Source organism: Dendrobates tinctorius, unplaced genomic scaffold (assembly GCF_039654945.1).
Source record: "Dendrobates tinctorius isolate UK_male_01 unplaced genomic scaffold, ASM3965494v1 ptg000008l, whole genome shotgun sequence".
Taxonomy (NCBI): Eukaryota; Metazoa; Chordata; class Amphibia; order Anura; family Dendrobatidae; genus Dendrobates; species Dendrobates tinctorius.
The window spans coordinates 19,178,563-19,322,741 of record NW_027361676.1 but is presented as its reverse complement, the minus strand read 5'-3'; the positions used below and the strand labels follow the sequence as shown (position 1 = coordinate 19,322,741).

At 43.5% G+C, this 144,179-nt stretch overlaps 1 protein-coding gene and 1 long non-coding RNA gene across 5 annotated transcripts; both read left to right on the top strand.

Annotated features, from left to right (window-relative positions):
• Positions 1 to 82,514: 82,514 nt before the first annotated feature.
• On the top strand, positions 82,515 to 142,854 carry LOC141089444 (uncharacterized). Of its 3 annotated transcripts, none has more exons than XR_012232292.1 (6): positions 82,515 to 82,592; positions 106,532 to 106,638; positions 125,184 to 125,243; positions 135,424 to 135,536; positions 141,484 to 141,636; positions 141,726 to 142,854. It is a non-coding gene; the product is annotated as an uncharacterized lncRNA (long non-coding RNA). The 3 variants fall into 3 exon arrangements; XR_012232290.1 differs by having other exon boundaries at positions 141,723 to 142,854; XR_012232293.1 differs by lacking the exon at positions 106,532 to 106,638 and having other exon boundaries at positions 141,723 to 142,854.
• On the top strand, positions 84,160 to 87,435 carry LOC141089435 (uncharacterized). 2 transcript variants are annotated; one of them, XR_012232287.1, is made up of 4 exons: positions 84,160 to 84,267; positions 84,792 to 84,933; positions 85,309 to 85,618; positions 86,444 to 87,435. XR_012232287.1 is itself a non-coding variant. In XM_073575841.1 (3 exons), the coding sequence occupies exon 3, from the start codon at positions 85,337 to 85,339 to the stop codon at positions 86,327 to 86,329; it is 993 nt and encodes a 330-aa protein (XP_073431942.1). In that variant the 5' UTR covers positions 84,160 to 84,267; positions 84,792 to 84,933; positions 85,309 to 85,336; the 3' UTR covers positions 86,330 to 86,482. The 2 variants fall into 2 exon arrangements, 1 of the variants encoding a protein (XP_073431942.1); XM_073575841.1 differs by having other exon boundaries at positions 85,309 to 86,482.
• Positions 142,855 to 144,179: the final 1,325 nt, after the last annotated feature.

The following is a 144,179-nucleotide window of genomic DNA, read 5'->3' as shown; positions in this document are numbered from 1 at the left end:
GGCCTGTCCTGCTGGCCTCTACCTTCAGATGATCAATGGCTACCATTTGTAATGGACTTCAACTTACAAGCGGATGCATTGGTGCTTTATGATCACCTTTCACAGTTGTGATAGTCACAGAAGTGTGACATTCCTACCACCATTTTTCAATGTCTCCTCTCATGCCAATCCAATAAAATCGCCTACGGCCTGTGGTTTCTGTCTTTTGCACTCCAAAATGACCACACACATCCTGATAGGCAGTAAGGACCATGTCTACATCTCTCCCTGTGATCACAATTTAATGGAGATGAGTAATGGTGATGTGATCCACGCTACTGCGATAAAGCTATCCTTTCTTCACAAAGAACCATTTTCGCTGTCTCCACAGACACAGTAATTGAGGGTCTGCATTGCCTCTGCAACATCTACCGGGAGGTTTTCCCGCGATGAGTAATTCCCAAATTTCTGCTAACACTCGACTTTCCATCTGTACATGTATCCATGTAGTTTCCAGTAGCAGAGAGTCTGGACTGGCTTACTGAGATTGAAATATATACGAAGATTTAAAAGTACCACAAAACTGTATACTGGTGTACGCTTCGAATACCTTTCCCTTTTTCTACTTTTTAAATTCTGGTGTAATACATACTGAGCCTGTGAGTGTCTGTGTCTGACTCCGGAAGTATAGATGGAAATTTACAATTACCCCTAGACTGGATACACCTGGTATGTGCTGATACAGTACCTTTGTTCAAAATTTTTTATTACGGTATCATCCATAGTGAGTGAGCGTGTGTGGTTTACGCCTTCTATATATACGGTGAATCGGAGATAACAATTTTTACCCTATACTCGATACAGCTTGTATCTTGTTATACAGTACCTTTGTTCGACATTTAGTATTACGATCAAATCCATACTGAGTAAGTGTCTGAGACTGACTACGGGACTATGTATATGGAAATTTCAATTGTACCCTATAATATATATACTTGCTATCTTGTTATCCAGTACCTTTTTTTACAACATTTTAAATTATGGTCAAACCCAGACTGAGTGAGCGTCTTAGGGTGACTCCAGAAATATATACCAAGATTTCAAATTTGGCCAACACTGTATACAGCTGTACACTTCTGATATAGTTACCTTTTTTGCTATTTAGATTCTGGTGTAATCCATAATGAGCCTGTGAACGTCTGTCTGTTACTCGGGAAATATATTTGGAGATTTAAGATTACTCCAACGCTGTATGCAGCTTTACGCTTGTGTTACATTACCCATTTACAGCTTTTCATATTCTTGTGTAATTCATACTGGGCCTGAGAGCATTTGTGTCTGCCTCCTGAAATATATACGGAGATTCAGAATGTTTACACTATACTATATATACCTTGTATCTGGTGATACTGGTGACATCTGCTGGTAGTGCCAAAAACACAATAACAGCTAAGGCAGGATGTGTTGAGCCTGCGTCATGGTGTAGCTCCAGAAGGCCTGTAAGGCTCCCTTTTCTGGGAGTAGGTAGACTGCTTTTAAAGCCGGAGCATCAGGAACTGTTCTTGGCTTACATTGCTGAAACAGCCTCCAGCTCTATCGCCTCCTTTTCTGAAGTTTCAAATGCATGCACTGAGTTGTCAGTGCAGGCTTATGGTCAGGAGCAACCCCTTTCCCTGAGTCCTTCACCCACACCAAAAGTCAAGGATGTGGCAGTACACACTTCAGATTACTCCATGGAGCTCTTTTCACATACCATGCCTGGGTTCATTAAAAATGGGGCCCATTATATACTGGAGCATTCCAAATGGGGGCCATCAGACACTGGAGCAGCATATACGGGGCCCATTATACACTGTAGCATTAGAAATGAAGCCCATTATATATGGAGCATTATTTGGGCCCATCATACACTGGAGCATCATCCATGAGGCCTATCATATACTGGAGCATTCTAAATGGGGCAGATCAGACACTGGATCAGCATATAAGGGGCACATTATACACTGCAGCATTAGAAATGGGGCCCATTTTATATGGAGCATTATTAGGGCCCATCATACACTGGAGCATCATCCATGAGGCCTGTCATATACTGGAGCATTCCAAATGGGGGACATCAGACACTGGAGAAGCATTTACGGGGCCCATCACATATTGGAGCATTCTAAATGGGGCAGATCAGACACTGGAGCAGCATCTATGGGGCATATTATATGCTGGAGCATTAGAAATGGGGGCCATTATATATGTATCATTATTAGGGCCCATAAGACACTGGAGCATCATCCATGAGACCCATCATATACTGGAGCATTCCAAATGAGGGACATCAGACACTGGAGCAGCATTTATGGGGCCCATTATACACTGGACCGTTAGAAATGGAGCCCATTATATATGGAGCATTATTTGGGCACATAAGACACTGTAGCATCATCCATGGGGGACATCATATACTGTAGCATTCTAAATGGGGCAGGTCAGACACTAGAGCAGCATCTATGGGGCACATTATACACTGGAGCATTAGAAATGGGGCCCATTATACATGGAGCATTAATAGGGCCCATAAGACACTGGAGCATAATCCATGAGGCCCATCATATACTGGAGCAATCTAAATGGGGGACATCAGACACTGGAGCATCATTTACGGGACCCTCAGTTAATACTGAATTTTTATGGAAAACAAATCCCACCATACTCAAAATCCCTTAATATAGGAAATCCTTGAAAGACTCCATACAAAATTACTTCAAAGAAAACTCCATTAATGACATAGATCCATTCACCCTATGGCAGGCTCACAAGGCGGTCATTAGAGGCTGCCTTATGCAACTCTCTTCCAGGCATAAAAAGGAGAATAGGGAAAAGATCACTAGTCTACAAGAAAGAATTAAGGCGAAAGAGGATCAATAGTCTAAACTAGGTACACCATCCCATGCCATTCACATGGAAATTCTGAAACTGAGACAAGAACTTAGTGCTCAGATTTTGAATGAGTACGACTCGGCTCTTAGAGCCTCCAAATTTGCCTCCTATTCATCCAAAAACCGTCCAACTAAATATATGATGAGCAAGCTAAAACAAGGATTCGTAAAAGAATCTCTCAAATTCCATCCTTATCGGGGACCACGAAAACACACCCATAGGACATTGTAAATGTATTTTCAGCCTATTTAAAAAAACTTTATAACTTAAGCCTTGATTCCCAAAACAGCATCCCAAGCCAGATATCTATTGATTCGTTCCTCTCGGGTCTGAATCTCCCACAATTCGATCACTTAGAACTAGAAGCTCTTAATCGCTCTATCAGTAAGGAAGAAATAACTAATACTATATGTCACCTCAAACAATTGAAGTCTCCATGCCCGGATGGCTTCATTAATGAATACTATCAAACGTTTTCAAATCTATTGACCCCACATTTACAGTCTCTTTTTGAACATGTCTCGACTAGTGGACTCTTTCCCAAAAACATGCTAGAAGCAACGGTAATAGTAATACCTAAAGGGAAAGGCGAACCCGATAAGGTAGAAAATTTTAGGCCTATTTCCTTGCTTAATAGCAATGTTAAGATTTACGCCAAAATATTGACGGATAGGCTCAAAACCATATTATCAAAATTAATCCAAGATGATCAAGTGGGATTTATATTAGGCAGACAAGCATCTGATAGTACTAGAAGAATAATTAACATTTTAAACATGATAAAATCCTCTAATATTCCCTCTTTGCTTCTATCCCTCGACGCTGAAAAAGCGTTCGATAGAGTAAACTGGTTATATCTTCAATGCACATTGTCTCGGTTTGGGTTTGATAATAAGTTTATATCCAATATTTTTTCATTATATAAAGAACCCACTGCTAGAGTATACCTGAACAACAATCTTTCCAAACCTTTTGCTATCACCAACGGCACCAGACAAGGATGTCCCTTATCCCCTTTACTTTTCGCAATTGCCATTGAGCCTCTCGCTGAAGCCATATGGACATCTACCTTAACATTGGGAATTCAAACTAAAGTCCTTTCCCATAAAATTAACCTTTTCGCCGATAATTTATTTCTATCAATCACAAATCCGGTAGCATCTGTGGAGGCCCTGAAAATAATACTAGAACAGTTTTCCAATGTTTCCTTTTTTAAAATTAATAACTCTAAATCTAAAATTCTGCCTTTTGGGTTAACACGTAAAAATATTGAGGACATTTTGGACCGAACAGAGTTTCAGTTAGAGAAAAAGAGCCTGACATATTTAGGCATCAATATCACACAGGATGTCCAAACTATAATGTCATCCAATATTGACATTCTTGCCAAAACTATTTCCAAGGACTTTGACCACTTCGGCCTTCTGGAACTCACATTGCTCGGAAGGGTACTGGTGGTTAAATCTTTCATCTTACCTAAGATTTTATATGTATTCTGAACACTCCCATTGAAGGTTCATCTGAAACTGGTAAATAATCTACAAAATCTAATAAATTCGTTTATTTGGCAAAATAAAAAAACACGGATAGCACGTAATGCGACTCTTATTAGGCATAGTAACCATTGGTTTAGGGAGGGGGAATGTCCTCCATGGTTAGACTTAGAATTGGCTCAGAACGACTATATACCCTTAAGGGATCTTTCACTCAAATTTATAATAGAATGTACATCAAGATCACACGGACATCCGATCTTTGATGCTATTTTCGATGCCTGGAGGAAATATGCTAAACTAAAAAAAATGACGATAAACTATCTATTTTAAAATCGCTTCCCATCAAATTTGTTGCGACTCTCTTTAAATCTTCATTATCAAAAGTATGGGATGACTCAAAAGTTACACGGGTTGGCGACTTGTGGGATGGAAATCAATTGCTCTCTTTCTCTCAGCTCAAGAACAAATTCCATCTTCCCTTTGCAGAGTTTATGCCGTACTTGATGTTAAAAGATAATATTCAGAAACTACTGCATAATAAAGTCTCCAATCTGAACATCATTCCTACACTAATGGGTAACCCCACTCTAAAAATGAAATGGTCTCTTAAAAATATTTACCTTCACTTTAATGGGGATACTGAGTTCTCAAAAAATGATTACATGACCAGGTGGGAGGCAGACCTCAATTCGTCTATACAGTTGGATCAATGGGCACATGCTATCAAACTATCCTACGGATCCACTGTGTCGATGAGCTTGCATGAGACCTATTTAAAAGGTTAAGCTTCGTTGGTATTACACGCCTACACATCTGGCGCACATTAGCACAGACATTTCGCCATTATGCTGGAGGGGATGCCTACAGCCTGGAAACCTGTATCATATATTCTGGTGTTGCCCAAAACTGCGAGGTCTATGGAAGCAAGTTCAAATTCACGTGGCCTCATTATCTCAGACCCCTATTGAGATTACCCCAAGAATGGTGCTTTTGTCCTTGGACTTAGAGAATGTCAGCCCATCTATTAAATTTGTGATTATACATATCCTCGTGATGGTTAAAAATTGCATTGCTACATGGTGGAAAAAACCTGATGTGCCTAAACTTGATGATATTATAGACCTCATGCGTACACATAGTTGGATGGAAGAGAAAATAGCTTTCCACTCGGGTACATTAAATAGATATTACTCGAAGTAGGAAGTATGGAATTCTAAATTTAGAATTGCCTTCCATTATACCTATAATCTAATAGGTTTATATTCTGAAATGTATAAGTATTTGTTACAGTATTTTCATGACAAAAGTTGGGAAAATAGAGCGGAGCTCTCTAAATTTTATTTCCCCCTTTTCCCTTCTGTATCCCCCTCTTACCCTTTAAAATTGAAATTTCAATAAAAATCATTTGAAAGAAAATAGATCAGTCATGTCACGTAAGCAGTGAAGTATTTGTCATTGTACTATACCTATATTTCTGTGCCGTATCGGAGCATCATGAGTTGTGGTATGTGTTAAAGGGCGCACTGACACTCTTTGGCCCAGGGCACACGAAAACCTGGAGCCAGCCCTACCCCCCACAACTTTAGCCAAATAACCCCCAGTTTTCAATGCGTAACTATTATTATGAAGTAAATTAAGGTTGACAAGCTTCAGTAATAGGAACTGATGTTTTTGGCATTGAAATAGGCACTGTAGGTGTGTTTACTGTCCTCCACTCCCTACTGACTTTGCTTCCCCATTGACTTGCATTGAGTTTCGTGTTTCAGTCGGCCTCCGACTTTTCCCTATAGTTGGCCGATTTCATTCGACCCGACTTTTGCGAAAGTTGGGTTTCATGAAACCCGACTCGACCCTAAAAAAGGCAACGTTGCTCATCTCTAGCACAAATTACAAAATTAGGGGTAGGTGGAAGGTCCTTAAAGATGATTTCAGGGAATTAGGCTGCAAGCTTAAAGCAAGGACCTCCAAGGTGGTAATTTCAGAAATACTTCTTGTACCACGTGCCACGCCAGAGAGGCAACCGGAGATTAGGGAGGTTAATAAGTGGCTCAGGAATTGATGTAGGAAGGAGAGGTTTGGGTTCCTGGAGAACTGGGTGGACTTCTCAGTTGGCTACAGGTTCTACGCTAGGGATGGGCTGCACCTCAATGGTGAGGGTGCAGCTGTGCTGGGGGAGAAAATGGCTAGAAGGTTGGAGTAGTGTTTAAACTAGGGGCTGGGGGGAGGGTATTCCTTTTATAGGAGGGGAAGACAGTGCAGAGAGAGACCTGGGCACAAATAATGAAGTTGGGGGTGAGGATGGCATGGGGGGTGGGGTTAGAGCAGTTAATAATTTAAGAAAGAACAGAGGTCAAGAGAGATACATAAAATTCATGTATACTAATGCCAGAAGCCTCACCAACAACATGGAGGAATTAGAATTAATTTTGTTGGAACATAATTATGACATGGTGGGGATATCTGAGACATGGCTGGATGAGAGCCATGACTGGGCAGTTAATTTACAGGGCTATAGTCTGTTCAGAAATGACCGTACAAATAAGCAAGGGGGAGGCGTGTGTTTATGTGTAAAATCATCCTTAAAACCCATGCTGCGTAATAATATATATGAATCTAATGAAAATGTAGAGTCCCTGTGGGTAGAGATAAGGGGAGGGGGGAAAAATAATAAATTTCTGATAGGGGTTTGTTATAAGTCTCCAAAAATAGTGGAAGCAACAGAGAATATCCTCATAAAGCAAATAGATGAAGCTGCGAATCAAGGAGAAGTCATTATTATGGGGGACTTCAACTACCCTGAAACACATTGGGGAACTGAAACCTGCAGTTCCAGCAAAGGTAATAGGTTTTTGACAACTATGAGAGACAATTACCTTTCACAACTGGTTCAGGTCCCAACAAGAGGGGGGGCACAGCTAGACCTAATATTAACCAACAGGCCAGACCACATATCAAATGTAAGGGTTGGGGGTCACTTGGGTAATAGTGATCACAAAATAATAAGTTTTCATGTATCCTTTAATAAGATGTGTAGTAGAGGGGTTACAAGGACACTAAACTTCAGGAAAGCAAATTTCCAACAGATGAGAGATGATCTTGGTGCAATTAACTGGGACGATATCCTGAGACATAAAAATACACAAAGAAAATGGGAGACGTTTATTAGCATCCTGAATAGGACCTGTGCACAATATATACCGTATGGGAATAAACATGCTAGAAATAGAAGGAATCCACTATGGTTAAATAGAGCTGCAAGGGGCGCAATAAGTGACAAAAATAAAGCATTTAGAGAATTAAAGCAAGTAGGTAGTGATGAGGCATTAAATAAATACAGAAAATTAAATAAATTCGGTAAAAAGCAAATCAAGGTGGCAAAGATTGAGACAGAGAGACTCATTGCCAGAGAAAGTAAAAATAATCCCAAAATATTCTTTAACTACATAAATAGTAAGAAACTAAAAAATGATTGATAGTGTTGGCCCCCTTAAAAATAGTCTGGGTGAAATGGTGGATGAGGATGAGGAAAAAGCCAATATGCTAAATGACTTTTTTTCAACAGTATTTACACAAGAAAATCCCATGACGGATAAGATGATCAGTGATAAAAATTCTCCATTAAATGTCACCTGCTTAACCCAGCAGGAAGTACGGCGGCGTCTAAAAATCACTAAAATTGACAAATCCCCGGGACTAGATGGGATACACCCCCAAGTACTGCAGGAATGTACAGTCGTAGACAGACCATTATTTTTAATCTTTAAAGATTCCATAATAACAGGGTCTGTACCACAAGACTGGCGTATGGCAAATGTGGTGCCAATATTCAAAAAGAGGACAAAAACTGAACTTGGAAATTATAGGCCAGTCAGTTTACCCTCAACTGTGGGTAAAATCTTAGAGGGTTTTCTAAGAGATACTATACTGAAGTATCTGAAGAAGAATAACCTCATGACCCAATATCAACATGGGTTTACAAGGGACCGTTCCTGTCAGACTAATCTGATAAGTTTTTATGAAGAGGTAAGTTCCACACTGGACTAAGGGAATGCAGTGGACGTGGTGTACATAGACTTTTCAAAAGCTTTTGATACGGTGCCACACAAAAGGTTGATACATAAAATGAGAACAATGGGGATAGGGGAAAATATCTGTAAGTGGGTTAAGAGCTGGCTCAGGGATAGGAAACAAAGGGTGGTTATTAATGGAGCACACTTGTACTGGGTCACGGTTAGCAGTGGGGTACCACAGGGGTCAGTATTGGGCCCGCTTCTTTTTAACATATTTATTAATGACCTTGTAGTGGGCATAGATAGTAGAATTTCAATATTTGCAGATGACACTAAACTCTGCAGGGTAATCAATACAGAGGAGGACAATTTTATATTACAGGAGGATTTCTGTAAACTAGAAGCTTGGGCTGATAAATGGCAAATGAGCTTTAATGGGGATAAATGTAAGGTCATGCACTTGGGTAGAACAAACAAGCTGTATAATTATGTGCTTAATTGTAAAACACTGGGTAAAACTGTCACTGAAAAAGACCTGGGTGTATGGGTGGACGACAAACTCACATTTAGTGGCCAGTGTCAGGCAGCTGGTGCAAAGGCAAATAAAATAATGGGATGCATTAAAAGAGGCATAGATGCTCATGAGGAGAACATAATTTTACCTCTATATAAGTCACTAGTGCGACCACACTTAGAATACTGTGTACAGTTCTGGTCTTCGGCGTATAAGAAAGACATAGCTGAACTGGAGCGGGTGCAGAGAAGAGCGACTAAGGTTATTAGGGAACTAGGGGGTCTGCAATACCAAGACAGGTTATTACACTTGGGGTTATTTAGTTTGGAAAATCAAAGGCTTAGGGGTGATCTTATTACAATGTATAAATATATGCTTGGACAGTACAAAGACCTTTCTAATGATCTTTTTACTCTTAGACCTGTGACGAGGTCAAGGGGGCATCCTCTACTTCTGGAGGAAAGAAGGTTTAAGCATACTCACAGATGCGGATTATTTACTGTAAGAGCAGTGAGACTTTGGAACTCTCTGCCATATGATGTTGTAATGAGTGATTCCCTACTAAAATGTAAGAAGGCACTAGATGCCTTTCTTGAAAAGTATAATATTACAGGGTATATACACTAGCTTCCTTAATATTGAGTTGATCCAGGGAACTAGTCTGATTGCCGTATGTGGAGTCGGGAAGGAATTTTTTTCCCCAATGCAAAGCTTACTGTTTGCCACATGGGTTTTTTTTGTGTTCCTCTGGATCAACATGTTAGGGCAAGTTAGGATAGGATATTGGTTGAACTAGATGGACTTAAAGTCTTCCTTTAACCTTAATAACTATGTTACTATGCTAGGTTGGTGAAGTTATACTGATTAAAATGATACATTGGTTGATGAAATCCATTCTGTGGTTCTTGTTTAACCCCTTCCCGACCTTTGCCGTACTAGTACTGCTCTGCTCTGTATGTGACAGCTGACACCCCACAGCAATGCCCATGATCAGTGCTAGCACCAATTGTTGGCATTTAACCCCTTTAATGCCGCTGTCAGTACTGACAGCAGCATAGAGAAAAATTGCGCAGGGAGGGGGCTCCTTGCGCTTTCCCACCAGAAACAATCGCGTTGTTTCAGTGGTCTCCATGGAGCCATCTTGCTCCAAGATGGCCTCGGGGTCCTTCCGAGTCCTTCAGTGAGGTGGCTTGTCAGTGCCTGCTCTGAGCAGGTGCCAGCAACCCTCCTTCACTGCCTGTCAGATTGCTGATCTGACACTGTGCTATGCATAGTGTCAGATCAAAGATCTGACATTTTTATAGTAATGTCCCATCCTAGGGCAATATAATAAAGTTAAAAAGAATTATAATATGTAAAAATATTTTTAAAAATCCCAAAATAATAATAAAAAAATGTAATAAATATTTTATCAATAAATACATTTATTTATGTAAATAAAAAAGCCCAATAAATTGCACATATTTGGTATCGCCGCGTCCGTAGTGACCTGACCTATAAAACTGTCCCACGAGTTAACCCCTTTAGTGAACACCATTAAAAAAACAAGGCAAAAAAACAATGCTTTATCATCATACCACCGAACAAAAAGTGGAATAACACACGATCAAAAAGACGGCTATAAATAAACGTGGTACCGCTGAAAACGTCATCTTGTCCCGCTAAAAACAAGCCACGATATAGCTCGATCAACGGAAAAATAAAAATGAAATAAATGAGGTATCGCTATCATCGTAAAGACCAGAAGAATAAAACTGCTTTATTAATTTTACCACACGTTAAACGGTATAAATGCCCCCCAAAGAAATTCATGAATTGCTGGTTTTTGTCCATTCTGCCTCACAAAAATCAGAATAAAGAGCAATCAAAAAATGTGATGTGCCCGAAACAATAAATAACAATAAAACAATAACAATGTAACAATAAAACATCAACTCATCCCACAAAAAACAAAACCTCACATGACTCTGTGGGCCAAAATATGGAAAAACTATAGCTCACAAAATGTGGTGATGCAAAACCATTTTTTGCAATAAAAAGCATCTTTTAGTGTGTGACAGCTGCCAAACATAAAACCCGCTGTAAATAGTAAATCAAAGTCCCCTTTATCACCCCCTTAGGGAAAAATTAAAAAAAAGTATTTATCTCCATTTTCCCTTTAGGGTTAGGGTTGGGGCTAAAGTTAGGGTTAGGGTTGTGGCTAAAGTTAGGGTTAAAGTTGGAGCTAAAGTTAGGATTAGGGTTAGGCTTGGGATTAGGTAATAGGAATGAAAAAATAACTTTTAACCATGCCAAAGGAGTAGATGGGAAAAGTCTTGAGTGAGGAAAAGAAAGGCTCAATTCTGGCTTTACTAGCGGAGGGATACAGTGAGCATCATGTTGCCTCCATCCTTAAAATTTCTAAGACGGTAGTCCATTACAAAAAGGTCAAGCCGCAGCCATTGGGGACAACAAAGTTCGAGACCGGCAGAGGGTGAAAATGACACTCCACTCACCGGGATGACAGTCATCTTATGCGAATGTCACTCAGCAACCGCAGGATGACATCAAGTGACCTATAAAAGGAATGGCAAATGGCAGCTGGGGTAAATCAAAGGCTTGGGGTGATCTTATTACAGTGTATTACTTGGACAGTACAAAGACCTTTCTAATGATCTTTTTACTCTTAGACCTGTGACGAGGTCAAGGGGGCATCCTCTACGTCTGGAGGAAAGAAGGTTTAAGCATACTCACAGACGCGGATTCTTTACTGTAAGAGCAGTGAGACTTTGGAACTCTCTGCCATATGATGATGTAATGAGTGATTCCCTACTAAAATTTAAGAAGGCACTGGATACCTTTCTTGAAAAGTATAATATTACAGGGTATATACACTAGTTTCCTTAATATTGAGTTGATCCAGGGAACTAGTCTGATTGCCGTATGTAGAGTCGGGAAGGAATTTTTTTCCCCAATGCGAAGCTTACTGTTTGCCACATGGGGTTTTTTTGCCTTCCTCTGGATCAACATGTTAGGGCAAGTTAGGATAGGATATTGGTTGAACTAGATGGACTTACCTGGGACAATGTAATAAAGTTAAAAAAAAAGTGTAAAAATAATTTTTTAAAAATCGCTAAATAAATTAGTTTAAAAAAAAAATATTCCCCAGTAAATTCATTTTTTGAAAATAAAAAAAACAACAATAAAAGTACACATATTTGGTATCGCCGCATCCGTAACGACCCACCCTATAAAACTGTCCCATTAGTTAACCCCTTTAGCGAACCCCTTAAAAAAGAAAAAGAAAAAACAAAGCAAAAAATAATGATTTATTATCATACCGCCGAACAAAAAGTGCAATAACGCGCGATCAAAAAGACGCATATAAATAGCCATGGTACCGCTGAAAACCTCAGCTTGTCCCGCAAAAAACGAGCTGCCAAATAGCGTCATCTGCAAATAAATAAAAAAGTTATAGCTCGCAGAATAAAGCGATGCAAAAATAATTATTTTTTATCTAAAATAGTTTTCATTGCATAAAACCGACAAAACATAAAAAACGACCTAAATGAGGTATCGCTGTAACCATACTGACCCGAAGAATAAAACCGCTTTATCAATTTTACTGCACGCGGAACGGTGTAAACGCACCCCCCAAAAGAAATTCATGGAACGCTGGTTTTTGTTCATTCTGCGTCCCAAAAATTGGAATAAAAAGCGATCAAAAAATGTCACGTGCCCGAAAATGGTACCAATAAAAATGTCAACTCATCGTGCAAAGAATAAGACCTCACATGACTCGGTGGGTCAAAATACGGAAAAATTATAGCTCTCAAAATATGGTGATGCAAAAACTATTTTTACAATAAAAAGCGTCTTTTAGCGTGTGACAGCTGCCAAACATAAAAACCGCCATAAATAGTAAATCAAAAACACCGTTATCACCCCCTTAGTTAGGGAAAAGTAATAAAACTAAAAGAAAATGTATTTATTTCCATTTTTCCATTAGGGTTAGGGCTAGGGCTAGGGTTAGGGCTAGGGCTAGGGTTAGGGCTAGGGTTAGGGCTTAGGTTAGGGTTATGGCTAGGGCTAGGATTAGGGCTAGGGTTAGGGCTGAGATTAGGGTTAGGGGTGTGTTGGGGTTAGGGTTTGAGTTAGAATTGGGGGTTTCCACTGTTTGGGCACATCAGGGGCTCTCCAAATGCAACATGGCATCTGATCTCAATTCCAGCCAATTCTGCATTGAAAAAGTCAAATGGTGCTCCTTCCATTCCAAGCTCTGCCATGCGCCCAAACAGTGTTTTATCCCCACATATAGGGTATCAGCATACTCAGGACAAATTGCAAAACAACTTTTGGGGTCCAATTTCTCCTGTTACCCTTAGGAAAATAAAAATATTGGGGGCAAAAAGATCATTTTTGTGGAAAAAGATGATTTTGTTATTTTCACGCCCAGGCGTTATAAACTTCTGTGAAGCACTGGGGGGTTCAAAGTGCTCACCACACATCTAGATAAGTTCCGTGGGGGGTCTAGTTTCCAAAATAGGATCACTTGTGGGGAGTTTCAATAGTTTAGGTACATCAGGAGCTCTCTAAACGCACATGACACCAGCAGACCATTCCATCAAAGTCTGCATTCCAAAATGTCACTACTTCCCTTCCGAGCCCCGACGTGTGCCCATACAGTAGTTTTCTTAGAATTGGGGGTTTCCACTGTTTGGGCACATCAGGGGCTCTCCAAATGCAACATGGCGTCTGATCTCAATTCCAGCCAATTCTGCATTGAAAAAGTCAAATGGTGCTCCTTCCCTTCCAAGCTCTGCCATGCGCCCAAACAGTGTTTTACCCCCACATATAGGGTATCAACATACTCAGGACAAATTGGACAACAACTTTTGAGGTCCAATTTCTCCTGTTACCCTTGGGAACATAAAGAAATTGGAGACTGATCATGTTTGTGGAAAAAATAAGATTTTTTTATTTTCATGCCCGGGCATTATAAACTTCTGTGAAGCCTTTGGGGGTTCAAAGTGCTCTCCACACATCTAGATAAGTTCCTTAGGGGGTCTAGTTTCCAAAATGGGGTAATTTGTGGGGGGTTTCCACTGTTTAGGTACATTAGGGGCTCTCCAAAGGCAACATGACAACTGCTGATCATTCCATCAAAGTCTGCATTCCAAAACATCACTACTTCCCTTCCGAGCCCCGACGTGTGCCCATACAGTAGTTTTCTCCCACATATGGGGTGTCAGCGTACTCAGGACAAATTGGACAACAACTTTTGGGGTCCAATTTTTCCTGATACCCTTGGGAAAATAAAAAAATGGGGACTAAAAGATCATGTTTGTTGAAAAAATACGATATTTTTATTTTCACGCCCGGTCGTTATAAACTTCTGTGAAGCACTGGGGGGGTTCAAAGTGCTCACCACACATCTCTATAAGTTCCTTATGGGATCTAGTTTCCAAAATGGGGTTACTTGTGGGGGGTTTCCACTGTTTAGGTACATCAGGGGCTCTCCAAAAGCAACATGACACCAGCAGACCATTCCATCAAAGTCTGCATTCCAAAATATCACTACTTCCCTTCGAGCCCCGACGTGTGCCCATACAGTAGTTTTCTCCCACATATGAGGTATCAGTGTACTCAGGACAAACTGGACAACAACTTTTGGGGTCCAATTTCTCCTTGTACCCTTGGGAAAATAAAAAAATTTGTGACTAAATGATCATGTTTATGGAAAAAATACGATTTTTTTATTTTCACGCCCGGGTGTTATAAACTTCTGTGAAGCACTGGGGGGTTCAAAGTGCTCACCACACATCTAGATAAGTTCCTTGGGGGGGTCTAGTTTCCAAAATGGTGTCATTTGTGGGGGGTTTCTACTGTTTTGGTACATCAGGGGTTTTCCAATCGCGACATGGTGTCCGATCTCAATTCCAGCCAAAAACGTCAAATGGCGCTGCTTCCCTTCCGAGCTCTGCCATGCACCCAAATAGTCATTTACACCCACATGTGGGGTATCAGCGCAATCAGGACAAATTGCATAATAACTATTTGGCTCCTGTTACCCTTGGAAAAATAAGAATTGAGGGTGAAAAGATCATTTTTGTGGAAAAAATATGATTTTTTAATTGTATGGCTGTATGTTATAAACTTCTGTGAAGCCCTTGGGGGTTCAAAGTTCTCATCACACATCTAGATAAGTTCCTTGGGGGGTCTAGTTTCCAAAATGGTGTCATTTGTGGGGGTTTCCACTGTTTTGGTACATCAGGGGTTTTCCAATCGTGACATGGTGTCCGATCTCAATTCCAGCCAAAAACGTCAAATGGCGCTGCTTCCCTTCCGAGCTCTGCCATGCACCCAAATAGTCATTTACACCCACATGTGGGGTATCAGCGTACTCAGGAAAAATTGCACAATAACTTTTAGGATCCTGTTACCATTGGGAACTTATCTAGTGAAAAGATCATTTTTGTGGAAAAAATATGATTTTTTAATTGTACCGCTTTACGTTATAAACTTCTGTGAAGCCCTTGTGGGTTCAAAGTTCTCACCACATATCTAGATAAGTTCCTTGGGGGGTCTAGTTTCCAAAATGGGGTCACTTGTCGGGGGTTTCCACTGTTTAGGTACATCAGGGGCTCTCCAAATGCGACATGGCGTCCGATCTGAATTCCAGCCAATTTTGCATTGAAAAAGTCAAACGGCGCTCCTTCCCTTCTGAGGTCTGCCATGCGCCGAAACAGTGGTTCCCCCCCACATATCAGGTATCAGCGTACTCAGGACAAATTGCACAATAACTTTTGCAGCCCAATTTCTCCTGTTACCCTTGGTAAAATAAAAAAAATTGAACCTGAATTATTTTTTTGGTGAAAAAAAGTTAAATGTTCATTTTTTTTAAAATATTTCAAAAATTCCTGTGATGCACCTACAGGGTTAATAAACGTCTTGAATGTGGTTTTGAGCACCTTAAGGGGTGCAGTTTTTACAATGGTGTCAATTTTGGGTATTTTCTATCATATAGACCCCTCAAAGTGGCTTCAAATGTGATGTGGTCCGTAACAATAAAAATGGTGTTGCAAAAATGAGAAATCGCTGGTCAAATTTTAACCCTTATAACTTCTAAACAAAAAAAAATTTGGGTTCCAAAATTTTGCTGATGTAAAGTAAACAAGTGGGAAATGTTACTTATCAAGTTTTTTGTGTGCCATATCTCTGCGATTTAAGGGCATAAAAATTCAAAGTTGGAAAATTGCGAAATTTTCAAAATTTTCACCAAATTTCCATTTTTTTCACAAATAAACGCAAGTTATATGAATGAAATTTTACCACTACCATGAAGTACAATATGTCTCGAGAAAACAATGTCAGAATCACCTGGATCCATGGAAGCGTTTCAGAGTTATTACCTCATAAAAGGACAGTGGTCAGAATTGTAAAAATTGGCCCGATCATGCATGTGCAAACCACCCTTGGGGCTTAAGGGGTTAATTTTTGCCAGAGCTGTATATCTTGGAAAAAATCCCCTTCAGCAGGCAAGTGAGAAAAAAATATTCCTCCTCCAAGATGGCACCGCCAGTGCCTGTGCAGTAGCAGCTATCAGCGATCTCCGATAGCTATTATTGCGCAGGTGCCAGCGGCACCATCTTGGAGGAGGATTTTTTTTCTCTAGCAAGATGGCGCCACCAGCGCGTGCTCAGAAGCAGCTACTGGATCTCCGATAGTTGCTACTGTGCTGGCGCAGCAGGCGCCATTTTCAAACTGATTTTTTTATGAATTTCAGGATAACATCAAACAAATGAATTATACTCACTTTTCATATGCAATCATGCTGCAGCGCATCACCGCCAGTGTCTGCCTGCAGAAAGGGATTTTTTTACAAGACACATGTATATATATATATATTTATATATACTGCCAGGGCTTTTTTTGTAAAAAAAATTTGCCGGTACGCAATATTTCCCCCGACCTCCTCTGTGCAGCCTCCGACCTCCTCTGTGCAGCCCAGTCCTCCTCTGTGCAGCCCCCGACCTCCTCTGTGCAGCCCTGTCCTCCTCTGTGCAGCCCCCGACCTCCTCTAAGCAGCCCCCGTCCTCCTCTGTGCAGCCCCCATCCTCCTCTGTGCAGGCCCCATCCTCCTATGTGCAGCCCCCGTCCTCCTCCTTCATACTCACCCTGCTGTGCTGTCCCTGAATGTCTCTGAATCCTCCATTGTCCAGCGCTGACAGCTTCTTCCTGCCTTCAGCGGTCACATGGTACCACTCATTAAGCTCATGAATATGCTTCCACGCCCATGGGCGTCCATATTCATGAGCTTAATGAGTGGTACCATGTGACCGCTGAAGGCAGGAAGAAGCTGTCAGCACTGGGACATGCAGGGGATGTTCAGGGAGGCATGGGAGGGGTGAGTATGACTTCCCAGCCACCGGCTCCTGCTGCCGCTCCCCCTCCCCCTCTATGTGCTTGGCAGACACCTTCTTATTCCTTCTGACTTGAGGACCCAATGGCAACCTCCCTCTGGCTTTAATTGACACACCTGGACCTGGCTGTTTATCGACTCTTAGTCTGCTTCAGGGAGTTGCCGGTGATATTCACATTTTTCCTTTTGAAGGCTTGGAACTATAGCAGTTGGCTTACTTCCTCTCTGCTGCTGTTTGAGGATGTTTGATGTTACCTCTCTGAGTCTGCTCAAGCAAAGTTGATTCCCCCTTGTTTGTCTCCCTCCTTTTTAGTGTACAGTGGGGACTGAACAGTACTCATCCCCCCTTCCCTATTCAGGGCCTCTCTCAAGGGAAATACAGAGCTTAAGTACCTCACTAAAGCAATATGGTTTGCTGCCACCAGTTCCTAGTTCAAAATAAGCCCCGTCCGACAGCAGGCTTATATCAGGTCAGAAACCAACCCGGGTAGCGTATAATAACCAATGGAGCATGCGGACATGGAGATTCGAGATAAAAGAGCAGCCCAAGATTAATTTTATATTTAATCGCCGAAAAGGTGCACTAGAAATATACAGGTATATATTTACAGAACAATATACAGGTATACAGTCAAGAGTGTAGTACAAGAATAGGGTACAGATAGGTTGTAATTACTGTGTTATGTAGCATGTGACCACAGGGAGGCGCTGATGGATCACAGGTCCAAATCTTAGTTATGTGGTTTTCCTTGTTGCATCAGCTAACGGATCCTCCTGCCAGAAGGAAACTAAGCTCAAAATGAGCAGCTGCCTCTTATCTCCTAGGCGGTTCCTTCCTACACTCTGTGCTCACCCGTGGGCTTGTGCAGCTTCTCTCCTCCCATTTCTGAAAGTATGATTTTCCAGGCTGAACCATGGATGGCCTATAACTTTCCGCCCGTAGCTCCGAATGGGTAGGTGGTGCCACCACTGGGTTCCGCTGGATTTTATCTGTGCAGTGAGAGCAAACATGGCTACCGTATGTAATCCTTGGTAGCTATGCTTCATAACTCCTTAATGCAGAGTGCTACAGGTGGCTGCCGGGCACAGGCATGTGGGGTAGAGGAATGCCAGTTCTGAGAATGTGCTCGGTTAGGCTCAGAGATATTGCATTCTGTTATTATAGGTCATTTTCCAGATTCAATACCTCAGAGCCTTGCTGTGTCCTGTGGTGCATGAGTTAGACAAAAGGAATCCAGTTTGGCTGTGCCTGCACTAGAACTCACAAGCTTGTGCTAATTGCTAGTCACCAAGGTTCTAAGAGCTTGTTCTGGGAGTTTTAATTAAAGAAAAACATTGATCCTTGGGAATGCCAATGGTGGGAGGCACATTCCAGGAGTGGAGTGATATGTTCTGATCCTATAATGCAAAATGGATTCTCCCTCGTCCTTCACATCCTTGTGTTGCACTTAGTCTTCACACCTGTGTGTGACAGATAGGGGCGGCAGAAGGAAGCCAAATGGGGGTAGGAACAGGACAATTGCCCTGCAAACAAATATGGATAAGAAAGTGACTTAAAATAACATAGAATGAAAAAAAAAAAATAATTATAATCTTGAACCAGGAGGAGGAGGTCCAAGTGGAGGAGGTTAAGGTGGAGATGGTGCTGTAGGTGGAAGAGGCGGAGTAGGAGTAATCTGCTGGCGACTCTCTCTCTGTATACAGACCTTGTAATACTGTTCAATATTTTGGGCTGAAAACAATGAAGAGAGTATCAAATAGATGTTGCCATGTTGCAGGTGATGATGTAGCTGCTGGAGGGAGAGAGAGGGAGTAGTCGATCTGTGTCTGCTATGCACCTAAAATAAACACTTTCCTTTGCTCCAAGCAGGCATTAGTACGCTCTGTGTAATTTTGCAGGCCCTAGTATCATTGGATCAATAATGAAGCCAGTACAAGTAGAGGTGGTTGTAGATTGGTTGGCTGAGAATGCCTTCAATACTTTTACATTGTCTTCCACCCGATCCCCTGCTGAAGACACTATGCCTTTGCAATCACCGTTGCATTGCCCGGATTGTTACAAATGGTGATTACTGAGTGGCCACCCTGCTGGATCCCTGCTACAAGCACAATGTGACATCCTTACGTCCATCACTAGAGCAAGATTAGAAGATGTGGGAATACAAGCGCACACTGGTAGATGCACTACTGTTCAACTGTCTTTCCCATGTACAGGAATGCCAAGCTCACCTGACCCCTCCCATGTTCCCTATACCACAGCGCTGTCAGAATTATCTGTCAACGACTTATCTCACTGAAAAACTAAAGGCTCTATCATTGAAATGCAACAGTCAAAACCTTCTCTCCTCTATCATCGTCTGCTTGGAATTGTTCTGTCTCCGACATAATAAATGACTTAAATGTTCATTTTCATAGCATAAATTCAGTGACGATGCTCAGTTTTTCATCGTTTCTGATGTTCATTGTTTCCAGCTCCATCTAGTGGCCAAAAATAATAAATGCAGTGTTATTTTGTTCCTGCTTTCGTTTTTACTTTCCCTCCAATTACCAATGTATCATGGGTAAGTTTGCAAGGGATTATGGTCTAGTCCAGTCCCATTTCCCTGTCTAGTCTTCCATTTTCAATCTAGTCTGCTTGCATACTGGAAACACCTCATCCCTCTTCTCCCCCAGTGTTACCATCGCTGGTAAGTGACATGCTCCCTCTATATATCCCTATCTTTCATATTGGCCAGCTTAGATAGTTCCCTTGCTCAGCTATTAGTGCAGACATGTACGTTATGTATATATGTATTTTCTATGTACCCGACACGGATTGTGTTCATGTATTTCTGCTTGTAGTTTCACCTCATCTATATACCTACGTTCAATAAACCAGAGATTCAACTACAGTCTCCCTTATTGGACCCGGTATAGCGGTTTAGCTGCTTGCTAAGCTATATTAATCCCGCTTATTAAGTGAGAGCATGACAGTGAAACAGCGGCTCTCCAGCTAGTGGGAATACAGAGAGAAGAGCTTTCCATCTTGCAGGACCGCAGTAAAACAGCAGCTATTCAGCTAGTGGAACTCAGAGATAGAAGAGCCTTCACCCAGCTTGCAGGAACTAGTAAACTGCAGAAATCCATCTAGTGAGATTCAAGTCACCAGCTACACAGATACTAATACAGCTACAGCAATCTCTGCACAGCCAAGCATCCCTCCTAAGACACCATGTCCCACAAATCACACAGGACAAAATCTGCTACATCCATCTCATCAAAAACTGTATCTATCAGCAGCACGGTCGCCATTGCCCGCGCAAATGCGGAAGCTGCCAAAATGCGAGCACGCTTTGCTGAAGAAGAGATGCAACTTAAATTAGAGAAAGCACACCTAGAAGACCAAGAGAGAACGTCACGCATACAGTTGCGCTTAGAGAGAGATGAGCAAGAGAGAAAGATGCAGTTAGAGAAGGCACGTGTGGATGCCACCTTAGAAAGCCTAGCAGTAAAATGAGAGAGGCTGCTGAGGTACTGGCAGAGGCAGAAGCACCGGAAGCCGCCCACAACCCTGAGCTGCATAGCCTCAGCAGTGCATCAAGTCTGAAGTTGCCATTGCAAGATTCACCACAACGCACATCTCAATATGTTCATGAACTTCCTGATCTAAACTATAACCAAGATCACGACTCATCCAGTGAAACGAGTGAGAGTTATCATGAGGCTCAGCTCCAGGAAAACATGGAGCAAAACAACTCTGCTAATGTCTTCCTTGCCCCTCGCCAGGTAACCAACGTGAATCACCTTGCTGACACACCGCACGTCAGACTGAAGCAATATGACACCGTCTGGCGCCACCCTGAGGATACTAGCAGGTATGAACGCACCTCACATCACTATCAGGGCGACCCATCACCAGTATACTCTGCTGACAACCGGTTCACAACAGAACTTGCTAAGATCTTCACACGACATGATCTGGTTACCAAGGGTCTCATGAAATTCACTGAGCACGCTGAAGGTTACAGAGCTTGGAAAGCTTCCTTCCAAAATGTCACTAGAGACTTGGAGCTGCAACATAGGGAAGAGATAGACCTCTTAGTCAAATACCTGGGAGAAGAGTCAGTCAAACACGCAGTAAGGATCAGAGACATTAATATAAACCACCCTCAAATCGGCCTTAAAGAGATCTGGAAGAGGCTAGATGAGTGTTACGGCTCTGCAGAGGTAATAGAGAGAGCCTTGTTCAAAAGAATCAATGACTTTCCTAAAATATCTAACAGAGGTCTCCCAAAACTTAGAGAGCTAGGTGACCTGCTACAAGAGGTCCTAGTTGCCAAATGTGAAGGTGACCTACCAGGACTTGCATACCTTGACACAGCCAAAGGTGTTAACCCTATAGTCCAAAAGTTGCCCTACAATCTACAGGAGAGGTGGCTCACACGTGGTTCCACGTACAAATACAAACACAGTGTTTCATTCCCTCCCTTCTCTGTTTTTGTAGACTTTATACACAAACAAGCGACAATCAGAAATGATCCCAGCTTTGACTTTGCAATGTCATATGCCACACCACCACCAGCTGCAAACCCACGCAGAACATCTGTGGCAGTGCACAAGACTAACGTTTCTTCTCCAAGTTCCAATTACAGATCTGCTGACCGCTCTCAATCAGAGACAAAGGTACAAGACCCTGACAAGCAGTGCCCGCTTCATCAGAAGCCTCATCCTCTCCTGAAATGCAGAGTCTTCAGAGGAAAATCTATGCCGGATCGCAGAAGCTTCTTGAAAGAGAACGGTATATGCTACAAGTGCTGCTCTTCGACCACTCATCTCGCCAAGGATTGTAAGGTCAGTGTAAAATGCACAGAATGTGGTACCACAGATCACAACACTGCCCTGCACCCTGGTCCAGCTCCATGGAGTGCACAGAACACACCAGCTGACAGTGAGCATGGCAGGGAAGAAAGGAGCACTGATGCAGCTACGCCAGAGATCACTTCACAATGTACTGAAGTAAGGGACAATAGACAGTAGGTCTTGTTCAAAAATATGCCTCGTCTGAGTGTACCCAAAGGGCCATAGAGACAAAGCTGTGAGACTGTATGCTATCTTGGATGATCAAAGTAATCAATCCCTGGCTAGATCAACATTCTTTGACCTATTCAACATTAAAGGACCAAGCACTCCTTACTCATTAAAGACATATGCAGGTACTGTGACAACAGCAGGCAGGAAGGCCACTGACTACCAAATTGAGTCCCTAGATGGAAAATTCTGCCTGCCACTACCTACAATCATCGACTGTAACCAGATCCCAGACAATAGATCTGAAATCCCTGCACCAGATGGGGCAATCCATCATGCTCACTTGAAACGCATAGCATACCTTATACGAGAACTCGACCCTCAGGCACAGATAATACTGCTGTTGGGAAGAGATATCCTACGGGTTCATAAAGTGAAAAGTCATATCAATGGACTCCACAATGCTCCCTATGCCCAAAAGCTAGACTTAGGATGGGTCATAATAGGAAACGTATGCTTGGGACACATGCATGCCCGATCTTCCGTGACAAGTATGCTAACAAACACACTGGAGAAAGGACGCCCATCTCTGTCTCAACCTTACAACAAGTTCCATGTCAAGGAACTACCACACAGTATCCAACTACCCAACCACTTAATAGACTACTCAAGACAGCAGTATGGTGTCAAGAAGCTTTGAGGATCAGTTGGGGTGCACAGTCTTCCAGAGATCTAAGCAAGACAACCAAGTAGCAATGTCGGTAGAGGATAAGCTGTTCTTAGAGGTAATGGACAAGAGGCTCGTAAAAGATGAGACCAACAGCTGGGTCGCACCTCTCCCTTTCAGAACCCACAGACCACGTCTACCAAACAACAGAGATCAGGCATTCAAACGTTTCTCCTCTTTCAAACATAATATGCAAAAGAAGCCAGAGATGAAAGATTACGTCTTCTCCTTCATGTCAAAGATATTTGAGAACTGCCATGCAGAACTAGCTCCCACTCTCAAAGACTCGGAAGAATGCTGGTTCCTACACATGTTTGGAGTATACCACCCTAAGAAACCGGGCCAGATTAGAGTGGTGTTCGACTCCAGTGCTAAGTTTGATGAAGTCTCCCTGAATGATGTTCTACTGACAGGACCAGACCTCAATAACAAGCTACTGGGAGTACTTATGCGCTTCGGTAAGGATTCCATTGCCTTCATCGCTGTCATCCAGGAAATGTTCCATTGTTTCCTTGTGAGAGAGAGACAGGAACTTCCTAAGATTCTTCTGGTACAGAGATAATGATCCTACTAAGGAAGTCACAGAGTACCGCATGAGAGTGCACATCTTTGGCAGTAGCCCTTCTCCTGCAGTCGCCATCTATGGACTCAAAAGGTCAGCTCTAGAAAGAGAAACAGAATATGGATCAGATATCAGACAATTCATAGAAAAAGACTTGTGTTACGTGTTACAGAACCACTCAGCACCCAGAATATGTTGTGCAGTTATATGTATGTATAATAGGTTCTATGTGAGATGCATGTCCCTAATGCATCAGCCCACAGGCTGCGCCTCTGGGAAGAGGGGACACGATATTCTCCTTTTGTCCGCCCTCCCCCCACCTTTTTAATTCCCACAGTAAACATCGGCAGGCTCTGGCCACCTGCGGCTTTTGTAATGCATGTCTGGCCCTGCCCTCTGTATCTGTGTGATATATTCTGTGTCCTGTGAGTAAAGAGTTGTCAGACTGGAAATACGTGGAGAAGCAGTGATCTTTTATATGCGCCCATATAACCAAGGATTTCCAACCAGCGTCATTCATTCAGACTCCAGCCAACGCAGAGCGGACCACCAGTGTAACGGGGTCTATCCAAGCTGGGGTACCTCTTTCAGTACCACCCCGTGTTTTCGGGAGATAGCTACCAGGTTGTGCCACCAGTGTAATGGGATCTATCCAAGCTGGGGTACCTCTTTCAGTACCACCCCGTGTTTTCGGAGGTCCGCTCTGCGTTGGCTGGAGTTTGAATGAATGACGCTGGCTGGAATTCCTTGGTTACATGGGCGCATATAAAAGATCACTGCTTCTCCACGTATTTCCAGTCTGACAACTCTTTGCTCACAGGACACAGAATATATCACACAGATACAGAGGGCAGGCCAATAGAAAAGCGGCAGGCCAGACATGCATTACAAAAGCCGCAGGTGGCCGGAGCCTGCCGATGTTTACTGTGGGAATTACAAAGGTGGGGGGAGGGCAGACACAAGGAGAATATCGTGTCCCCTCTGCCCAGGGGCGCAGCCTGTGGGCTGATGCATTAGGGACATGCATCTCACATAGAACCTATTATACATACATATAACTGCACAACATATTCTGGGTGCTGAGTGGTTCTGTAAAGCTGGAGTCACACACAACGAATAAAAAAATTGGTCACATTTTAACGGTACGAAATCGCACAAAGAATTCTTGTCCAGGGATCCGTCTGTCATCCCATTTTCCGGCGATGAACCGATTTTATTCGCATCTCTGCATAAAATTGACAACCAATTTCAATGCCTGATGCTCTTTCCTGTTGACCTGGAGAAGTCTTGCGATTTAATCGCAAGTCACATGTGTGGTGCGTTTTCAATGCGTTTTTTAATCGCATCCATTGACTTGCATTGTCGAATCCGATCCGAAAATCAGTGACAATCGCAGCATGCTGCGATTGTCTCGGTCCGAGGAACGGATCCAATAAAAAAAAACACATGATGGGAGCAGCACCATTGAATAACATTGGGACGAATGCAATGCGATTTTTTATCGCATTGCATTCGTCTGATTTTATTGCTAGTGTGACTCCAGCCTAACACGTAACATGGCTCCCCTTTTCAGCGACGCGATCAACATACACAGTCTGATCCTCAACGGATCGGTTTGGGGATGACCGAAGTTTATGGGATTGGTACAAGTTCCGTTTGTCGACTTAGTCCATCGGCATTACCGTTTTGTTTGCCGGGTCTGTTGTGGATGGTGAAGTCCAGAGGTTGTAGGGCTAAACTCCACCGCAGCAATCTGGCGTTGTCTCCGGAGACCCGATTAAGCCAGACTAGGGGATTATGGTCCGTTAGGAGGGAAAACTGTCGTCCATACAAATATGGTTGCAACTTCTTGAGTGCCCATACTACCGCCAGGCACTCCTTCTCGATGGCTGCATAGCTTACTTCACGGGGCAGTAGTTTCCGACTCAGGTAAGCTACCAGGTGTTCTTGGCCGTCCGGCCTGACATGGCTCAGTACTGCCCCCAATCCAAACAGAAGCGTCTGTGTGAACAAGGAAACGTTTAGTTGGATTGGGTGCGGCCAATACAGGGGTATTGGTGAGGGCGTCCTTTAGTTGGCGGAAGGCTTCCTCACACTCTGAGGTCCAGGTTACCTGGCGGGGTTGGTTCTTACAGGTCAAATCAGTGAGGGGCTTGGCTACGCTGCTGTAATTAGGAACGAATTTCCTGTAATACCCCGCTGTCCCTAGAAACGCCATGACCTGGGTTTTAGTGCATGGGATGGGCCATTTGGCTATGGCCTCAATCTTGGCTGGTTCTGGTCGCTGTTTCCCACTTCCCACCCAATGCCCTAAATACTGAACCTCTGCTTTGCCCACATGACACTTGTTTGGGTTCAGGCTGATTCCGGCATGGTGGATCCTGTCCAATACTGTCTCTAGGTGATTTAGATGCTCTTCCCATGTCGCACTGTAGATGGCGATGTCGTCCAGGTAGGCACAAGCATAGTCCTGGAGACCATCCAGAAGCCGGTCAGCCAGCCTTTGGAAGGTCGCCGGGGCATTCTTCATCCCGAATGGCATAACTTGAAACTGGAATAAGCCAAATGGGGTGACAAATGCCGACTTGGGAATAGCATCAGGACTAAGGGGAATCTGCCAGTAGCCTTTGCATAGATCGATGGTGGTCAAATACTTTGCCCCCGCCAGCCGGTCTAACAACTCATCCTCATGCGGCATGGAGTATGCATCCGTCATTGTTTTCTCATTGAGCTTACGATAGTCTACACAAAACCGTGTAGTCCCATCCTTCTTAGGCACTAACACTACGGGGGATGCCCAGGGACTATCTTACTCTTCAATGACCCCTAAACGCATCATCTCTTGTATCTCTTGTCGCATCCCCTCTTGTACAGACTCAGGGATGCAGAAGGGGTTTTGTCGCAGGGGGGTCTGATCTTGGGTCTCAACCTTGTGTTGTACCAGGCGAGTGTACCCCGGTCTCTCTGAAAACATCCTCTGTCGCAGCCTCAACAACGCCTCCGCCTGCTGTCTCTCCCGGGGGCTTAGGTCTTCACCCAAGTGTACCTGGTCCCATGTTTTAGATTGAGTCCTTTCCCCTAAGACATCCGGCAAGGGAAGTCTGGCTAAATCCTCTGCTTCAGGTGCACAGATGGCCACAACCTCTTCAGGGCGCTCCCGGTAGGGCTTCAGCATATTCACGTGGAACATGCGGATAACCATGGGGTCGTCACAATCGGCGACATTATAGGTTGTGTCGGCTGTTTTCCCCACTACCTGGTAGGGCCCCTGCCATGCAGCTTGAAACTTTTTCTGCTTAGTGGGCTCTAACACCAGGACCTTCTGTCCTATTTCCAAAGTGCGCTCTCTGGCCCTCCGATCGTACCATACGCGCTGGCGCCTCTGTGTCGCCTGCAGGTTCTCACGTACAACCTGGGTCAGCTCCTGTAGGCCGTCCCGGAATTCCAGCACATAGGGTACAATAGGTACCCCTTCTATGAGGCCCTCCCCTTCCCAGTGTTCCAGCACTAAGTCTAGGGGTCCCCTTACCGGTCTCCCGTATACCAGCTCGAACGGGGAGAACCCCGTGGATTCATGGGGCACCTCCCGATAGGCAAACAGGAGGTGTGGCAAGAATTTCTCCCAGTCCCTGTAGGTCCTGGTAAAAGTCCCAATGAGCTGTTTTAATGTCCCGTTAAAGCGTTCACACAACCCATTGGTTTGCGGGTGGTACGAGGCGCTTATAATGGACTTTACGTTGGTTGGTTGGTCACCTCTGCTGTAAACTGGGTACCCTGGTCCGAGATGCTGATGACACAAAGCTAGGAGGGATAGCTTATACTAGAGAACAGAGAGAGAGGATTCAGAAAGATATAAATAAACTGGAGAAGTGGGCAGCAAATAACAGAATGGTTTTTAACAGGGAAAAATGCAAAGTACTACATCTGGGCAATAAAAATGAAAAAAGCATATACAGAATGGGAGGAATAGGCCTAAGCAACAGCACATGTGAAAAAGACTTGGGTATACTAATAGATCACAGAATGAATATGAGTCAACAGTGTGATGCAGCAGCAAAAAAGGCAAATGCAATTCTAGGATGTATTAACAGAAGCATACAGTCTAGATCACGTGAAGTCATTATTTCCCTCTACTCCTCTTTGGTCAGACCTCATCTGGAATATTGTGTCCAGTTTTGGGCACCACATTTTAAAAAAGACATCAACAAACTGGAGCAAGCTCAGAAAAGAGCAACCAGAATGGTGACCCGTCTGCAAACCCTGTCTTATGAGGAAAGGTTGCAGGATTTGGGATTGTTTAGTTTGCAAAAGAGAAGACTGAGAGGAGACTTAATAGCTGTCTACAAATATCTAAAGGGCTGTCACATTGTAGAAGGATCAACTTTATTCTCATTTGCACAAGGAAAGACTAGAAGCAATAGGATGAAACTGAAAGGGAGGAGACACAGATTAGATATTAGAAAAAACTTTTTGACAGTTAGAGTGACCAATGAGTGAAACAAGCTGCCACAAGAAGTGGTGAGTTCTCCTTCAAAGAAAGTCTTCAAACAGAGGCTGGACAGACATCTAACTGGGATGACTTAGCGAATCCTGCTTTGAGCAGGGGGTTGGACCAGATGGCCCAGGAGGTCCCTTTCAACTCTACGATTCTATGATTCTATTATTCTGTGAGATAATCTCCCGGGGAAATCCAACCCGTGAGAAAACCTGGAGCAGGGCGGCCACCACCATCTCTGCCAGTATGTTAGGTAACGCAACCGCCTCTGGATACCGTGTGGCATAATCTACACGTAACACGTAACAACTTGTATGTTGATGACTGTCTGAAAGCCATGCCTTCAAATGAGACTGCCATCAGTCTCCTCAAGAGAGCCCAAGAGATGCTTGCTTGCTCTAACCTCAGGCTTCACAAAATAGCCTCAAATGTAATGGTCTCAGAGACCTAGACCTGGGGTCAGACCCCACACCAATGCAACGGAGCCTCGGGCTTCTCTGGAATCTACAGTCAGACACTTTTACCTTTCAGGTCAGCCAGGAAGAAAAGCCTTTCACACGCGGAGGTGTCCTGTCTACCATCAACAGCCTGTATGATCCCTTCGGTTTTGCAGCTCCTGTCACTATGCAAGGCAAAGCCATACTTAGAGACTTAACTAAGGAGACTTCTGACTGGGATGCACCTCTGCCACCTGATAAGAGAAACCAGTGGGAAGCATGGAAGAACTCTTTAGCAGCTCTCTCCAACCTAAATATGCCAAGGCCATACACTCCTGCGCCGTCTACAGAGATACAGAGCCAAAGACTGTATGCATTTGCAGATGCTTCTGTCAAAGCAATTACTGCTATTGCTTCTCTCAAAACTGTGGACTCTAAGTGTCAAAGCCACATTGGATTTGTCATGGGGAAAGCCAAACTTGCTCCACAACCAGAGCACACCATACCAAGGTCAGGCTAGTTTCACACTTGCTTTTTTTTGCAGCGCGTTTTTCCCGCAAAAAAACGCATTAAAAAAACGCATACAAATGCATACAAACGCTGCGTTTTTTTCCAGCATTTTAATGCGCATGCAGGAAAAAAACGCAGCGTTTTTGCGCGTTTGTATGCGTTTTTTGTGCGTTTGCGTTTTTTTACAGATTTTGGAAAAACCCCACAAAAAAGAAAAAACAACCATTCAACAACACACAAGACCAATGGGACTTCATTGTGGGTGTGGTATGTTAATATATATAGACCCTGTCTACAGTATTCTTCACATTTGCTTGATTCTTCTCGTGACCATGGATCTGCGCTGGAAGAGTTTTCACTTCAACTTGGATTTGGACATCGCGATGGCTCAGGCGTATGCAGTTGCTTGCCATGAACAAAGGAAGAGAGAGAGGCAGCGAAGACGGCGGCGTATGTGGATACATCCGATTGTTGAACTCCGGGAGAGCCGTGGGGCATACCACACCCTCTACAGCGAGCTACAGGCAAACCCGGAGAAATTTACAGATTATATCAGGATGTCCCACGAAAGTTTCTTGGATTTGCTTGCTCGTGTCCAACAATCCATCCGGAGACAGGACACACAGCTCCGTCGTGCGATTCCTCCTGAGGAACGGCTACTGGTGACATTACGGTATGTTTTAAAAACCAAGGGGTGCGGTCTGATGGTTTTTTTTAAAATTTAGTATTCAAAACCTTGGGTAATTAGTTTTCGTGAATGTACTAATATTTTATTTTATAGTTTTTTAAAATAATATACATAAATATTAATTTTACTTCTTTGTCTGTTCACAGATTCCTGGCGACTGGAGAAACCCTATCTTCACTACACTTCCAGTACCGTATTGGAATCTCTACCTTGTCTGGAATTGTTGCTGACACCTGCCGGGCTCTCTGGAATGTTCTTTGCCCAGAATTTATGCCCCTGCCCACCGCTGAAAAGTGGATGGAAATTGCTGACAAATTCTGGACAGTATGCAATTTTCCCAACTGTTTGGGAGCTGTTGATGGTAAACACATACGGATCATCAAACCCCAAAGAACGGGATCTGAGTACTATAATTACAAAAAGTACTTTTCAATAGTACTCATGGCCATTGCGGATGCCGGATGTATGTTTGTAGCAGTGGACATTGGAGCATTTGGCCGTGGTAATGACTCACAGGCTTTTAAAAACTCAGACATGGGCCGGAGGTTGTATGGCAACCAATTTAATTTCCCTATGCCACGGCCTCTTCCTCACACCGAAGCTCCGCCACTGCCCTTTGTAATGGTTGGCGATGAGGCTTTTCAAATGTGCGGAAACTTACTGAAACCCTACTCCAGCCGGGACTTGGACCACACCAAAAAAATATTTAATTACAGGCTGACCAGGGCCAGAAGAACTGTCGAGTGTGCTTTTGGGATTCTTGTTTCCAGATGGCGAATTCTGGGCACGGCCATTAATCTTAAACTTGAAACAGTCGATGAGGTGGTGAAGGCCTGTGTGGTTCTACATAACTTTGTGATGGCTAAGGAGCACCCGACCTTTGAACTGGACGATGATGCTCCTAACCCATTGCCTGAATTCACTCAGCACACTCTCAGGTCATCCGTTGAAGTTGGCCAAATGAGGGACCAATTTGCGGCCTACTTTATTTCTGATGTAGGACGGGTGCACTGGCAAGATGAAATGGTGTAATGTTTTTGTTTGTTTATGGTAATAAAAAACCTTATTTGATACCATTACTGAGTGCACTATATTTTTAAAACTCCAAATAAATAAAAAACTTCCCATGTATAACTGAATTTTTTGATGTTCACACACCTGGGCAGGTAAATACACATGAGTTAAAATGCAGCATTGCTAGTCTGCGTGAAATATATTGGAACGAGCAAAGCTGCAGGCCATGAATCAGGAAACCATTTTTTTTCAAGAGAAAATTGTGCAACTAGTTGAAAACAAAGTATGTGATTTTCTCAAAACACAACCCTCAAAACCCAACCCCAATGAAAGTCCATGGGGAATACAAGTCAGCATTGAGTGGATGATTCCAACTTACAAGTTATTACACTAGGCCTTGGAATGACTATACTAGGCCGTGGTATTTCAAATATGAGTATAGTAGGCCTTGGGCCTACTAGTATAGTCATATGTGAAATACCACGGCCTAGTATAGTCATAACAAGGCCTACTCGATTTTTGCCAACTCGGATCTTGTTTCACGAAAAACAAACGGGTGAAACTTGACAAGTTTCAACAGTTTGTTTTTCATGAAACCAGATTCTAGTTGGTAAAACTAGAGTTATTACACTAGGCCTTGGAATGACTATACTAGGCCGTGGTATTTCAAATATGAGTATAGTAGGCCTTGGGGCTAGTAGTATAGTAATATGTGAAATACCACGGCCTAGTATAGTCATACCAAGGCCTACTGTAATAACTCGATTTTTAACAACTAGCATCTTGTTTCACAAAAAACAAACTGGTGAAACTAGAAAGAAACTTATTTTTAAGACAAGTTTCAACAGTTTGTTTTTCATGAAACCAGATTCTAGTTGGTGAAACTAGAGTTATTACACTAGGCCTTGTAATGACTATACTAGGCCTTGGGTTGGTTTTTAACATGTATTTACCCATCAGTGTGTGTGAGCGGCGCAAACAACATTAATGAAACTTAGTAATGGTGAACCACAAATGTAAATTTATTTTTTATCACAAAAATAAACCTAAAAATTATTTTTTACGGCATTTGGGGGCAGATGGTTTCAATTTGGGGGTGTGCAGGGAATATGCAACACTTGCAGTTGAAGACGGTGTTTGAGGGGAAGGGGCAACAAAACTTGTGGGGGAAGGTAGTCCAGTTAAGGGAATTAAACTAGGAACACTTGTAGGAGAGGAAATCTGTTCAGGTACATTAGTTGTAATGGCATGTCGCCGTAGGCTTGTGTGCCTGGACCGACTTTGGCCCAATGCCCGCCTTGATTGATTTCGCCTTGAACTAGGGGCAAATATGGAATGTAGGTCCCCCGTCTGCTGGTATGGCTGCTGCTGCTGAGGTGGCGGCTGCTGCTGCAGAGGTGGCGGCTGCTGCTGCAGAGGTGGCGGCTGCTGCTGCAGAGGTGGCGGCTGCTGCTGAGGTGGCGGCTGCTGCTGAGGTGGCGGCTGCTGCTGAGGTGGTTGCTGCTGCTGCTGAGGTGGCGGCTGCTGCTGCTGAGGTGGCGGCTGCTGCTGAGGTGGCGGCTGCTGCTGAGGTGGCGGCTGCTGCTGAGGTGGCTGCTGCTGCTCTTCGTTGTCAGTGCTCGTCCTTGCAGGAGGACTAGTGGCGGCAGTGATGGTCCAGGTTTGCAGAGTGGTGGTGGCAGGGCTACTACATGTTGTTGTAGCGGCAGGGCTGTTCCATGTTTGCCTAGTGGTGGCTGAGCTCCACGCATGCATGGGATTGGCGGTGGTGCTCCAGACAGGAGCAGCGCTTGCCATGGTGGTGTCGGTGAAGTGACCAGCTGCACTCAGACTTGTGGTGGTGTAACGGTGGGTGTCCTGGCTTTGAATAGAGGTGTCCGTGCAGTGGTATGCAGCACAAGTAGGTAGTGAGGTGAAGCGAGTCAATGGTGGCACAGGTGGAAAGGACACCACTGACTGCTGACCGTACCGATTATGCTGCATAGCCTGCAAGAAAGCATTGTTGCAGGCCTGCAGCACATTCAGCTGTTGATCAGGACTAAGGTGTTCCGCCATGCCCTTTTCAATCTTACTAAAAAAATGGTGTGCTGGTCTGTTGAGGTCGGCCTCCAGACGGTCAAGGCGCTGTTCTACAGAATTGAAGCGGTGTTCAAAGTGGTTAAAACCACGTTCCATGAGTGCAAAACCGCTTTCAACTCTGTCGGACAGTGACTTGAGGCTGGAATTAAATGTCTCGCTCAAATGCATAAACTCGGGCAAGACATTCCTGTCCAAGGCCCTCTGCCGCTGGCGGGTAGTGCCCGCATAACCAGTGGCAGAGACCTGGGACAGGGGAACACCTGATGGCCCAGCTTCCTGGTCACCAGCTGTGTGTGTGGTTGACCTGCAAGGTGCTTCCTGGCTGTCGGATGGCTGGGACGGGTCAGAGGACGTCCGAGGAAGGACCGCTCCAGGGCCAGGTTGCAGGGTGCTGCTCCAGGTGCTGTGGAAGAAAGGAAAATCATTACTACCATGCCTTTACAAGAAGCATCAGCTGTGGATTAGAAAAACACAGATTAATAAAAATAAAAACCCAAAATGTATAATACTTACGATCTTGTGGCAAGGACCGGTCTTAGGAACTGCAACGCGTGATAGTGACGGTATCTAGTTCTGGTCCTTGACGCAGATCCACTGCGAACCTGGCCCTCAGCACAAACATCACTGTTGAAGCGGTCCTTGATCGAACGCCAACGTGTTCGGACTTTGTCCACTGTTGATAAAAAAAAACAGTGCCGTCAAGGACAACAGTCACTGCGGCACAATGTAGCAATACAATACTCAAAGCAGTCACTGTAGACCCCGATGACACTGTTGGGTTTCCTGCTAGAATACACCTAGCACGAAACCCAACAGTGCCGTCAAGGACAACAGTCACTGCGGCACAATGTAGCAATACAATACTCAAAGCAGTCACTGTAGACCCCGATGACACTGTTGGGTTTCCTGCTAGAATACACCTAGCACGAAACCCAACAGTGCCGTCAAGGACAACAGTCACTGCGGCACAATGTAGCAATACAATACTCAAAGCAGTCACTGTAGACCCCGATGACACTGTTGGGTTTCCTGCTAGAATACACCTAGCACGAAACCCAACAGTGCCGTCAAGGACAACAGTCACTGCGGCACAATGTAGCAATACAATACTCAAAGCAGTCACTGTAGACCCCGATGACACTGTTGGGTTTCCTGCTAGAATACACCTAGCACGAAACCCAACAGTGCCGTCAAGGACAACAGTCACTGCGGCACAATGTAGCAATACAATACTCAAAGCAGTCACTGTAGACCCCGATGACACTGTTGGGTTTCCTGCTAGAATACACCTAGCACGAAACCCAACAGTGCCGTCAAGGACAACAGTCACTGCGGCACAATGTAGCAATACAATACTCAAAGCAGTCACTGTAGACCCCGATGACACTGTTGGGTTTCCTGCTAGAATACACCTAGCACGAAACCCAACAGTGCCGTCAAGGACAACAGTCACTGCGGCACAATGTAGCAATACAATACTCAAAGCAGTCACTGTAGACCCCGATGACACTGTTGGGTTTCCTGCTAGAATACGCCTAGCACGAAACCCAACAGTGCCGTCAAGGACAACAGTCACTGCGGCACAATGTAGCAATACAATACTCAAAGCAGTCACTGTAGACCCCGATGACACTGTTGGGTTTCCTGCTAGAATACGCCTAGCACGAAACCCAACAGTGCCGTCAAGGACAACAGTCACTGCGGCACAATACAGAGCAGGGAAATACTCACTAAACGCCTTATTGGAGGATGCTGTGGCGCTGTCCCAGCCATCCATCAACGCTGCGGCCACCTCATTCCATAGCCGCCGGGTCACCACATTGTCCTTGTACAGCCGGTCACGGCTGTCCCACAACGGCGAACGCTCCTGGACCAGGCTGATGAGCTGCTCATTATCCAGGTAGACGTCTTCATCCCGTTGTGGAACCTAGACAAAACACATTCATTAGAATAATCAAATTTAAATTGAATAAAAAGTTACAAAAAAAGAAACAAAAAAAAGAGTAAAAATAGAAGATAAAAAATAAAGAACATTACAAATCATTTGATACTTACATTCCGTATCACCACCGGGACTTGGCTTCGCTGCTCCTGCTCTTCGCCCTCACTAGTCCCGTCCGCAGATGATGATGACGATGTCTTAAGAAAGTTGAAAAAAACGTAAGAGATTTGGAGAAGCAGCAGATATACTTACCAGATGCACGAAAATAATCACCTCACGGTCTGCTTGCGCCAATTCCTGCAGCGATGGGGAATACTCGGATTCTGAAGACATACTGCATGTAAAAATAATAAAAATCATTAGTACATACATAATTTAAAAGGACAGGCATATAATGTAATATATTCACATTCTTCGCTGATATAATGGGTTCTTGGTTGACTGTCTGCTCTTCAATCTGTCAGTGTAGTAGTGGCAGAGTTTTGGCAGGCACCTCCTTTATATAGACTTTTTTTTTTTGACTTTAGAAGATTCTAACTAGGATAAAAAGTGGACACCACCCAAAAAACGCAGCGCTAAAAAAACGCATACCTGCGCATGCCAGTGCGCACGTATGCGCATCCATAGGCTATAATGGCCATTTTTAGCGCAAAACGTGTGCATACGTGCGCATGCGATTTTTTCCAGGGCCAAAAAATGCAACATGCTGCGTCTGGAAAATACCAACGCACACCCCAAAAAAACGCAGCGCATGAAAATCGCATACATGCGCTTACAAGCGCGCAGGTATGCGCACCCATGTTAAATATAGGGGAAAAATCGCATGCGCACGTATGCATTTTTTTCCAGCGCTAAAAAACGCAAATGTGAAACCAGCCTTAGAACTTTGTGCTGCAGTCTTAGCCGTGGAGTTAGCTGAGTTCATCGCATCCGAGATGGATATCGACCTGACACAAGCCAAGTTCTACTCAGACAGCAAACTAGTCCTGGGATACATCCACCATCCAAAACAGTGGCATTACATTCCCATGGACCAAAATCCTGCCGATAATGCAACTAGAACAATTGATGCAAGTCGACTAGAGAGCACAACATGGCTCTCAGGACCAAAACTACTGTACACTGAGGACCATTGTCCAGACACCTTTGAACTTGTGAGAGAGGACTCAGGTGCTTAAATCGGCCCTCAGGTGTCTACACTTCATACTAAGACTCCAGCTACTCTTCTAACCCAGAAAACAGGACTATGCAGGGCCCCTCCAGGAGGATTCAATGCTAAGGACCTCTACAAGCGCCAATGGAGGCAGGTTCAAAGTCTTGCCAATGCATTCTGGGACAGGTGGCGCAAACAATGCTTGTCTACCCTGCAGCCACCGAGGAAGTGGCAATCTACCAGGCCTAATCTTAGGATGGCCAAAGGAGATGGACCTAAGACATTCTCCAGACCAGTCACTGGACTGTTCCTTTGCTGTCTTCAGAGGATAGGAATGGTGGCATCTGTTCATTGGCAGACAGGGAGTGTTCTGTCTCCAACATAATAAATAACTCTTAAATGTTTATTTTCATAGCATAAATTCAGCGATGATGCTCAGTTTTTCATAGTTTCTGATGTTCATTGTTTCCAGCTCCATCTAGTGGCCAAAAATAATAACTGCAGTGTTATTTTGTTCCTGCTTTCGATTTTACTTTCCCTCCAATTCCCAATGTATCATGGGTAAGTTTGCAAGGGATTGTGGTCTAGTTCAGCCCCATTTCCCTGTCCAGTCCTCCGTTTTCAATCTAGTCTGCTTGCATACTGGAAACACCTCATTCCTCTTCTCCCCCAGTGTTACCATCGCTGGTAAGTGACACGCTCCCTCTATATATCACTATCCTTCATATTGGCCAGCTTAGATAGTTCCCTTGCTCAGCTATTAGTGCAGACATGTACGTTATGTAGATATGTATTTTCTATGTACCCGGCACTGATTGTGTTCATGTATTTCTGTTTGTAGTTTCACCTCATCTATATACCTACGTTCTATAAACCACAGATTCAACTACAGTCTCCCTTATTAGACCCGGAATAGCGGTTTAGCTGCTTGCTAAGCTATATGAATCCCGTTCATTTAGTGGTAGCATGACAGGAATAGTTTGGAGGTTTTCAAATGCATTAAATGTTGGGCCAATTAAGCTGATAATGGTGGGTTTAGCTATGTTATCTAATAAATATGGGGATCTTAAGTTTGCGTCAGTTATGTTGCTGGTCCATTTTTATTAAGAAAAACAACCAACTTCCATTTTTCAGACTTAGAAAAGTAGATAGAAGCAAAAATGAATAATACCAACTTTAGGAAATGTGACACCATAAAGGTAAACAAATATAGAAGAGAACTGTTTTCCACTTGATACTTAACATAGAATAGGCTCTTAACCATATCTATGACTCCGAAGTTAACTTTCATTTTTGCACTTTGATATTTTTCTATCCCTTCTTCTAAGATCCATAACTTTTTACATTTTCTATTGACATAGCCATGTAAAGGCTTGTTATTTCAGGGATGAGTTATATTTTGGAATGACACCATTCATTTTACAACAAAATATACGGAAAATAGTGAAAAAAAATCCATGTGCGATGAATTGGTGTACAAAAATGCAATTCAACCTTTATTTTTAGAGTTTTATTCTTACAGCTTTTATTATATTGCAAAAATAACCTGAAGTATGATTTTTTTAGTCAGTATGATTATGAAGGTATAAAAAATTACTCATTCATAAATAATTGGGGCTTTTGTTTCCATTTTCTAACACCCCTTACATTGTAATTTTTCAATGGAACTGTGTGAAGACTTGTTTATTGCACCAAAGTGATTGTAAAATTGACACAATTTGGAGGTGCATATTATGTTTTATTGTTTTTTATTGCATTTTAGAGGCATGTGGTGACCCAAAAAATGCAATTCTGGCATTTTGATTCTTTTGTTTTTTTTTGTTTAATTTTATATTTTGTTATATCAGCTTTTAATGGACCTAAAATGTTTTGGTGTTTTTTTTCTAATTTTTTTATTGCAAATTGTGGAATAGAGGTATAATTTGATTTTTTTCTATTTTATTTCTAAAGTTAAAATTTTGGGGGATATTTTTCACTTTATTTTTTATTCCTCTTAAGACCTTAAATCCAGCAATATTGCGATTGCTTATACCATATACTGCAATACCACAGTATTGCAACTTATTGTGTAAATCTCAGTCTCTTTTGGATACACCGCATGCCTTGATACAGCTGGAATCTGTTTGTCTATATATTCGGGGGAATCCCACACTGCAGTCTGGAACCCTTTTAGCCTATATACATTGAACATAACCTATAAGTCTGATGAAAGGTCTTAATAATAATAGAAATAGTATTTTTTATCTTTATAGAGCCAACCTTTTCCTCAGCACCCGAAATCATAACACTGTACTTGTAACCAATGTACAGTATATGAAATACTGACAATAAATCCTATCTGAAGCTTCTCCAAGTGCCTTTAGGCAGCTCCTTTACTCAGTCTATTATTGGTCTACAGGAGCTCAGTGGTTGGCTCCAGAGGAACCAGCACCATTGTCAACCTAATTTTTTCTGCCCAATGTTTATCCATTCTGCCCCCATGTGTCTCCATACTGCCCCATGTCTCTCCATACTGCCCAATTTGATCTCCTATCATGCCCCCATAGTGCGGCATTACAAAAAAAAGTAAAAAAAAAAGTTTCTCCTTACCTGGCCACGGTTCAGTGGTGTCGTCTTACTTCATCCATCTGAGGCACAGACGGGCTGGCATATGAAAGTGATGTCATAACCCGGTGATGTGCATGCCAACGTCAACTGCCAGCCTGTGATTTGCCAGAGGCTGTTAACTATTATTGTTTGGGAAACCTCCCACACTTTAATAGATTTCAACTGTACAGGCAGAATCCTGCCACTAGGGCCCAGTGAGCAGAAGAGAGGCGGCCCATTTCAGGCCCCCTCTGCTCACCGGGCCCCATACACCAGTAAGGGCAGTAATGCTCTGATGGCGGCCCTGGTGACACATACCTGTTTGATTTCTAACATAATACCATCACCCAACATACCAAATATGCAAACTCTAATGAGTCGGCAATTTAGTGGAATAAGCCTTTCCTATTAAAGGTAATATGCTCGTTCATAAAGAACCAAAGTTTGCTCATTTCCTTAAGTGAGCATCCTTATATCCAGTGGATCAGTTTTTAAACAAAAATAGCATTTATATGGATTTCAGCACAAAAGAGACCACAACCTTCATTTATTGGCCAAAACACTTGGACAAGGCCACACAATGCACTTTTGATAGGTTCCCAACTGCAAGCAATCATTGTATAAGAAACTATTGTGTAAATATATTTTTTACTGCATTATCCAAACATAATTTTATTAACGTGAAACAAATATCTGTTGTAATGACCCTTCATAACTACATACATTGGATATAAAAAGTCTACATGCAGTTGTTAAAACACCAGATTGTCATCATGTAAAAAAAAAAAATTCATACCAGCAAGAATCATTTCAGAACTTTTTCCACCGTTAACATCACCCATAATCTGTGCAAAATATCTATTGAAAAAAAACTGAAATATGTTTTGGATGGAAAGAGAAAAATAAAGAACTAAAATAATGTATAAATATTCACACCCCTAAACATACGTTGAATTTACGACAATATTCAGTATTTTACGTAGGAGCATTGCATATTTAGAATTGACAAACTTTGCCCATTCTTCCTTGCAGCCGTGGTCCAAATCTGCATATTGTGAGTGAGGGCATCTCCTGTGGACAGTGGACTATTCAGGTCAACCAGCAGATTTTCAATTGGATTAAGGTCTGTGCTCTGACTGTGCCATTCCAAAAATTTGATCCTATTTTGACAAAGCCATTGAGTTGTAAATTTGGATGTATGCTTAAGGTCGTTGGGCTGAAGGATTTATTGCAAAATTGACTGATATTTGGAAGTATTCATAATTTTCTCCACCTGGAATTAGACCCCAGTTCTAGCTGCTGAAAATCAGTCCTAAAGTATAATGCTGTATGTACCATTCTTCACTCTTGGTATGGTGTTCATTTGGTGAGGCATAATGTTGGCTTTGCACTAAACATCCTTTTTGGACTTATGGCCAAAAAGTTCAAACTTGATCTCTTCAGACCATGACCTATTTTCTCACATGATTTTGGCAGACTTGATGTAGATTTTGGCAAAACCTTGTCAGGCTTGGATATTTTCTTTGTGCAACAATTATGTAGGTACTAAACAATCTGATAGTATGGGATAAAACTAGTCTGAGAACAAAGCTGCTGCAAAAAATGTATTTAAGCAAAAAAGAAATGCGAACAGAACTAACACAGATATTCTTGCAATGGTAACGACATGCTCAGCACAATATAGTAAATCACAGCAAACTTGATTAGTGGGACGCGACTGCTAATACGAATCAGTCCAGCATGGATATGATGCAGGAATGCGAAACACACTTAAACGAGGAAGTCCATTAAAGATATCAGTGGGTATGCATAGAATACTTAAGCGTGGTTATCCAGTAAGGGGTAGTGGAAATGGACACAGTACTTATATAAGGGAATCCAGTAATAATTTGATCACACGTGGGTACGGCACTTGTTTGTGGGAGTTCAATAATACATAGAATAACTGCAGACAAGGGAAGGTCTCTAAAGATACTTTTAAGGGCTGACAAGTCCTGCTCAAGTTCCACACCACAGCCCAGCAGATTTAGTCCAGAAGATATGAAGTTACACTTCTTACTGAGCACAGCAGCTTCTGAGGAGAGGCAGCACCCAAGTATTCTGGTCAATAGGCAACCCCAGTGAGGATCCAGGAGCACACAGAAAATGGAAAGCAGCTGAATTAGGCGAGGCAGACCACAGAGTAATGAGCAGCAGTAGCAGGGAGTTCACCAGCACAACAGGCAGGAGCTCAGTAGCCAACAGCACAAAATACTCAGGCAAGGAGGAATACACGACCTGGACTTAAATAACAGGACAGACAGGAAGCTCCATGACAGGGCGAGATGCAAGACTCCATCTTGAATAAGGGCAAACAGACACAAAGGAAAGTCCGGAATCCTTAAACTTTGCTTCCATATGGTCACACAGGTCACAACATATGAAGAATATGGGGTATTGTCGTCACTTTTAATACACATCTATTGCTTACCAGAAATTCCTGCAGGACAATTTTTTTTCTTGCATCTTTATCAATTTTTGAGGAACCTTTACTTCTAGGAAATGTCACTATGGTTTCAAATTTAAGCCCCTTCTTGATGACTTCTCAGTGCTCCATGGTATATCTAATGCCCTGGAAAATGTTTGTACCCCTAAACTGACTGACACCTTTCAAAAATAAGATCCCTTTGCTTTGTCGTAAGCTATTTATGGCCCATGGCTCTGTTGCAAAATGCAACTAAAAAATGGCAGGAAAATCCTATTTGAACAGCTAAACTAAATATATGGTTAATCCAAATCACTTCACATGATGGCATCAGTGTACTGACTACTATGTAACAAATTTAAATGTGATTAGGTAATTCTAAACACAACCACATCCTCAATTATAAGAGGGTGTTAACACTTTTGCAACCACATTATTTTAGTTTTGACATTTTTATTTTCCCCTTCAGCATGATTTCTGTTTCTCAATGTAGTTGTACAGGTGGAAAAAGTTCTGAAATGATTCTTTGAATGTAGACATTTTATATCCAACATACATTAAAAAATGCACTTGTAAAAGTACTCATTCTTGTTTGTGCAATAACCGCATGCAGTCAACTGTACAATTTTTTGCTACGTCTCAAGTGCATGGCATATACACACAATGAGTAACTCTTCTAACATCATTTTACCTTGTAATTTAAATGTTTTAGTGTTTTTCTCTAACCTTAGATGTAAATACTAATGTCCCCCCAAAAAAATTGAGAAAAGTATTCAAGGTGTGATACCTTTATTGGCTAACCAGAGAAATTATATTTGAAAGCAAGCTTTCAGGGCTCAGAAGGCCCCTTCATCAGGCATGATTACAAGTGAGTTACTGAGAAGAGATGGCAACATTTAAATAGGATTTACAACAGGACATGAGGTGATACAGGCCAAGGACCACTACATAGACCACTGGACCACTACATAGACTGTTTCCCTGAGCCCTGAAAGCTTGCTTGCAAATATAATTTTCTGGTTAGCCAATAAAGGTATCACACCTTGAATACTTTTCTCAATTTTTTGGGGGGGACTTAAGTATTTACATCTATTTTTCTGGCTAACACGATACCACAATATTATTTTGTATTGTACATCTCTAACCTTAAACATTTTTAGATTTACCATTTCATCTAGTATGGTGCACATGATAATGTCTACCTTTAATATGGAAAAAAATATGGAAAAGGGCATAAAAAGGGGATTGACATAATTTGTCATATCTATTTGAAACCATTGAACTAATTGCTTGGTTACTAAGAGAAAACGTCATATGCTATGCTTCAATTAGTGTGAGAAAATTGACGTAAGGTCACACTAATGAATTTCACTGTCTATGTATATATGGTCTAAGAGGCATTTGTGCTGATGTTATTTCTGACTAAGAGAACCGCAGTAGGCTATTTAATTACAGTTCCTACATAAAACGAATTCCTATAAATTGTTGTGATTTTTTATGCAAATACAAAGAACATCACAAGAATGGCAATTCACCCAGACTTGTAAAATTAAACAGTTCTTAATCAAGTAGAATGACATATGTATTCATATATGAACATAGTAAATAACATTATAAGAATCCATTAGTGAACTCTTTCTGAAGACTTGGAATTCCTTTATCTGTCTATACTGAGTTTCTATAACCTGATGTATGATGACAAAGTTCAGCTCTTTTTTTATGTGGATTGAGGTCATAAATTAACTGAGAGGAGGCGAGATAAGAGTTACAAATTATTTATCTGAACAAGTTAACTGACTTATTCTTAGATAATCTTCTGCAGCCAGCAATAATCATGGAAACAAACAGATTTAAAAGTCAAAAGGTACACATTATGAAACCCAATTGCAAAAATAGAATACATGCATTTCAGGAAAAATAAAATGTCCCAGAAGATGTCTATGTTTTTTAACCCCTTACCACAGAATCATGCACCTCTACATTGAGGGTAGCGGTACGTCTCTGCCTAATGATATTTATGAGCAATAGGGGCCTCCTGATTCCTCGCTGCAACACAGTTTTTGACCAAACAATTTAGATTATCAAATGGAGCCTCCTAACTGCAAAACTGTGTTGCACTGAAGAATCAGGAGGCCCCATTTGCTCATCAAAATCATTAGAGTCTTGTTCAGGCACAAGAGTTTTGTTCAGGCATGCTATCTAAGGAAAAAAATAGTGATTGCTCATTTAGTGACAGGTGACTGAGAGTTGTGGGCCTAAGCTGGTTAAAAGAGGGGAAGGGTACATACAGCATGAGTGGGAAAAGGCGAGGTCATGGTGGAAGGTGGAATAGGCTTGTTCTTTGATGTGGGTTAGGTGCTAATGTTCACCCTTCACCCCGAAGCTGGTTTTCACCTTCTTTACCAGGCCAATTTTTACAATTCTGACCACTGTCATTTTATGAGGTCATAACTCTGGAACGCTTCAATGGATCCCACTGATTCAGAGACTGTTTTCTTGTGACATATTGTACTTCATGATAGTGGTAAAATTTCTTTGCTATGACTTGCGTTTATTTGTGTTATGCGAGGCTTAGGTCGAAGGAAGCTGACAAAACCCGGGCCCCTGTGGAGTCCCTCAAACTAGGGAAAACCCTGTCTGACCCTCAACCCAGGGTTTTTGCTAAAGGTGCAAATGCCTGAGCCTCCAGCCTCTCCTTATCTCCTGCTCAGCCCTAAGCTGAACCCTCCACCCTCCACCCAGTGAGATGTCAAACCACCAAAACCTACACAGTAATGACAGACAGGGAGAACTCAAACCACACCGCGCCGCAACCACACAGGACAATACTATAATGTGAACAGGGCAAAACAAAGCACAAATATAGGAAGGCAAAAAGGTAACAACGGATCATACGACACCAGATATGAATTTCTCTCTCCAACACCTCCACTCCAGACCGGAACCACTTGGCACAAAACACAAGTTATAATCGGCGACGCCCACAGGCCAGCACGACTATTTAAAGACCGTGGGCGTGACCAAACATCCCACCTGATTTCCAGCTAGATTAACCCCAGATAACCTGAGTAAAATCAAGTTGGCGCCACTGAGGCCATAGTGGACGGAGATGGAACTACCGCTGCCTGCCGGACGCTGTGGTGTGAACAGCGTCCGACATGACAGTCTTCTACGAGGGACCCCAGGGCCCTCAAGACTCATAGGACCCGGCTTGTCCGGATGACGGCGGTGAAAGGAACTGACCAGCCGATCCGCAGGTATGTCCGAGGCTGGTACCCAAGACCTCTCCTCCGGACCATACCCCCGCCAGTGCACCAAATACTGAAGAGTACGGCTCAGTACTCGAGAGTCCACCACCTTGGAGACTTCAAACTCTAAATTGCCATCCACCATGACTGGAGGTGGCATCGGCGTCGTGTCCACAGAGCCTACCACCTTTTTCAATAAAGACCTGTGAAACACGTTGTGTATCTTGTATACCGCAGGAAGCTCCAACCGATAAGCAACCGGGTTTATGACGGCAGCAATCTTAAAAGGGCCAATAAACCTTGGACCCAATTTCAATGATGGAATTTTGAGTTTTATGTTTTTAGTAGCTAACCACACCCAATCACCCACACACAGGTCCGGACCTGGCACGCATCTAGAGTCAGCCACACGTTTGTATCTTGCCCTCATGCTCAGCAATCGCTGTTTCACACTCCTCCAGACCGATGATAGTTGAACTCCTAACCGGTCCTCCTCTGGGACGCCCCCAGAGTCCCCCTGACGCAAGGTACAAAATTGAGGATGGTGCCCATAAACACAAAAGAACGGAGACTCTCCCGATGATTCTTGGCGGTGATTATTTAATGCGAACTCGGCCAAGGGAAGGAAAGTCGACCACTCCTCTTGGTTGTCAGACACAAAACATCGCAAATACTGCTCCAGATTTTGGTTCATGCGCTCAGTTTGACCATTTGACTGCGGATGAAACGCCGACGAATGAGACAACTTGATCCCCAATCGTGAGCAAAAAGCTTTCCAAAACTTCGCCACAAACTGGGTACCCCTATCAGACACTATGTCCGACGGAACTCCGTGCAGTCTGACCACCTCCTGCACAAAGACCTGAGCCAACGCCTTCGCATTGGGCAAGGAAGGCAACGACACAAAATGCGCCATCTTTGAAAATCGATCAACCACCACCAGGATGACCGTGTTCCCCGCCGAGGCAGGCAAGTCTGTGATAAAGTCCATGGAGATTTCTGTCCATGGCCTACTAGGTATCCCCAGAGGCTGTAGAGTGCCAGCAGGACGGGTTCTGGGCGACTTGGCCCTGGCGCACGTGATGCAAGCTGTCACGTAGGAAACCACATCCTGCCGGATTTTTGGCCACCAGAAGCGGCGCGATACCAGTTCCAAGGTGCCCCTAACCCCTGGATGACTGGCCAGGACCGAGTCGTGGTGTTCCCCAACACTTTAAGACGAAGATGAAGGGGTACGAACGACTTATTAGCGGGAAGTCCTGGTGGTACCTCCTCCTGGGCCTCGGCAATCTCCGCCTCTACCTCAGTCGTGAGAGCCGAAACCACTACACCTTCCTGGAGGATGGGTACCGGCTCTTCCCGAGGTTCTCCCCCCGGAAAACACCTGGACAAGGCATCCGCCTTGGTGTTTTTCGCCCCAGGATGGTAAGTCACCAGAAAGTTAAAACGTGTAAAAAACAATGCCCAGCGAGCCTGCCTGGGAGACAGACGCTTGGCCGACTCCAGATAGAGCAGGTTTTTATGGTCGGTGATGACTGTGACCTGGTGGGCCGCCCCCTCCAAGAAGTGTCGCCATTAGAGTTGAGCGATACCGTCCGATACTTCAAAGTATCGGATCGGAATGGATCGGCCGATCTTAAAAAAAAGTATCGGTATTGCCGATTCCGATACCGGAAGTCCCATTTAAGTCTATGAGACTTCCGGTATCGGAATAAGAAAAATCCTGTTTTTCCCTTGTACAGCCTCTCTGGGGTCTGTACGGGCCTTTCGGGGGGCTGTGCCGGCCTGCCAGGGGGTCTGTGCAGGCTCCGGTGGTCTGTGCCGGCCTGCCGGGGGGCTGTGCCGGCCTGCCAGGGGGGCTGTGCAGGCTCCGGTGGGCTGTGCCGGCCTGCCGGGGGGCTGTGCACCCTGTGGGGGTCTGTACCGGCCTGCCGGGGGGCTGTGCTGATGTCCGGGGGTCTGTGCAAGCATCGTCCGATGGGACTACAAGTCCCATCTGGCGATGCCTGCTACCATGACAGTGATTGACACATTAGCCAATGATGGGACAGTAGTAGTCCCATCATCCGGCTAATGTGTTAAATGTTAAAAAAAAAAAAAAAATACTACATACATACTACATGCATGCTACATACATACTACATGCTACATACATACTACATACATACTACATACATACCACATACATACCACATACATACCACATATATACTACATACATACTACATACATACTACATACATACTACATATATACTACATGCTACATACATACTACATATATACTACATACATACTACATACATACTACATGCATGCTACATACATACTACATGCTACATACTACATACATACTACATGCTACATACATACTACATATATACTACATACATACTACATACATACTACATGCATGCTACATACATACTACATGCTACATACATACTACATATATACTACATGCATGCTACATACATACTACATACATACTACATATATACTACATGCTACATGCATGCTACATACATACTACATACATACTACATGCTACATACATACCACATATATACTACATACATACTACATACAATACATTCATACAATACATACATAGACATACAGTACATATAACATAGAGTAACATACTTACCAATACTTGTCACATTGTTCCCCGAAGCCATTGTCTTTTACGGAATAAATATTAACATAACAAACCACAAAAATACTCACCCACGATCCGAAGCAGTCCACGAGTGTGTCCCACGACGATCTTGGGTAGAGAACTGCAGCATCAGCTGTTGCTGCCGTTCTCTACGGGCTGCAGGAATCCAATGACGGAAGGTAGGTATCCTTCCGCACTGTATTCCTCCGCCACTTAAAAAAAAAAAAAAAGTCCCTAGTCTCACTTTATGCCATTGCTGCGTGGGAAATTCCCACACAGCAATGGCATAAAGTGAGACTAGGGACTTTTTTTTTTTTTTTAAGTGGCGGAGGAATACAGTAGCATGCAGTATGTATGTAGCATGCATGTAGTATATATGTAGTATGTATGTAGCATGTAGTATGTATGTAGCATGCATGTAGTATGTATGTAGTATGTATGTAGTATATATGTAGTATGTATGTAGCATGTAGTATGTATGTAGCATGTAGTATGTATGTAGCATGCATGTAGTATGTATGTAGTATGTATGTAGTATATATGTAGTATGTACAGTATGTAGCATGTAGTATGTATGTAGCATGCATGTAGTATGTATGTAGCATGTATGTATGTAGCATGCATGTAGTATGTATGTAGTATATATGTAGTATGTATGTAGCATGTAGTATGTATGTAGCATGCATGTAGTATATATGTAGTATGTATGTAGCATGTAGTATGTATGTAGCATGCATGTAGTATGTATGTAGCATGTAGTATGTATGTAGCATGCATGTAGTATGTATGTAGTATGTATGTGGTATGTATGTAGTATGTATGTAGTATGTATGTAGCATGTAGTATGTATGTAGCATGCATGTAGTATGTATGTAGTATTTTTTTTTTTTTTTTTTAACATTTAACACATTAGCCGGATGATGGGACTACTACTGTCACATCATTGGCTAATGTGACAATCACTGTCATGGTAGCAGGCCGGCACAGCCCCCCGGCAGGCCGGTACAGACCCCCACAGGGTGCACAGACCACCGGCAGGCCGGCACAGCCCCCCGGCAGGCCGGTACAGACCCCCACAGGGTGCACAGACCACCGGCAGGCCGGCACAGCCCCCCGGCAGGCCGGTACAGACCCCGGGCAGTCCACACAGCCCCCCGGCAGGCCGGCACAGCCCCCCGGCAGGCCGGCAGAGACCCCCGGAAGGCCCGAAATGACGGCGCATCATGATGCGCACACACCGCGCATCATGATGACGTCAGGCTGTCAATCAACTTTGAACTTCCGATTCCGATGCCGACTTCCGATATTGAAAAAATATCGGAAGTCGGTATCGGAATTCCGATACAGCAAGTATCGGCCGATACCCGATACTTGCGGTATCGGAATGCTCAACACTAGTCGCCATTCCTCAAAAGCCAATTTGATGGCCAACAACTCCCTGTTGCCGATGTCGTAATTCCGTTCGGCCGGCGACAGCTTCTTGGAGAAGTAGGCGCATGGACGCAAATTGCTCAAGGACGAGCCCTGTGACAGTACTGCCCCCACTCCCACCTCAGACGCATCGACCTCCACCGTAAATGGTTTAGATACGTCCGGTTGCACCAGAATGGGGGCTGAAGCAAAACGGTTCTTCAGAAGCTCAAATGCACGCACCGCATCCTCAGACCAGATAGCGAGATTGGTACCTTTTTTCGTCATGTCCGTGAGCGGTTTGGCTATAGTAGAGAAATTCTTAATAAACTTCCTATAATAGTTGGCAAACCCAAGGAACCGCTGGAGCGCTTTTAGATTACCAGGCCGTTCCCATCGCAGCACCGCTTGCACCTTCGCGGCATCCATTTTAAACCCTGCGGCGGACACAATATATCCCAAAAAAGGCAACTCTTGAACAAAAAACACGCATTTTTCAAGCTTAGCATAGAGCTTATTCTCACGGAGCAGCTGTAACACCTGCCTGACATGCTCTAAATGAGTGTCCTGGTCGCTCGAATAAATAAGGATATCATCCAGGTACACAATCACAAATTTCCCCAGCACATCATTTATGAAATGTTGGAACACAGCAGGCGCGGTTGTCAACCCAAATGGCATAACTAGGCTTTCAAAATGACCCTCAGGGGTATTAAATGCCGTCTTCCACTCATCCCCCCGACGGACCCTTATGAGGTTATATGCCCCCCTGAGGTCAAGTTTGGAAAACCACTTCGCACCAGCCACCTGGTTGAACAAATCAGGGATCAGAGGCATCGGGTAGGGATCACGGACCGTAATCTGGTTTAACTCCCGGAAATCCAGACACGGGCGTAACCCCCCATCTTTTTTCTTAATGAAGAAAAACCCCGCTGCTACAGGTGAGGATGAAGGCCGGATGTTGCCCTTTACTTAAACTCTCCGCAATGTAGTCCTTAAGAGCTTGTCTCTCCGGACCAGAAATACTAAACATCCTCGCCTTTGGCAATTTAGCCCCGGGTTTTAACCTAATTTGACAGTCATAGGCTCGATGTGGAGGTAGTTCTGAGCAACACCTCTCAGAGAATACGTCCGCAAAATCCAGCAATGCCTCCGGAAGGCTGGACTTCACGGCGGACACACATGTGGCCAAGCAATTTTCCTGGCAGAAACTTCTCCACTGGACTATGTCCTGGGTTCTCCAGTCAATCACCGGGTTGTGCTTAGACAACCATGGGAAACCCAGGACTATTTGTGCTGGGAGATTATTGAGTACCTTACATGTAACCCACTCAGAATGTAGGACCCCAATGTGGAGTTTAACCTCAGCTACAAACTCAGTAATCTCCCCCTGTGGGAGGGGAGCGGCATTAATGGTAACCACGCGAATAGGATGAGGGAGTTTTTCGATCTTGAAACCTGCCATGCGTGCAAACTCCTCATCCATGAGATTGGTGGCTGAACCGCTATCCACAAACACTGATATTGGTAGCTCTCTGCCCGCAATAATAACCCTGGCTGGGGCATACATTGAGATACCATCATGGAGGATATGCATACGCTCAGTTGGGCCTCCTCCATACCCTCTGAGCTTACCAGTTTTCCGCCGGTGCGACTTTCTTTGGTAGCACAGGACAAGCATTTACATAATGATCTCTTTTACCACAGTAAAAACATGCTCCATGCTTCCTGAACCCAGGAACGCGACGCTGCACATGTGATACCCCAGCGATTTGCATAGGTTCCGTGGGCTCCTCTGCAGCAACCACACTGGCACCCCTGCTTTCCCCCAGAGGCAGCGTCTCCTGCGCCCCTTGACGCAAACGGCGATCAATACGGATAACCAAACTCATGGCAGATTCTAACGATGCAGGAGTCTCATACATCAGGAGGGCCTGTTTAACTCTTTCTGAGACCCCATGAATAAACTGACTCCGCAGCGCTGGGTCGTTCCACTGTGTGTCTACTGCCCAACGGCGAAATTCTGAACAATAGTCTTCCGCCATACGTTCCCCCTGACGGAGGGCACGGATTTTAGATTCTGCTAAAGCCAATCTGTCGGGGTCATCATAAATGAGCCCGAGTGCTGAAAAAACATTCTCAACCGAATGAAACGTAGCAGAGTCGGCTGGTAAGGAAAACGCCCATGCTTGGGGTCCCCACTCAGTAATGATAACACCAGACCCACCCGCTGAGCCTCATTACCTGAGGAGACCGGGCGCATGCGAAAGTATAACTTGCAGGCCTCCCGAAAGATGACAAATTTGCTGCGTTCCCCAGAAAATCGTTCAGGCAGCGGAATCTTAGGCTCTGCACCTGCACCAGCAGAAGCCGCTTGTACATTAGCTACAACCAGGCCCTGCTGCTGAACTGCCCCCTTCAACTCGGTGACCTGTACGGACAGCGCCTCCAACTGGCGGTTTATGGAAGTCATGGAATCCATGGAAAAATGTTAAGCCGATTATAATGTTATGCGAGGCTTAGGTCGAAGGAGGCTGACAAAACCCGGGCCCCTGCGGAGTCCCTCAAACTAGGGAAAACCCTGTCTGACCCTCAACCCAGGGTTTTTGCTAAAGGTGCAAATGCCTGAGCCTCCAGCCTCTCCTTATCTCCTGCTCAGCCCTAAGCTGAACCCTCCACCCTCCACCCAGTGAGATGTCAAACCACCAAAACCCACACAGTAATGACAGACAGGGAGAACTCAAACCACACCGCGCCGCAACCACACTGGACAATACTATAATGTGAACAGGGCAAAACAAAGCACAAATATAGGAAGGCGAAAAGGTAACAACGGATCATACGACACCAGATATGAATTTCTCTCTCCAACACCTCTACTCCAGACCGGAACCACTTGGCACAAAACACAAGCTATAATCTGCGACGCCCACAGGCCAGCACGACTATTTAAAGACCGTGGGCGTGACCAAACATCCCACCTGATTTCCAGCTAGATTAACCCCAGATAACCTGAGTAAAATCAAGCCGGCGCCACTGAGGCTATAGTGGACGGAGATGGAACTACCGCTGCCTGCCGGACGCTGTGGTGTGAACAGCGTCCGACATGACAATTTGTGAAAAAAACTGAAATTTGGTGAAAATTTTGAAAATTTTGCAATTTTCAAACTTTTAATTTTTAGCTCAAAAATCTGTCATATAGCACAAAATAGTTTAAAAAATAACATTTCCCGCATGTCTACTTTACATCAGCACAATTTTTGAGACATAATTTTTTTGTTATGAAGTAATAAGGGTTAAAAGTTGACTAGCGAGTTCTCATTTTTACAACACAATTTGCAAAACCATTTTTTTAAGGGCCACCTCACATTTGAAGTGACTTTGAGGGGACTATATTACAGAAAATACCCAAAAGTGACACCATTCTAAAAACGGCATCCCTCAAGGTACTCAAAACCACATTCAAGAAGTTTATTAACTCTTTGGGTGCTTCACAGGAATCTTTGAAATGTGGAATGAAAAAATAAACATTTACTTTTCTTTTGGAAAAATTTTCCTTTAGACCTAACTTTTTTTTTACTTTTGTAAGGGTAACAGTAGAAAATGGACCATACAATTTGTTGTGCACTTTCTCCTGAGCATGCTGATATGTCGTATGTGGGGGAAAACCACTGTTTGTGCACACGGCAGGGCTACGAAGGGAAGGAGCGCCATTTCACTTTTTGAATGTAAAATTTGCTGCAATAATTAGCGGACACTATGCCGCATTTGGAGAGCCTCTAATGTGACTAAACAGTGGAAACACCCCACAAGTGACCCTATTTTGGAAACTAGACCCCATAGAGAACTTATCTAGTTGTGTATTAAGCACTTTGAACCCCCAGGTGCTTCACAGAAGTTTATAATATAGAGCCATGAAAATTAAAAAAAAAAAATCACATTTTTTTCCCAGATGAATCTTTTTTTAGCTCCAAATTTTACATTTTCATAATGGTAACGGGAGAAATTGCTCCATACAATTTGTTGTGCAATTACTCCTGAATGTGCAGATACCTCATATGTGATCGAAAACTACTTTTGAGGCATAATGCAAAACTCAGAAGGCACAAAATTTTATACTACTGTGCAGATTTTGCTGCACTTGTTTGATGGTGCCATGTTACATTGGCAGAGCACCTGAGGTGCCAGAACAGCAGAGACCCCATAAGTGACCCCATTTTACAAACTATGCTTCTCAATGAATTCATCTAGGAGTGCAGTGATTATATTGGCACCACAAGTGTGTCACAGACTTTTATACCACTGGGCAGTGAAGAAAAAAGAATTTACATTTTTACCACCAAGATTTTACATTTCAATACTGGGAAATGGGTAAAATAGCATAAAAATTTGTCTCACAATTTCTGCTGAATGTAGAAATACCCCATATATGGATGTACTGCACTGCTTAGCCATACAGAGAGACTCGGGAGGGACGGAGAGCTATTTGCCTCCTGGAGCGCAGATTTTCTTAGAATAGTTTGCAAATTCCATATACAGAGTCCCTAAATGCTTGAAAAGCACTACCCTCCCACAAGTGACCCCATTTTGGAAATTATATCCCTTTGGGAATTTATCTACAGATGTAGTGATAATTTTGACTTCATGGGAGTATTCCAGAAACAGGCTGCAGTGGATGTTGTTGAGTAAAAATTGCAAACTGCCATTGTAGTGACCAGTACGCTTCAGTGACCAGTATATTATGCCCAGCTCATGCTTCTGTAAATTAGGTGGGTTCTCAGTGCTTCAGAAATGCCAAACATGTGGGTGCTAAATGTGGTTTAGGCACACTGGGGCTCAGAAGTGAGGGGGGCATTTGGATTTGGGAGCGAAGAATTTGGAGAATTTCTTTTGAGGGGTAAGGATCCATTTAGCTTTTCCAGAGCCTTTGTGCTACCAGTAACCTGGAAACCCTCTATATTGACGGACCACAGTGAGGGCTAGCTATTTTTGTGGATTGAGTTGAAGCTTTTATTGGGAACATTTTACATAACATTTAGGATCACATTTATCCAGCTTTCTATGCAGACACCACTTACATTGCAGTTTCCATCTTAATCTCTGAGTGACATGACAGATGAAACCCACAATAGATCCATTCACTATAATGAGGCAGCAGAGTTGCTGTGGACTCAGATTGGCCTCTGTTCAGCAGTGTCCTTTTCAGAAGTGTACAAAACTGTGGCCGATGGCACTTTTATGCAATCTTAAAAAGACAGACATTACCGAATCACAGGTCCTAATGCATCCACAGTGCCTCCATCTGCCTCATTATGAGGAATCTTCAACCAGGGGTTCAGTCTGAATCACGTATTGCAGAGATTTACATGAAAACTCTGGTGTAAACGCTCAGCCTAGAGCGCAAAATAAATGTGCACCAAGTCTTACTGCAATCTTCGTGAAGCAGAATTAAAAAAATCATCATCGTATGAAGAGTTGATTTTATTTTTTACGCCATTCCTCATGCAGTATAAGTGTTATGGCGACTTTATTCTTCGTGTCGGTGCAGATACAGTGATATCAGATTTATATTGGGTTTTAATGTTTGGCTGCTGTCACACATTAAAAGATTCTTTTTATTGTGAAAACTAGTTTTTGCATCACAATATTTAGACAGCTGTAATTTTTCCATATTTCGGCCGACAGAGTCATGTGCGGGTTTGTTTTTTGCGGGACGAGGTGACATTAATATTGGTACCATTATCAGGCATATGACTTTTTTTATTGCTTTCTATTCCGATTTTTAGGAGACAGAATGAACAAAAACTAGCAATAGAGGAATTGCTTTTTGTTTTGTTTTTTATACTGTTTCGCGTGTGGTAAAATTGGTAAGGCATATTTATTCTTCAGGTCAGTAGGATTACAGCGATACCCAATTTATATATTTTTTTTTTATTCATTTTTACACAATCACAGTTATTTTGCAGAAAAATATAATTATTTTTGCATAGCTTTATTCTGAAAGCTATAACTTTTATATATTTCTGCTGATAGAGCTGTATGACGGCTTGTTTTTTGTGGAACAAGAGGACATTTTCAGCAGTGCTATTTTTTTTTACATTCATCTTTTTGATCGCATTTTATTGTACTTTTTGTTGAGCGGTAGGATGATAAAGCATTGTTTTTTACCTTGTTTTTTATTTATTTCTTTTTGTTGTTCACTGAAGGGGTTAACTAGTAGGACAGTTTTACAGATTGGGTCATTACGGACATGGAGATACCAAATATGTGTACTTTTATTTTTTTATTTACAGAAATAAATGTATATATTGGAAAAACATGTGTTTCTTTTTTGTTCTTCATTTGAATATTCTTTTTTTAATATCCCTGATCTGATACTCTGCAATGCTTCTGCACTGCAGAGCTTCGGAGCAGCATCTAACAGGCAGGAGAGGAGGCATCTCAGGTCCTGCTCTGAGCAGGCACTGACAAGCCATCATCCCTGAGGGACCCTGCGGCCAACTTGCATCCGGGGGTCTCCATGGAAACCATCTGGACAATGTGATTGCATCACATTGTCCTGATGGAAATGAGCAGGGAACCCATTACCTGCGCGATGTTCCTCTATGTCGCTGTCACTACTGACAGTGGCATCAGAGGGATTAAATGCCCATGATCGGTGCTAGCATTGATCGGGGGTGTTGCTGCAGGGTGTCAGCTCTCGCACAAAGCTGACACCCACACTCGATTGAGGCACCGTACATATACTGCTATTTGCAGGAATGTTGCTCCTGCAAAGCAGTATATGTATGGCGCATGTCGGGAAGGGGTTAATGAAAGCTCATCTGAACAAATACTGTCTTGTTTTATCCATAGACCCCTGACAACATCTGCTACTTGACTCCCTTTCTTTGGCAGCCGCACAGCGTTATGCCTTGTAGATGAGGGGCAGAAAGAGCATGTGCTCCAGTGAATGGAAAGTGCTGCATCAAGTGGCCTCTCCTCCTCTTCCTACTCCCCAATCACCCTTGTTTCCCCCCGTGTCACAAATTTTCCAACTCTCAATACACTGTGGTGAACCACAGATGGACCATTCTGCAGAGCTGTTCACACATTATATTCCATGGGCATCATAGGACTGCTCCAAATATTCACAGAATCCAGAGGAAGAAAGCATTTGCACTGATTTCCAGATTTTTTTAATGTTGGATCTGGGGCCAGACAAAATAGGGTCTGAGCAGAATCCAGACCCTCATCATCAGACTTTAACCCTCAGAGGTTGATGTAACCCTGAATTGACTCTGATACCAGAGGTGCACGCGGATTGTACCGTGGTGTCAGGTCAGGAAGAAGAGGAGGGTGACTCTCAGGGTGAAGAGTGGGAGAATAGAGAGGATGAAGATGAGGTTGTAGATCTCACTTGGTGTGAACCCACAGGCATGCAGATGAGTAGCTTAGCAAAGGAGGTGGAGGAGGAGGAAGATGAGGAGGTTACCTTGGGGTTTCCCACACAGACATGAAGTGATGCAACTATGACCAGCACTGCATTTTCAGCTGCTGCTGTGGCTTTGGCCAGCACCAGTGGTGAGTGCAGCTCGCAGGGGTGGCAAGGAATGCCTAGCCTGGGAATTTTTTGAGACTGCAAAAGATGACCCAATTCCCGTTATCTGCCAAATTTGCAAAAATAGACTCAGCAGAGGACAACATTACAATAATTTAACTACTAAATGCATGAACCGGTACATGTGCAATCAACATACAGTACCTTAGTCTAGGAATCTCACTGTGCTAAATTGCAGAATGGTGGGCCTCGCCAACAACAGCCATCCCATCAACCACATCTATTGCTTCTTTCTCCTCCATCACCGTACAAAGTATTCTCACACAGGTCTCTGGCCTCATAAGCTCCTCTTGTTCACCCCTTATAGTCAGGGTGAGTGAGAGCCCGTCAGCTGTTACGAAAGTGGAGATGCTACTGTTTTTGCTTCACCGAGCACACCACATCTCTGTCAATCCACTGCCTGCACCTCACACAGTCCAGCAGTTTGTCCTGTTCACCCTACTCCACCACCTCTCAGCACATCAGTCAATCCTCAATCTCGCAGTTGTGGCCATATAAAATACTGTTTCCTCCTACATACGCCAACTGGTGGATACAGACTATTTTTGAAAGTTGATCCGGTCACAGTCCCCAGTACTATTTGCCCGGTCGCCATTGCTTCTTTAGGAAAGCTGTGCCTGCGCTACACGAGCATGTTGCAGACAACATCACCCATTCCCTGAAAAAATCTATGGGTACCAGGTTGCATTAAAACCACTGACACCTGAATGAGCAAAGATGGGCAGGGGCATTACATCTCACTAACTGGGCACTGGGTGACTCTGGTGGGGGCAAGCGACCAAGGAGCTGCTCTACAAGTCTTGGAATCCCCAAGGCTTGCGGGACAAACCTCTGTATTTAACAGTTCCTCCACTGCATCTGGCTCCTCCATGTCCTCTAGAGCCTCCACCCACCCCCAATTTCTCCCTTAATGAGACACTCATTCCATGAGTCCAGAAAGAATCCCCCTACATCTTTATTGTGCAGCCAGGGCTTACCAAAATCAGACAAAATTAATATGGCTTGGAGATTGCAGTCACATAGCTCAAGAGTAGAGATGAGCGACTCTTCCTCTTTTCGGGTCGAACTTTCTAAAAAGTCGGGTCAAACGAAATCGGCCGACTATAGGGAAAAGTCGGGGTCCGACTGAAACACGAAACCCAATGCAAGTCAGTGGGGAAGCAAAGTCGGCAGGGAGTGGAGGACAGTAAACACACTCACAGTGCCCATTTCAATGCCAACAACATCAATTCTTATTACTTAAGCTTGTCAACCTTAATTTACTTTGTAATAATAGTTGTGCATTGAAAACTGGGGGTTATTTGGCTACAGTTGTGGGGGGGTAGGGCTGGCGCCAGGTTTTCGTGTGCCCTGGGCCAAAGAGTGTCAGAGCGCCCTTTTAACACATAAAACAATTCATAATGCTTCGATACAGCACAGAAATATAGGTATAGTACAATGAAAAATACTTCACTACTTACATGACATGACTGATATCTATTTTAAATTCTACAATAGCTCAAAAACCGGACAGTATATTACTCCATACAGTATTATGGCCACCACCTAGTGCGCCATACAGAATTGTTAGGAACGGCAGAACGCACTAAATAAAAATAATATTATAGTTCATTCGCCGCTCGGGGTCCACCGTGCAGTAGCTGATATGACTGCTGCTAAAGTGGTGGTAGGCAAGCAATATGGCAGAAATGTGCACGTGGGTTAAACGTCACCCAGGTGCGCAGAGCAATCTCTGCTAAGTCACAGAGGTGCCAACAAAGACAAATGCAATAAGGCTGAGCCTGTTGGAGTCACAGTACTCAGAGCAAATGCACACACGGTATCTGGTCACAGGAGCAGAGCCAAAGACAGCGGAACTGCGTCCGTCTAGACCTGCCGTGCGTGCGACGTCGCAACTGCGGACGCCAAGGAGGGCGGCGTAGGACACTGCCACTAGACGACAAAGCTAGTACACAAGCACAATGTCGGACGCTAGCAACTGTGGATGATGTAGTAGTGGCGCGCAATTGAGTCATTCACCAGAATCATACATCCATCATCATTCACACAGTTTCAACAAGAGACTATACTAGTGCATGGCGGAATGGCCATGCACGCTTTTTATCAGCCGGGACCTTCCGGAAGCTTCCAGATCTCCGAGATGGACCAATGAGATCTGGAGCAGGACCTGAGCACATGATTCCTGATCTCCAATGGGATATCGTCTCATGAGCATGCTCAGTAGGAGGACAGAGGGACTTAGCCCCTGGAGAGATTTGCTGCAAGGCAATCTCCTCTGCTGTAAATAAACAGCAAGAGACCGCAGAATGTAAGGGTCTGGATTCCTGCAGAGCAGACGCAGAAACCTGAAGCCTAACATTACCCCCCCTCCTAGTGCCCCCTCCTCCCTGAACCTTCTGATCCACCACCTTGTGCCGATCAGGGGCATAGGCCTCAGACCCGTCCGAAGGCAAGTCTGATGTCCCGGTAGGTGACAAGGACATGTGGAAGGCATCAGAGGTGGCAAGTTCGCCAGGTTTGAGAAGGGACGCGTGGGAGACAACGGGGGCGGCAAAATCGCCAGGAGCTGAAGCTAAAGTGGAACGCCGCAGTGTGTCAGCTGGCGTCTCCACTCTCTGTTTAAGGAAGCTATTCCGAGCACAAAAGGCGCAGGCCCAAATATACTTTTTAATGTCCCGCGCCCTGTGCGGCCACCAATACGACCCCACCAGGAGTTTTGTTGTCTGCATGTAGCCACAGAGACCACCCCTCCTGGAGGCGTGTGCCCACGCGAGAACCCTCGGCCGAAGGCGGGGAGGGACAAAGGTCTTGCCCGGCGGCACAGAGTTTGGCCATTGCGGGGCACTGTTGTCCTGAGAAACAGAGTGCTGACAATGGTAACCGCAAATGGAGTTTTGTGCCGGACGCGCCTCGAGAATGGCGCGAGACACCTCCATGGGCTCTGTGAGTGGAGTCTCTAGCTCGGGTGGTTCCAAAGGCTCAAAAAAATTGGGAGCCGAGGGAACCTTCCGTTTGGATTGAGCACGCTCCATGCAGCGCTCCGAAAAATGGAGATCAATGCGGGTGGTAATGGCAATCAGCGCTTCCAAACTTGCAGGAACCTCTCTGGTAGAGAGAGCATCCTTATCATGCTCCGCCAAACCGCTCCAAACCACAGGGATGAGGGCTTTGCCAGACCACTCGAGCTCAGGAGCCAGTGTCCGAAAACGAACAGCATACTGACTATCCGAGAGGGATCCCTGAGTCAAAGCAAGTAGCTGAAGAGAGGTGTCGTGTGTGACCCATGGTCCCAGGAAGACCTGCTTAATAGCTGTTAAAAACTGAGCAGCGGTCTGAACCTCTGCGTCACCATGCTCCCATAGTGGCGTAGCCCACTCCAACGCCTTGTCCGACAGAAGGGAAACAATAAACCCCACCTTGGCCCGTTCTGTAGGGAATCGCGCAGCCAGTAACTCCAGCTGGATAGAGCACTGGCAAATGAAACCCCTACAGGAGGCACCATCGCCAGAAAATTTATCGGGCAAAGGGAGGCAGGTAACTGTCGTGGGAGGACGTGGACATACGTGAAACCGCGTTTGCCTGTACAGCAGCTTCAGTGGATTTCACAGCTGAGATAGCACTCCAGCTGCCGAATATACTGTAAGAGTTGCTGCTGTTCTGCCATCACTAGCCAGACCCTGGCGCTAGTATAATGTTAGGAACGGCAGAACGCACTAAATAAAAATAATAAAAAAATGCGCTTGCCGCTTAGGGTCCACGGTGCAGTAGATGATATGACTGCTGCTAAGTGGTGACAGGCAAGCAATATGGCGGAAATGTGCACGTGGGTTAAACGTCACCCAGGTGCGCAGAGCAATCTCTGTTAAGTCACAGAGGTGCCAACAAAGACAAATACAATAAGGCTGAGCCTGTTGGAGTCACAGTGCTCAGAGTAAATGCACACATGGTATCTGGTCAGAGGAGCAGGGCCAAAGACAGCGGAACTGCGTCCGTCTAGACCTACCGTGCGTGCGACGTTGCAACTGCGGATGCCAAGGAGGCCTGCAACTGCAGCGCGGCGTAGGACACTGCCGCTAGATGACAAAGCTAGTACGCAAGCGCAATGTCGGACGCTAGCAACTGTAGATGATGTAGTAGTGGCGCGCTGGCGCTGACTCTAAGCTTAGTCCCTGTCCACATACATAATATCAGAGGGAAGGGGTTTCAAATGAGTCATTCACCAGAATAATACATCCATCATCATTCACAGAGTAGCAGCTAGAGACTATACTAGCGCATGGCGGAACAGCCATGCACGCTTTTTATAGAAGCCGGGACCTTCCAGAAGCTTCCAGATCTCCGAGATGGACCAATGAGATCTGGAGCAGGACCTGAGCACATGACTCCCAATCTCCAATGGGAAATCGTCTCATGAGCATGCTCAGCAGGAGGACAGAGGGACTTAGCCCCTGGAGAGATTTGCTACAAGGCAATCTCCTCTGCGGTAGATAAACAGCAAGAGATCGCAGAATGTAAGGGTCTGGATTCCTGCAGAGCAGACGCAGAAACCTGAAGCCTAACACAGAATAATGAGCCCCATATACAGTATTTCTCCATACAGAATAATTGGTCCCATATAATATTCCATACAGTATATGATGAGCTCCACTTAATGCTACAGTATATGTTGGTCCCCATGGATGATGCCCAACTGTCTTATGGGCCAAAATAATGCTCCATATATAATGGGCCCCATTTCTAATGCTCCAGTGTATAATGTGCCTCGTAATTGCTGCTCCAGTGTCTGATGTCCCCCATTTGGAAAGCTCCAGTATATGTTGGTCCCCATGGACGATGATCCAGTGTGTTATGGGCCCAAATAATGCTACATATATAATGGGCCCCATTTCTAATGCTCCAGTGTATAATTGGCCTCGTAAATGCTGCTCCAGTGTCTGATGTCCCCCATTTGGAATGCTCCAGTATATGATGGGCCAAATGGATGATGCTCCAGTGTATGATGGGCCCCATATATCATTCTCCAGTGTATATTGCTCCCCAAAAAATACTCCCAAGATTTAAAAAAATTAAATACCTCTCCTCGCTGGGCACTGCTCTACTCTGGACTCCTCAGCATTGCCATTTTAAAGCTCTCTGCACTTGTACTGTTTCGGTAGAGGACATACAGATGTGATGTCATCCCTGTAACTTGAATGTCACTGTCAAGAAAGGCAGAAGACGTCACGGTGGTGGAGCAGGGAGAGGTAAGTATTGCAAGTGCTGTGGCCCTGAGCAAGCATGGGGGGCCCACTCGTGGGCGATGGCACTGGCACAGGGCCCCTTATAGTACGATGGTATGTCTGACGGTGAGTGGGCCTTCCCACCGGCAGAGACACTTTTGCGTACTATGAGGGGCCCTGTGCCACTGCCGTCGCCCACGAGTAGGACCCCCCTACCTACTCAGGGAACCGGCACTTTCATCTGCACCTTTCTCTGTGTCATTGTGTAAGGTGGTATAGTATGCGGGAAGGGGCACCTGAGTTTCATCAGTGTCACATTCTGGCTCTGTAGAGTGCGAGGGGAATGTAGTGCTGTGGGTTAATGTACCAGCAGAATCATCTAGCAGTGGCTGTGCATCAGTGCACTCCATCTCCAATTCATGTTGGACTGGGGAATTCAGAATTTCACTTGATAACACAGGCATGGCATGTGAAAAGAGCTAAATGGAGTAATATGAAGTGTGGGCTGCCGCATCCTTCACTTTTAGTGGGGGTGAAGGAGACAAGGAAAGGGGTGGTTCCTGAACAGAAGCCTGCACTGACGACTCAGTGCTTGCATTTTTTTAAACTTCAGAAGAGGAGGCGATAGAGCTGGAGGCTTTTTCGGCAATGTAAGGCAAAACCAGTTCCTGATGCTACGGCTTTAAAAGCAGTTTACCTATTCCCAGAAAAGGGAGCCTTAAAGGCCTTCTTGTGCCAGCTGATGACGCAGGCTCAACATCTCCTGCCTTAGCTGCTATTGTGCTTTTGGCAATACCAGCAGATGCACCACCACCACCATCAGTACCAGCTGGCCCCCCACACCCACGTCCGCGGTCTCTTCCACCATACTTAATAATTTTTTGTGAAAATGGACTAAAAATACCAGCAGATATATGGTACTGTTTCAGAAGCGGACAGCTCTATACAGTCTAGGGATAATTGTAAATCTCCGTATATATTTCATGAGTCAGACACAGATGGTCACAGGCTCAGTATGGATTACACAATAATTTAAAAATTTGCAAAAGGGTACAGTATCACCAGATACAAGGTATATATAGTATAGTTTAAACATTCTGAATCTCCGTATACATTTCAGGAGGCAAACACAGACGCTCTCAGGCCCAGTATAGATCCGACAACTATATAGAAATGGTACTATGGCGCCACTTAGGGTGCGGTCGCCACAGAGGTACTGCACCTCATCCAAAGGTGTGGTATCCCACCCTCAGGTAAGGAGGGATCACCACTCAGGACTCCTAACCCTGCACTCAACACACACACACACACATGTTAGTCAGTGCTTTCTGGGTGTACCCGGCGGGAGGATGGCCTCATCCCAGACTGACTAGGAAAGGGTGTTGGGGGTTAGTGTGGAAGGTAGGTGCAGTGGGAGAAGCTTAGGTAGTGGAGTGATTGTGGGCATCCAATCAGAGAGAGCAAGCTGACAGTTGATGGGTGGAGCTAGTCTGAGGTAAATGGATCTTTCTAGAGAGTTGTCAGTCGGTGACAGGACAGAGTAAGAGCAGGATTGCTGTGAGAGGGCTGAGGGACAGAGAAGACAGAAAAATCTTGTCCAAGCTCCTAGACTGGAAGGAAGGGGTCCTTGGGGCACAGGAAGTGCAATAAGCCACCTGTGAAGCCTGTTTCTGGAGAAGGAAGGACCAGGCCTCGTTGGGGAAGGTGGCTCCTGAAGGTACTGGAGAAATACTGGGTTCAGCTAGAAAGACGGAGGCTGAGGTAACTTTAAGTGCCTCAGTCGCAGCCGCATTCAATACTCAAAAAGGCAGCAGTCGGAATAAAGGACCCCGGAGTCTGACCCACGTCGCCCGGTGTGATCCGTGGCTGCCGGCTTGGGACACTGTTTGCGAAGGCCTACAGCAGGAAGGAAGGGAGAGATCAGCACAGAGACACAGCCTAGAATGGATACACAAGGAGGAGTCTTGAACAGGTGTTCCTGATCTACCTTGCAGTTTGCCAGACCCCTCCCTCGGATGACACAGTACCAATCGGGTCATCTTGTGCACAAAACTTTTGAGGAAAAACTCAGAAACTGCACCAAACTGCGTCCTTGGTGGCTTTTACAACTCGCCTGCTACACACGCTACACTCACCATCATCGTCAACGGCTCACAAACACCATCTCAACTGCCCTGGGATACAGCTCTGCCCATGGAGAGCTTCATCATCTTGTCTGCTTTAACACTGGCATAGAGGATCTGCATTGCAGCGTTGGCTACCCTAGCTGAGTACCACGGGTGGCGTCACAATCCCCCTTTTCCAAATTAATTATCATACCATCTTCCTCCTCATCTGAACTGTCATCTTCTTTATTGGACACCCAGGGCCACGGACCGGGTCCCAATCATCACCGTGACATACTTTCCCCTTAAAAGAGCCTGAAAGGCCCGGTTCTGAGTAACCCCTGCCCTGTGTGGCGTTTCAACATTATAAATCTACGTATATATTTGAGGAGGCAGACACAGACGCTGTCATGGCCAGTATGGATTCTGCAACAAAATAAAAACTAGAAAAAGGGTACAGTATCACCAGATCCAAGGTATATATTGTATAGTTTCAACATTCAAAATCTCCGTATTTATTTCAGGAGGCAGACACAGACGCTCTGAGGTTGTGTATGGATTACATAACAATATGAAAAGCAGTAAAAGGGGAATGGATCCCAAGCGTACTGCTGTATACAGTGTTGGGGTCATTTGGCGATCTACATATATATTTCAAGAGTAACACACAGCCTCTCACAGGCTCAGTATGGATCACACCATAATATAAAAAGAAGATCAGCAAGAAATAATCACACATGTGTGCCAATGTTCCAGGTGTCGATGCACTTTGAGTGGTGGGTGGAGGATGAATTTCAGGCACAAAGGGTACTGGATCAACAGATACAAGGTATATATAGTCTACTTAAAATACAAAAAAATTCCGTATGTATTTTAGGCGGCAGACACATACAGTTGTGGCCAAAAGTATTGACACCCCTGCAATTTTGTCAGATAATACTCAGTTTCTTCCTGAAAATTATTGCAAACACAAATTCTTTGTTATTATTATCTTCATTTAATTTGTCTTAAATGAAGAAACACAAAAAGAATTGTCCTAAAGCCAAATTGGATATAATTCCACACCAAACATAAAAAAGAGGGTGGACAAAAGTATTGGCACTGTTCGAAAAATCATGTGATGCTTCTCTAATTTGTGTAATTAACAGCACCTGTAACTTACCTGTGGCACCTAACAAGTGTTGTCAATAGCTAAATCACACTTGCAGCCAGTTGACATGGATTAAAGTTGACTCGACCTCTGTCCTGTGTCCTTGTGTGTACCACATTGAGCATGGAGAAAAGAAAGAAGACCAAAGAACTGTCTGAGGACTTGAGAAACCAAATTTTGAGGAAGCATGAGCAATCTCAATGCTACAAGTCCATCTCCAAAGACCTGAATGTTCCTGTGTCTACTGTGCGCAGTGTCATCAAGAAGTTTAAAGCCCATGGCACTGTGGCTAACCTCCCTAGATGTGGACAGAAAAGAAAAATTGACAAGGGATTTCAAAGCAAGATTGTGCTGATGTTGGATAAAGAACCTCGACTAACATCCAAACAAGTTCAAGCTGCCCTGCAGTCCGAGGGTACAACAGTGTCAACCCGTACTATCCGTCAGCGTCTGAATGAAAAGGGACTGTATGGTAGGAGACCCACGAAGACCCCACTTCTTACCCTGAGACATAAAAAAGCCAGGCTGGAGTTTGCCAAAACTTACCTGAAAAAGCCTAAAACGCTAAAACGTTTTGGAAGAATGTTCTCTGGTCAGATGAGACAAATGTAGAGCTTTTTGGGCAAAGGCATTAACAGAGTTTGCAGGAGAAAAAAAAGAGGCATTCAAAGAAAAAAAACACGGTCCCTACAGTCAAACATAGCGGAGTGTTGTGAGCTCATTTTCTCGTTCACCTTTGATGTCCGATGAACTCCCTCTGCTGGTGAAAGGAGGCGGTGAAACGTATTTGGATGGGAGAAACCTGTCACCTGAACAAGTGGATTGCGATTGGACATCCGCAATCTCTGAGCGAATATAAGGCAGCCGACACCCTGTAGGGTTGCTGGTGATTTCTCTGCTCTGAGCTCTGGCCTCCAATTCAGTTCCTGTCTTCTAAAGCTAAGTTTTGCTCTGTTATTGTTCCATGAGATTTTGTCTGATTTGCTTAGTTTTGTGTTCTGCCAGCCCCGGCTGGGGCTCTGCTGAATTTCCATTTTTGTCCCTCATCGGTTAAATCTCTTTTGCTCTGTCTTCAGAATATATCGGAGTGCTCATATAGGGATTTTGAAGTCTAGTGACTTCAGGACCGTTTTTCCTATCAGACATGTTGGGACATTTTTGGTAGGGTTTTTGCGGATTGCAGCCAGCATCTTTTCTGTCCTTTCCTATCTAGTTAGTTGGGCCCCATCGTTTGCTCTGCCTGTCTCTCTGTCTGCGTTTGTGTTTTCATCTGTTTTCACCGACAATACATGTTGGGGGCTGTCTATTGCTTTGGGGTCTGCTCTGGGGCAGTTTAGATTTTCCCTTTCTTTCTTTAGGCTTATTTAGTTTTCCGGCTGTGAAGAGGCGTCCAGGACCACCGTAGGAATGCTCCACGACTACTGTTAGTTGTTGTGAATAGGATTGGGGGTCTGCAATCTGCTAGCTACCAACCTCTCTGGTTTTCTGGACTTAGCTTGCATTTTTGTTTTTTCCTTCTCCGGTGACTCATTCATAACAGCGGAGGTTCCCTGATGTTTTGGGGTTGCTTTGCTGCCTCTGGCACTGGTCTGCTTGACCGTGTGCATGGCATTATGAAGTCTGAAGACTACCAACAAATTTTTCAGCATAATGTAGGGCCAGTGTAAGAAAGCTGGGTCTCCCTCAGAGGTCATGGGTCTTCCAGCAGGACAATGACCCAAAACACACTTCAAAAAGCACTAGAAAATGGTTTGAGAGAAAGCACTGGAGACTTCTAAGGTGGCCAGCAATGAGTCCATACCTGAATCGCATAGAACACCTGTGGAGAGATCTAAAAATGGCAATTTGGAGAAGGCACTCTTCTAATATCAGGGACCTGGAGCAGTTTTCCAAAGAAGATTGGTCTAAAATTCCAGCAGAGCATTGTAAGAAACTCATTGATGGTTACTGGAAGCAGTTGATCACAGTTATTTTGGCTAATGGTAGTGCAACCAAGTATTAGGCTGAGGGTGCCAATACTTTTGTCTGGCCCATTTTTGGAGTTTTGTGTGAAATGATAAATGTTTTGCTTTTTGCTTCATTCTCTTTTGTGTTTTTCCATTTAAGACAAATTAAATGAAGATAATAATACCAAAGAATTTGTGATTGCAATCATTTTCAGGAAGAACCTGAGTATTATCTGACAAAATTGCAGGGGTGTCAATACTTTTGGCCACAACTGTATGCTCACACGCTCAGTATGGATTTGACAATAATGTAACAAGTTGAAAAACGGTACAGTATGACCAGACGCAAGGTATATGTAGCATAGTTTAAACATTCTAAATCTCCGTAGACATTTCATGAGGCAGACACAGATGCTCTCAGTCCCAGTATGCATTAGCCAAGAATATAAAAAGTATAAAAAGGTTACTGTATCTCCAGATACAAGGTACATATAGTATTGTTTAAACATTATAAATCTCCTTATTCTTTTCAGGAGGCAGACACAGACACTCTCAGGGTCACTATGGATTGCACAATATAAAAAGCAGCAAAAGGGTAATGGATCAGAAGTGTACAGCAGCATACAGTGTTGGGGTAATTGTAAATCTCAGTAGATATTTCCAGAGTCATAAACAGACTCTCACTGGCCCAGTGTGGATTAGACCACTATATAAAAAGCAGTAAATGGGTAAGGTATCACAAGCGTACAGCTGTAAACAGTGTTGGGTTAATCTTAAATCTACAAGTATTTTTCTGGAGTTACAGACAGACGTTCACAGGCTCAGTATGGATTACACAAGAATTTAAAAACTTGCAAAAGGGTAATGTTTTACAATCGGTCAGCTGCATACAGTGTTGGTGTCATTTTAAATCTCCTTATATTTTACCAGAGTAAGACACAAACTCTCACAGGCTCAGTGTGGATTACACCCGAATATAAAAATGAGAAAATGGGAAATGTATTCGAAATGTACACCAGTGTACAGTGTTGGAGTACTTTGAAATCTTCATTTATATTTCAGTGTCAGTCTTCCAGTCCAAACTCTCTGCTAGAGGAAGGTAGATGGATAAAAGTACAGACGAAAAGTCGAGTGATTTTAGATGTTTTTGAATTTGTAATCACGGGAAAACCTCCCGGGAGAATTCGCAGAGGTGTTGCTGACCCTCAATAACATTAACTGTGCATACAGCTAAAACGCAAATTAGCGAAGAAAGGGTTGCTGTATCACAGTTGCGTCGATCCCATCACCGTAACTCGTCTCCATCAAATTGTGATCATAGGGTGAGCTGTAGACATGGTCCTCACTGCCTATCATGATCTGTCTGCTCACTTTGGAGTGCAAAACACACAAGCCACAGGCCGTCAGGGATTATATTGGATTGCCATGAGAGGACACATTGAAAAATGGTGGCAGGAATGTCACACGTCTGTGACTATGAAAAATGTGAAAGTTGATCATAAAGCACCATTGCATCCAATTGGGAGCTGACATCCATTACAAACGGTAGCCATTGGTAATCTGAAGGTAGAGGCCAGCAGGACAGGACATAGCTACATCTTAACCATCATCTATTAGTACACCAAATTTAACGGGGCAGACTACACAGCGGTGGAGCAGGGAGAGGTAAGTATTGCAAGTGCTGTGTCCCTGAGGAAGCAGGGGGGACCCACTCGGGGGCGCCGGTACTGGTACAGGGCCCCTCATAGTACGCCACTGTGTCTGATGGCGAGTGGGCACCCCTACAATCAGAGACACTTTATTGCACTACGAGAGGCCCTGTGCCATCGCCCAAGGGTTGGGCCACACCTGTTCAGGGCAACAGCACTTGCCCGGGTGTGTCAGGTGTTGACCCTGGGCCTGGGGTGGGGGAGCAGCCCATTTCAGGTGGTTTAAAAAATGGCATATGTTGATGTGTAGGCTGGACTTTCAGCTGCTGCAAATGGAGGAATTGGAGAAGTCAGAGGAAGAGGAGGACAAAAGCGAGCCTTTTTTTCTGGCAACCTATGTGTTATCAAGGGAGGGTGGGACAAAATCTTTTGAAACCCATGCATGGTTCATTTTAATGAAGGTTAGATCATCAACGTTTTGGGTCGACAGATGGGTCCTTTTTTCTGTCAGGATTGATCCAGCAGCACTGAAGACTCTTTCAGAGAGCACACTACCAGCAGGGCAAGCGAGCTCCTGTAAGGCATATTGTGCCAATTCAGGCCATGTGTCCAGTTTTGAGGCCCAATAATCAAAGGGGAATGACCTGTGAAGGAGATCCTCGATATGGGAGGAGAAGTAGTTTGCAACTGCTGTCTCCTGTCACTTGCAATCGATTCTGTATTAGCTGTCATGTGCGCGGGATTTGAGTAATCAGACCACAACATGGTCAGGAAACCCCTGTCTCCAACATCAGTTCAGCTGTGTGCACCACGAACACATCTATTTTGCCCACTACGGCTCGTGGAAGAACCAGCTCTGCTGCTGTGTGCTGTGAATGCCTCAAACAACCTGTTTACCAGAGTTGCTTGTTTGTTAGCCAATATTAGCTCTAGGTTCTCCTGTGGCATGATGTTGTGTAATTTGCCTTTATCTGACAAGATATAGAATAAACGGGCACCAACCACAATATCAATTTAGGTGGGATCACCTAGTGCATATAAATGGATTGACATGAGAACAAATGAAAAGAAGAAAGTATATGCACACAAATAGGGATCACCACAAAGATATGAAAAAAGTATCAATTTTATTAATGGACACAACAAACAGACACTTTGTTTTTAACCACAATTAAAAAGTCTGAACAACCAGACATTAATAACAAAACAAAGACAATGGGTCATTTTGATAAATAGTTAAATGCTATGGGTCCCAAGACCAACCATACAGTATAGTGCCAGGTATCTGCTAGTTACCATAACCTAGGGTCTATCAAATCAATTGTTATGACTAGAGTTGAGCGATACCGTCCGATACTTCAAAGTATCGTATCGGATGGTATCGGCCGATCTTTAAAAAAAGTATCGGTATCGCCGATTCCGATACCGGAAGTCCCATTCAAGTCTATGGGACTTCCGGTATCGGAATAAGAAAAACCCTTTCCTGCCCTTGTACAGCCTCTCTGGGGTCTGTACGGGCCTTTCGGGGGGCTGTGCCGGCCTGCCAGGGGGTCTGTGCAGGCTCCGGTGGTCTGTGCCGGCCTGCCGGTGGTCTGTGCAGGCTCCGGGGGGCTGTGCCGGCCTGCCGGGGGGCTGTGCCGGCCTGCCGGGGGGCTGTGCCGGCTCCGGGGGGCTGTGCCGGCCTGCCGGTGGTCTGTGCAGGCTCCGGGGGTCTGTGCAGGCATCGTCCGATGGGACTACAAGTCCCATCGGGCGATGCCTGCTACCATGACAGTGATTGACACATTAGCCAATGATGGGACAGTAGTAGTCCCATCATCCGGCTAATGTGTTAAATGTAAAAAAAAAAAAAAAAAATTACATGCTACATACATACAACATGCATACTACATACATGCTACATACTACATACATGCTACATGCTACATACATACTACATGCTACATACATACTACATGCTACATACATACTACATGCTACATACATACTACATATATACTACATGCATGCTACATATATACTACATGCATGCTACATACATACTACATGCATGCTACATACATACTACATGCATGCTACATACATACTACATGCATGCTACATACATACTACATGCCACATACATGCCACATACATACTACATATATACTACATGCTACATGCATGCTACATACATACTACATGCTACATACATACCACATACATACTACATATATACTACATGCATGCTACATACATACTGCATGCATACTACATACATACTACATACATACTACATACATACATACTACATACATACCACATATATACTACATACATACAATACATTCATACAATACATACATAGACATACAGTACATATAACATAGAGTAACATACTTACCAATACTTGTCACATTGTTCCCCGAAGCCATTGTCTTTTCCGGAATAAATATTAACATAACAAACCACAAAAATACTCACCCACGATCCGAAGCAGTCCACGAGTGTGTCACACGACGATCTTGGGTAGAGAACTGCAGCATCAGCTGTTGCTGCCGTTCTCTACGGGCTGCAGGAATCCAATGACGGAAGGTAGGTATCCTTCCGCACTGTATTCCTCCGCCACTTAAAAAAAAAAAAAAGTCCCTAGTCTCACTTTATGCCATTGCTGTGTGGGAAATTCCCACACAGCAATGGCATAAAGTGAGACTAGGGACTTTTTTTTTTTTTAAGTGGCGGAGGAATACAGTGCGGAAGGATACCTACCTTCCGTCATTGGATTCCTGCAGCCCGTAGAGAACGGCAGCATCATCTGATGCTGCCGTTCTCTACCCAAGATCGTCGTGGGACACACTCGTGGACTGCTTCGGATCGTGGGTGAGTATTTTTGTGGTTTGTTATGTTAATATTTATGCCGGAAAAGACAATGGCTTCGGGGAACAATGTGACAAGTATTGGTAAGTATGTTACTCTATGTTATATGTACTGTATGTCTATGTATGTATTGTATGAATGTATTGTATGTATGTAGTATATATGTGGTATGTATGTAGCATGTAGTATGTATGTAGCATGCATGTAGTATATATGTAGTATGTATGTAGCATGCATGTAGTATATATGTAGCATGCATGTAGTATGTATGTGGTATGTATGTGGCATGTAGTATGTATGTAGCATGCATGTAGTATATATGTAGTATGTATGTAGCATGTAGTATGTATGTAGTATGTATGTGTCATGTAGTATGTATGTAGCATGCATGTAGTATGCATGTAGCATGCATGTAGTATGTATGTAGCATGTAGCATGTATGTAGTATGTATGTGGTATGTATGTAGCATGTAGTATGTATGTAGCATGCATGTAGCATGCATGTAGCATGCAGTATGTATGTAGCATATATGTAGTATGTATGTAGCATGCATGTAGTATGTATGTAGCATGCATGTAGTATGTATGTAGCATGCATGTAGTATGTATGTAGCATGCATGTAGCATGCATGTAGTATATATGTAGCATGCATGTAGTATATATGTAGCATGCATGTAGTATATATGTAGCATGCATGTAGTATGTATGTAGCATGCATGTAGTATGTATGTAGCATGCATGTAGTATGTATGTAGCATGCATGTAGTATGTATGTAGCATTTTTTTTTTTTTTTTTTTTTTAACATTTAACACATTAGCCGAATGATGGGACTACTACTGTCCCATCATTGGCTAATGTGTCAATCACTGTCATGGTAGCAGGCATCGCCCGATGGGACTTGTAGTCCCATCGGACGATGCTTGCACAGACCCCCGGACATCAGCACAGCCCCCCGGCAGGCCGGCACAGCCCCCCGGCAGGCCGGTACAGACCCCCACAGGGTGCACAGACCACCGGCAGGCCGGCACAGCCCCCCGGCAGGCCGGTACAGACCCCCACAGGGTGCACAGACCACCGGCAGGCCGGCACAGCCCCCCGGCAGGCCGGTACAGACCCCCACAGGGTGCACAGACCACCGGCAGGCCGGCACAGCCCCCCGGCAGGCCGGTACAGACCCCGGGCAGTCCACACAGCCCCCCGGCAGGCCGGCAGAGACCCCCGGCAGGCCGGCAGAGACCCCCGGCAGGCCCGAAATGACGGCGCATCATGATGCGCACACACCGCGCATCATGATGACGTCAGTCTGTCAATCAACTTTGAACTTCCGATTCCGATGCCGAATTCCGATATTGAAAAAATATCGGAAGTCGGTATCGGAATTCCGATACAGCAAGTATCGGCCGATACCCGATACTTGCGGTATCGGAATGCTCAACACTAGTTATGACAATCATGACTAGAGTTGAGCGATACCATCCGATACTTCAAAGTATCGGATCGGAATGGATCGGCCGATCTTTAAAAAAAGTATCGGTATCGCCGATTCCGATACCGGAAGTCCCATTCAAGTCTATGGGACTTCCGGTATCGGAATAAGAAAAACCCTGTTTTTGCCTTGTACAGCCTCTCTGGGGTCTGTACGGGCCTTTCGGAGGGCTGTGCCGGCCTGCCAGGGGGTCTGTGCAGGCTCCGGTGGGCTGTGCCGGCCTGCCGGTGGTCTGTGCAGGCTCCGGTGGGCTGTGCCGGCCTGCCGGTGGTCTGTGCAGGCTCCGGGGGGCTGTGCCGGCCTGCCGGGGGGCTGTGCCGGCCTGCCGGGGGGCTGTGCCGGCCTGCCCGGGGGCTGTGCCGGCCTGCCCGGGGGCTGTGCCGGCCTGCCCGGGGGCTGTGCCGGCCTGCCCGGGGGCTGTGCAGGCTTCGGGGGGCTGTGCAGGCATCGTCCGATGGGACTACAAGTCCCATCGGGCGATGCCTGCTACCATGACAGTGATTGACACATTAGCCAATGATGGGACAGTAGTAGTCCCATCATCCGGCTAATGTGTTAAATGTAAAAAAAAAAAAAATTACATGCTACATACATACAACATGCATACTACATACATGCTACATTCATACTACATACTACATACATGCTACATTCATACTACATAAATACTACATGCAACATACATACTACATATATACTACATACATGCTACATACATAATACATGCATGCTACATACATAATACATGCATGCTACATACATAATACATGCATGCTACATACATAATACATGCATGCTACATACATACTACATACATACTACATGCTACATACATACTACATGCTACATACATACTACATGCTACATACATACTACATATATACTACATGCATGCTACATACTACATGCTACATACATACTACATATATACTACATGCATGCTACATACATACTACATGCATGCTACATACATACTACATGCTACATACATACCACATACATACTACATATATACTACATGCATGCTACATACATACTTCATGATACATGCATGCTACATACATACTGCATGCTACATGCATACTGCATGCTACATGCATGCTACATACATACTACATGCTACATACATACCACATACATACTACATATATACTACATGCATGCTACATACATACTGCATGCTACATACTACATGCTACATGCATGCTACATACTACATACATGCTACATACATACCACATATATACTACATACATACAATACATTCATACAATACATACATAGACATACAGTACATATAACATAGAGTAACATACTTACCAATACTTGTCACATTGTTCCCCGAAGCCATTGTCTTTTCCGGAATAAATATTAACATAACAAACCACAAAAATACTCACCCACGATCCGAAGCAGTCCACGAGTGTGTCCCACGACGATCTTGGGTAGAGAACGGCAGCATCAGATGATGCTGCCGTTCTCTACGGGCTGCAGGAATCCAATGACGGAAGGTAGGTATCCTTCCGCACTGTATTCCTCCGCCACTTAAAAAAAAAAAAAGTCCCTAGTCTCACTTTATGCCATTGCTGTGTGGGAAATTCCCACACAGCAATGGCATAAAGTGAGACTAGGGACTTTTTTTTTTTTTTAAGTGGCGGAGGAATACAGTGCGGAAGGATACCTACCTTCCGTCATTGGATTCCTGCAGCCCGTAGAGAACGGCAGCATCATCTGATGCTGCCGTTCTCTACCCAAGATCGTCGTGGGACACACTCGTGGACTGCTTCGGATCGTGGGTGAGTATTTTTGTGGTTTGTTATGTTAATATTTATTCCGGAAAAGACAATGGCTTCGGGGAACAATGTGACAAGTATTGGTAAGTATGTTACTCTATGTTATATGTACTGTATGTCTATGTATGTATTGTATGAATGTATTGTATGTATGTAGTATATATGTGGTATGTATGTAGCATGTAGTATGTATGTAGCATGCATGTAGTATATATGTAGTATGTATGTAGCATGCATGTAGTATATATGTAGCATGCATGTAGTATGTATGTGGTATGTATGTGGCATGTAGTATGTATGTAGCATGCATGTAGTATATATGTAGTATGTATGTAGCATGTAGTATGTATGTAGTATGTATGTGTCATGTAGTATGTATGTAGCATGCATGTAGTATGCATGTAGCATGCATGTAGTATGTATGTAGCATGTAGCATGTATGTAGTATGTATGTGGTATGTATGTAGCATGTAGTATGTATGTAGCATGCATGTAGCATGCATGTAGCATGCAGTATGTATGTAGCATATATGTAGTATGTATGTAGCATGCATGTAGTATGTAGCATGCATGTAGTATGTATGTAGCATGCATGTAGTATGTATGTAGCATGCATGTAGTATGTATGTAGTATATATGTAGCATGCATGTAGTATATATGTAGCATGCATGTAGCATGCATGTAGTATGTATGTAGCATGCATGTAGTATGTATGTAGCATGCATGTAGTATGTATGTAGCATGCATGTAGTATGTATGTAGCATGCATGTAGTATGTATGTAGCATGCATGTAGTATGTATGTAGCATTTTTTTTTTTTTTTTTTTTTTTAACATTTAACACATTAGCCGAATGATGGGACTACTACTGTCCCATCATTGGCTAATGTGTCAATCACTGTCATGGTAGCAGGCATCGCCCGATGGGACTTGTAGTCCCATCGGACGATGCTTGCACAGACCCCCGGACATCAGCACAGCCCCCCGGCAGGCCGGCACAGCCCCCCGGCAGGCCGGTACAGACCCCCACAGGGTGCACAGACCACCGGCAGGCCGGCACAGCCCCCCGGCAGGCCGGTACAGACCCCCACAGGGTGCACAGACCACCGGCAGGCCGGCACAGCCCCCCGGCAGGCCGGTACAGACCCCCACAGGGTGCACAGACCACCGGCAGGCCGGCACAGCCCCCCGGCAGGCCGGTACAGACCCCGGGCAGTCCACACAGCCCCCCGGCAGGCCGGCAGAGACCCCCGGCAGGCCGGCAGAGACCCCCGGCAGGCCCGAAATGACGGCGCATCATGATGCGCACACACCGCGCATCATGATGACGTCAGTCTGTCAATCAACTTTGAACTTCCGATTCCGATGCCGAATTCCGATATTGAAAAAATATCGGAAGTCGGTATCGGAATTCCGATACAGCAAGTATCGGCCGATACCCGATACTTGCGGTATCGGAATGCTCAACACTAGTTATGACAATCATGACTAGAGTTGAGCGATACCATCCGATACTTCAAAGTATCGGATCGGAATGGATCGGCCGATCTTTAAAAAAAGTATCGGTATCGCCGATTCCGATACCGGAAGTCCCATTCAAGTCTATGGGACTTCCGGTATCGGAATAAGAAAAACCCTGTTTTTGCCTTGTACAGCCTCTCTGGGGTCTGTACGGGCCTTTCGGAGGGCTGTGCCGGCCTGCCAGGGGGTCTGTGCAGGCTCCGGTGGTCTGTGCCGGCCTGCCGGTGGTCTGTGCAGGCTCCGGTGGGCTGTGCCGGCCTGCCGGTGGTCTGTGCAGGCTCCGGGGGGCTGTGCCGGCCTGCCGGGGGGCTGTGCCGGCCTGCCGGGGGGCTGTGCCGGCCTGCCCGGGGGCTGTGCCGGCCTGCCCGGGGGCTGTGCCGGCCTGCCCGGGGGCTGTGCAGGCTTCGGGGGGCTGTGCAGGCATCGTCCGATGGGACTACAAGTCCCATCGGGCGATGCCTGCTACCATGACAGTGATTGACACATTAGCCAATGATGGGACAGTAGTAGTCCCATCATCCGGCTAATGTGTTAAATGTAAAAAAAAAAAAAATTACATGCTACATACATACAACATGCATACTACATACATGCTACATTCATACTACATACTACATACATGCTACATTCATACTACATAAATACTACATGCAACATACATACTACATATATACTACATACATGCTACATACATAATACATGCATGCTACATACATAATACATGCATGCTACATACATACTACATGCTACATACATACTACATGCTACATACATACTACATGCTACATACATACTACATATATACTACATGCATGCTACATACTACATGCTACATACATACTACATATATACTACATGCATGCTACATACATACTACATGCATGCTACATACATACTACATGCATGCTACATACATACCACATACATACTACATATATACTACATGCATGCTACATACATACTTCATGCTACATGCATGCTACATACATACTGCATGCTACATGCATACTGCATGCTACATGCATGCTACATACATACTACATGCTACATACATACCACATACATACTACATATATACTACATGCATGCTACATACATACTGCATGCTACATACTACATGCTACATGCATGCTACATACTACATACATGCTACATACATACCACATATATACTACATACATACAATACATTCATACAATACATACATAGACATACAGTACATATAACATAGAGTAACATACTTACCAATACTTGTCACATTGTTCCCCGAAGCCATTGTCTTTTCCGGAATAAATATTAACATAACAAACCACAAAAATACTCACCCACGATCCGAAGCAGTCCACGAGTGTGTCCCACGATGATCTTGGGTAGAGAACTGCAGCATCAGCTGTTGCTGCCGTTCTCTACGGGCTGCAGGAATCCAATGACGGAAGGTAGGTATCCTTCCGCACTGTATTCCTCCGCCACTTAAAAAAAAAAAAGTCCCTAGTCTCACTTTATGCCATTGCTGCGTGGGAAATTCCCACACAGCAATGGCATAAAGTGAGACTAGGGACTTTTTTTTTTTTAAGTGGCGGAGGAATACAGTGCGGAAGGATACCTACCTTCCGTCATTGGATTCCTGCAGCCCGTAGAGAACGGCAGCATCATCTGATGCTGCAGTTCTCTACCCAAGATCGTTGTGGGACACACTCGTGGACTGCTTCGGATCGTGGGTGAGTATTTTTGTGGTTTGTTATGTTAATATTTATTCCGGAAAAGACAATGGCTTCGGGGAACAATGTGACAAGTATTGGTAAGTATGTTACTCTATGTTATATGTACTGTATGTCTATGTATGTATTGTATGAATGTATTGTATGTAGCATGTATGTAGTATATATGTGGTATGTATGTAGCATGTAGTATGTATGTAGCATGCATGTAGTATATATGTAGTATGTATGTAGCATGCATGTAGTATATATGTAGTATGTATGTAGCATGTAGTATGTATGTGGTATGTAGTATGTATGTAGCATGCATGTAGCATGCATGTAGCATATATGTAGCATGCATGTAGCATGCATGTAGCATGCATGTAGCATGCATGTAGCATGCATGTAGCATGCATGTAGCATGCATGTATGTAGCATGTATGTAGCATGTATGTAGCATGCATGTAGCATGCATGTAGCATGCATGTAGCATGCATGTAGCATATATGTAGTATGTATGTAGCATGCATGTAGCATGCATGTAGCATATATGTAGTATGTATGTAGCATGTAGTATGTAGCATGTATGTAGCATGTATGTAGCATGTATGTAGCATGTATGTAGCATGTATGTAGCATGTATGTAGCATGTATGTAGCATGTATGTAGCATGTATGTAGCATGTATGTAGCATGTATGTAGCATGCATGTAGCATGCATGTAGCATGCATGTAGCATGCATGTATGTAGCATGTATGTAGCATGCATGTAGCATGCATGTAGCATGCATGTAGCATGCATGTAGCATGCATGTAGCATATATGTAGTATGTATGTAGCATGCATGTAGCATGCATGTAGCATATATGTAGTATGTATGTAGCATGTAGTATGTAGCATGTATGTAGCATGTATGTAGCATGTATGTAGCATGTATGTAGCATGTATGTAGCATGTATGTAGCATGTATGTAGCATGTATGTAGCATGTATGTAGTATTTTTTTTTTTTTTTTTTTTAACATTTAACACATTAGCCGGATGATGGGACTACTACTGTCCCATCATTGGCTAATGTGTCAATCACTGTCTTGGTAGCAGGCATCGCCAGATGGGACTTGTAGTCCCATCGGACGATGCTTGCACAGACCCCCGGACATCAGCACAGCCCCCCGGCAGGCCGGCACAGCCCCCCGGCAGGCCGGTACAGACCCCCGGCAGGGTGCACAGACCACCGGCAGGCCGGCACAGCCCCCCGGCAGGCCGGTACAGCCCCCCACAGGGTGCACAGACCACCGGCTGGCCGGCACAGCCCCCCGGCAGGCCGGTACCGACCCCGGGCAGTCCACACAGCCCCCCGGCAGGCCGGCAGAGACCCCCGGAAGGCCCGAAATGACGGCGCATCATGATGCGCACACACCGCGCATCATGATGACGTCAGGCCGTCAATCAACTTTGAACTTCCGATTCCGATGCCGAATTCCGATATTGAAAAAATATCGGAAGTCGGTATCGGAATTCCGATACAGCAAGTATCGGCCGATACCCGATACTTGCGGTATCGGAATGCTCAACACTAATCATGACCTTAAATCAAAAAATACCATATTATCAATAACTACTATGGTTACATAGAAATTCTACATATACCATGGACAGAAAATTGAATGCTTATCATGTTGCCAACACAAATAAACATACATTAATAAGTCCCTTTCCCTAGCGTGATATCACCTGGTTTCTGAGGATGAACAAGCTACCGGGTAGGTTACATGGGACCCCCAAACCCACGCATATCAACACAGTGATGTGTCTTTCTCAAGGTCAGTGTGATGTTCTGTTGAAGTCCTTTATATACCTATCCAATTAGTAATCACTCTTACCAGCTGAGTTTCAGAGTGGGGGAGAAAGGTAGATCGGATCTGAGTTTAATGAAACAGCGTCCTGCTCCCATCAGTGTGCAGGAGCTTATATTGAGATCATATATCACATCAATACATTCAAGCACAGGCACCAAAACATAAGGTGACGCATAGTGTGAACACGGCCACAATTTGATGTGTCAAAAAACAATCTGGACACTGGCACAACATAACAGTAATAATAGACTTTATCTGTGCACTCAATATAATGCGCTAAAAGCGCTACCATAAGATGACGCATAGTGTGAATAAGGCCACAATTTGATGTGTCAAAAAAATATATAGTCTAGACACTGGCACAACATAACAGTAATAATGAACTTTATCTGTGCACTCAATATGATGCGCTGGAAGCGCTACCATAAGATGACGCATAGTGTGAATAAAGCCCAAAAAAAAAAAAAAAAAAGGTCTAGACGCTGGCACAACATGACAGTAATAATAAGCTTTTATCTGTTCACTCAATATCACGGCGCCCAGATTGAATCCTTGCTGGAAGCATCTTGGGGATATGGCAAAAATCATGTATCACATCAGTACATTCAAGCACGGGCACCAAAGCTTAATGCGCTGAAAGCGCTACCATAAGATGATGCATAGTGTGAATACAGCCACAATTTAATGTGTTAAAAAGTGGTCTAAATATTGGCACAGAATGACAGTAAAAATATATCTGTTCATGACACCCAGATTTAATAGCCCTTGCTAGCACCACGGCTTAATGCGCTAAAAGCGCTACCATAAGATGACGCATAGTGTGAATACAGCCAGTGTAATGTGTCAAAGAATGGTCTAGACACTGGCACAGCATGGCAGTAAAAATATATCTGTTCACTCAATATACCGATATCCAGATTTAATAGCCCTTGCTGGCACCACGGCTTAATGCGCAAAAAGCGCTACCATAAGATGACGCATAGTGTGAATCCAGCCACAATTTAATGTGTCAAAAAGTGGTCTTGACACCGGCACAGCATGACAGTGAAAATATATCTGTTCACACAACATAACACCCAGACCCAGTAGCCCTTGCTAGAAGCTCCATGGAAATATAAGGAAAATCATATATAGTCACCAGGTTATTCAAATCAGATATAATTGTAAAGTCTACGTGTTTATATGTTCATAATTTATCTTGATGAAATCAAGCACCCTCCTATATTTTAAATCACTCAGAAACCAGGCTCTGATATCACCCCATATAGATATAGACTTAACAGGGTTACTTAGCTAATCCTGAAGCTAACCATCTGCACAAAATTCTCCTGTAGATGTTGATGACCAACATATTAAGACACAGAGCATTTGAGTCAGACATGAACATGAGTTATTTTAGTATCAAAGGTACATCCATATGAAGTTCCAATATAATACAAGGACTAGACCACAACTTGTGTGCCATCAATAAGAAACATAATCATCACAAGATAATTAGTCTTAAATGTCCAAATATTATCCAAGATGTAACGAATTGGTGGTTGTTCTATCCCAATCAACTTCATCATCACGTATCTTTCAGAAGGTATTCTCCCAGATTTGGATCCCAGTCCTAGAGCCCTACGGACAAAACAAAAGAAAAGAAAACGTCATGGGGCTGGGGGTTCACGGGAGGAATCAGTGTATCTAGATCAACTGTAAACTGGTCATCAAAGGAGATAAGAAGATAGTAAGTTAACTCTCTTTGTAGAACCCTGTATACAGCAGCTCTTCATTTAAACCCCCTGGAGCCAAGCTTTTGAGTTCAAAGATCCATCTGGCTTCACGCCTCAATAGCTCATTTGTAATTTTACCTCCCCTGATGTTTGTCTGAACTCCTTCCAGCCCCATGACTGTCATGCTGTGCCGGTGTCAAGACCACTTTTTGACACATTAAATTGTGGCTGTATTCACACTATGCGTCATCTTATGGTAGCGCCTTTAGCGCATTAAGCCGTGGTGCCAGCAAGGGTTATTATATCTGGATATCGGTATATTGAGTGAATAGATATATTTTCACTGTCATGATGTGCCAGTGTATAGACCACTTCTTGACACATTACATTGTGGCTGTATTCACACTATGCGTCATCTTATGGTAGCGCTTTTTGCGCATTAAGCCGTGGTGCTAGCAAGGGTTATTAAATCTGGATATCGGTATATTGAGTGAACAGATATATTTTTACTGCCATGCTGTGCCAGTGTCTAGACCATTCTTTGACACATTACACTGGCTGTATTCACACTATGCGTCATCTTATAGTAGCACTTTTAGCACACTAAGCCGTGGTGCCAGCAAGGGCTGTTAAATCTGGGGGTCATTATTTTGAGTGAACAGATATATTTTTACTGTCATGCTGCGTCAGTGTCAAGATCACTTTTTTGACACATTACATTGTGGCTGGATTCACACTATGCGTCATCTTATGGTAGCGCTTTTAGCGCATTAAGCCGTGGTGCTAGCAAGGGTTATTAAATCTGGGTGTCATGAACAGATATATTTTTACTGTCATTCTGTGCCAATATTTAGACCACTTTTTAACACATTAAATTGTGGCTGTATTCACACTATGCATCATCTTATGGTAGCGCTTTCAGCGCATTAAGCTTTGGTGCCCGTGCTTGAATGTACTGATGTGATACATGATTTTTGCTATATCCCCAAGATGCTTCCAGCAAGGATTCAATCTGGGCGCCGTGATATTGAGTGAACAGATAAAAGCTTATTATTTCTGTCATGTTGTGCCAGCGTCTAGACCTTTTTTTTTTTTGGGCTTTATTCACACTATGCGTCATCTTATGGTAGCGCTTCCAGCGCATTACAGTATATTGAGTGCACAGATAAAGTTCATTATTACTGTTATGTTGTGCCAGTGTCTAGACTATATATTTTTTTTGACACATCAAATTGTGGCCTTATTCACACTATGCGTCATCTTATGGTAGCGCTTTTAGCGCATTATATTGAGTGCACAGATAAAGTCTATTATTACTGTTATGTTGTGCCAGTGTCCAGATTGTTTTTTGACACATCAAATTGTGGCCGTGTTCACACTATGCGTCACCTTATGTTTTGGTGCTTGTGCTTGAATGTATTGATGTGATATATGATCTCAATATAAGCTCCTGCACACTGATGGGAGCAGGACGCTGTTTCATTAAACTCCGATCCGATCTACCTTTCTCCCCCACTCTGAAACTCAGCTGGTAAGAGTGATTACTAATTGGATAGGTATATAAAGGACTTCAACAGAACATCACACTGACCTTGAGAAAGACACATCACTGGGTCGATACGCGTGGGTTTGGGGGTCCCATGTAACCTACCCGGTAGCTTGTTCATCCTCAGAAACCAGGTGATATCATGCTAGGGAAAGGGACTCATTAATGTATGTTTATTTGTGTTGGCAACATGATAAGCATTCAATTTTCTGTCCATGGTATATGTAGAATTTCTATGTAACCATAGTAGTTATTGATAATATGGTATTTTTTGATTTAAGGTCATGATTGTCATAACAATTGATTTGATAGACCCTAGGTTATGGTAACTAGCAGATACCTGGCACTATACTGTATGGTTGGTCTTGGGACCCATAGCATTTAACTATTTATCAAAATGACCCATTGTCTTTGTTTTGTTATTAATGTCTGGTTGTTCAGACTTTTTAATTGTTTTTAACCACAAAGTGTCTGTTTGTTGTGTCCATTAATAAAATTGATACTTTATTCATATCTTTGTGGTGATCCCTATTTGTGTGCATATACTTTCTTCTTTTCATATGTTCTCATGTCAATCCATTTATATGCACTAGGTGATCCCACCTAAATTGATATTGTGGTTGGTGCCTGTTTATTCTATATCTTGTCAGACATTGGTTTTTGTGGCTTTCTGCAGTGGTTAGTCTTTCTTAAACGGATGGACATTTTGGATTATTGATTATGGATTTAAATACCAGAGAGTTAGCTTGGGGGAAGCAAGTGACGGATATATTTGATTCAGTGGATACTGTTTCTGGGATTGGTGCAAAAAATGATGATGGTTTTTTGGGTTTAACTTTGGACATTACCAATTTGCATAAAAATCTTACTAAGACATTTTGGAATGCCAAAACGCTAGAGGAGTACAAGAAATTAAATTTAGTACCTCGAGGATTGAGGGTGCAGATCTTCCCTGCTTGGGAAGTAGCCCCAGACTATAGGACAACATGGGAGCAGGGCCTTCAAAAATGCTCTTTTTTAATAATGGACATGTTAATAGAGCATGACCGGGTTCTCCTTTCTCGGTTAAAGGATGAAATTAGGACTAAAGAAAATACTTTTGCTACCTATGATAAAAGAGAGAAGGTTGATCCATTTAAGGAGCGATTAAAAGTGAACATGGATAAATTTGAAAAAGACATCATACGAGGTAAAATGTCCAAATTCCATAGGGATAAAATGGACTATGAGGATCAGAAGGCGTATAGATGGTCACATCATGGAAATAAACGCAATAGAAGTGGTTATAAACAGACCAAGAGAAGGGAGGAACTGGTAGACAAGTCCAACTACGCCTCTAGTGATTTTTTATCCTCAGACATGAGCGACCGTGAAAGCGGCACAGACGGGGCAGAAGGAAAAACACCAAGATGCAAGAAGAATATGGGACGATACAGAGAGTGGTCACCGAGCTTCAAGCGAGTGACTCGACACAACAACCGATGGTGATGGGAGAGCATAATCAGCAGGGGCCAGAACAAGACATATCACTGGGTGAGTTGAGGATCATTAATCTTACTTCATATGTGTTGTCAACCATGGAGAGGTCAGTACTGTTAAAGGGTCTTTCATTTTCACCCATGAACATGCTGAATAAGTTTGAACTGACTAAAGATCTTTTCCTCTTTTGTAGGCAGCTGGCTTTTAAAATGCTATATCAAAATCCGTCAAAAATTAATGATGTATCCGATAATGATAGGCAAGTACTTCGGGACCTCCTTGATCTCTTGGAAGAAAATGAACATAATGATGGGAGGCGAAAATTTACAGGTAGGTTGCCTTCTCAGGCAACTCCCTCATTTGCACTCTTCCCAGCCATACAAATCTTCTTTGAGAAGACTAGTAGAGACATTCAAAAATTAAAACTAAATAAACATGGTCATAATCTCTTTTCAAAGGGAGAGAGGAGGGCGCTATCTGCTTTAAGGAATAATGATACATTTGAGATCAAGCAGGCTGACAAAGGGGGAAATTTGGTCCTATGGCCTAAGGATATGTATATGGATGAGGCCAGGCGACAATTGACTAATACTCAACATTATCAAGCCCTTCCCTCTGATCCCACAGAGATTTTCAAATCTCATCTAGATAGACTACTCTGTAGGGCATATCAATATGGGATAATAGATAAAAAAGAGAAGGACTTTCTAACAGTAAAACATCCAGTAGTACCAACATTTTACATGGTGCCCAAAGTTCACAAAGCCCTGCAAAAACCACCTGGGAGACCGATTGTGTCGGGTATAGGAGGATTATACGAAAGGTCATGTGTATATGTTGACTTTTTCTTGCAGCCTATAGTACAGGGACTGGACTCATACATTTGTGACTCGGCACATCTTATCCAGTGCCTGGAACCCTTGGAACTTCTGGACCACATCCTTCTGGCAACTTTAGATGTCGAGGCATTATACACGAGCATAAAGCATGACATAGGTATTTCGGCTGTAGAGTATTTTTTGGATTTGTTCTCAACAGGGCACAGGGGACATGATACCTTTGTTTTGGATCTTTTGAGGGAAGTACTTGAAAAAAACTATTTCATTTTTGATAGTTTTTTTATAGGCAAGTCTCGGGTACCGCTATGGGTGCCAGATGTGCACCATCGTATGCAAATCTGTACATGGGATGGTGGGAAAATACTCAAGTGCGGACAAAATCAGCCTTCCAGTGCCATGTGCATGGATGGTACCGCTTTATTGACGATATCCTCATCCTATGGACAGGCTCGAGGGTAGAATTTGATTCTTTTGTTGAGGAACTTAATAACAACAGCTGGAATATACGTTTAACCTCCTGTGTTTCCAACAGCTCGGTGAATTTCCTCGACTTGAAAGTTATGATTCAAGATAATAAGATAAACACGACACTTCATCGGAAGAGTACAGCGATGAATAACTTTCTTCATTACAAGAGTTTTCACCCAGCCCACTTGCGTAATGGGATCCCGAAGGGACAGTTCTTACGATTAAGGAGGAACTGTAGTCGGCTGGAGGATTTCCAAAAAGAATCTCGTGCTCTAACGGAGCGTTTCCTGGAACGTGGTTATCCACGAAATACGGTGTCTAGAGCGTATGAATATTCAAGGAACTGCACGAGAGAAGACACCCTGAGGCCTAGGGTGAGAACTAATCTAAGCACAATAAATTTAATAACCAAATTTAATAATCAATGGGGTGATATTTATAGAATTTTGAACAACAATTGGGATATTCTTTGTAGTGAGAATAAACTAAAGAATTTTATCTCTGAGAGGCCTAGGATGATTGCAAGGAGAGCAACAAACCTTAAGGACTACCTTACGAATAGCCATTTCAGACGTTCCAAAACTAAAATCAGATGTGGTAATTCCAACAAGGGATCATTCCCTTGTGGTAATTGTACAGTATGCCCACTGATGATTGCGACTAGGGGGCATTCAATACCAGGTATACCTATACAGGTCCAGTCTAGGGCATATTTCAATTGTCGTTCACGCAATTTGGTCTATGCACTGGTTTGTGGTTGTAATAAGGTGTATGTGGGTCAAACCACACAAGAGTTGCGCAGGAGAGTTCAACAACATCTCTCTAATATAGCCACGGCTAGAGTTGATAAAACTAAAGAAAAACACATCACGTCTGTGGCAGCTCATTTTTTGGAATGTCATGGTGGTAGTCCAAAGTCCCTTCGAGTCATGGGGCTGGAAGGAGTTCAGACAAACATCAGGGGAGGTAAAATTACAAATGAGCTATTGAGGCGTGAAGCCAGATGGATCTTTGAACTCAAAAGCTTGGCTCCAGGGGGTTTAAATGAAGAGCTGCTGTATACAGGGTTCTACAAAGAGAGTTAACTTACTATCTTCTTATCTCCTTTGATGACCAGTTTACAGTTGATCTAGATACACTGATTCCTCCCGTGAACCCCCAGCCCCATGACGTTTTCTTTTGTTTTGTTTTGTCCGTAGGGCTCTAGGACTGGGATCCAAATCTGGGAGAATACCTTCTGAAAGATACATGATGATGAAGTTGATTGGGATAGAACAACTACCAATTCGTTACATCTTGGATAATATTTGGACATTTAAGACTAATTATCTTGTGGTGATTATGTTTCTTATTGATGGCACACAAGTTGTGGTCTAGTCCTTGTATTATATTGGAACTTCATATGGATGTACCTTTGATACTAAAATAACTCATGTTCATGTCTGACTCAAATGCTCTGTGTCTTAATATGTTGGTCATCAACATCTACAGGAGAATTTTGTGCAGATGGTTAGCTTCTTCAGGATTAGCTAAGTAACCCTGTTAAGTCTATATCTATATGGGGTGATATCAGAGCCTGGTTTCTGAGTGATTTAAAATATAGGAGGGTGCTTGATTTCATCAAGATAAATTATGAACATATAAACACGTAGACTTTACAATTATCTGATTTGAATAACCTGGTGACTATATGATTTTCCCTATATTTCCATGGAGCTTCTAGCAAGGGCTACTGGGTCTGGGTGTTGTTGTGTGAACAGATATATTTTCACTGTCATGCTGTGCCAGTGTATAGACCACTTCTTGACACATTATATTGCGGCTGTATTCACACTATGCGTCATCTTATGGTAGCGCCTTTAGCGCATTAAGCCGTGGTGCTAGCAAGGGTTATTAAATCTGGATATCGGTATATTGAGTGAACAGATATATTTTTACTGCCTTGCTGTGCCAGTGTCTAGACCATTCTTTGACACATTACACTGGCTGTATTCACACTATGCGTCATCTTATGGTAGCGCTTTTAGCGCATTAAGCTTTGGTGCCCGTGCTTGAATGTACTGATGTGATACATGATTTTTGCTATATCACCAAGATGCTTCCAGCAAGGATTTAATCTGGGCGCCGTGATATTGAGTGAACAGATAAAAGCTTATTACTGCCATGTTGTGCCAGCGTCTAGACCTTTTTTTTTTTTTTTTTGGGCTTTATTCACACTATGCATCATCTTATGGTAGCGCTTCCAGTGCATTATATTGAGTGCACAGATAAAGTTCATTATTACTGTTATGTTGTGCCAGTGTCTAGACTATATATTTTTTTTGACACATCAAATTGTGGCCTTGTTCACACTATGCGTCACCTTATGTTTTGGTGCTTGTGCTTGAATGTATTGATGAGATATATGATCTTAATATAAGCTCCTGCACACTGCTGGGAGCAGGACGCTGTTTCATTAAACTCCGATCCGATCTACCCTTCTCCCCCACTCAAACTCAGCTGGTAAGAGTGATTACTAATTGGATAGGTATATAAAGGACTTCAACAGAACATCACACTGACCTTGAGAAAGACACATCACTGTGTCGATACGCGTGGGTTTGGGGGTCCCATGTAACCTACCCGGTAGCTTGTTCATCCTAAGAAACCAGGTGATATCATGCTAGGGAAAGGGACTCATTAATGTATGTTTATTTGTGTTGGCAACATGATAAGCATTCAATTTTCTGTCCATGGTATATGTAGAATTTCTATGTAACCATAGTAGTTATTGATAATATGGTATTTTTTGATTTAAGGTCATGATTGTCATAACAATTGATTTGATAGACCCTAGGTTATGGTAACTAGCAGATACCTGGCACTATACTGTATGGTTGGTCTTGGGACCCATAGCATTTAACTATTTATCAAAATGACCCATTGTCTTTGTTTTGTTATTAATGTCTGGTTGTTCAGACTTTTTAATTGTGGTTAAAAACAAAGTGTCTGTTTGTTGTGTCAATTAATAAAATTGATACTTTTTTCATATCTTTGTGGTGATCCCTATTTGTGTGCATATACTTTCTTCTTTTCATGTGTTCTCTTGTAACTTGCCTTTATAGCGTGGATCGAGGATGCTGGCCAACCAGTAGTCATCCCTCAACACTTTGGCAATGCGGGTTGTCCCTTTTTAGGATCCGCAAGGCATAGTCACACATGAGGCCAATGTTCCAGGTGTCAATGCTGCACTGCCAGTGGTGGGTGGAGGAGCACTTTCTGACAAATCCACATTCCTCCAGTGATGTTATAATAGCAACGGTACAAAGCTGCATCCTGAATGTAATATGTATCTCTCCATATAGGTGTCGCTCTATTTGGACAATCTAGGATCAATCGCTATAGTATATAGAGCGAGGATTTGGAAACCACAATAAAAATTGTGACCATAGATACATATTGATAATTTGTAATCTTATCCTTATTAAACCATGGACAAGACAATCAAAAGTGCAATAGTGCAAGTGCTAAAATGAGCAGGACCTGCCAAAGTCCACCTGAGCTGTCATATTTAACCCCTTCACCCTCAAGGGTGGTTTGCACGTTCATGACCGGGCCAATTTTTACAATTCTGACCACTGTACCTTATGAGGTCATAACTCTGGAACGCTTCTATGGATCCCGGTGATTTTGACATTGTTTTCTCGTGACATATTGTACTTCATGTTAGTGGTAAAACTTAATTCAAATAACTTGCGTTTATTTGTGAAAAAAACGGAAATTTGGCGAAAATTTCGCAATTTTCCAACTTTGAATTTTTATGCCCTTAAATCAGAGATACGGCACACAAAAAACTTGATAAGTAACATTTCCCACATGTTTACTTTACATCAGCACAATTTTGGAACCAAAATTTTTTTTTGTTAGGAAGTTATAAGGGTTAAAAGTTGACCAGCGATTTCTCATTTTTACAACACCATTTTATTTTTAGGACCACATCACACTTGAAACCCCTCGGTCTATATGATAGAAAATACCCAAAAGTGACACCATTCTAAAAACTACACCCCTTAAGGTGCTCAAAACCACATTCAAGAAGTTTATTAACCCTTTAGGTGCGTCACAGGAATTTTTTTGAATATTTAAAAAAAAAAAATGAACATCTAACTTTTTTTTTTCACAAAAAAAATAATTCAGGTTCAATTTTTTTATTTTACCAAGGGTAACAGGAGAAATTGGACTGCAAAAGTTATTGTGCAATTTGTCCTGAGTACGCTGATACCTGATTTGTGGGGGGGAACGATTGTTTCGGCGCATGGCAGAGCTCAGAATGGAAGGAGTGCCGTTTGACTTTTTCAATGCAAAATTGGCTGGAATTCAGATCGGACGCCATGTCACGTTTGGAGAGTCCCTGATGTACCTAAACAGTGGAAACCCCCTACAAGTGACCCCATTTTGGAAACTAGACCCCCCCCCCAAGGAACTTATCTAGATATGTGGTGAGAACTTTGAACCCACAAGGGCTTTACAGAAGTTTATAACGTACAGCGGTACAATTAAAAAATCATATTTTTTCCACAAAAATGATCTTTTCACCCCAATTTTTATTTTCCCAAGGGTAACAGGACCCTAAAAGTTATTGTGCAATTTGTCCTGAGTATGCTAATACCCCACATGTGGGGGTAAACCACTATTTGGGCGCATGGCAGAGCTCGGAAGGGAAGCAGCACCATTTGACGTTTTTGGCTGGAATTGAGATCGGACACCATGTCGCGATTGGAAAACCCCTGATGTACCAAAACAGTGGAAACCCCCAACAAATGACACCATTTTGGAAACTAGACCCCCTAAGGAACTTATCTAGATGTGTGGTGAGAACTTTGAACCCCCCAGTGCTTCACAGAAGTTTATAACGCCCGGGCGTGAAAATAAAAAATTCGTATTTTTTTCCACAAACATGATCTTTTAGTCACCATTTTTTTTTATTTTCCCAAGGGTAACAGGAGAAATTGGACCGCAAAAGTTGTTGTCCAATTTGTCCTGAGTATGCTGATACCCCATATGTGGGAGAAAACTACTGTATGGGCACACGTCGGGGATCGGAAGGGAAGTAGTGACGTTTTGGAATGCAGACTTTGATGGAATGGTCTGCGGGTGTCATGTTGCCTTTGGAGAGCCCCTAATGTACCTAAACAGTGGAAACTTCCCACAAATGACCCCATTTTGGAAACGAGAACCCCTAAGGAACTTATCTAGATGTGAGGTGAGCACTTTGAACCCCCAAGGGCTTCACAGAAGTTTATAACACTCGGACGTGAAAATAAAAAAATCATTTTTTTCCACTAAAATGATATTTTTGCCCCGAATTTTTTATTTTCCTAAGGGTAACAGGAGAAATTGGATCCCAAAAATTGTTTTGCAATTTGTCCTGAGTAGGCTGATACCCTACATGTGGGGGTAAAACACTGTTTGGGCGCATGGCAGAGCTTGGAAGGGAAGGAGCACCATAGGACTTTTTCAACTCAGAATTGGCTGGAATTGAGATCAGATGCAATGTTGCATTTGGAGAGCCCCTGATGTGCCCAAACAGTGGAAACCCCCAATTCTAACTCCAACCCGAACCCCAACACACCCCTAACCCTAATCTCAGCCCTAACCCAAGCCCTAACCCTAGCCCTTGCCCTAACCCTAGCCCTAATGGAAAAATGAAAATAAATACATTTTTTTAATTTTATTATTTTTCCCTAACTAAGGGGGTGATAACGGGGGGTTTGATTTACTATTTATGGTGGTTTTTATTTTTGGCAGCTGTCGCACGCTAAAAGACGCTTTTTATTGTAAAAATAGTTTTTGCATCACCACATATTGAGAGCTATAATTTTTCCGTATTTTGACCCACCGAGTCATGTGAGGTCTTATTTTTTGCAGGACGAGTTGACGTTTTTATTGGTACCATTTTCGGGCACGTGACATTTTTTGATCGCTTTTTATTCCGATTTTTGGGACGCAGAATGAACAAAAACCAGTGTTTCATGAATTTCTTTTGGGGGAGTGCGTTTACACCGTTCCGCGTGCGGTAAAATTGATAAAGAGGTTTTATTCTTCAGGTCAGTACGGTTACAGCGATACCTCATTTAGGTCTTTTTTTATGTTTTGGCGCTTTTATGCAATGAAAACTATTTTATATAAAAAATAATTATTTTTGCATCGCTTTATTCTGCGAGCTATAACTTTTTTATTTTTTCGCTGATGATGCTGTGTGGTGGCTCATTTTTTGCGGGACAAGATGTCGTTTTCAGCGGTACCATGGATATTTATATCCGTCTTTTTGATCGCGCGTTATTACACTTTTTGTTTGGTGGTATGATAATAAATCATTATTTTTTGCTTCGTTTTTTATTTTTAATTTTTTAGGGGTTCGCTAAAGGGGTTAACTAATTGGACAGTTTTATAGGGCAGGTCGTTACGGACGCGGCGATACCTAATATGTGTACTTTTATTGTTTTGGGGTTTTTTTATTTTCAAAAAATGAATTTATTGTGGAATATTTTTTTTTTTTTTTTTTTTTATTTTTTTTCTAATTTATTTGGCGATTTTTTTGAAAATTATTTTTACCCTTTTCTTTATTTTTTTTTTTACTTTATTACATAGTCCCAGGTGGGACATCACTGTCCTGTGACAGATCGCTGATCTGTCATATCACAGATCACTGTGATAGATCAGCAATCTGTCACAGGCAGTGCACAAGGCTTCCTCATGCCTGCGCTGGAGGAAAGGAGTCCCCCGCAGCAGCGCTGCACATTGCGCTGCCGTGGGGGGCTCAGGGAAGCACGGAGGGAGCCCCCTCCCTGCCGATGCTTCCCTTTAACTCCCGCTACAACGCGATCATGTTTGATCGCGGTGTGCAAGGGGTTAACGTGTCGGGGGCGGTCCGTGACCGCCCCTGACACATAGTGCCGGGTGTCAGCTGTGATAATCAGCTGACACCCGGCCGCGATCAGCGGCGCTCACCATGTGGGCGCCGCTGATCGCGCTAGATGTACTATCCCGTCCATGGACATAGGGGCCCGGGTCCCATGGACGGGATAGTACGTCTGATGTCAGGAAGGGGTTAATGGTTATTATATAACTACTCCATATAAAGAGCGGCACATATTAGATCCAAATAGGTCAAAAACATAGTTTATCATACATCAAAAGAGGGCCAATGCCCATCATATATTATATGAGGAAGGAGCTCATCGCTCCGAAACGCGCGTCGGGGAGACGAGCGTACCGCCTGGTCATCCTGAGGCTGTAGTGAGGTAACGTGGTTTGGGGTCTTTACCCTATTAGGGCGGGTTGTTTGCCCATTGGTGCAGTATTAGGCATCGTTCACTGCACCTTTTCTCTTTCCCCGCATATAGGAGCCGTGCTTAGTATTGCCCGAGGGCAACAGTGATAGCTTTTGGTTAACATTCCAGTTACCTCATTGGGATGGCACATGTATATTATATATAATATATGATGGGCACACCCGCCGTCAGACACATCGGCGTACTATGAGGGGCCCTGTGCCATCGCCAACGAGTGGGCCCCCCCAGCTTGCTCAGGATAACAGTACTTGCAAAGTTGAAATACTTACCTCTCCCTGCTCCACTGCCATGACGTCTTCCGCGTTTCCTGACAGTGACATTCTGGTCAGAGAGCGCGATGACATCACGTCTGTACGCCCTCTGCCTAAACAGTCCAAGTGCAGTGAGATGGAAGATGGGGACGATGAGGAGTCCAGACTAGTACAGGGATTCCCTAGCGAGGAGACTTATTTAATTGTTTTCAATGTTGGGACAGCTATTTTTGGGGAGCACTATACTCTGGAGAATGATATATGAGGCCCACCATACACTGGAGCATTCCAAAGGTGGACATCAGACACTGGAGCAGCTTTTACAGGGCCCATTATGCACTGGAGCATTAGAAATGGGGCCCATTATATATGGAGCATTATTTGGGCCCATAACACAGTGGAGCTTCATCCACGGGGACCAACATATACTGTAGCATTATGTGGAGCTCATCATATACTGTTTCAAACATTATATGAGACCAATGATTCTGTATGGAGAAATATATGGGCCTCATTACTCTGTATAGTGCACTATGCGGTGGCCATAATAGTGTATGGAGTAATATACTGTCCGTTTTTGGAGCTATTGGAGAATTTAAAATGGATATCAGTCATGAGATGTAAGAAGTGAAGTATTTTTCATTGTACTATACCGCTATTTCTCTGCCGTATCAGAGGATCATGAATTGTGGCATGTGTTAAAGGAGCCCATTGACACGAAAATCTGTAGCCAGCCCTACCCCCCCACAACTTTAGCCAAATAACCCCCAGTTTTCAATGCCTAACTATTATTATAAAGTAAATTAAGGTTGACAAGCTTAAGTAATAAGAATTGATGTTTTTGGTATTAAAATGGGCACTGTAGGTATGTTTCCTGTCCTCCACTCACTGCGACCTTTCTTCCCCATTGACTTGCATTGAGTATCGTGTTTCAGTCGGCCTTCGACTTTCCACGATAATCGGCCGATTTCGTTCGACCCGACTTTTGAGAAAGTCGGGTTTCATGAAAACCGACTCCACCCGAAAAAAGGCAAAGTCGCTCATCTCTACCTCCGTGGTGTGTCTACTGTTGCCCAAAGACATCATTTTTAAAACAGCCTGCTGCCACTTACCACTAGCTGTTTGATAGTGTGACACCTCGTGTGCAACACTGACAGATGTGGATGGAGTGCTTGTGCGACTGCGCTCTGTCGAAGAGCTTTCGCTTCTGGAGGAGGAGAAGGAGGGTCGAATGCCTACAGCCAACTGTTTCCTATACTGTGGGCTAGGCAGCACTGTTACACTGCCGCTGTCCCCTGTGGAGCCTGCATCCACCACATTAACCCAGTGCGCAGTGATGGACACGTAACGGCCCTGGCCATGCCTACTGGTCCATGCATCGGTGCACTTTTCCACTCACTGATTGTCTTAGTGCATGGACAATGCGCTCTTTCACATGCCGGTGGAGGGCAGGGATGGCTTTTCTAGAAAAGAAGTGATGACTGGGTAGGTCATAGCGTGGGACAGCGTAGGCCATGAGATCTCGGAAAGCTTCGCTTTCTACCAAACAGAAGGGCATCATCTCTAATGAGATCAGTTTGGCAATGTAGGCATTCAAAGCCAGTGTACGCAGATGAGAGGATGAGTACTTTCTTGTCCTACTCAGAGTGTCTGGTAGGGTGAGCTGGACTTGAGAGCTGCATAAGGGGGAACTAGCATTGGACATGATGGACTGAGAAGGGGTTGGTGATGGTGAGGGTGTTGATGGCCTAGATTCAGTGTTTCCTCGCGAAAATATTGTGTTTGCGTGACTGGTTTGGCCTAGCGATGACACCTCAACATTTCTTGATGGTGGTGTGCTCAGCGGTGGCCTTACCGTGGGGGAAGCGATGTAGCGCTGCCAGCTAACTTGAGTCGGAGCAGGAGCACATGTGCTACCTGAGCTTTTGTAGTTCGTCCACTCTTGCAAGTGCATGTTGGTTAAATGTCTAAGCACGCAACTGGTATTCAAATTTCTTAGATTTTTCCCTCTGCTAAAGGTCCTTCGGCACTTCTTACAGATAATCTTTGCATCATCAGTAGGATTTTGTTCAAAAAAGTGCCACACTGCACTCTTCCTACTATGGTACAAATTTTCAGGGCTTGCACGCTATGCTAATTTTACCATCTGGCCAAACTGTCCTGCAACTCTTTTAGTTTTCTTGGAAAGTTTTTTGACAGCTACAGGCCTGCTGGATAACCGCTGCTGTGATGACGATGCGTGCTGCGGATCCTTCTCCTGTTCTGACCTATTGTCACCAGCACCCTCTTCCCCCAATGGATGCCAATCCGGGTCAACAACTGGGTAATTCATGACCTCGTCTTCAATGTCATCTGCACCTTCCTCTGTACCTTCCTCTGTGTCACCGTGTAAAGTGGTATAGTATGCGAGAAGGGGCACCTGAGTTTCATCAGAGTCTGATTCGGGCTCAGTAGACTGCGAGGGCAATGTAGTGCTGTGGGTGAATGTACCAGCAGATTCGTCTAGCAGTGGCTGTGCATCAGTGCACTCCATGTCAGATTCATCTTGGACTGGGGAATTCAGGATTTCACTTGATAACCCAAGAATGGTATGTGGAAAGAGCTCCATGGAGTAATCTGAAGTGTGTGCTGCAGCATCCTTCACTTTTGGTGGGGGTGAAGGACACTACGAAAGGTGTTGTTCCTGACCAGAGGCCTGCACTGACGACTCTGTGCTTGCAGTTTTTGTAACTTCAGAAGAGGAGGCAAAAGAGCTGGAGGCTGTTTTGGCAAAGTAAGCCAAAACCTGTTCCTGATTCTCCGGCTTTAAAGGCGGTTTACCTACTCCCAGAAAAGGGAACCTTAAAGGCCTTCTTGTGCCAGACGATGACGCAGGCTCAACACCTCCTGCCTTAGCTGCTATTGTACTTTTGCCAGAACCAGCCGATGCACCACCACCACCATCAGTACCAGCTGCGCCCCCCACCCACGTCCGCGGCCTCTTCCACCAGACTTTCTCATGTTTGGGAAAATGTACCAAAAATACCAGCAGAGAAATGGTATTTTATGAGTAGCGTACAGCTGTGTAAGGTGTATGTAAGAAGTGAAAACTCCGTATATATTCTGTGAGTCACAGACGCCCACTCAGTATGTATTTCACCGTAATCCAACAAGCAGATATACGGTAATGTATCAGAGGTGTACAGCTGTATACGTTGTTGGTGAAACTGTCAATCTCCGTATATGTATTTAAGGAATGTCACACACATGCTGACTCTGTGTAGATGTGACAGTAATAAGAACACGAGATATCCGATACTGTTTGACAATCGGACTGCTCAATACGGTGTATAAACAAATGGAAATGTCCGTATATGTATTTATGGAGTGTCACACACACATGCTGACTCTGTGTAGATGTGACAGTAATAAGAACACCAGATATCCGATACTGTTTGACAATCGGACTGCTCAATACGGTGTATAAAGAAATGGAAATGTCCGTATATGTATTTATGGAGTGTCCCACACACACGTTGACTCTGTGTAGATGTAACAGCAATAAGAACACCAGATATCCGATACTGTTTGACAATCGGACTGCTCAATACGGTGTATAAAGAAATGGAAATGTCCGTATATGTATTTATGGAGTGTCACACACACATGCTGACTCTGTGTAGATGTGACAGTAATAAGAACACGAGATATCCGATACTGTTTGACAATCGGACTGCTCAATATGGTGTATAAAGAAATGGAAATGTCCGTATATGTATTTATGGAGTGTCACTCACACTCGCTGACTCTGTGTAGATGTGACAGTAATAAGAACACCAGATATCTGATACTGTTTGATAATCGGACACCTCAATAAGGTGTATGTATGGAAAAACATTAATCTCCGTGTACTTTTTTACGGAGTCACACACATATAGCATGTATTTGTCCGTGACACCAGCCGGTACACGGTAGTGTGTGAGGAGCGCACACCTCTATACGGTGTGCGAAAAAATTTACGCTCAATATCTACTGTGCAGAAAAAAAGGAATAAAAGGATTTTTGTTTTTAAAAAAGCAGTCTGCACAGCAGTGTGCAAACAGCAATGCAGCTATCAGGTACCCTTATAAGGCAGCCTAATCACCAACAGAGCTGCTGCACAAAAAAGTGTGAAAAAATGAACGCTTGCTAACTGTGCAGAGAAAAGGAAAAAAAAAAAATTTTTGCTTTTAAAAAAGCACTCTGCACAGCAGTGTGCAAACATCAATGCAGCTATCAGGGAGCCTTATAAGGCAGCCTAATAACCAACAGAGCTGCTGCACACAAATATATCCTCCCGTCACTTCACACTATACAGTGGTGTTTTACAGTGACATTCGCTATCAGCACAAGCAATTTTTTTTTACTTTTTCCCTGCCTAAACACTCTCCCTATTGAGAACGATCAGCAGCAACCTCTCCCTATGCTAAGATCGGAAGAAGTAAGATGGCGGTCGGCGGTCCCTGTCTTTTATAGGCACTGTGATGCCACACAAAGCCAACCAATCACTTGCATGCCCTTCTCTAACATGGTGGGGGCCGCTGCCGGCGTAATCGCGATGCCCACAGTGTGCGTCCTTAATGATTGGCTGAAAATAGGTGCTGGAAGGATTGTGGGAAACGCGACTTTGGTGCTCAAGTCGGCGACCTCATGGCCGACCTCATGCTATGGTCGGGTTTTAATCGGTGAAACCCGACTTTAGCAAAAGTCGGCGGATTCTGAATTTGGCCTACCCGTTTTGCTCAACTCTACTCAATAGTTGTGGACAGCTATCCAGTTCAAATTAGAGCAATTGCTTTCTACATTGAACCTAGTGGCTGCCCTATGCCAGGGCAACTTCACACGTGCCTTGCATGGCTCGCATTCTCAAGCTGATGGTACACTGTCCCAGTCTGAATGCGCTGATACGTAAACCACTGTCACTTCCACCATTCTACTTAAATTTTTATAGAGATATTTCGGTTGATATGCGATGTGACGACACCATGGAATTCAACTCTGTACATGTTGCAGTGACTGTGGCAGCAGCAGTGAGATCTAGTGCTGCATAACATTTTGCATAGCCTGGCCCAACACAGTGAGGATGTGAAGTAATTCACACTTGCGGACTGGACACAGATGAAGGACCTCTGCACCCTTCTTCACATTTTTGAAATGACTACTAATATGGTTAGCCCTGACGATGCCGTGATCAGCATCACTATTCCGGTCATCTACATGATGGAGCACACTTTAAATTGTCTGCAGGAGGAGGTGGTTGTCCCAGAGGAATAGGTGGAAGCAGAGGAGGATGCGGAAAGTATAACAATATCTCTAAGTTCCAGACTGTCACCGCACAGACTGGTGCCATGGGAGGGTGGATTATAGTGATCGAATGGTGCTCATGGTACCAGAGAAACTGTTAGTGAAGGCGCAGGAGCCGAGGAACAAATTGAGGAGAGCAAGGAGGAAGAGATGATTGATGCGCAACAGTCTGGAGATAAAACAGATAATGATCCTCTCTCTGTTGTTCGTGGTTGGCGGGCTACCTTGAGTGTTACCCCTCCAGCAACACATCATGGACTTGGACCTCGTGGAAGTCTGTGATACATGAGCGCATTCTTGCTGAACTATCTTCAATATGTTGTCTGTATTTTTAGGATTAGCAATATTTCCAACTACTGGATTGCCACTCTGTTAGATCCACGGTGCAAGAGTAAATTTTGCCAGATGCTTCCCCCATGAAAGGGACAAGCCTATGCTGGAGTATCGAAACACACTTGTAGACAATTTTAAGGGCGTATCTTAATTCTAGACTTTCAACCCTGGGAACATCCAGGAGTCATCACAGAAACATTAGCAGCAGTGTTAATGGCATAAACAATTTCTGTGAGTCATTTCACACATTTTATAAACCAGCCCATGCACCAGCAGAGCAGAGTACAAGTCTGAAACTTTGTGATTGTGAAAAATGAGGATGAATGAACTCATGGAGATCAACATCCAACACTGCGGAAACACCATCACATGTTTCTCAACTCAGTGATTCTAGAGCAATGCCCCCATCCCTTATGGGAAATATGCAAAAACATGCAAAACACAAGCCGCGGAGACACCATCACATGTTTCTCAACGCAAGCAATGACTAGCCAGGTCTTTCCCCGGGAAGGAACAACCACTGGAAGGGCAGTCTCCAATGAAGGAAACCACCTATGCCAAAACATGGTATCCATCCACAGACAGCTGTTTCGGGGTATTGCCCCTCATCAGTGTGGAGTAGGAAACTGGCTAGTAGGAGCAATGCCTAGTAAAAGATTGTGAAAAATGAGGATGAATGAACTCATGGAGATCAACATCCAACACTGCGGAGACACCATGACATGTTTCTCAACGCAGTGATTCTAGAGCAATGCCCCCATCCCTTATGGGAAATATGCAAAAACATGCAAAACACAAGCCGCGGAGACACCATCACATGTTTCTCAATGCAAGCAATGACTAGCCCGGTCTTTCCCGGGAAGGAACAACCACGGGAAGGGCAGTCTCCAATGAAGGAAACCACCTATGCCAAAACATGGTATCCATCCACAGACAGCTGTTTCAGGGTATTGCCCCTCATCATTGTGGAGTAGGAAATTGGCTAGTAGGAGCAATGCCTAGACACCATCACATAAGGGTTGGGGGCATTGCTCTAGAATCACTGCGTTGAGAAACATGTGATGGTGTCTCCGCAGTGTTAGATGTTGATCTCCATGAGTTCATTCATCCTCATTTTTCACAGTCTTTTACTAGGCATTGCTCCTACTAGCCAGTTTCCTACCCCACACTGATGAGGGGCAATACCCCAAAACAGCTGTCTGTGGATGGATACCATGCTTTGGCATAGGTGGTTTCCTTCAATGGAGACTGCCCTTCCCGTGGTTGTCCCTTCCCGGGGAAAGACCTGGCTAGTCATTGCTTGCATTGAGAAACATGTGATGGTGTCTCCGCGGCTTGTGTTTTGCATGTTTTGACACTTTGTGAATGACTGAAAAGGATGGTATACAAGTATCTCAAGCACAATATAAATGTCATCATTTTTACCCTTTTGCATTTTGGTCTTGAAAAATGGAAGAGTGGCCTCAGCTTGCCTCTCATGCCTTGGAGGTTTTGTCATGCCAGCATTCTCTCAGAACGTGTGTTCAGCGCTGCTGTGCTGTCCTGATGGATAAGCACATCCAGCTGCCCCCTGAAAGTGTAGATGACCTAACTTTCATCAAAATGAACAAGTCAGGCCTCTCCAATGACTTTTGCACCCCAGTTGCAGACTGGGCATACTAGTCTATGGTGTTGGTTTCATTGTTATGCATTGATCTTGCGTTATCGCAGTCTGTGTTTGCTGTTAATACTATGCTGATGTTGAAAACAATTTTTTGAAATGCAAAGACTCGAAGTTGGGTCTCCATCTAGTGGGTTGCCTGTAGTGGAAGGTTTGTCATATGCCTATTATATATGGATATTGATGCCACTTTAGTGTTGTGTGACAATAATTTTTTGAAATGTTGAGAAGTTGGGTCTCCTTCATGTGTGTTGCCTGTAGCAGTAGAGCTCCCAGACTGTCAGACCTGCACTTACTTTCGCTCAGTTATCTGTGTTACTGTGTTACTATCCTTACATTTTTTTTTACCAATAGTACTCTATGAAACTGATGTTTGTGCCACCTGAGTGTGGCTGGTTAAAAAATTTGAGCTGTTGCATGAAGTATCAGGGCTTTCAGCAAAGAAGGCTTATACTGCACCCTTAACCACCAGGTCTTAATTGAAAATTCAATTTAAAGCTCTACATGCTGGCCCATCCATGATACCTCATGCAAGGCCTATGGCTGAGTGCTTCTGTGCCATTATAAAATGTTCTATTGCGGGTCAAATAATCAGTCAACTACTAGAGATGGGCGAACATGAACAGTAAAATTCAGCGTCCATACCAAATACCTACTGTTTGGGCACAGACACTGAACACAGACTTCACCAGGAAATCCGTGTTACTGTTCAGGTTCGCCCCCCCTGAACACCAGGTATTTGTCACGCTGTAAAGTTCATGACAGTGCATCAAACACTGCTTCTCATCTGCAGTAAAATCAATACCGTCGGTCAGATAGCCGCTGTTCCCATGTTGTCAAAAAGTTTACCTCCAGTCACTGGCATCAGTTGATAGGACTACTGCTCCCATCAGCCTACACCTGCTGCTGCTAATAACAGGGAGAGCAGGTGGTGGCTGATGGGAGTATTCATCAGTCGGTGCCTGTGCTCTGAATATATAATTAAAAAACAAAATGGCGTGGGTTCCCCTGCATTTTTGATAACCAGTCAGACAAAACTGACAGCTGGGATATGCAACACTCAGCTGTCAGCATTAGCAAGGCTGGTTATCAAGAATAGAGGGGTCCCCACACTGTTTTTTAATTATTTAAATAAATAATTTTAAAAACGCCTTTGAGTCGCCCCCATTTTTGACAGCCAGCTTTGCTAAAGCAGACAACTGGGGGCTTGTGTTCTCAGTTCAAATTCACCACAGTGAAATTCTCCCGATGATCTGCAATGAACTCACTTTTCACTGGAGGGAGGTCACCACAGATCAGCCCAGCTGTGAATGCAGCCTTAGTGACCAGAGGTAACCTTGATGATGTCACCACTAGTCACTGATACTACAGTCGCAACAGCTCAATCATCAGTGGTTCTCAACCTGGACTGTCGCATATTGGCACCATCCAGGTTGACAACTATTAATCCCCATATCTGGATTACGACATGGGACAGAACATTAGACAGTTGAGGGATATTGTTTTTTATTTTTGTTTTATTACAGGAGAAGAGGGATTCAATGGAATGGGTGTTAGGTGAGTATAACTGTGTTTCTTATTTGAAATAAAAAAGGAAAAGTTTGTTTTGTTTTTATTTTAAATAAAAGACTTTATTCTTGCTGTGTGTTTATTTACAATATAACTATAGGATTAGTAATGAATCTTATAGACGCCTCCATTACTAATCCGTGGGCTTGATGTCAGCAGACATTACAAAAGTGACATAAACCCCCCAAATATGAACCCCTCTTGCCACTGCTACAGGGCAAGTGGAAAGAGATGGTAAAAGCACCAGAATTGGCGCATCTAATAGATGTGCCATTTCTGGGAGGCTGTGGGCTGCTATTTTTAGGTTGAGGGGGTCAATACCCATGGCCCCTTACCAGCCTGAGAATACCAACCCCAAGATGTCTGCTTTAGCAAGGCTGGCTGTCAAAAACAGGGGGTCCCCTCACTGTTTTTGATTTATTTATTTAAATAATTAAAAAACATTGTGGGGACCTCTTTATTCTTGATAACCAGCCTTGCTAAAGTTGACAGCTGTGGGTTGCAGCCCCCCAGCTGTAAGTTTTGCCTGGCTAGTTATCAAAAATACAAGGGAACCCACACTGTTTTTTTAAATTCATTTATTTAGAACACAGGTGTCAGCTGATCAATACTCCCATCAGTCGCCGCCTGCTCTCATTGTTATTAGCGGCAGCAGGCGTAGTCTGATGGGAGCAGTAGTCCTGTAAGCCCACGCCAGTGACTGGAGATAAATTTTATACCTCCAATCACAGCAGCGGGCTCAGCCTGTCATTTGGGAACTGTGGCTGTCTGACCGGTAGTAATGATTTTACCGCCGATCAGAAGCAGTGTTTTCCGCACCGTCATGCACATGAAAGCATGGCAAACACTCGATATTCAGGCCACCCATTCAAGTGAATGGGGTCCGGATACTGTTCTGGTACCCAAAAATGAACTTTTTTAACTGTCCAAACCCAAACATTCAGGGGTCCGCTCATCTCCATCAACAATCTGTGTTACTTTCTTTACATTTTTCTACCGGTAGTACTCTATGAACTGATGCTTGTGCCACCTGAATGTGGCTGGGTGAAAAAATTTGAGCTGTTGCATGAGGTATCAGGGCTCACAGTCAAGAAGGCTTACACCGCACCCTTAACCACCAGGTCTCATTTGAAACTTCAATTCAAAGCTTTAATTTTATCTGTCTGGGAAGCTTTTTGTCACCCTTTAAGGTATTATGCATATGTTTGGTTTTGCCTCCTATTGAATTTAATGTGGTTCGTGTACTCTCGTCGAACTGTTCGGCGAACATGTTCGGTGAACATAGTGACCTTCAATGAACCAAACCTTGGAAGGTTCGCTCATTTCTAGCCATGAACTCAAACATTATTTTTCAACCACTCAAATCACATCACCGTGTTTGGGAGAAACTACATAGCAGATAATTTTTTAAGCCAAATGCAACAATGCACAATGCACCTGTGAATTGAAAATGCTTAACACACTCCTAGGTAGATTCCTTTAGGGATTCAATTTCCAAAAGTTTATTTCCAAAATGGGGTCACTTTTCTTTCCTGCTGTTTTGGCGCCACATGGGTCTCAACAAATGCAACAAGTCATTAGCAATCTACTCTAGTGCAATTTTCGCTTCAAAAATTACTTGGTGTTTCTTCCATTCTGGACTCTGCACCCAAGTAGCAGTTTTTGACCACACTTGAGGTATTGTCATGTTTGGAACAAATTGTGATGTCCATTTTCTCCTACTATTGTTGCTTATTTACTTTACTCACCTACACAGCGCCATTATTTCCAACCCAGGACCTCAGTGCAGGAAAGGTACAATGCTAACCACTGAGCCACCATTATTACCCTTATTACCCTAGTACCCTTTTTGTGACAATATAAAATATGGGGCTAACGCAATATTTTATTGTAAAAATATATATTGTTTTATTTTTTCATGGCACTTTGCATTCATTCCTGTGAAGTACTCAAGGGTTTCATTTGAGCTATTTTGAATATTTTGAATGGGGGAGGTTTAAAAATGGTATTCCAATTGCCAACAAAGGGTATTTTAATTGGCCCCAAAGATGCTTCAAAACTGTATAGGTAAAAAAAAAAATTATCACCATGGTTTAAGGGTGTAAACATTCAAAGTTTTAATATTGTTAATTATCCCAAATTTTTATAAAATTTCAAATACATTCATAAATAAAACACAAAACATTTAATACTTTTTACCAGTAAGATAACATACATTGTGTCATGAAATAAGTCTCAGAATCACTTAGACGTATTGCATCATCCCAGAGTTATTACCACATGAACTGACACATGTCAGATTTGAAAAATGGGGCTTAGTCATGAAGGCCAAATTTGGGTTAAGGAGCTGAAGGAAATTCAGGTGTGGATACAAAACAAAAGGGAAGCATAGAAAAAGACTAATGTATCTCCTTGGCTACGACTTTCAAAACTGGTTTAAACAGAGTCACAGAAAACCTTTTACTTTCCTGTCTATTCACTTTTCAATGATCAAACTGCAGCCATTTTTTTCTCTCTTATGTTTCTAACAGAAATGTCCTGCTGTTCTTGGTTTTATAGTACTATATTGTGCTTAAAGTTGGTCAGTCTCATCTTATTAACTATTTTCCTAAATAAGCCAGCCTGATGTTTGCAGATGTTTTGACTTTAGAAACCCTTGGCTTTCTCTTGTTATCCCTGGGGAACATTGTGTGCAGCCATACATTTTCAAAGTAAAGGGTCACAATGTGATATATTGACAAGCTGGTTTGGCCAGAATGAGAGCTTCTCTGTTAATAACCCGTTGTTCTGCCTCATAGGGCATATGAAAGATGTAGTATTAGTGTGCCAATCGTTTTAATTCTGTGTAAATGAATGAATGACAGGTTCTATCTCCACACACAGGGCATTTTTTTTGTACAAAAGGATGTACAATTTCAAAGGTGATGACCAAGGTCATCACATTACAGCAAAATGATGACCACATCACACTGAAACACATAACAAGCACTTTGCAGTCTTAGGTATATAGAGGAAAGTATAGTATAATTTAGAAAATAATTACTAGATATATTGAATGTACTCACACATTGTTAGGGTCGGTGGATTGCACTAAACTAAAATAAATTATAAAGTACAATTGCAACCTGGGGTCCACCATGCAGAGGTGTATAACTGCAGCTAGAGAGTAATGACGGAACCTAAACAGCCAGTGATTGCGCGAACACACTGTGTTTAACACCACAGTGTGAACGAAACACTGAGTACCCAGCTCCGTTACTTCACTGAGCGGTACTGAACAAAAGAGCACTTAGCGCAATACCCTGTTAAACATCACAGGAATAAAGCAAAAATGACGCTTGGTGTGGGACCCTATCGCTCTACCAGGAATGTTTAGGCTAGTAGTTGGACTTGCTCTGTAACTCAGCTGTGCTAACCGCACAGACAACCGAAGACAGATGCTAAGCCAAGCGGGAGCTAAATCCCAAGCCTTATCTGCCTCTGTGGTCCCTATTTGGGTATGACCGCTCAGATTTCTGTTCATCACAGACATCAGTCTCAGTGCCTTGCTCAGACAAGTGCTACACGCTTGGATGCTGCTGGTTCTTCTGCTAAGTCTATGGGAGCCAGTGATACATAGGTGCAGTCCTGCGCTCTGAAGTCTAAGTCCAGAGAACATCTTACTGAGAATGTCCGGGATGTGGCGTCTTCTCATTGGTAGTCGGACGTCACCTGCTCAGGTGATGTGGCAGCTGCGGATTGGCCTGCGAGCGATGTCACGGCCAGCAGGTGGGGTTTGGTGTGGAGCCTAGTGTATAAAAGGCTCTCATAGGCGTACGCCGGTGTGCTAGTATCATTTATGTGTGGGTGTGTGAGTGAATATGCTACCACTCTATTTGCACGTGTGTATACCACTCTTATATCGCTGACTGTGTGCCTAGGCAGGTAAGGTAGTGCAGGGTGGGAAATTCCTGCTTGGCTTAGCATCTGTTTCTGTCGTGTGTGCTGTTAGTACAGCTTAGTTACAGAGCAAGTCCAACCATTAGCCTAGTCTTCCCTGGGAGAGTGATAGGGTTCCACACCTAGCGTCATATTTGCAGCCGTTTTACATCTCTGCCGGTGGGCCCCGGATTGCGATTGCACTTTATTAGTTAATTTTATTCAGTGCAATCCGCCAACCCTAACACCATCTATAAGGTTAATGTCTGTTAAAGGGAATCTGTCACCCCTTTTTTGAGATATCATATAATGATATCATTCAATTGTGTGTCACATAAGGATTCTCTTAGTACTTTTGCTTCCCCCTGACCCCGCACCTTTCATGCATAAATACCTTTTTTATTTCGGTTCAGATGTATGGCAGTACCTCTCACAAAGAACATAGGAGTGCATGGCAGAACAAAAGCTCTTGTGTATAGGGAAGTTGACCAAAACAGTGGCTGGCCGAACAGCGGTGTATTGGGCTTATTTATACTGCTCATGCCATGGATTCCTTTCTAATAAAGTTGCTTTCTTTACCGACGTAATTCAACCATGAACATTGTGTAAAATTAATTAGTCCAGTATTTCCTCTGAGATTCCTGACATTTATTTCTGCATTTATTATCATTTTTAATGAGTTCATTGTCATCTTTACAGTCACGGCAGATATTAATATTTCATTTTGCAACCACTGCATTCCCAAAAAAAATCACAGATTCCTCTGTAAAATTGTGTCTTCTATTTCTGCAGTCTTCCACCAGTTCTGCTGTTTGCATGTAGATCATGTATATGTAAAAGTAAAATATATGTAAATAATATGTTTTATATTCCTTTCTTGTTCTTTCATCCTTAACCAAGGGATGTACATACTACAGAGGCAGAGAATCGGATGCCTGGAGAAAAAAACTACGTAGCACTGATCCTTTATTTTAAAAAGGATATTCCCATCTTTACATCCACAAGATGTAAGTAAAGGAATTCAATGTCCATCTACAAAAGTTTAAAGCAAAACAGTCTACAGTTTGCAATGCACTCTTGCAAGCACTGTGCTTGTTAACCTTCTTACAACTTTTGAGTTCAACACCTGTATTAATTAATCTTTAATCAAATATTTTATAACTGTTTAACATGTCTTTTGCTTTACTCACAGAGAAGACTTAGGCTACTTTCACATATCAGGTTTTCGCCGTCAGGCGCGTTCCGTCGTCGTGCCGGAGCGCCGGATCCGGCAAATGTTTTGTAAAACCGGATGTGACGGATCCAGTTTTCTGCCGGATCCGTCTTGCGCATGACAGCCAAAACCGGATCCGTCTCATCCGGTTCATCCATTTTTCGATCCGTTTTTCGACGGATTATGCCGGATCCGGTTTTTAAAAACGCCCCTTGTGGCCTTCCGAACGGGATTGGCTACTGAAAAACTATATATACCGTGTTCCTACAGCCTTTCTTTGACAGGTTGTAGAGGAGAAAGTGCAGGTTGGAGAGAAGAGCAAGTGACTGGCGAAGATGGATGTTGTGATTGGAAACATTTTGAAGAATTTGGCGGATTTTACAGCGGAGGCGAATCGTTTGAGGGTGATTGTTCTGGAGAAGGAGAGAGCGAGACAGCAGCGAATCAGGCATCGTAGACGACGTTTGTGGATCCACCCCATCACAGCCAAGAGAATGACTCGTGGGGTCTATTCTACACTCTGCATGGACCTTAGACGAAACCCGGAGAAATTTTTTGGATATGTTCGGCTGAAAATGGAGAATTTTGATTACTTGGTGGAGCGCATTGCACACCTCATAAGAAAATCGGACACCTATTGCCGCTTCTCTGTTTCACCCGCAGAGCGTCTGATGGTGACTTTAAGGTAAGCCACATTTATTGGATATGCTCGCATCAGAGCACACTTTCACTGCAATCTTGTTGGTGGTAGTTTGTATCTCCAAGTGTTATAGCTGAGTTTTGGTATGTAATGCTGTTATTTTAAACTAATTGTTTTTTAATTCCCCACAGATTTCTTGCAACTGGAGAATCCCTTTCGTCACTGCATTTCCAGTACAGACTCGGGATTTCCACCATATCTGGAATAGTGAAGCACACATGCCGTGCACTGTGGGACTCCTTAGCCGAAGAGTTTTTACCAGAGCCCACAACTTACTATACTTTATGTCACCTCAAGGCAGAGTACACTGGCAGGATGACAGAGTGTGAAAGATTTGTGCCCTTAACCAAACTTGTGTGCCTTCTCTACCAACAGTATATACCTTTGCCAACCAAAGTTGGCTATCTTGTCATGGTCTTACTATTTTTACCTTTAGGCCACAGGTGTGTACCTGGTTGTGTTTTATGCAAAGTATTTCACCTTTTAACAAAAGTTGTGTACATTGTTAGGAAATCACCAACAATAAACACCACTTTTTAGGTGAAATACTTTGCTTCAAACACAACCAGGAACACAACTGTGGCAAAAAGCTAAAATTTATTTACCTTTTACCCACAGTTATATACCTGGTTTTGAATACCTTTTTTCCTTTTAAATACCCTGTATTTAACCTGTTTTTTAACATATTTCGCCGCAGAAGGAAATGACAAACAACCAGTGTAAACAATAATTTAACTTTTATTTAACATTTTTTTTTTTTAGTAAACTGTTTTTAAATTTAAATAAACTTTTTTAATAAAGCTTTGAAACCATAAAACTGGTCATTTTTATTAAAATACACACATATTATAAATTTGTGTAGTGTGGGGTGGAAATGCTGCTGGAGGGGCTGCGGGACACTTTGACACTGGGAGTGTGGAGAGAGGACTGAGGTCGTGGTGGGGAAGGAACAGTTAGAGGTGAAGGTGTGGAAAAAGCTAGAGAATGGGTGGACATGTGGGAGGCAGAAGAGGTGGTGGGTGGTGGAGTGGAGGGTTGGGCAGGGACTGTAGGAGCAGATGATGTTGATGGAAAGTTGTATGGGGAAGGAGTTTGGTACGGGGAAGGAGTTTGGTATGGGGCAGGTTGCTGGAAGTGGGGAGATATCTGGTAATGGGGAGGTTGCTGGTACTGGGGAGGTTGCTGGTACTGGGGAGGGGGCTGGTATGTAATAGGAGGGGGAGGATGGAAAGTGGCTGGAGGGGGTGCAGGTGGAGGAACTACTGAGGTGGGCGGAGGAGGTTGGGAGGTAACGTGCTGGAGAGCACCGTGGCACGAATGCATTACATGCATCTGCTGGCTAGGAGAGAGCGTTTCCATGCGCTCCACAACAGACCTGAAAAAGGTGTGGTTTGGCGAAGATCTTGCTTCTGAATGCATGGTTTGCAGAAGTGTCTTCACCTCCAGAATGCTGGAGTTGATCTGCTGAAAGCCTGCGGAGATTTGCTCTGACAAGACTTTTAGACAGCTCTGGAAAGATGCATTCAGATGCAAGAACTCTGGCGCATAAGTCTTTTCCTGACTCCTCTGCCGCTGCCGCCCGGTACCCGCAGGTATACTAGAGGTGGCAGGGGCAGAAGGGTGGGGTAAAGGGAAAGCAATCTCCTCACCAGCAGCTTCATGTAATGTTGTCGGCCACGATGCTCCTGCACTGGTGGATAGGACAGATGGGTGTAATGTGTGGGAAGGTGCAGATGTACCGGGGCGGTCGAAGTGTCCCTCGGTGCCGGTCTCCTCAGGGATCGCCTCAGAAGGGTCCAATCATGCAGGCTCCCGAGTGCTGCTCACCGTGCTGTGGAATAAAGGGAAAAAAAAAAAAATTAAAATAGTGACATGGCATGGCCCTGTCTGAAAAATTTTTTTTACATCTAAACATGTTTTTTTCACATGTGGTGTGTAATATTTACCTTCTGGTGACCATTGTATCCCGGAGGAACGACAGGGCTCATGCGTACTTGTACTTGCTCCTGCGTCCTCCAGATCCACTCGGGGCCCGCATCTCTTTATTGAACTCCTTCTTGAAACGATCCCTCACAGACCGCCACCGCTTCACAATTCTCTCCCTTGAAACGAGAAAGGACAAAGTGGTTAGTATACAACATCAGTGTTTCCCAAACTCCAGTCCTCATGGTCCCCAGGGGTCATGTTTTCAGGATTTCCATAGTAAATAGAAATCCTGAACAAATGATCAGTGGGGACCACGAGGACTGGAGTTCGGGAAACACTGGTTTACATCAAGCAACCAGTACTGTATATACTTACGCTCTTTAATCTGGGCCTGAGCATCGAGGTCCTCCCAGCGGTCCACAAGGAGCGAACAGATTTCCTCCCAGAGCCGTCGGGTAACTATCAGGTCAGCATGGCGGCGGTCAGCCATATTCCATAGCGGCTCCCTTTCTCTGATGAGATCGATGAGGTGGTCCACATCTATTCCTCCATCCTCACCGTCAGAGTCGGGAGCACGCTGTGAAGGCTGTTAAAGTAAAAGAGAAAAATAGCAAAATTAGGCACCACACTTTAAAACATGAAATAAAAAGTGTACCAAAATTTAACTTAAATATTATACTTACACGCTGGTGACCACCGCGTTGCTGTCGCAGATGACCCTGGGAGGCACTGCGAGGACCTCTTGGCCGATCACCAGATTGGGAAGACTAGAGAAGAAAAGAAAAAAATTTATGTGTTTGGATGTTGACATATTTGTTTGCTGTGTGATGTCTGCGGTACATTGTTTTCTATGTGTTGTGTGTAGTGTGATGTTGTGTTTCTGCGTTTGATGAAAAAATCTTACCAATTGTGAGCCCACTCCAGGTGTCTGTCTTCTTCTTCTGGGAGCTCCTCTTCAGCTTGTGATACCTGTTTTGAAATAAAAGGCAATGAATAGACATATATTACAGAGATGATGGATTTTGGAAATAAAAACTTACCATCAAACGCTGACAATGCGAGGGAGGGCTCCCAGAAGAAGATGTGGTGTCCTCTTGCTGGCCAGACTCCATGGCTGTGGGTGGTGCTGCTGCCAGTGCTGCCAGTGCTGCTGCTGCTGCATCTCTTGGGCGGCTGTTGAATAAAGAGAAACAAAGGGCCAATGAATATCTTGATATTCCATGGCCCTAGTTTTGAGGAATGGGGGATTTGATAATTACCGTCTCTCATCTGCTGGTGGACTCCCCTCCCGTTGTTCAGCATGTTCCCTTTGCTGCTCCATTTGGGGTGGTGGTGGTGCTGATGGTGCTGCAGTGCTCTCCTGCCTTCTCCTGCTCCTGGTTCCTGTCTTGGGTGGCATGTTGGGTGTGGCTGAGGGTCCCACTGTCATGGTTTTTTATATGTGTGCTGTGGACAGAGCTACTGAGCATGCTCAGACCCAAAAAACCGGATCCGGCGCATTGCGGTGCTCATAGACTTTCATTGTGTGAAAAAGCCGGAAGCACCGGGTCCGGCGGGTCCGGCTTTTTCGCCAGAGACAAAAAACGTTACAGTTGCCATTTTTTCCAGACGCCGGATTGCGACACATTGCCGGATCCGGCGAAAACCAGACGAAATGCATGGCCATTGCCGATCCGGCGCAAATGCAAGTCAATGGGGGGGAAACCGGATCCGGCATTGCATTTAGCCGGATCCGGTTTTTGTCAAAAGAGCCGGATTGCGCCTGACGGCGGAAACCTGATGTGTGAAAGAGGCCTTACAGATTTTCAGTATTTGACTTGCTTATAGTTTATTGTTATGCTATCTGTTTATTCTTAAGGTAATACCCACTATTCGAAAAGAAACAGGTAATTATTTTATAGATGCGATCAAACTTTCTTAGGTTTAAGTCACTAACAATAATGGTGTTACCAAGGGATTTCTTTTCTTTTATAGTACAGTTGACAATCCTGAAGAGCAGTAACATGTGGAAAACCTCATGTCCCTCATAGACCTCCTAAATTTTAGTTACTGCAATACTGAAATAAATAATTTGCTTGTTTTTTACATCAACCTTTTGAAATGTGCAAATCTCTGTACACCAACTCTGAAAACTCACTTCATTTTAGTCCACAATGTAGTCTACTGGCTGAAGCAGTAACATGATGAGCACAGTACACATCACCACTGCAGTCAATCACTCAAGTTGTCTACATAAGGGTGGAGAGCATGACATTTCATCTCTCTGGAAAACTCCTGTTCTTTTAATGTATGGAAAATGTATTGTTTTTGTGAAAATGTATTGTGTTATCCTCCTGGAGACTGTAGTTCATGCTAGTCAGGCATATTAGGGTTAATTTTAGGGCCTGCCCATTTTTGAGGAAGAGTTATGGGGATATGTGGGTTTATTTTTGTTTGGGTAGTAGTTATTAACAAAAAGCAAGAGAAAAGAAGTAAGTACACCCTCAGAATTAAAGCACTCAGGACTGAGTGTGTGAACAAAGAGAATAGGAAGCAAGAAAATCCCATTGATGGCAGTGGTCAACTGTAAGCAGGTGAGTCAGGGGAAAACCTACAGTCCGGAACTTTGCAAGGGTCCCTAAGGGACTAAAGACTACAATGCAGTGTTGGCCAGGCCTCAGAAGCTGCAGTCTGGGCAAGAGACAGAGTAAGCAAATCTGTGGGGAGTCACGCTCTGTGAGGTGACAGCAAGAGTTGTGCCTTATGTGGTTCCCTTCAAGTGGGCTGAAGTGTAGTAGTCACAGCGCAACATATTGATCCATGGGGTTCCCGACTTAAGTTGCAATTCTCAAACTGTAACGCTGTTTATATCAATTGGAAGTGTAACACTGTACTGTACAAAATAAAATGACAACTGCAATTCTAAATATTCTATGCGCACAAGTCAGATGGATAGTAAAGAGAACTTTGCTTTTATGAATCAATGTGGTTTCCTTATCTTGAGGTCAAAGAGAACAGGTGCCAGGAAAAGCATGGCAAAACTGAGAGGTGTCCGTAGCATAAAAATGGTTGGACATACACATTAAATCAAGACAACGTTTTCCTGTAGTTGGCTGGATAGTGGAAGACGAGTACCTCGCCCACGGCTACTGCCTAGAGCCTAGTTACATACACCCCCTTGCTCAATTAAAAATTTAGCCTAGAAAACCCTTTTTAAAACAGTCTCCTTTAACGTAATGCCTCATGGGTTAGATCAATTTGAAGTCTTCCTTAAATTACTATATTTCTTCTTTAACAACGTAAGACAAATCGCATATTTCCTGTAGAAAATCAAAAATCCCACGCTACCTCTTCAACGCCTGATTCTTAAAGCTCCACCAAGGAATCATAGAACTCCTAAATCTTTCAATTTTTTATGAAGGCAATCAGCTGAAAAGATGGATACCATGCAATGAGATCTATAAATCTCTGGCCTATGCATATATAGAAAGAACTACGCTTTCTGAGCATTTTCCAATCTGAAAAACTCCGCCGAGAACCCTAGGAAAGATTTGACTTCAACAATGTCACGTCTGACGTTTGCCTGGTGCATATCTCTAACCTATTCCTTCTGTCTTGGAATATTTGTTACACAGGTTAGGAATTTATAATGTCAGGGAGAGAAGCATAGATAAGAAAGAAAGGAACCTCTACTCAGCAAAGTAATGCAGTTTTTGCTTGAATGCCTTGATTCTATCCTGCAGGCTAAATGCAATTGTCACTTTATGCTTTGATTATGTGAGATGACATCTAAACTTGTGTCTAAGGTAATGTGTACATAATAGTGATAGATAGCATGCAAGCCTGTATGTACAGCATTGGGCAAAATTTCCCTCATTCATCTTTTTCCTTCACAAGGCAAATGTGAAAAAAGCTCCAAATCTGATATTAATATTTCATTGTTATGAAGTAACTACAATCCTAATACAATTAATGCCTATGCTTACCAACATGTTGGTAGTCTACAGATGTTGAGGGCAAGTCCTTAGCCCCATCTCTGCCAAGATCCACCCATTTTTGGTCTGGATTTACACAAACCCTGCTTATTTTCAGTCTTTGATAGCAACAAGTTTACTGGGATTGTATCAGAAAAATTGAGATGCTCTCTACAAATTCAGGATTAAAGATCTCAGTTATTAAACTGTCCCATGTAAAAAAATATATAAACTTTTTCAACATTTTGAGCATCAAATTGTGACACAAATGTTTGGCTTGGTTATGGCCGAGGTATGATGTTGAGTGGTTGGCACAATCTGCAGATGGTTTATATGCAAAATGGTAAATGAACCCCCTGCTCTCCGATATCTTGTCATAGAGCAAATTCCTAAAAGGTCGGCACCCCACTAAACACTAATTGTCTCTTGCAGGTTATAAAACTTGTCTTTTAGGCTATGTGCACACATTGCGGATTTTTAGCTTTTTTGTCATGTTTTTTCACCCCGAAAACGCGGCGAAAATGCTGCATAAATGCTAAAAATCTGCAACCCATTGAATTCAATAGCATTCCACACATGCTGTGCTAATGCTGCGGATTTATCCGTGGCGGAATCGCATTGCGGAAAAATACACAGCATGCTCATTATTTGTGTGGAATCACGGGGATTCCGTACACATAGGAATGCATTGATGCCCACCATGCGTAAAGTTAGCTGAAAATGTGCGGATGGTACCCAGGATCTGGAGGAGAGGAGACTCTCCTCCAGGCCCTGGGTACCATATCCCTGTTAAAAAAAGAATTAAAATAGAAAATCGTAATATTCTCACCTTCCGGCGTCCCCAGCAGCTTTCCCACCAGTCAGCCACGCTGCCGGCATCTTCCGGTCCCAGTGATGCCTTGCGACAATGATCTGTGATGATGTAGCTATGCACACTCATGGAAAGGGTTGTAAATTGGCTATTAGCAATAAACTTTCAGCTGCTGAGATGAAATCTTTCAACTGCTAACTGACAGAAAAAGAAACTTAAGATTTATTGCAACACAACATGTTAGAATTTACATTGTTGATTATGCAGTCAATAATACCTTTTTTCCATTATTTGTACTCTTTTTTTTAAGTGTTCCCAATATTGTTGTCAAATTTTTTATTAGATCCTATAACTTTATGTTTCAATGAAAAAACATGAAGAGATTTTGTTCACACCACATTTGGGACTAACATTCTATATGTAATTCTCAAATTTTTCTTTTTAATTAGAAATGAACAAACACATTCAAGTGGAATTGCTTTATGCTTGAATCTTTCCAAAATCCGCATTCGACAAAATTCTAATTTTTTATAGTTAGCTTCTGTGCGGATTCAGAAAAATGGCGGCCTTTGGCCACCATTTTTCTGAACCATAAGAGGCCATCAAAGGGTTAAAATAAAACCCACTCTCCTTGAAATACTCACCTTACTAATCACCACTCCAGCTCCTCACTGCCACCCTCTCATTCCTCGGCGCATCTTCTGATCCCCACAACTCTGTAAGTCGAATGCTCGCCAATGGTCACAGCACACATTCTGGAGAGGTGAGTTCTAAGGTAAGTATAAGCATTTTTTAAAATTTTTGACTTATTATGTTTATTATTCTCTGGGGTCTGGAAAGAACCTAGAGCATAATAAGGGGCATTATATTCCCAGTGAATAATTTCTCAGCAAATCTAATATCCCTGGAAAACCACATAAAGAGGCAAAATAGTATTTTGCCTGATCTGCTGACATTTGTTTGCAATATATGTTATTAAAGTCCTGTTGGTATACCTTTGACGATCATATACTAGACGGGGTCTAGAGGGACTTTCTGACAAATCGTTCCAGTTATTCACAGTTTAATCTAAAAGTAGACATCAGTGCTTTGAAGAATGTGTTTAAAATCAATTTCATTTTTCTTTGTTACATTTTCATTTGAAAAATATCTGTCGCCTCTTTTTTGTATAATCTCATCAAGCATGGAGACAAAGAAAAATATCTTTTTATTTGGTAACACTTTATTTTCGTCTTTTTCTTAGTCAGTAACTGCTTAAGATCTTTCATACGACCTTTATCTATTGTGTCTTTTTGCTATTTATTTTGTATTTTATTTGATTAATGGTTTACGTTATCATGCTATTTTCTTGTTTTATTTTTGGTGATAGTATCTGGAATTTTGGATTAATGAAAGCAATGTGACAAATGTCTATTTTGGGAATTGCCTGGAACTTTCAGTCCATTCCTATGATATACTTTGTTTTATTGGACAGCTCGTTCTGCTGGAAACTTCTCTTCAGCATTGTTTCTATCGGATAGGGAAGTTTAAGCTGCAGAATCATTTTCAAAACATTCTTATCTGTGCCAAAGTAAGCAATTTTCAAGTATCTCTGTACAATATTTCAACATAAAGTCTAGAAGGTTCATTAACTGGACTCACTTTTTCTCACAATAATAAGACAACTACTGCAAACCAAAATGTACTTAATTGCTATGGGATTCATGCTAAGTAAGCCATCTGTAAAATGCAAACTTTATTCAGAAAATGCTTTAATCTGAAAAAGTAATGAACCGGTATTAACTAGGTACACCAGGAAATTAAACTAATTATTTCAGTCTTTTCCTATTAGCAAATCTTTTTCATTTTTTACTATGTTATATAATTTAGGTATCCTTCACATATGCACTGTACTGTATATCCCAATGTGTTAGTAGAAAATACGCCAATAAATAAAAGTTAATAACAAGAGCATTCCACCATAAAAAGGTAAGGGGGTCTACTTTCACTATCAAAGCAACAAGTGTTTTTGTCAAAAGAACATTATTCAACTGCCATGGACCCATATGTTGTTCTTGTACATGGGTCTTCCTCTGTCTGTTTCTACCTCGGCCGCAAAGTTTAGGGTTCACGTTCATACTTCTTTTTTACATAGGTGCAATATAAATAGTTTTATAAATTTCCGCTCAACCAATCTTGTACAATCTACAAACATTAAATACTGTACATGACTTGCTGCCTCTACATCATGCCAGCATCTTACATGCCTTCCCAGTGCTGTCCCACTCACTGCGGTCACCAATCTGCGTTTCCTCATGTCAGGTCATCTCACTGAGTTGCCTCTTGAAGCACGTTCAAGCACTGCTGCATCTTCCTGCTGTCTCTACCTGGCTATAGTGAGATGATATCAGACCTTGCAGAAATTAAACCCTCTTGTGTCCTGCAGAGCTTGGCTTCAATGGCCTATCCCATGCGCGCAGGCAATGTATTAGGCAGCTCCTCCTTCCTCTCCTTTTCTGATCTTGGGTTACAGTTTGCATCTGGTATCCAGTCAAGGTGTCTCGTTGTTTGTCCCTCCTGTTACAGACCTGGCTTGTCTTCTCATATTGACTGATCTCTTCACTCCTTACCTCAACTATGTATTTTTAACCTGTGCTGCCTGCCCCAACCTCGGACTTCCTGACTACAGCCCTGCCCTTGGTAACTCGTATCCCTGCCTTGATCTGTTGGTCGGCTGCTGCAGGTCCAGCCACTGTAGTAACACCTAGTGGCTACCCTAGCGGCCCAAGCCTAACCTCACAATAAGAGGCTCTAGTGAAAACAAGGTAGCCACTTAGTTATGCCCCTCAAGGGTAAACCTGCCCATTGGCACAGTGGGCACACACCAACTATCATCACACTCTACTTCTTAAATAGGGGTAATAAGTCCAAACATTGCTATCAAATACTCTTAGAAATGCTATGAATTTTTCAGAGCATAAAAGCACAATACTTCAAGAGTAACTAAACTTTATTTAAAGGGAACCTGTCAGCTGTTTTGGCCGCTATAAGATGTGGCCACTGCCTTTCAGGGCTTATCTACAGCATTCTATAATGCTGTAGATAAGCCCCCTATCTGACCTGCAAGATAAGGAAAATGAGTTTTATTATACTTTCCCGGGAGGGCGGTCCGGTCCAATGGGTGTCTACCGTGTGCAGTGTCATCAAGAAGTTTAAAGTCCATGGCACTGTGGCTAACCTCCCTAGGTGTGGACGGAAAAGAAAAATTGACAAGAGATTTCAACGCAAGATTGTGCGGATGTTGGATAAAGAACCTCGACTAACATCCAAACAAGTTCAAGCTGCCCTGCAGTCCGAGGGTACAACAGTGTCAACCCGTACTCTCCGTCGGTGTCTGAATGAAAAGGGACTGTATGGTAGGAGACCCAGGAAGACCCCACTTCTTACCCTGAGCCATAAAAAAGCCAGGCTGGAGTTTGCCAAAACTTACCTGAGAAAGCCTAAAACGTTTTGGAAGAATGTTCTCTGGTCAGATGAGACAAAAGTAGAGCTTTTTGGGTAAAGGCATCAACATAGAGCAGGAGAAAAAAAGAGGCATTCAAAGAAAAAAACACGGTCCCTACAGTCAAACATGGCGGAGGTTCCCTGATGTTTTAGGGTTGCTTTGCTGCCTCTGGCACTGGACTGCTTGACCGTGTGCATGGCATTATGAAGTCTGAAGACTACCAACAAATTTTGCAGCATAATGTAGGGCCCAGTGTTAGAAAGCTGGGTCTCCCTCAGAGGTCATGGGTCTTCCAGCAGGACAATGACCAAAACACACTTCAAAAAGCACTAGAAAATGGTTTGAGAGAAAGCACTGGAGACTTCTAAGGTGGCCAGCAATGAGTCCAGACCTGAATCCCATAGAAAACCTGTGTAGAGATCTCAAAATAGCAGTTTGGAGAAGGCACCCTTCTAATATCAGGGACCTGGAGCAGTTTGCCAAAGAAGAATGGTCTAAAATTCCAGCAGAGCATTATAAGAAACTCATTGATGGTTACCGGAAGCGGTTGGTCGCAGTTATTTTGGCTAAAGGTTGTGCAACCAAGTATTAGGCTGAGGGTGCCAATACTTTTGTCTGGCCCATTTTTGGAGTTTTGTGTGAAATGATCAATGTTTTGCTTTTTGCTTCATTCTCTTTTGTGTTTTTTCATTTAAGACAAATTAAATGAAGATAATAATACCAAAGAATTTGTGATTGCAATCATTTTCAGGAAGAAACTGAGTATTATCTGACAAAATTGCAGGGGTGTCAATACTTTTGGCCACAACTGTACCATACATATCTCAGATAGGACTATCCCTTTAAGTATATTGACAAGTACAGACATTCACTTCTACCTTTTGTCAGGGATAAATATGTCAGAGTCAAAAATGATTTGGACCCCTTGAGATCATATAATACTTGTATTGTGTTATGTTGATGCATTACTCATCCATTGCATTGATTAATAAGGGCACTGTAAAAACAATTGCTAACTGCAGGAGTTTGGGGATTAAAGGGGATATTCAGGACTTAAAAAAAAGGCATTTAGTTACCAACAGAGACAACATCCTGTTGTCTATTGTACCCGGTGCTTGTTTCAGAGATTCAGCTACTCCCTGTCAACAGAGGAGCAGTTTCTCCTCCTGAACACAGGGCGGGGCTACTGGTGTCATGCTGATTGAAAGCCAGCTTCCCCCAAATAGGCAGCGAAGAGCAGGCTGTCAATCAGCATGACACTAGTAGTCCTGCCCTGTCTTCAGGAAGAGAAACTGCTGCTTTGTTAACAGGGAGCAGCTGAGTATCTGGCAGGAGCAGTCAATGACCAGCTTCGGGCATAACAGACAGGTAGTTGTCTCTGTAAGCAACTACATGCCTTTTTTTTTACTAAAATTACGGATATCCTCTTTAAGCAACTAGCGGGAAGTTCAGGTAGGTGCTTCAGTTATATAAGGGGCTATTGAGGCCTAGCACGTCAGAGTGCCTATAGTTACATCAAAAGAGAACAACAGTCAGAAAAGATGCAAATTCTTTCAACCAAGAGTCCTGTCAAGAAAGTGGCAGAAGCACTATCCTAAAAGAGAGTACAGCTTAGTAAAAAGATGGGAGAGGCCCGAACAAGAACATAGTTAGGAAACCATGGTGGTGCAGAGCTGCTAGAAGTCCTGAGACTGATGTAGGTTAGGCAAGGTCATTTAGATACATACACAAGTGTCAACATAGTGTGGAAGATTTTGAGAAGGAATTCTAACTTTTGCCTCATGGGAGCATTTTGTAAAAGTAACTGCTCTAACCGTTGTGCAGAAAGTAGTGCAGAAGCATTTTGCTGAAATGGATTCATATGACTGTAAGATTGGATTGAAGAAAACATGTAAAATATTGCCATGGATAACCCTATATATGCAACTCTGTCAAATCCAACTCTAAATACCATTCAGTCTGATATCAGTTATCCGTAATGTTCTTTCAAGCTCATCTACCTCAGTAAAAAAAGTTCTGTTGCTAACTATAATGGCCTCTCCTGGCTCCATGTTCATCACTCCACTACCCTACATCACAGGCGATTGCCACCGGCCCCCAAGGGAACAGTACCATTAGCATGAGGAAAGATATTGTCATTATATTACGTGCTTCTATGGTTTTAAGGGCTTCCTCACCACACTTCAGCAAACAAATCCTTTCAAGTATACACTTACATGCTGGCTGAAGAGGCTTCTGTGCAAGAATAATATCTGGGCCCTTTCTAGTCCAATAGCTCGTCATAATGCACAATTCCACACGTTTTGAAGGTGTAAAACATACACATATTGCAGCAGTTGTATATCTGCCTCTACACTAATATGACCAAAAATACCCTTAAATAGTGGCCGTATGTTGGTCAGATACCAGATCTACAGTGGCATGTAAAAGTTTGGGCACACCTTGTCAAAATTAATGGTATAGTGAACAGTTAAGCAAATTAAAGATGGAATGATCTCTTAAAGGCCTAATGTTAAAGATGACACATTTCCTTTGTATTTTAGGCAACAACAAAAAATATATTGTCATTTTTTTATTTTAAAAATTGCAAAAAGGAAAATGGGAATATGCAAAAGTTTGAAGATTTATGTGCTCAGATAACTTTGATCAAGGTTTCAGACCTTAGTTAGCCGGTTAGGGTTTTGGCTTGATTACTATCATCATTAGAAAAGGCCAGATGATGCAAATTTCCCAGCTTTATAAAAACCCTGCCTCCTCTATCCGTGTGCCAAAAAAAACAACAGCCATGGGTTCTTGTCAGCAGCTGCCTAGTACTCTGAAAATGAAAATGGTGGAGGCTTACAAAGCAGGAGAAGGCTATAATAAGGTAGCAAAGCGTTTTCAAGTTACCCTTTCCTCAGTTCGAAATGTAATTAAGAAATGGCAGCTAACAGGAACAGTGGAGGTCAACATAAGGTCTGGAAGACCAAGCAGAATTTAAGTGAGAGCTGCTCACAGGATTGCTAGAAAAGCAAAACGTAACCCTGCTTGATTTCAAAAGACCTTCAGAAAGATTTAGCAGACTCTGAAGCTGTGGTATACTGTTCAGAGATACCTGCACAAATATGAACTTCATGGAAGAGTCATCAGAAAAAAAAGCCTCTCCTGCATCCTCATCATAAAATTCTGTATCAGAAGTATGCAAAAGAACATCAACACAAGTTTGATACATTTTGGAAAAAAATCCTGTGGACCGATGAGTTTAAAATAGAACTTTTTGACCACAATGATCAAAGCTATGTGTCGATAAAAAAGGGCACAGAATTTCAGTGAAATAGCATTTTGACACCCACTAAGCATTGCGGGCCAATGCTTTTGGTACGGGGAACATTTCATTGGTAGAGAAAAGAATGGATTCAATGAAATTTCAACAAATTCTTGATGCAAACATAATACGATCTGTAAAAAAGCTGAAGTTGAAAAGAGAATGGCTTCTACATATGGATAATGATCCTAAACACACATCAAAATCCGAATAGACTACCTCAAAAGGAGCAAGCTGAAGGTATGACAATGGCCCTCACAGTCCCCTTATCTAAACATCATTGAAAATCTGTTTCTAGACCTCCAGATAGCAATACATGCAAGATGACTCAGGAATCTCCCAGAACTGGAGGAATTTTCCAAGGAAAAATGGATGAAAATCCCTAAGATAATTGAAAGCCTCTTGAATGGCTACAAAAAGCATTTAAAAGGTGTAACACTTACAAAAAAAAGATGTTACTAGGTACTGACCAGGCAGGGTGCCCAAACTTATGCATTAGCTCATTTTCCTTTTTCTTATCTTTAAAATGTAAAAATGAAAATATTTATTTATTTTTTTGCATAAAATAAAACGTAAATATGCTGTTTTTAAATTTAATCCTTTTAGAGATCATTTCATCTTCAGCTTGCATAACTGTTCAAAATAATAGTCATTCTGATCAGCGGTGCCCAAACTTTTACATTCCACTGTATATAGGCATTATAATACTGCAGACTATAGAAGAGAATACAGAGGTGATCAAAAAGTTAAAAAGAATACATAAGTTCCTCTCTCCTCTTCTGATATTTCTATTTTTGTGAATACTTGTGTCTTCTCTAAAACAATTTCTTTTTTTCACTCTATTTCGTGACATTCCTCTGTTGTTCCTCATAGAAAAATATAAATTGACACATGGCTGTTACAGTTCATCTGTGGGTCTCTATCTAGTCTGAGAGTTCCCAATCATTGCTGGCAGTATCAGATTTTGAACAGATGTATCTTATTTAGAAGAGCAAGGTAATGTTTATTTGTCAGGTAGACCTGGGCTGCATTTGTTGCTGCATCTCTGATTGATTTAACCCTCGAGTGAGAACTGCAGTTCTTAGAATTATATGACACTCAATAAATGGCTTTGTACAGCAGCTGTGGCATCCTGGTTAAAATAAGTTGGTTGTATCTCCAAGTCAGCCGTGTGTAATACATTCATTTCCAGAAGTACATATAGAGGCTGCACAAAACAGAGTAGATGCTCCTGAATCTATGTGAATTAATCATAGGAAATTCTAAATTTATATAAACTATCAATAAGGGAGAGAATAGATGACCGTAGATTCTTTCATCCGAGACAATCGGGCCAACTATACAAATGACACTCTGATCAAACTCTGATCAAAGTTTGATCAGAGAGTCAGCATAGTGTGATCTGATTCTCTTGGATTAGGATAAAATGGAGAGAAAAATGTCCATCTTCTCCATTCTGTCAGTGTGTGGAAATCGGACAGCCCTCAGATGTCATCCGAGTGCAGTCCCATGTTTTCCCCACACTGATTGACTTGTATAGGCGAGTGTGATATGAATATCATATCAAACTTGTGCATGCAGAGATTTTTTTTCCATAGACAGAACTCTGATGTTTGGCATCTCCTAAGGATCCTCCTCATCCCCACTGATGTCCATTCGCTAGGTCAACAGCGATCCTTCATTCGTATCGAAGCTTGTCATCTCCAACTTAGATGTCGTCCTCTGTTGTCCCTCACTCCTCATACGCTGCATAGAAAATGGTGCCAGTCTCGCAGTTACTGTTTGCTTGGCTCCGCCTCATCTGGTGCCATTCTTCTGACGTGTTCACTGCATCACCTGACACTCTTGGTGATTCCAATTTTGGCCACACCTTCTGCACTTGCTATTGTTCACCTGATGAGCCTCAGTTCATTTTCCACTGCGCCTTCCTCTGGTACGCTCCTCGCATCTTGGGCCAGGACCTGGTTGCAGGGCATACCCTCTTCTGGTCCGATACTCCAGTGGGCTGGGCTCATTTTCACACGCCCAGGGACCATCCACTCCCACAAAAGATGGATCTTCTCCAGTTCACCAGCTGTTGCCATCGTTGAATGTATGGTTCTGGCCGCTATACTGGGCCATCTATCTTTCAGTGCCCTCTAGTCTGCGCCACAGGTCTTCTCCCCCCAAATTTTTTTCCTGCTGGGAAACAATATCCTTCTGACTACGTCATTTTTGGTGTAAGGGATTTCCCTGGTTGAGATTTACTTAGTAAACACAGTACTCCTGGATGTGTGTACTCATAACAGGTACCATCTTCCTAGTAGAAGAAATAGAGAAAGTGTTCAAGCTCCTTAAAATCACAAAAAAAAATTTATTCATCCATTTAAAACATGAAAAAGGCAAAAAAATCCTAAAGTAACATGGACATGTGCCAGGGGGAGAGTGTGTTCAGCGACGCGTTTCGATCTGTATATAGTGATAAAGATCGTACCTCATACCTACCTGCTGCTATTCCTGAGCAAATTCTACACTGGTATTGAACTGATCCCATAGATGAATCTATTGTAGGAAACAATCCAGGCACTTTCTGGACATTCTTGGGCACCATAAAGCCTTCATCATTTGAAACTCTCTCTTCGAATTCATGATGCTTCGATAAATGATTGATTTAGGGGCAATCTTACAGATTTCTTTTTAAATCAACCAGTTTACTTTTATAATTCAATCAGCATGACAGTCATATCAGCTGCCTTCTCTTCATTATATGGGTCTCCTGCTAAATGTATGCAGTCTCTCAATATGATTGCTGACTTTTGAATCCCTATAGCAAATGCACCACATGCTGTAGGATTCTCCGGTGCTGCTGCTAAGATCGGGTAGTCACATGACTGCAAGTATGTGATTTGCATACTGCCTACATTCCAAATAGAAATGCTCGGACTCACTCAATTCACTTGTATAAAGCAAGGCTGTAATGGGCTGGGTGGTGGAACCACTGTGTCGAAGCCCAATGAAGACCTGGAGGGGTGTGATTAGGAGCCTCACCCAATCTGACCATGAATACGCAGCAACATACGATACCAAGATCCGAGGAAAGACAAGGAAAGTGGTCCAGGTGCTACTTCAGGACTGAACTTGGGTAGATGGCAGCCAACCCCCTAGAAACAGGTAGCTGGGGCGGACCAAAGTAATGTACAGCTTACAGAGAGATGAGCTCTAGCAAGTGCAGAGGGACCAGTTGATGTGGAGATAAGCACTGGAAGTTGCAAGAGGACCGGCTGATGTAGAAATGAGCATTGGCAGGTGCAGCAGGACTGGATGAAGTAAAGATGAGCAATGGAAGTAGCAACGGGACTGCCTGATGTAGAGATGAGCACTGGCTGGTGAAACGGGACCAGCTGAGATAGAAAAGTGCACTGGCAGGTGCAGCAGAACAGGGTTAACGTAAAGATGAGCACTGTCAGGTGCAGCAGGACTGGCTGATGTAGAGATGAATGTTGGCAGGTGCAGCGGGACTGGCTACCATTGAGATGAGCACTGTCAGGTGCAATGTACTGGGATATGAGCACTGAGACCTGAGAACTCACAATATTGTTAGGAAACAAACTCACAACATTGCACAGGCACCTCCATGTTGGAGGAGGTGTCTTAAATAGAAAGTGTCCTCCATCTATTGGTTGGGTACACTTTAGAGGTACCCATGTGGCCCCTTTAAGAAATGGGAATTGTGTGTGCACGCCCTTAGCACAGTTCCCAGGGACCTGCGTGTAGTGCATGCACCTCAGACAGTTACAGTCCAGAAGTAGGAGACACAGGCAGGGCGAGGGCCGTGGTGGTGAGTGCGATGGCATCTCTGCAGGGGGAGAGCAACCGCCTGCAGAAACATCAGCGCTACAGAGGTTAAGAACATCTGGTCAGCACGCGACAATATGTATGCAAATATCATACTTACAGTCAAATAACCACCTGGTCTGACACTGTTTACAACAATCTAGAGTTAATGCAAATTGCTGCTTTAAAAACTGAAGAAGCAAGCTTTGTGAAAATCAAATTTTTTGTCCATCTCAAAACTTTTGTTCATGCCTATATTAGCAAATACACATTTTATATACTGTAGGTATTCATAAGAGTGCATAATGTGATTATGTATGTAACTGTGCACATAATGTATATTTGTAGGTGGAGTGTAAGAGTGTGCTGGGGTCAAGCCATGCCCTGCATCCCTTCCTGTTAAAGCAGGTATGTGTTACGTATAAGATGTTGTACTATGTGATAATGCTTTATTGTGTAATAGGATGTTTTATAATGTTATGATGTTTTTATAATGTGTAAGTTATGCATCTTTATGGATTATGGATATAGTTAGGGAATTACAGTATATGGATCTAGTTTGGATACCCAATGTTTACATTAGAAACCAGTGTCCAGCATCACTGATCGTTGGTCTCTCACTGCCACACGCAGCGATGCGTGCTGGCCAGCAGGAGACCAGCGATCGAAAAACGGCCCAGGCCGATCGAGCACGATCAGCGCTAACCGTCAGGGGGGCCGGTCGCTGATCCTCGTCACACACAGCGATCTCGCTGGTGAGATCGCTGTGGCGTCACAAAATCAGAGATCTCGCTAACGAGATCGCTGTGTGTGACGGGGCCTTTAGTCAGAGAGTGGGATGAAGAACAATAAGGTTGTTATCAGGAACAAGTTTAAAAAGAGGAGTCCAGCAGTTCAGGGCCTCTGGGCTGGAAGTGATATGAGCACGAGGGAACAAGAGCAGTGTGAAAGCGGCAGCGACTAGGTTCAGTGGGAAATCCTGGAACATCCTAGATCTACGGTCTGAAAAAGGTTGGGAAGCGCCTTCCTTTATTTCGCCCTCTGAGGGGAAAATGGTCGGTAAACCCCAGACATGAACTAGTCTGGCTAGTCGGGAAGCTGGGGTACTGGAGGATACATTACCGTAACAAAGATTGCCAGGAGAGCAAGGGATAGCACAGAGGAAAGGACTTATGATCAGTGAGAATCACTGTGCCATGGCTGTGACTGAACTGAACTGTCTGAGTAAAGTTGTTTTGTTAAAAATGGACTTGGACTCTGAGAAATCAGTGTGATGATATCTGGAATAGTCACCATACAACCTGAGAACTCCAACCTAAAAGTGACTGTCTTGCATTGCACACAAATCACACAACAAATGGGACATTGTGTTTTATTTGTGGGGTGCAAAGGTGTGCCTGAACAGCTGCCCCTCGCCATTACTACCACCCTAGCTACCTCACAAAATTGGCGTAGTCGGCAGGATTTAGATTCCTCGCATTCAGAAAGTGGATAAACCCTTGGGATAGCAAAAACCAGGAACACCAGGGATTGAAGCTTGAAGAGGACAATTTGCATATTCCAGATGCCTTCTGGGAAAAGCGAAGAGATTCTCTCAGCAAGAAGATCGTTGGGTACAGCCGGGACCAGCTGCTTGGAAAGAATCACCAAACCAGGGATTGAAGCTTGAGGAGGACAATTTGCATATTCCAGTTGCCTTCTAGGAAAAGCGAAGAGTCTCCCTCAGCAAGAAGATCGTTGGGTACAGCCGGGAACAGCTGCTTGGAAAGCATCGCCAAACGAGATATTGAAGCTTGAGGAGGACAATTTGCATATTCCAGGTGCCTTCTGGAAAAAAGCGAAGCGTCACCCTCAGCAAGAAGATCATTGGGTACAGCCAGAACCAGCTGCTTGGAAAGAAAGCATTGCCAAACAAGGTATTGAAGCTTGAGGAGGGCAATTTGCATATTCCAATTTTGCCTCTAGGACATTATTGCAAGAAAGCTTGGCTGATTGAGTAGATTACACAAGAAGGAAAAACACAGCATATTACACAAGAAGGTTACACACAGTAGATTACACAAGAAGGAAGATACCCAGCAAGTCAGCAGGATCTAGGAGCAACATGGCAGATGTGACTACCTACATGGTGAGCTGAAACATGTGCTACATGTTCATAGATCGACCACAAGAAGAATCCAACTTCCACTGCCAGAAGTGTAGACTATTGTCCCTTTTAGAAGAAAAGAAAGAATTGCAACTTTGAAATGCATCAAAGAAAATGAAGACTTCCTAGACAGAGCAGGAGCATCTCTACTGAACCCAGAAGGTGAAGAAAGTGTCAGAGAACCTCCAAAAGCAAATGAGTGGAAGCATGTGACCAAAAGAAGCAAGAAGACCATGGAGACATCACCAACTACACAACTGAGAAACCGATACCAATGACTTGTAGAGGATGAAGAAGGCACACCTAAAGATGAGGCACTACCAGCAAGCAAAGAAGAAAAGGGCACACAGCAACACCCAGAAGTGACAACAAAAAGTACAGCCAAGAAGCAACGAAGAGTGGTACTGGTGGGAGACTCACTACTGAGAGGCACAGAAGCAGACATAACCACAAGAGAAGTATGCTGCCTCCCAGGTGCGAAAATCAAGGAAGTGACTGATAGGATACCAAAGTTCATCAGGTCCAAGAACGTCCACCCATTTCCTCTGATACATGTTGGCACCAATGACACAGCAAGGAAGGACCTACCGACAATCTGCAAGGATATTGAAGAGTTAGGGAAGAAAGTAAAGGAACTGGATGCATAGACAGTTTTTTCTTCTATCCTTCCAGTAGACAGGCATGGCACCAGGAGATGGAACAGGATCCTTGAGGTGAACAACTGGCTAAGGCCCGCTTCACATTTGTGTAGTTCCTCCATGAAGCTCTGCCCACTGTCGCACCTCCTACGGTCAGCTCCGCCTACATCTGCATGCGGCCTACATGTTGCAATTTGTTGTGGTCACCGCGTCATCAAAACGACGCATGCGGACGCATCCGCATACATCAGCACGGCCGACATACCCAATGTTAAAGATAGGTACGCAAACCGCATGCAGACTTAGGCGGAGCTGACTGGAGGAGGAGCAGCAGTGGCGGAGCTTCACGGAGGAACTACGCAGCCCTCCACAGCTCTGACAAACGCAAATGTGAACCTAACCTAAGACAATGGTGCAGACAACAAGGATTCAAATTCCTGAACCACGGTGTGAATTACCTGTACGACAGACTCCGCGCCAGAGCCGGACTACACCTCAACAAATCTGGGAAACACACATTCGCCAGAAGAATCGCTACACTCACAAGGAGGGCATTAAACTAGAAGAAGAGGGGATGGGAAGAAAAACAATTTATATGAACATGAAGCCAGAAAATATACTGATGAAGGATATGAGGTGCGACAAAGAAGACCTGAGACAACGTACTCAGAAGGGAGGTAAGAAAATTTCTAAAACAATCCACAGGGAGGAGATTGGAACAAAACAAAATCCTCTAAACTGCATGCTTGCAAATGCCAGAAGAATGGCAAACAAGATGGAAGAACTAGAAGCAGAAATATCTACAGGTAACTATGACATAGTGGGAATAACCGAGACATGGTTAAATGAAAGCTATGACTGGGCAGATAACGTAGAGGGTTACAGTCTGTTTAGAAAGGATCGTAAAAATTGGAGAGGAGGAGGGGTTTGTCCTTATGTAAAGTCTTGTCCACTTTAAGGGAGGATATTAGCGAAGGGAATGATGATGTTGTGTCCATATGGGTCGAAATACATGGAGGGAAAAATAGTAACAAAATTCTTATTGGGGTCTGTTACAAACCCCCAAATATAACATAAATCATGGATGTCATGGTCCAGTCCAGAGTTTATTTTCTGCTGTCTTCACTCCGGACTGGTCATGCGGGAGTTAATCTCCTCAGCCTCGTTCTGGAGCTAGCTGGGCTATTTCAGTCTCTCACAGACTGCTGACCAGTGATAGTGATAGCTCAAGCTTCCAGTTTAGAGCCTCTGACCCTTGTACCTTGGTGTTCCTCCTGCCTTTGACTGATATTCACGTGTATGACCCGGACTGATTTCTGACCCCGTCTCTTGGTATTCCTCTCTGCTGTTACATTCCCTCTCTGGCTTCTGACTCCCCGGCTTGTACCCCGACCACGTATTTTGTCTCACGTTTTGGACCCCGTGCTCATGTTCTGGCTTTCTGACTCTCGGCTTGGTATTTTGACTACGTGTATTGCTGCTCCTTCTGGTACGTCTGCTCCTGCTAGTTTCCGACTCGGTTCGTCTGACTATTCTCTCTCGTTATCTGTGGCACCTGTGCTGTTGCTCAGGGATGCTGCTCTTAGTGTGTAACCTCTCTTCCCTCACCAGCTCCCCCTGGTGGGGGTTTCACTACATTATCACTAACTTATACATTTAAACGAGATTTTGCACTTTTTTTTTCTTTGGTCATGGATCTGCTGCATAACTTGGCAGATCAAGTGTCCAGTTTGACGCAGATGGCGCAGGACTTTTCTGTGAATCATCAGTCCCTTGTCATGTCTCATACCCACTTACAGAAAGAACTGACTGAGACTATTAAGACCATGCAGGGAAACACCTCTCATATTGTTTGTCCACCAGGTGACTCTGTAGATGTTATTTTGCACTCTCCTGAACCCTCAGTTAAACTTCCTGACACATTTTCTGGCGAAAAAGATAAATTTCACATATTCAAGGAGAGTTGTAAATTATGGTTTTGTCTTAGACCCCGATCGTCTGGGGATGAGACTCAGCGGGTGGGGATTGTTATCTCCTTACTTAGGGAGGGTCCCCAATCCTGGGCTTTGTCATTGCCCCCTACTGCCCCTGAACGGATGTCGGTAGATAGGTTCTTTGAGGCCCTAGGACTTATCTATTGCGAACTGGACCGTGTTAGGGTGGCAGCGGACACTATTTTGGGTCTGGGGCAAGGGAAGCACTCAGCCAAATGGTACAGCTCCGAATTCCGTCGATGGTCCACTGAGGTGTCCTGGGACGACTCCGCACTGAGATGTCTGCTCAGGAAGGGACTGTCGGATTGCTTGAAGGACGCTCTGGCTCTCCATCCACCTTCCAGCTCATTGGAGGAGGCTATGACTCAGGCTATCCGTATGGATCGGAGACTGCGGGAGAGAGGTGCTACTCAGCGAGGGTTTCCATTTTTCCCTGCTAACCCTGATGTTTTGCTTCCATCTGAACCTATGGAGGTGGGAGCCACCAACCCCCAGAAGAAAGAGAGGAAACGGCGACGTGATGGAAAATTATGTTTTTACTGCGGAGATCCCGGACATTGGAAAAAAGACTGCCCCTCCTGTCCTCCGACTAATAAGCGGCTGAGTCTGGGTGATAATTGTGGAGGTCACCCAGATTCTCAGGTACCTTCATCTTTTTTTCAAAGATACTGCTAAAGGTGGAACTTGGTGTTGAGAACGGCTTTTTCCATACTTCGGCTTTTGTAGACTGTGTGTCATCCCTGAACCTGATTGACTCTAAGCTGGTGGCTCGCTGTAGATTAGGGACAGTTAGGTTGGGGACTCCCTTAAAAATTGTGGCTATTGACTCTACACCTCTCACTAAGGATGGTCTCCATTTCATTTCTAAAGAATTCACCCTCGGGGTGGGGGCCATACACCAGGAGCGCATGTCATGCTTTGTTTTGGATAACCTCCCTGCTGGCCTGGTGTTAGGGTTTCCCTGGTTGCAACGGCATAACCCAGTTATTGACTGTGGGTCCCGGGATATTGTTAAATGGGGACCTGGTTGTTCTGAAAATTGTCTTGCTACTGTGTCTATGTCATCCGTCAGTCTGGAGGATATTCCGGAGTACCTAAAGGATTTTGAGGATGTGTTCTCCGAAAAGGAGGCTGAGGTTCTACCACCACACCACCCATTCGATTGTGCCGTGGATCTTGTTCCCAGTGCCAAATTGCCCAAAGCCCGGCTGTACAATCTCTCTGGCCCTGAGCGGGCTGCTATGAAGGAGTATATCTCTGAGAACCTCCGTAAGGGGCACATACGGCCATCTGTCTCTCCCATGGCAGCGGGGTTCTTTTTTGTGAAAAAAAAGGATGGTGGTTTACACCCATGCCTCGATTTTCGAGAATTGAATAAAATAACCATAAGAAACGCTTACCCTCTCCCACTGATACCTGATATGTACAATCAATTGTTGGGGGTCAGGTGGTTCTCTAAGTTGGACCTCAGGGGAGCATACAATCTCATCCGTATGCGGGAGGGGGATGAATGGAAAACTGCGTTTCTCACCTCTGAGGGTCTGTTTGAAAATTTGGCTATGCCCTTCGGTTTGACTACCGCACCAGCGGTATTCCGGAATTTCATTAACCATGTTTTTTCTGATTTTATTGGACGCTTTGTAGTTGTTTAACTTGACGATATACCCATATATTCTTCTGATAGACAAAGTCATATGGGTTTCACCCTCATTTTGGTGAATTCTCCAGACTAGATTTGGAGTGTCCAGGGGCTGATTCGGCCTTTTTGCGGTTGGAGGAGGTTTGGAGGGAGGTTCAGAGAAACATTGGGGAGGCTCAGGGCAAATATAAATTTTTTGCGGATAAACGACGCTCAGTGGGGGCGACTTATCAGGTGGGGGATAAGGTATGGTTATCCACCAAAAACATAAGGCTGAGAATTCCCTCTGCTAAGTTGGGTCCCAAGTTTATTGGTCCGTATGAGATTTTAGAGGTGATTAATCCTGTGGCCTTTCACCTGCATTTGCCTCCGTCATTACGGATTTCTAATGTGTTCCATAAAGCGCTTCTGAAGCCGTCGGTGCCTTCCTCTGATGAGTCTCCCTTGCACCCTCTGCCTGTTATGGTAGATGGTCAGACCGAGTATGAGGTGGAACAGGTGGTGGATTCTCGTATGCTCCGTCGTTCACTTCAGTACTTGGTCCATTGGAAAGGATATGGTCCTGAGGATCGGTCATGGGTGCCGGTGCATTTGGTCCATGCGGATCGGTTGGTCCGGGCCTTTCACGCTCATCATCCAGGGAAGCCTGGGGGTCCAGTGGCCCCCCCCATTGAGAGGGGGGTACTGTCATGGTCCAGTCCGGAGTTTATTTTCTGCTGTCTTCACTCCGGACTGGTCATGCGGGAGTTAATCTCCTCAGCCTCGTTCTGGAGCTAGCTGGGCTATTTCAGTCTCTCACAGACTGCTGACCATAGTTAGTGATAGCTCAAGATTCCAGTTTAGAGCCTCTGACCCTTGTACCTTGGTGTTCCTCCTGCCTTTGTCTGATATTCACGTATATGACCCGGACTGATTTCTGACCCCGTCTCTTGGTATTCATCTCTGCTGTTACGTTCCCTCTCTGGCATCTGACTCCCCGGCTTGTACCCCGACCACGTATTATGTCTCACGTTTTGGACCCCGTGCTCATGTTCTGGCTTTCTGACTCTCGGCTTGGTATTTTGACTACGTGTATTGCTGCTCCATCTGGTACATCTGCTCCTGCTAGTTTCTGACTCGGTTCGTCTGACTATTCTCTCTCGTTACCTATGGCACCTGTGCTGTTGCTCAGGGTTGCTGCTCTTAGTGTGTAACCTCTCTTCCCTCACCAGCTCCCCCTGGTGGAGGTTTCACTACAATGGAATGTCTACTACTAAGTCAGATAGATGAAGCTGCAACCCATAATGAGTTCCTTGTTATGGGAGACTTTAACTACAAGGTTATTAACTGGGAAACAGAGACCATCGAAACCCATAAAGACAACAGGTTTCTGCTAATAACCAAGAAAAATTATCTTTCGCAATTGGTGCAGAATCCAACCAGAGGAGCAGCACTTTTAGACATAATACTATCTAATACACCTGACAGAATAACAAATATGCAGGTCTCGGGCATTTATGAAATAGCGACCACAATATTGTATAGTTTCACAGTCTTTTGCTAGGGGGACTTGTCAGTGAGTCACAAAAACACTGAACTTTAGGAAGACAAAGTTTGACCAGCTTAGAGATGCCCTAAATCTGGTTGAGAGGGACAATGTCCTCAGAAATAAGAATACAGAAAATAAATGGGAAATGTTTAAGAACATCCTAAATAGGCACTGTAAGTGGTTTATACCTTGTGGGAATAAAAGGACAAGAAATAGGAAAAACCCAATGTGGCTAAACGAAGAAGTAAGAGGAGAAATTAACATTAAAAAGAAAACATCTAAACTAATAAAGCAGGATGGCACCGATGAAGTTCTAAAAAACTATAGGGAGAAAAATACTTTATCTAAAAAAAATTAGTTAAAACTGCCAAAAAGGAAACAGAGAAACACATTGCTAAGGAGAGTAAAACTAATCCGAAACTGTTCTTCAACTATTTTAATATTAAAAGAATAAAAACTTAAAGTGTTGGCCCCTTAAAAAAATTGTAAGGAAAGAATAGTTGTACAGTAGATGATGAGGAAAAAGCTAATATAATAGGCTGTGTGCCCACGTTGTTTTTTCTTTGCATTTCCGCAGCAGTGGAAACGCTTAAAAAACGCTAATAAAATGCATCCCCATGCAATCCTATGGGATTCCGTAGTTGCTGTGCCCATGCTGCGGATTTTACCGCTGCAGAATCGCATAGCGGTAAAATCCACAGCATGTCCATTATTTCTGCTGAATCGCGGCGATTGAAATGCTCACTTTACGCATGTACCCAAATATCTCTCCGAGGATCTATTTATACCAAGGAAGGTGACGGGCGCAAGGGAGCATTCTCTGCATCTGGAGGAGAAAAGGTTTTTCCACCAACATAGAAGAGGATTCTTTACTGTTAGGGCAATGGGAATCTGGAATTCACTGAGGAGATGATGATGGTGAACTCAGTTGAGGGGTTCAAGAGTGGCCTGGATGTCTTCCTGGAGCGTAACAATATTGTATCTTACAGTTATTAGGTTCTTTAGAAGGACTTAGATCTGGGTATTTATTCTGATGGAATATAGGCTGAACTGGATGGACAAATGTCTTTTTTCGGCCTCACTAATTATGCTACTATGTTACTATGTTACAAAGATGGCAGCCATTAGAGACACTAAAATTGCACGTGATGGCACAGAGGCAGGTGAAAGATCCGCCCATCGTGGGTGTCTCGCAAGTAAAAAGGTGTGAAAATCTGCTCGGCAGAGGCAATGGACTGAGCCCAGATCACATACCCTTGTGAGTGGTGTCTGCCCACGGTGGGCACGGCAAAGAAAGAAGAAGCTCCATCCCCTACAGCAGGGATAGGAGTTCGAAGCTGAATGAGCGGAGCAACCGGAAGTGGCTTCACCCATGGAAGGGGAGAGGTCGGAAGAAGGAGTCTGCGTGGAGGACAGTGCAGTGCCATTGCTGAGCATGCAATCTACAGAAATGCAGCAACAGGAGGAAGAAGAGGTCAGAATATCCAGATCGAGCAGCCATGAAGCAGTCCCAGCTGTGGCCCCGAACTCATGTGGATGGAGCAGAGGATCATCCCAGGCAGATGCATCATGGGTGGCGAGTCCAACATCTACCTTAGCTCCTGCCCCTGCCTCACAATCCATCAGGTAACAAGGAGAGTCCCGGGTACTCACTGCTGAAGAAGTTAGGTGGATATTGGGGTTATGGAAGAGAAGAAGTGATGGGAGCATTGCATTATACAAGAGCTGCAGCGTCCTGGAGGCATAGTCATGGCTGGCCAGATGACAAGCGGCCTGATAAAATACTTCTACTCCTCTAAAGGATACGGGTTCATCCAAGAATCTGGGACCAGTGAGAAGGTTTATGTGAATGCCGAGTCCGTTTGGTATGAGGGTCACCTGCTGGAGTTGGACCGGGTGGCCTTTATAAAAAAGGAGGGTCCCAGGGAACCATACGCCATCACGGTCACCATGATTTTCAGTATGGAATACTGGCGTGCGAGAGAGGCCCGACATATCATGTGGCTGCCTGTTATGGTCGCAGTGACAACACCTAGAGCGGTGATGTTTTCAAATGAAGTAGTGGCAGAAGCTGGGCCACAAAAGCGGGTGGCCCTAAGGTTGCCGGGCCAACTGTCTGCTGGAGGGAGGAGTTGAATAAGCAGCAGAGAGTCCTTCTCCAGCATATCCTTGAGCAATACCATCATCTAAGTGCAGGGGCAGGGATTAGCACAATATGCCATCTGCAAGGACACTGAGTAAAGGCTGTCCCTTGAAGAATGTTGTGCTAGTTGCACAAAAAAAATATATGCGTGAGAAACTGTACCACATCTCTTAAAGGGGAAGAGACCTGGAATGCACCCGAAGGATACTGGTGCAGGCCAGAGTTGGCAGAAGTTAAAGGAAACATATAGTGAGGTCAGTGCGGCCACAGTTGAGCAAGTTTTGAGTGTTTTTCCCCTAACTCCAAGTTCTTTTGTGCACGTTTGCGCATTCCCTGCTGGATTATGGGACTAATCCCCCAAATGGAGTCATTCACCCTTTGTAATAAAAACGTACTGTGTGCGGATTTCTATGGACTGTGCTCTATTAGCCATGAACTGTTGTTATTTAACTTGAATTTTCTCCACATGTGTTTAAGAGCAGCACTATTTTTTTTTAAAGGGACATACTCTGTAAAAAGGAAAGAGACAGGAAAACCTGAACAGGAAGACCCGAGGAATGAGTTGGGTCATGACTACATGAACTGTGAGAGCTCCTAGACTGTTGGAGCTGTGGTAAGTTGGCCACTGGGCCATTTTGTTTGTTCGCACTTACTTCCTGTATTTGAATACTCGGAACAGGAAAAGGACTGTCTTAAAGTGAACCGGATGTGTGTCCAGGTCCCAGGAGCAAGGGGATCGGGGTCAGTTGGACCTGAGTTGAAATAGGAACTTGGACACTCTTCCGGGGTCACTAAGAAAATGGATCGGTAGTCATGTGGACCCGTGTTGGCAAAAGTACTCAGACATGCTGCATCATGGTCCCCATGGTGGAGGGACCAGGGTCAAGTGGATGCGTAGTACTAAATGGAAAACCCAAGCGTAGTACCAGGTTATAAGGGACTGTACCCATATGTCTGCAGAATAATGTGTATTGTTGGCCAAAGGGCCAGGTTAATAAAGAGACTTGAACGGTACATTCCAGGGTCCAAACCAAGTGGGACGGGTACCAGTCCTGACCAGGAACAGGGTCAGAGATGCACCAGAGAGAATAAAAATGGACCTTACGTAGAGTATAAGAATTTTTGTGGCTAAGAAATGTTTTAACATGATGTTATATTTCTGATATATCCTACCAGTACCGTATTGTCGGGGACGACCATGTTTTAGGAGGGATATATGTAAGGGTGTGCTGGGGTCAAGCCATGCCCTACATCCCTTCCTGGTAACACGGATACATGTTATGTATAAAATGATGCATTCTGTCAGTGTGTGATGATATCTGTAATCGGGATGCAACCTGAGGAGAACTCCAACTTAAAAGTGATTGACTTGCATTGCACCCAAATCACATAACATATAGGACATATTGTTTTATTCCTTGGGTGCCAGGGTGTACCGAGACAGCTGCTCCTCACCATGACCACCACCCTTGCCACCTCACAGGAACATGATTGATGGAGAGGGAACCCAGACATTAGTCCTTCAATATCAATTTCCACCATGCCAGAAGGTCTATTACTAAAAATTAAATTGTAAAAAAAAATTAAATTGAAAAGGTTTTCCTTGGTGACTGATATTTGGCTCATCTGTCCATCAGTGTCAAGATAGACAGGATCCTTTAATCTACTTCTTTATCTTGCCCCAAACATATACTGTACTGTAAATTATGCATGTTCCAACCATAATATTGTATGTACAGAATATAATTTTGAAGTTGGTGGGGGGGTCATAAAGGCTAAAAGAAGCTTTTGCTGAAAGACCCTGCTGTATGGCCTCAATTAATTTTAATTGAGAACATTATATCTCAGCTCAGACCCCCCATTGAGAATGTATTTCCCTTAAAGCCTTCATAACCAGTAGACTCATTGCAATAGTTTCCAAGATTAAATAAGAGTGTTCATCAACCCTCACACAGCTGCAGAGTAAACTATCAAGATTTGTTTTGGCTCATCAAAGAAATTATTTATTTATATTTTTAATAATTCTTTTATAGAGTCATGACTCGAACACAGCTTGATGCTATTCTGTCCCATGCTACATAGATATAATATTGAGAAGGACTAAAACTAAATTTTTGAAGTGGGAAAATGTGTCAGATATATTGCAAGGACCAAAATTTACTTGAAAGGCAGAATATGAACCAAGTCTTTAAATACCAGACTAGTAAAGGCCAGTTGACTCTTAAAACAAATCGAAAGATACTTTATGTCACATCCTCAAGTAATTCTGTTATACACTTTATTCCAAACCTTCAGTAGAACAACATATCTCATGATTTCTCCCCACCTCGGCTATTTTGTTTTATTCTTTTTACTCGCTTATTTAGCGCCATTAATTCCACAGCACTTTACAGACATTATCGGCACTGTCCCCATTGGGGCTCACATTCTAAATTCCCTATCAGTTTGTCTTGGAGTGTGGGAGGAAACCAGAGAACCCAGAGGAAAGTGACAAAACATACAAATTCCTTGCAGATGTCGTCCTTGGAACCCAAACTAGTTACCAACATGACTTACAGTATATCGTGATCATGTCTCTTGCCTGCTCTAACGTCTTGTTTGATTATTATATTAAACTCTGAAGTTCTGATCTCTTGCTTGAATGCCAAATACTTCATGGGATTGATTTTGTCTATATTTTGGATACTATTATCTGCCAATTGTTTCTAATGCATACAAGTCTGACATTAAGGCATTGGGAATTCCTTGCAGCAAAATCTAATTTTTTGCATAGGAGGAAGCAGTTAACAAACATGAGATCGCTTAGATTACGCTCATTAGTTTAGTACCACATCAAACCTATTTCGACCCAAGGGGTCCAAAACGTCCAACTAGGTCTCATGTGAAACTAAAAGAATAGATCCAATTCCAAACATCATTAAAAGTAAATCAGTACTTATCTATTATCCTTTCTTTTGATGAAGAGCAGTTATATTTAAATTTAGATTGCAATGTAGGTTCACCTTTTTGACCTTTACTGTCTAATTTTAAGTTAGACATCCATCCCTTCTCCAGGTGGATGGTGTAGAGGCATAAAAATCTACATAATTTTTTTGTTAAAACAGTTGTCCAGCAAAAAAATAAAAATATATATTTTTTTAAGTGATTATGGTCCTTATTTTATTTTTTTTTGCCTTCCTCTGGATCAACATGTTAGGGCATGTTAGGTTAGGATATGGGTTGAACTAGATGGACTTAAAGTTTTCATTCAATCTTAATAACTATGTTATTATGTTATTGGTTACAGTGAACTGATCATTTTTCTTTTGTTACATCCCATAACCCCTTACTATTTTTTTTTACCTACTGGCGCTTTGTTTATGTTATTTAATGTACAAGTTTATTATTGTGGCAGCTTGAAAACATACCTCGAATACACCCATTCTCAAAAAGTCCACCCTTGACCCATCCTCTGTGACTACCTTTCACCCCATATTATTTCTTCCCTATGCTACCAAACTACTGAAACAAAATGTCCATTTTCAACTGTCCTCCCAACTCTGCTTTTCCTCCCTCTTTGACCACGTACAATCTGATTTCAGACCACACCATTCCACTGAAACTGCCCTGACTATAGTCACCAATGACCTACTAACCAACAAATGAAAGCGACGTGAGTTTGTCCTCCTCCTTCTCCTGGAGCTGGCATCTGTCTTTGACACAGTGGACCATTCCATCTAACTACAGACTTTCTATTTTGTTGACATTACAGACTTGGCCCTTTGTTGGATCTCCTCGCACCTAACAGACAGGACATTCAGTGTCTCCCACTCACACACCACCTCCTCATCTTGCCCCCTATGTGTTGATGTCCACCAACATTCAGTTATAGGACTGGGAACTATGCTTAGAGGGCACACTCGCACACTCCCTCCCTCTTAAAGGGACCGCCCGCAGCAACCTAAGGTATTCCCAACCTATAGCTTGGCGACATCTTCTGTTTAAGGCTTCTCCTCCAATAAGGAGGTAATTGAGCAACATTGTTAGTTTGCTTTGCATGCTTGCTAGTTGTCAGGTTCACCAGATCCATCTGTCTACTTGTCTACCCTGTACCTGCCTGCTCTTACCTGTCTGTGCCCATCTGCTTGTACCTGTCTGTGCTCTTCTGTCCATCAGTCAGTCCAGATCGCACCTGCCGGCACACATCTGTCTAACATGGTCCAGCCTGCACCTGCCATTGCTTTTCTGTTCCTCAGCCAGTACCATCTGCACCCGTGGTTCCAGAGTCCCTACAGTGCCTGCCTGCATTTTTCATCCCTCCTTTGGGCCTTAGCAGCTTACCCGCTGTAGGGGTCAGCTGCCACATTCTGTAGGTTAGCCATGGAGTAGGACCGGGTGCCACCTCTTTGTATCTTCTTAGGTCGCAGTTTTTGCCTGTTGCCACTTGTCTGTGTAGGGATTTGGTAGGCCAAAACATTGTACAGTAGGGGACATCTCACTTTCAAATTGTTTGTAGTATATAGTCTACTATAGAGGACCAATCCACAGGCCTCAAAAAAATTCTTCTGTTACTAATGTACTAATGTCGTACAGAAGGGGACATCTCACTTTCAAATTGTTTGTAGCATTTAGTCTGTGATAGCGGCCTCATCCATAGCCCCCCCAAATTCTTGTGTTACTAACGTAGTACAGTAGGGGACATCTCACTTTCAAATTGCTTGTAGCATCTAGTCTGTTATAGAGTCTTGATCCACAAGCCTCCTCAAAAATTCTTCTGTTACTAACGTCGTGCACTAGGGGACATTTCACTTTCAAATTGCTTGTAGTATCTAGTCTGTCATAGAAGCCTATTCCACAAGCCACAAAAAAATTGTGTGAAACATGTCTTGTTTGTCATAAAGGCCTCATCGACACGCAAACAATTTTTTCTTCTGTGACTAACATGATTCAGCACGCCATATTTCACCTTGTAATTTACTGCTGCTGAAATTCAGCTGTTTGCAGAAATGGTGCAGAGTTTAAAATCTGCCCCTACCACACTATTTGAGCAACATGACTGGGAAAAAGTGAGGCCGTGGTGGAAGAGGGATTAGGCTTGGTGTTCAAGGGGTATGTAGTGTAGGTGGTAATGTTTTTGAATGCACTAGTGAACCAACAATATCATGTCCTATGTAAAGACAACTGACAACTTCTGTTAACCACAGCAAGGCGACACTTTTCTGATGTGTCCTATCATATTCATAACCCTTCCCTATCCTACTGTGCATGCCAGTTTCGGGCTAAAAAGCCTACATAAATGGACAAACATGTCTCTCCAGGGCTGCAAGCCTACAATTTGAATGGGCAATAAACAAAAACCCAGACTCATATTGCTCAGTTCTCCAAATGAGATTCACCTGGCTACTCAAGAAACTAACTCCAATATCAGCATATTCAGAAACAGGAGAACCAAAGGAGTTTTTTATAAGAAGTCATACAAAAATTTTTATTAGCACATTTGAAAATTACAAATCTACATATATAAAGATTAAAAATAAGGACACCAGGATAGTGGCACTCAGTACCATATACCATCATATTTCCACAATTTTAAAATAGTACCATATTTTTATTATTATGGTATGTGCTTTGGTGGCTCAAACCGGGAACCATGTCTTTTCTCATTAAGATGGACTTGCATAATATAACTATACATTGGAAAAAAAAAAGGATTTAGTTCAGCTCACCCCTCATTGATGCTGCAGCAAGGTCCGAGCAAGGACACGTCTCCACTTGGACGTCTTGAAATACTTCACAGAAAAAGGAAAGTCCAGCTCAAGGAGTAAAATCCAGAATTTTCTTTATTTGTTTCATTAAAATACAAGCATAGCTGCTATAGTCATTATTGCGGTTTTTACCCTGACATGGGTAGTCGCACAGAGAGTGCCCAGGAGGTTCTGTACGCGTTTCGAGCGGTATACGGTATACTCTGAGTCAAAGAGCGTATACCTCTCGAAACACGTACAGAACCTCCTGGGCACTCTCTGTGCGGCTATCCCATGCCAGGGTAAAAACCGCAATGATGACTATAGCAGCTATGCTTGTATTTTAATGAAACAAATAAAGAAAATTCTGGATTTTACTCCTTGAGCTGGACTTTCCTTTTTCTGTGAAATAATATAACTATACAGTATATGCAGAAATATGGTACTAACTTAAAATTGGAGTAAAAAGACATGATTGCACGGATAGAGCGCACAATTTGTTAGGGTTTATCCTACCATTTGATGATACTGATAATAATGTGTTTTGCCTCATGAGGCGGGTAGATTTTTATGTGACCCATGGTTTTACAATGCCATAATTTGCCATAATTTTGCCCAGGCCACAAGCTCCTCTTCCTCCTAGCCAACCAAGTTATTAAGTGTAGTTACTTGATACCTGAACTATTGTGACCCTGTGTATCTGGCCTAGATGACCCAATTATATATGCCACCATATGGATAGAAAGCACACCCTAGAAGGCCACATGCCTAGGCTACTGGTAGCAATTTTGATCTAGCAAATATGTGAAATTGAGAATATTTCCTGTCACATTGCAGTGGGAGATGTGATGAGACGGTGGCGAGCATCCGCGACCAATACAGGCGGGAACGTCAGCAGCGGGCCAGGAGTGGTGATGCGGGACACCTAAAGAGAAAATAGATATATTATGACCGGCTCTCATTCCTCGCTCCAATTCTGGATCTGAGACCGTAAGTAAATATCTCACACCACATTACACACATACTTTACTGGGCCAAAACAAAAAATTTATTTTTGGCTCTGTTCTATTTCATAGCAGAACTCATTCCAACCTTACTGAGAGAGAAACAGGCTCAGATACTGAGCCGATCATAGATCCTGGGTCTGTAGGGGAAGAGGTGGCTGGCCCATCTTCTCCCCCTCCAAGAAGCATGGGTGAAGATTCCTCCCCGGAAAACCCAGTGCCTGCACCACATACCCCACCACCAGGACCACATCCACAAGCAGGACCATCTGCTGCTGCACCATCAGCCAGACAGGAGGAGAAGGGCAACATTAGCAGCAACCCAACTGCCCAGATCCGGGGCTTCCCACAGCCTGCTGGACCATCCCGGCCAGGAAAAAGAAGGTGCCAGATCCCTGTCCAAGATACCTGTACCAATGTTGACACAGGGGTACTCAACTATTTGGCTCAGTGAATAATGATGATGGCGAGGAGGCAAACTCACGCAGCCTGGCCCTTTATCTTCGTGCCCTTTCCCGTGAGGTGAGGCTCCGTATTCGAGGATGTTTTCAGATCCTGCTTGATGTAAGCACACACCCCAATACCCCAGATGAGTTGTTTGAATATCTGGAGAGATGGCAGCTTTCACCCAGAAATCTAATGCGCCTTAGACACCCCACACACATGCTTGCTCCAGCATGCTCTGAGGATCCTCAAATACGTGGGCCTACACCTCACCCCCTTCCTCCCCCTATCCAACCTTTACAACAGCAGTCACATATGTCTGGCTCTAGCCAACCTCACCAATATGGCCACTTGTTACCACCCAGTGTTGGAGGCTGGTCCCAACCTGGTTGGGGACGATATGGCTATATTGGTGGGTATGAGACACGGGCCTACCAGACCCAACAAGAGGCCCCTCTCCAGTATCACTCTAGCCAGTACCAAGCATAACCCCAGGAGGCAGTACACTACCCACATCATGGGCAACAGTGTGCCCCCAAACAGGGCGATGGGCAAGTTGGGCAAAGTAGCCAGCAGCAAGCACAGGCTGGTCTTCCGCCTTCTCCTCCCCCGACGTTCCAAAATTTATAATGTCACCATTTTGTTAATGCCTAATGGTATTGTTTGGGTTTTATATGTCCAAAAATGTGATTTTGAATGTTCACATCTGCACAAAGGCCAATGTGGCCCATTGCCACATTTAACATATGGCAAAAATATGTTTTGCTTAACAAACCAAAAAAAAAGTAAACATTTGTCTACTACATTTTACGTCTCTGTCTCAATTATAAAAAACTGTATCAGCATACTAACATACGCTTACCAATGCAATTAAACAGTCATAGAATCAGAAAGGGTTGAAATATATATATTTAGACACACATAAACAAATAAATTATAGCATAGACACAGCATGCTCTTGCCAAGAAGTTTCCCCCTCAGGTGACATAAAGTAATTTGTGAAAATATCACGCACTTTGAGGCCAGAGAGTGGTCTACGTTGAGGGTTGATAGGTGGTCTCGCCCTACGCACATTGTCCAACCCACGCACAACACCAGCAGAGGAGGAACAATCATGTATCCTGGTGAAGTTATGAAGAACCACACCGGCTTTAACTACTTCATTAACATTTTGTTCACTCAGCTGAATGGCAGACTGTAGGACCCGCCATTTAGCACAAAAAATGCCAAAGGAACACTCCATCAGTCGCCGAGCACGTGATAGGCGCAAGTTAAAAATTCTGTGCCGGTGGTCAAGGTTGTGCCGGGGATATGGCCTCATGACATTGCGCGTTAACTGAAACGCCTCATCTGCCACAAGGACATAAGGGACAGATTCTTGAGTGGAGCCTGGTAGCTGGCGTGGTGGTGGTAGATCCAACTGGTTGGTGCGTAGCTGCCGAGCCATAATGGAAGTTGTTATGATTGCGTCACCGAGGAGGAAAAATCAAAACACAAGCTCAGCCCAGAAAATCAGAGAGGTTGGAAATTAGCGGATTGCAGACCCCTAATCCTATCACACAACTAGCAGTAGCCGTGGAGTTTTCCTACGGTGATCCTAGACACCTCGTCACAGCCCGAGATCTACATAAGCCTAAAGAGAGAAAAGGGAAAAACTGACTGCCCCAGAGCAGACCCCAAAGCAATAGGCAGCCCCCAACATATAATGATGGTGAAGCAAGATGAAAACACTAACACAGATAGAAAGATAGGTTGAGCAAACAATGGGGCCCAAGCTAACTAAAAAGGACAGGACAGAAAAGCTGCTGTCAGCAATCCGAGAAAACCCTGCTAAAAATATTACCAACACAACTGATAAGCAAAAAGGACCCTGAAATCACTAGACTTCAAACACTATATCAGCACTCAGAATATTCTGGAAGCAGAGCAAAAGAGAACATTGATCAAGCAAAAAGAATCCAGCACACCCCCGGCCGGGGATGGCTGAACTCCAAAAAAACAAAGTAAACAAAACCAAAACTAATAAGTTCAATAGCAGAGCAAAAACTTATCTTTGGGAAGCAGGAATCAGACTGGTCTCCAAGA

Excerpts from the sequence above, each read along its gene's own strand:
- LOC141089435 (XM_073575841.1), top strand. The coding sequence starts at position 85,337 with ATGATTCAAGATAATAAGATAAACACGACACTTCATCGGAAGAGTACA.